The sequence below is a fragment of the Mobula birostris genome, chromosome 11 (genome assembly GCF_030028105.1).
Source record: "Mobula birostris isolate sMobBir1 chromosome 11, sMobBir1.hap1, whole genome shotgun sequence".
In the NCBI taxonomy this organism is placed as follows: Eukaryota; Metazoa; Chordata; class Chondrichthyes; order Myliobatiformes; family Myliobatidae; genus Mobula; species Mobula birostris.
The window spans coordinates 22082471-22204366 of NC_092380.1; the positions used below are offsets into that span (position 1 = coordinate 22082471).

At 49.2% G+C, this 121896-nt stretch overlaps 1 protein-coding gene across 3 annotated transcripts; it reads left to right on the forward strand.

The window, feature by feature from the left end:
- The first annotated feature begins 11475 nt into the window (after positions 1-11475).
- On the forward strand, positions 11476-113876 carry LOC140204925 (proline-rich protein 12-like). Of its 3 annotated transcripts, none has more exons than XM_072271895.1 (16): positions 11476-11845; positions 66786-66898; positions 69434-69595; positions 71850-75370; positions 79906-80425; positions 81470-81780; positions 86884-87000; positions 87782-88039; positions 90355-90471; positions 91636-91769; positions 92553-92755; positions 94286-94411; positions 98063-98160; positions 101900-102052; positions 103456-103551; positions 107734-113876. In XM_072271895.1, the coding sequence occupies exons 1-16, from the start codon at positions 11751-11753 to the stop codon at positions 107872-107874; spliced, it is 6165 nt and encodes a 2054-aa protein (XP_072127996.1). In that variant the 5' UTR covers positions 11476-11750; the 3' UTR covers positions 107875-113876. The 3 variants fall into 3 exon arrangements, with proteins under 3 accessions (XP_072127996.1, XP_072127998.1, XP_072127997.1); XM_072271897.1 differs by lacking the exon at positions 11476-11845 and adding an exon at positions 28253-28444; XM_072271896.1 differs by lacking the exon at positions 11476-11845 and adding an exon at positions 50214-50277.
- Positions 113877-121896: the final 8020 nt, after the last annotated feature.

Genomic DNA, 121896 nt, shown 5'->3' on the forward strand with positions numbered 1-121896 from the left:
AGTCCACAGCATTCTTAAGTGGGCAGCCAGATGTCTTGGTGCCAATGGGTAGGACCTGCAAAGTGAGTTCACAGGGAGATAGGTGTTAAGTTAAAGGACAGGACCTACAGGGTTGTGATCTCAGGATTGCTACCCATCCCTTGTGCTAGTGAGGCCAGAAACAGGAAGATCGTACACTTGACACATTCAAAGTAAATTTTGGGGTTCATTTTCTTGTGGCAATCACAAGAAACACAATAGAATCAATGAGAGACCACACCCAACAGGACGGTCAAACACCAGTGTGCAAAAGACAACAAACTGTGCAAATACAAAGGAAAAAAAGGAAATAATTTTTAAAAATGATTAAGCAATAAATATTGAGAACATGTGATGAAGGGTCCTTGAAAGTGAGTCCATAGATTGTGAGAACTTGGTCATGGCTAAGGGGTTGGTGCAGGTTTTTGGATCATTGGGCTCTCTTCCAGGGAAGTGGGATTGGTACAGAAGAGATGGTCTACACCTGAACTGGAGGGGTTCTGATATCTGTGCAGGAAGGTTTGCGAGTGCTGCACAGAGGGAGGGTTTAAACTAGAGTTGTAAGCAGATGGAACCAGAGTGCCACAGCAGACAGTGGAGCGGTTGTGGCAAAAGCTGTTGTTATGCCTACGTACGATGTCAAAGGTAGGACACGGTGGCACTAATGTTCTGAGTTGTGTATATTTCAATGCAAGGAGTATTGTATGAAAGATGGATGAGCTTGGGGCATGGGTCAGCACCTGGGATTATGATATTGTAGCCATTAGTGAGAGTTGGTTGCAGGAGGGGCAGGACTGGCAGCTCAATGTTCCAGGCTTCCATTGTTTTTGACATGATGGAGCGGGAGGGGTGGTATTATTAATCAGGGAAAATTTCACGGCAGTGCTCAGTCAGGCCAGACTGGAGAGCTCGTCTAGTGAGTATGGTTAGAACTGAGGAATAAGGAAGAGATGACCATGTTAATCGGATTATGTTATAGACCACCCGACAGTCACAGAGTCATAGAGAAGTACAGCACAGAAACAGACCCTTTGGCCCATCTAGTCCATGCCAAAGCCATTTAGATTGCCTACTCCCATCAACCTGGGACCATAGCCCTCCATATCCCTACTATCCATGTACCCCCTGTCCAAACTTCTCTTAAATATTGAAATTGAGCTCATATGCACCACTTATGCTGGCAGCTCATTCCACACTCTCATGACCCTCTGAGTGAAGAAGTTTGCCCTTATGTTTCCCTTAACCTTCTCACCTTTCACCCTTAACATATGACTGCTGGTTGTAGTCCCACCCATCCTCAGTGGAAAAGATCTGCTTGTGTTTACTCCATCTATACCTCTTTTAATTTTGTATATCTGTATCAAGTCTTCTCTCAATCTTCTATGTTCTAAGGAATACAGTCCTTACCTATTCAATCTTTCCTTATAACTCAGGTCCTCCAGACCTGGCAACATTCTTGTAAATTTCCTCTGTACTCTTTCAACCTTGTTTACATCTTTCCTGTAGGTAGGTGACCAAAACTGCATACAATACTCCAAATTATATAACTCTGACGTCTTACACAAATTCAACATAACATTCCATCTCCTGTACTCAATACATTGATTTTTTGAAGGCTAATGTGCCAAAAGTTTTCTTTACAACCCTATCTACCTGTGGTGCCATTTTCAATGAATTATGGACCTCTATTCCCAGATCCCTTTGTTCCTCTACACTCCTCAGTGCGCTACTGTTCACTGTGTAAGACCTACCCAGGTTGGTCCTACTGAAGTGCAACACCTCACACTTGTCTGCATTAAATTCCACCTGCCATTTTTCAGCCCATTTTCCAGCTCAAGTGGATCTCTCTGCAAGCCACGATGACCTTCCTCACTGTCCACTACACTCCTTATCTTTGTGTCATCCGCAAATTTGCTGATCCAGTTTACCACATTATCATCCAGATCATTGATGTAGATGACAAACAACAAATGAACCAGCATGGTCTTTGTAGCATACCACTAGTCACAGACGTCCAGTCAGAGAGGAAACCAACTACTACCACTCACAGCAAGCTGGAGGAACTCAGCAGGTCGGGCAGCATCCGTGGAAACGATCAGTCAACGTTTTGGGCGGGAACTCTTCGTCAGGACTGTTGAGGGAAGGGGCAGAGGCCCTATAAAGAAAGTGGGGGGGAGGGTGGGAAGGAGAAGGCTGGTAGGTTCCAGGTGAAAAACCAGTAAGGGGAAAGATAAAGGGGTGGGGGAGGGGAAGCAGGGAGGTGATAGGCAGGAAAGGTGAAGAAGGAATAGGGGAAAACACAATGGGTAGTAGAAGGAGGCAGAACTATGAGGGAGGTGATAGGCAGCTGGGGGAGGAAGCAGAGTGACATAGGGATAGGGGAAGGGAGGGGGAGAGAATTACCGGAAGTTGGAGAATTCTATGTTCATACCAAGGGGCTGGAGACTACCTAGACGGTATATGAGGTGTTGCTCCTCCAACCTGAGTTTAGCCTCATCATAGCAGTAGAGGAGGCCCCCTCCCCCAGCTGCCTATCACCTCCCTCATGGTTCCGCCTCCTTCTACTACCCATTGTGTTTTCCCCTATTCCTTCTTCACCTTTCCTGCCCATCACCTCCCTGCTTCCCCCCCCCCCACCCCTTTATCTTTTCCCTTACTGGTTTTTCACCTGGAACCTACCAGCCTTCTCCTTCCCACCCACCCCCCACCTTCTCTATAGGGCCTCTGCCCCTTCCCTCTACAGTCCTGATAAAGGGTTCCGGCCCGAAACGTTGACTGTTTCCACGGATGCTGCCCGACCTGCTGAGTTCCTCCAGCGTGTTGTGAGTGTTGCTTTGACCCCAGCATCTGCAGAGTATGTTGTGTTTACATCTACTACTACTCTCTGGCTTCTCCCACAAAGCCAATGTCTAATCCAATTTACTACTTCATCCTGAATGCCGAGCGACTGCACCTTCTTGATCAGCCTCCCTTGTGGGACCTTGTCAAAGGCCTTACTAGAGTCCATGTAGACAACATCCACTGCCTTGCCTTCATCCATTTTCCTGGTAATTTCCTCCAAAAATTCTGTAAGGTTGGTTAGACCACGCACAAAGCCATGCTGACTACCCTTAATCAGCCCATGCCTATCGAAATGCTTATATATCTGACCATTTAGAGTACCCTCCAATAACTTTCACCAAACTCACCAGGCTATAATTTCCTGGTTTAAGTTTAGAACCTTTTTTAAACGGTGGAACAACATTGGCTATCCTCCAATCCTCTTGTACCTCTCCTGTCGCTAGGGATGATTTAAATATCTCTGCACTTGCCTCCTGTAGGGTCCAAGGAAACACCATGTCAGGCCCTGGGGATTTATCCACCCCGATTTGCCTCACGGTAGCAAACACTCTTCCTCTGTAATCTGTACAGGGTCTATGAACTTGATGCCGCTTTGCCCCACCTCTATAGACTCTGTGTCCATCTCCTGAGTAAATACAGATGCAAAGAATTAATTTAAGATCTCCCCCATCTGTAATGGCTCCACACATGGATTACCATTCCGGTCTTCCAGAGGACCAATTTTGTCCCTTTCAATCCTTTTGCTCTTAACATATCTATAGAATCCCTTCGGATTCTCCTTCACCTTGTCTGCTAAGGCAACCTCGTGCCTTCCTTTAGCCCTCCTGATTTCTTTTTTAAGTGTTCTCTTGCATTTCTTGTACACCAGAAGCACCTCATTTGTTCCTGCTTGCCTATACCTGCTACCAGGGTCGGACTTTAGGCTGGGCTGCAGCCCAGGGGCTAGAGCTGCAGAGGGGCCCAAAATAGGTAGCTATCATCATAGCAGACAAAAAAAGAATACAAGAGTGGAGCACAGAAAAGAAAAAAGAAACAAGGAAAAGAGGACCGTGAGAAGGAAGCATTTGAAAAAGACATTGAAATCGACAGAGTTTTTTAAACTTGTTCTCGATGATGCAGCAGTACCATCGCTCTTTTCACAGTCTGAGACCGGTGGACAAATGGAGACTTGTTCAACAGCTAGTGTTAGCACAGGACCACCGCCCTTACCACAGTCAACAGCTAACGTTGAAGAGGCAGAGAGCATGACTTTGGGATTCCCGACCACAGAGGCCTCAGAACAACCAAGTTGGGCCGCCATTAATGTTAATGTTACCGCTACTGAGGATCCTTACAGCACTGATCCTGCTCGCTGGGGAAAGGAAACGCTAGATGATTCAGTCCGAGCACACTGGGCTAAGAAAGGGCCGGAGTCCTGCTGGATAGCAAAGCTTCGGAACGAGTATAAAAGCAACAGAGACGTTTTTCTAATTTCACTTCAAACGCAAGCTGGTAAACGGTGAGTACACATCAAGGCGATGGCTCTTATATTCCCCTTCCACCGGCCGTGTGTTTTGTTTTGCCGCATCTTCAGTGATGGTGACTGTCAGTCCATCTTCGAAACTGGCTTTAGCGACTGGAAACATGCCGCTGAGCGCATAGGAGAGCATGAAAACAGCGAACACCACAGGAAAACGATACTGACCTACGTTATACTAGCATCTGACAGCAGAAGAATAGATACAGAACTGCAAAAACAGTTCAAGCCAGAGTGTGTCTACTGGACCGATGTATTGAGAAGAGTGGTGACGGTTGTGAAGTTTTTGGTCGAGAGGGGACTGGCGAGCCGAGGCTCCAGTGACATATTTGGCAGGCCTGATAACGGCAGCTACATGGGCATTCTAGAGGTAATAAGTGAGTTTGACTCGTTTTTGAAGGTGCACGTACAGAAATTTGGAAATGCAGGATCGGGCACCCCTTCATATCTTGCACCTAAAACATGTGAGGAGTTTATTGAGCTCATGAGCGATCGAGTTCTGTCAGAGATCGTCAGTGAAGTCAAAATGGCCAAATACTTTTCTATTAGCATCGATTCAAGCACAGATGTTGCACACATAGATCAGCTCATACTCCTTTTACGTTTTGTATCAACTGATGGAAACATTCAGGAGCCCCTGTTCTTGCCTTTGTTTGCTTGGTACAGCAGCATTTTATGGTGTTGGCAGGGGCCCATCAGGGTCTCCAGCCCAGCGGCCTGGCCCTGCCTACTGCACCCCTCTTTTTTTTCTCTTAGCCGGGGCCTCAATATCTCTTGAAAATCAAGGTTCCCCACACTGGTTATCTTTATTTTTTATTCTGACAGGAACATACAAACTTCGTACTCTCAAAGTCTTGTTTTTGAAGGCCTCCCACTTATCAAGTACACATTTGCCAGAAAACAGCCTGGCCCAATCCACACTTGCCGGATCCTTTTTGATACCATCAAAATTGGCCTTTGTCCAATTTAGAATCTCAACCTGCGGACCGGACCTATCTCTTTGCATAGTTACTGAACTATGTTCAGGTTGTTTGTGTTCAGGAAAGTTTTCTTAATCCCAACTAGTGAGAGTATGATACTAGATATCCTGTTAGGAAATGAGACAGGGCAGGTGACAGGTTTGTGTGAGGGAGCACTTTGCATCCACTAATTATGGAAAAGGATAGGTCTGGTTCTCGGGTTGAAATTCTAAATTGGACAAAGGCCAATTTTGATGGTATCAGAAAGGATCTGGTAATTGTGGATTGGGACAGGTTGTTTTCTGGCAAAGGTGTACTTGGTAAGTGGGATGCTTTCAAAAATGAAATTTTGAGAGTTTGTGTGTGTCTGTCAAAATAAAAGACAAAGATAACAGATTTAGGGAATTTAGGGAATCTTGGTTTAAGAGAGATATTGAGGCCCTGTTTAAGATAAAGAAGGAAATGCATAGCAGATATAGGCAGGAAGAAGCAAATGAGATGCTCGAGGAGTATAAGAAATGCAAGAGAACACTTGAGATGGAAATCTGGAGGGTTAAAAAAAAAAGGCATGAGGTTGCTCTAGCAGACAAAGTGAAGGAGAATCCCAAGGTTCCATGGATACATTAAGAGGAAAAGGATTGCAAGGGACAAAATTGGCCCTCTGGACAGTCAGAGTGGTAATCCATGCATGGAGCTGAAAGAGATGGGAAAGATCTTAAACAGATTTTTTTTTTGCATCTGTATTTACTTGGGAGACAGACACAGATAGTAGTGAGGCAAAGCAGCAATGAGGACATGGACTCTATCCAGACTACAGAGGAGGAGGTGTTCGCTGTCTTAAGGCAAATTGGAGGAGATATAATTCCCCAGGGCCTAAGAAGGTGTTCCCTCGGACCCTAGGGGAGGCAAGTGCAGAAATAGTGGGGGGCCTAGCAGAGATATTAAAAATGTCGTTAGCCACGGTTGAGGGAATGGAGAATTGGAGGATACGAACGTTGTTCTATTGTTTAGGAAAGGCTCTAAGAATAAGCCAGGAAATTATAGGCTGGTGAGCCTGACATCAGTAGTGGGAAAGTGATTGGAAGGTATTCTGAGGGACTGGATATATAAATATTTGGAGAGAGGTGAACTGAATAGGGACAATCAATGTGGCCTTGTGCATGGTCGATCGTGTCTAACCAATTTTGTAGAGTTTTTCGAGGAAGTTACCAGGAAAGCTGAGTGATGTTCCTTAGATGGACTTTGACAAGGTCCCGCATGGAAGGTTGGTCAAGAGGATTCAGTCACTTGGCACTGAAGATGAGGTAGTAAATTGGACTCAACATTGGCTTCACGGGAGAAGCCAGAGGGTGGTAGTAGACGGTTGCCTCTGACTGGAGGCCTGTGACTAGTGGTGTGCCGCAGGGACCAATGCTGGGTCTGTATATCAACAGTCTGGACGATAACGTGGTGGAGTGGATCAGCAGATTTGCAGATGACACCAAGATTGGGAGGTGTAGTGGACAACTAGGAAGACTATCAAAGTTTGCTGTGGGATCTGAACCATGAGGAAAAGTGGGCTGAAAAATAGTGGATTGGATTTAAAGCAGACAAGTGTGAGGTATTGTACTTTGGGTGGACAATCCGGGGTAGGACTTACATAGTGAGCTGTTGGGCAGGTAGTAGGACAGAGGGATCTGGGATTACAGGTCCATAATTCCTTAAAAGTAGTTGTCACAGGTAGATAGGGTCGTAAGTAAAGCTTTTAGCCTTCATAATTCAAAGAACTGAGGACAGGAATTGGAATGTTATGTTGAAATTGTTTAAGATGTTAATGAGGCCTAATTTGGAGTACTTGACAAGGTCACCTACCTGCAGGAAATATATCAATACCATTGAAAGAGTGCAGAGAAAAATTAGAGGGACGTGGCCAGAACTTGAGGACCTGAGTTGTAGGGAAAGGTTGAACAGGTTTGGACTTTACTCCCTGAAGTGTAGGAGAATGAGGGGAGGTTTGATAGGGGAATACAAGTTTATGCGGGGTGTAGATAGGGTAAATGCAAGCAGGCTTTTTCCACTGAGGTTGTGGGTTAAGGGTGAAGGGTCAAATGTTTGAGGGGAACATGAGGATGGATTTCTTGAGCTGCCAGCAGAAGTAGTGGATGTAGGTTTGATTTTAACATTTGGGAGAAATTTGGATAGGTATGTGGATGGGAGGGATATGGCGGACTGTGATCCTGAAGTATGTCAATGAGACGAGGCAGATCGATAGTTCACCATGGACTGTTTCTGTGCTGTAGAGTTCTATAACTTGATGTGACTGGTTAGATACAGAGTAATGATCCCTCTACACTGTACAGTGAGATGCCCCGTAAGGGTAACACTGGTTTCCACCAGTGTGCAGACAGCCTTTTGCGTGGTCGTGTCACTGGTGTTCCTGATGCTATGTATGCCTGTCATGGGGAGGTAAGTTAAGCATACATAATAATTTCACAGAAACATCTTAATGGATGTATAGGGTCACCCTAAGTTGCACCAAAGTCTGTAAATGAAAACATAAATCGATACAGTAAGAGAGTGCGCTGGTAATATCAGAAAATTAAAACTTAATCTGTGAAATAAGCTGAATAAAAAACAGAAAAATGAACAATTAAATTATAAGACTCTTACTCACTGTAACACTACAGTCTACTTTGCTGGTGGTGGTCACACACTCACTTCTCAAATTCCATTCCAGAGATCTGATATCAAAATCAGACAAGTTTATTGTAAACACAAGAGTTTCTGCAGATGCTGGAAATCCAGAGCAACACACACACACACACACACACACAAAATGCTGGAGGAACCCAGGAGGTCAGGCAGCATCTATGGAGGAGAATTAACAGTTGACTTTTCAAGCCGAGACCCATCATCAGGATTGGGACTCTAGCATTGCTCCTTGGCATTATCCTCCCTCAGAAATCATGACAGGTGGAACTCGTCTCATTACTGCTGATAGGAATTGTATAAAAATTGAAGCTTAAGGACTGGAAATGAACCAACCATAACAGCCCAGTGATCACAAGAATGATTGGCATCACTCCAGAACTGGCTCTTTCTTGCTTGTATTACCGGAGTAAAGAGATCACAGTCCCAATTATATGGTGTTCTGCCTATTTCTTTCCAGTCCTGATAAAGCGTCTCAGCCCAAAATGTTGACCCCTGCCACCCAGAAGGTCATGCTCTCTTCTTGTTGCTGGTGTCAGGAAGAAGGTACAGGAGCCTCAGGACTCACACCACCAGGTTCAGGAATAGTTATTACCCCTCAACCATCAGGCTCCTGAACGAAAGGGGATAACTTCACTCACCCCAACACTGAGCTATTCCCACTACCTATGATCTCACTTTCAAGGACTCTTCATCTTATGTTCTCGATATTTATTGCTTATTTACTTACTGTCATTATTATTTCTGTCTTTTTCTATTTGTGCAGTTTGTTGTCTTTTGCAGACTGGTTGAATTGGTTGGTGCAGTCGTTCATTGATTCTGTTATGGTCATTATTCTATAGATCTATTGAGTATGCCTGCAAGAAAACGAATCTCAGGGTTGTATACGGTGACATATATGTACTTTGATAATAAATTGACTTTGAAGTTTGAAGTACTTGTGTGTCCATGTGAAACAGCACCACAGGCACACAGCATCAGATAAACAGCAATCACAAGCAAAAAAAAAAGCTTTGTCAATTGCAGTGATCAGTGTGCTGGCTGGTTCGAGAACTGAACAGTTGAAGAAACTGTTCTTCAACCTGGTGCTGTGGCTCTTCAGGCTTCTGTACCTCCTGCAGATGGTAGCTGTGAGAAGAGGGCAAAATTCAAGGCAGGTGCTTGACGGAGTGCTTCACTGTCAGAGGAGCCATTTTCCATTTCCTTATCTCGCGTCTAACATCTGGGAGAAGACGTAGGGGCATGAAAGCCCTGACAGCCACACGCAGGAACAGCTTCCTCCCCTCTGCTGTCAGACCCCTCCTCCAGGAGGACCACAGCCCTGTCGTCGGGATCTCACTGCACCACCAGCCGACCAGGGGTGAGTGAAGTTATTCCCACTGGTTCAAGAGCCTGATGGTTGAGGGGTAGTAAATGTTCCTGAACCTGGTGGTGTGGATGCTGAGGCTCCTGTACCTTCCTGATGGCAGCAGTGAGAAGAGAGCATGTCCTGGGTGCTGGGGGTCCCTGATGATGGATGCTGCTTTCCTGTGACAGTGCTCCGTGTAGATGTGCTAAGCGGTGGGAAGGGTTTTACCCGTGATGGGCTGGGCCGTCTCCACTTCTTTCTGTAGGCTTTTCTGTTCCGAGGGCATTGGTGTTTTCATACCAGGACCTGCTGCGACCAGTCAGTAAACTCTCCACCGCACCTGACCTGCTGAGTTCCTCCAGCATTTTGTGTGTCTTGTTGTGTTAGTGCTAGAAGAATGGTGACATTTGCGGTCTGGCCCCCAGCAAATCCTCAGATTGTGTCGGTCGATGATGCAAACACCACCTTTCTCTCTACTTTTCGATGTTTTGATATACATGTGACAAATAAGTCAATCTTTCATCGAGTAATTGCAGTACTTCTTAGTCATTCAATTAAATTTATCAATCAGGAATGTATACGTCACAGAATCCTGACTTGAGGTTTATTTTCTTGCAGGCATTTACATGAAAATAAAGAAATTCAATAGAATTTATGGAAAAAAAAGTCTGACAAACATTCAAAGTAGATTTATTATCGAAGCACATACATGTCACCATTGACGATCCCGAGATTCATTTCCTTGTGGGCATTCTCAGTAAGTACGAAGAAGCACTGTAGAACAATGAATGCCTGTTAGGGGATGAATCTCAAGGTTGTACAATGAATACAGGTTTTGATAATAGCTGTACTTTGAACCTTGAATGTGCAAAAGACAACAAACTGTGCCAAAACAGAATGAGAACCAAAGAGGACAAATCGCACAAATAATAAATAAAAATGTTAATACATGATCCTGAAAACTCGAGCTGCAGGGTCCCTCGAAAGTGAGTTGTGGAATCAGTTCAGAGTTGAGGTGAGTGAAGTTATCCTCTCTGGTTTAGGAGCCTGACGGTTGAAGGGTAATAACTGTTCCTGAACCTGGTGGTGTGGGACCTGAGGCTCCGGTACCTCCTTCCCAATGGCAGTAACAAGAGGAGAGCATGGCCTGGGTGGTGGAGGTCCTTGATGGTGGATGTTACCGTCTTGTGGCAGCACTCCTCTTGAATGCTGGCAGTATAAGGCCATTCAACCCATCGAGCTCGCAGTGGGGCTGGTCCCATTGCCTCGTTTCCTGACAATAGCAGTGACCACACTTCAGGGGTTGGCAGTGAACTTCAACAAAGATGCCCCCAGGGGCTGTAAGCAGTGTGGTGTGAATCTTTTACCCCATCCAAGACCAGCAATGTGGGCGGCCCTGAGTGAGAGACAACACCGGGGCACCCTGCCAGGGCCCATTCTGCCCCAACGCGGCCAAATTTTACTCTCGCAAACACGAAGGAAGTCTGTAGATGCTGGAGGTTCAGGCAACACACACAAAATTGCTGGTGAATGCAACAGGCCAGGCAGCATCTACAGGAAGAGGCACAGTCCACGTTTCGGGCCGAGACCCTTCGTCAGGACTGGATACAAATACGAAATTTTATTCTGCTGCCCGTCCCTCGGCCCAGCCCTGGACTCTGACCCTTGGAAAACGTTTCCTGAGAACAACTGCGCAGGATTGCTGTTATGGGTTTGGTGAGGTGTGTGGTGGTGGTGGTGATGGGGGGAGATATGTATCACTGTCCAGGTTCCTCAGGATTCCTTTTCACCCAAGCCCTGTTGAACTGAATACATTTCCCTCCCTCCCCCTTGCAACAGGACCTCCCATTGTCTTCCCCCTCCCCTTCAACGAAGGTACCTATTAGTTTTGCTCCCCCCGTGGGGTCCCTGCGGCAGCTCCTTGGTCAAGAAGCGCACTTCAAGCCTGTTCCCCTCTCACTGGTGTTGACTGCCTCAGACATCTGATCTGTCTCCTCTCTCTCTCTGCTCCCTCCCTCGCCCTCTCTGAAATGTATTCTGGGTATTGAGATCACAGGCAGGCAGAGAGAGAGAGAGAGAGAGAGAGAGAGAGAGAGCGAGAGAGAGAGAGAGAGCGGCTGAAATATGGCCGCATCGTAGTCCCCCTGCAAGGATTTTTTTAGAAAATATTTATATGCACACTGCATTTTTCTTTAAACCAAGAGCGGAGGTGGGTGGGGGGGGAGAAAGAAAGAAGGAGCAGGCATACAAATGTTTATAGGTTAAATTAAACAGTTCTAGTGGTTTAGTGCAATCCAGGGACGTTTGTAGATAAGAGAGAGAAAACCTGGGCTTAACAATTTAAAAAGAGGAAAACCCCCTCCTTCGCAAAGTGAATTTAATGGATAGAAACTATCCCGCATCTAGTTTTGGAGATCCTTTGGGTACAGGGCAAGGATGGAGCTACGACAGGACAACGTCAGGAGTAAAAGCCAGGTAATAAAAAGCCTTCTTCAACCCCCCCCCCCCGCTTTCCCTCAATCTCACCCCCCCTCCTTTCCCAGAATATAGAAAGAAACCGGTGAATCTGGGAGTTTGGGGTGGGCTGTAATGGGAGCCGATTGCAAAGTCGTTTGTTTGCAGAATGTCGCTTACAATTTAACGAATTGCAAAGTTAACAAGCGATCGGAAAGGGTTTTTTTTGTGCGAGTACGTCTTAGATATAACACACACAAAAAGAAGGAATCGAATAAAGGGCCTTTAATGTATCCGAGAGAGGTGGGAGGAGGAGGGGGGGAGAGGGTTTTTCTGTGTCGGTGTGGCGAAGGAGATGGCAACAAATACAGGATACAATGTAGCGGCTGGAAACTGATGAAAGGGAGAGAGAGGGGGCGAGGGAATAGAGAGAATTACATGTTATTGGTAACATTAACCTGCAGGCCCTGTGCCTGAGTGTGTGTGTCTCTCTCTCTGTGCACCTCCCCTTCGGTTCCCTAACCTTTCCTTATTCGTTTTGTGTGCAAATCAACACGATTTGCAGCGCCTAAAACTCTCCCCGCCTTCCTCCTGCTCTGCCCCCTTCCCATTTAAAAAAAATCCCCTCTTGTTTCAAAAACGTAGACTCTTCCCGCATCACATATCCAGCTAGGCCTCATTTGCAATATCTGTCTGTCTTAGGAAGTGCATTCCCCGTTCCTCCCGCTCTCCTACCACTTGGGTTCAAATATTATGTTACAGATTCACCAGTGAAGTTTGGCGAGGGGGGTGGTGCCCAATATACGCGATAAATAATCTGGCAAGTTGCAAAATTTAATACTACAGCCTGTTTACCGTACCAGATTTAGTTTGGTGCTCAGACGAAAGATAACCCTAAACCCAATAACTCTCGTAAAGGTGGTAGTTAGACTAGTTCTGTCTCCCAGTTTGGGGTTCTTTGTCGATTTTTCTCCGCTCGCCCTCCACTTCGGTGTTTTGGCCTGTTGTAGGGAGAAACGGAATCGGGTTCATTATCCCTGATATATGTCGTGAAATTTGTTGTTTCTTTGCGGCAGCAGTACAGTGTAAGACAACAAAAATTACTATAAGTTACCACAAGAAATGTGTGTGTGTATATATATATATATTTGAAAAAACAATTGGCATTGCAGAGAGTGGGTAATCATGATGAAGGTTCTCGACTTTCTACAAATGCTGCTTAATCTGCTGAGTTCCTCCAGCATTCGGTGTGTGTTGCTCTGGATTTCCAGCACCTGCAGAATCTCTTGTGTTTGCAGAAAGTGAGGTTCTGTTCAAGGGTTCATGGTCCGTTCAGAAGCCTGATGGCTGATCCTAAAGCATTTCAGTGTGCCCGTCTTCAGGCTCCTGTGCCTTGTCTCTGGTGGTGGTAATGAGAAGAGGGCATGTCCTGGGTGTTGAGGGCCCTCAGTGAGGTATCACCTATGAAGATGTCAGTGCTGGGAGGGCTAGTGCCCATGATGTAGCTGGCAGAATTTTGTTGCTTGGAGATGTTGTTCTCTACCCATAAATAGACCACAACTTGCCAATACAGTGCTTGGGCACAGTTGTTACTGGGCTGGGCATGACAGCCATGGTTTGTTCGCACCATTAAAGGTTTTTGTACTGTTAATTAAAGAAAATGTTTGAGGGGAAAGATGTGACGCTCTGCTGATGCTGGGTCGGACAGGAACAAGGAGAGACGATGTTCATAAGACCGTAAGACATGGGAGCAGAATTCGTCCACTCACTCCATCGAGTCGGCTCGGGCATTCCATCGTGGCTGATTTATGATCCCCCATTTTCCTGCCTTTTCCCCATAACCTTTGACACCCTTACTAATCAAGAACTTAATCAACCTCCACATTAAATATATCTGTTGACAGATGTATGTGGCAACTCACCACCCTTTGGTTAAAGAAATTCCTCCTCCTCCTCTGTTCTAAATAAGAGGCCGTTGCATTCTCAGGCTGTGCCCGCTGGTCCTAGACTCTCCCATTACTGGAAACATCCGCTCTAGGACTTTCAATATTCGATAACTTTCAATGAGATGCCCCCCCCCCCAAATTCTTCCAAACTCCAGTGAGTACAGGCCCAAAGCCATCAAACACTCCTCATACATTAACACTTTCATTCCCAGGGTCAATATCATAACTTCCTCTGGACCCTCTCCAATGCAGCCACATTCTTCCTTAGAGAAGCGACCCAGTGCTACTCAAGAATATTCCAAGTGCATTGCATCCTTGCTTTTATATCTCACCCTCTCGAAATGAATGCTAACATTGCGTTTGCCTGCCACGCCACCAGCTCAGCCTGCAAGTTACCTTTAGGGGATCCTATGCAAGGACTTCCGGGTCCCTTTGCACCTCGGATTTCAGAATTTTATCCCCGTTTAATAGGAAAGGATGGAAGGATTCTGCCAGGTAGTGTCTGTGGGGCGAGACAGAGTTAAATGTTCCAGAGTGGAGGCCTGTTCTGCAACTGGGAACATTATCTATCTCTGCAGAGACTGCCTGACTTGCTGAGTTTTTCCAGCAACTGATTTTATCTTGGATTTCCAGCCTCTGCAGTTCTTTTATTCTTCGGGGCTTGATGGTTCTGCGGTCTGATGTTGGTGCTCATGTAGTGCACTTGGACATTGAGGAGAAGGAGAGAGAGCATTGTCACTTTCGCCCCAGCACCACCCCTCACCCCTCCGTTCCTCAAGGCAGCTTGGAGCGGGGGGATCTATTATCAGCTTTCCCCACAGCTTCCCATGGTAGGTTAGGTGGCTGCACCCCGGGGTGGTGTGCTCTCCCAGTGGGAGACCGCACTTGGAGACCCCAGTCTGCCGTCGCTGGTAGGGCATCACCAGGCTGGGTCGTCAGTGGAGACAGAACAGAGTTAATGACGAACCGTTAACTCCAATCCCTTCTCCACGGATGCTGCACGGCCTGATGAGAACATCCAGCTGTTGCATATACATAGCACCTTTCACTTGACATCCCGAGGCCCTGCACACAGGAATGCTGTGGGATAAATGTTGGCAACATGCCATGTTATTGGTGGGGGGGGGGGTCAACGAGGAAACCATGAGGGGCATCTTGATGGGGGAGGTGGGAGAAGAGGGGTATTTCAGAGCTCAGGACATTCCCCTCCCCCTCCCGCAGCAGGAGACAAGAATGCCACTGATAGAGCAAATGAAGAAAGAAGTTGGGAATTGTGGGACTGTAGGTCCAGCCAGTTGGTTGGGAAGACGGGAGGGATGGGTGAGGCCTCACTTGCCTGTGCCTGGTGGTGAGAGAGAGATTGGTGCAGCTGCCTGTGCAAGTGGCAGAGGTCTGAACGAGAAGGTGAGAGCAGAGAGTGGAATGAGGCACGACAGCCCCAATGAGCTGATGCAGGACCTCAGCTCCTGAGACTGACCACAACGTTTGCCTCCAGAGCTGAACGCACGTTAATAATGACCAGAATTCCTTAAATAGTTCTTCCCTTTTTACCTCCATAAAAACTATTGACCTGTCTTCCATACTTCTGTGCTGTATCTAATGGAGACTGGAGGACTGTCTGTGTGGGTGGGTGGGTGTGTGTGTGTGTTTGGTTGGTTGGGTGGGTGGGTGGGAGGTAGGTAGGAACACGGTTTGTTTTGTTGCTTGTGTTCTGTGTTCTGCCGAACATTCGATTCGATATGTCGCCGAAGACACTCGCGAATTTCTACAGGTGTGCCGTAGAGAGCACGCTAACTGGCTGCGTCACTGTTTGGTATTGTGGGGAGGGTGGGGAGTTGGGGAGAGTGGGGTTGGTGGAGCGCAGGATCAAAATAAGCTGCAGAAAGTTGTGAACTCAGTCAGCTCCATCATGGGCACCAGCCTCCCCAGCATCCAGCACATCTTCAAGGAGCGATACCCCAAAAAGGCGGCATCCATCATTAGGGACTCCCACCACTCAGAACATGCCCTCTCATCAGGGAGGAGGTACAGGAACCTGAAGGCACACACTCAACGATTCAGAAACAGCTTCTTCCGCTCTGCCATCTGATTTCTGACTGGACGTTGAACCCATGAACACTACCTCACTACTTTCGTTTTCACTTTTTGCACTAACTTAATTTAACTTTTCAATATATATTTACTGTAATTTAGTTTGTATTGCACTGTACTGCTGCTGCATAACAGCAAATTTCATGACGTGCCAGTGAGATTAAACCTGATTCTGACATTGTGGGTAGGCTGTGCTGGTGGTGGAACGTGTGATGACACATACGGGCTGTCCCCAGCACATCCTTTGGTTGTGTTGGTTGTTAACGCAGAGGACGCTTTCCGCTCGCTGCCTGTTTCGAGATTCTGTAGAAGCTGGAAATCCAGAACAACGTGAGCGAAATGCTGGAAGAGCTCAGTGGGTCAGGCAGCATCTATGGAGAGGAATGAACAGTCGACGTTTCAGAATTGAAGGATCTCAGTCCGACATATTGACTCTTTATCCCTCTCCGTGGATGCTGCCTGACCTGCTGAGTTCCTCCAGCATTTTGTGAGTGCTACACAACTCGCTGTATGTTTCCATGTATGTGTGATATTATACATCTGAATCTGATGAGGGGAGACCGAGAGGCGGGATGAGACACGAGTTCTTATCATTTCTGGTACTCCCTGCCTGAACAAGTGATAGGAGATCACTTATTAGTAACTTTCCAAAAGGATTTGAAAGGATGAACACTCTGGGGTGAAGGGAAGGGCTAACTTGGGGCAACCATTCGTGTGTTGGCCCCACTCTCATTCTTTTGACTGTAGATTTATTGTGAGGATTAACCTCTTTCTGTTAATTATGGGATTATATCATAATCACTGGCTCTGCATTACAAAAGGTCCTGCAGTATAAGGCTTTATAAAGCACTGGTCAGACTGCACTTGGAGTATTGTGAACAGTTTTGGGCCCTTATCTAAGAAAGGATGTGAACTGATGCTGGGTCGGGTCCAGAGGACGTTTACGAGAATGATCCCGGGAAAGTAAAAGCTAACGTTTGAGCGTTTGATGTCTCTGGGCCTGTGCTCGCAGGTTGTTTTGAAGAAGGATGGTGGGTCCTATTGAATATTGAAAGGCCTAGATAGAGTGGACGTGGAGATGATGTTTCTTATAGTGGGGGTGTCTAGGACTCAGAGATGAGGAATTTAATTAGCCAGAGGGTGGACGAATCTATTGAATTCATTGCCACAGGTGGCTGTGAAGGACAACTCATTGGGCATATTTAAAGCGGAGGTTGATAGGTTCTTGATTAGTGAGGGTGTCAGAGGTTACAGGGGGAAGGCAGGAGAACGGGGTTGAGAGGGATAATAAATCAGCCACAATGGAATGGCAGAGAAGACGAAGGGCTGAATGACCTCATTCTGCTCCTTTGCCTTAAATGACAAACAGAAACACTCTCCCAATCAAATTTTAGTCAGCAGATAAGCAGCTGAATGTGTGTAAGCCTGTATGAGGAGCCAGTCTAAGAGCTTTAACAACTGCGTGTCTTGAGAATCGTCCTAGACTCCCTCAGCCACCTGTCCCATCCATAGCACTTCCCAAATCTGTGCGGTCTCACTGCCTGCATCTAACACCTCCAAATCCTCGCCAACTTAAATACAAAAGGAGATGGAGAAAATATGGAGATGAGATGATAGGGATGGTGTGATGGAGGGAAAGTGGAGATGAAATGATAGGGATGATATAATGGCATTGGAGAAGATGCTAAGGAGATTTCCTTAGGATCTCTCATTGGAGAGAGTCCAGAGGAGGTTCACAAGGATGGTTCTGGGAATGAAGGGGTTAAGAGCGTTTGACAGCTTTGGGCCTGTACTCATTGGAATTTAGAAGAATGCAGGGAGATCTCATTGAAACCTACTGAGCGTTGAAAGGGCTGGATAGGGTGGATGTAGGGAGGATGTTTCCTATGGTGGGAGTATCCAGAACTAGAGGGTACAGCCTCAAAATTGAGGGGCGACCCTTTTAGAACAGAGGTAAGGAGGAAATTTTTTTAGCCAGAGAGTAGTAAATCTGTGGAATGCTCTGCCACAGATTGTGGTGGAGGCCAAGTCCGTGCATAAATTTAAGACACAAGTTGATAGTTTCCTGATCGGACAGGACATCAAAGGATATAGCGAGAAGGCAGGTGTATGGGGTTGAGTGGGATCCGGGATCAGCCGTGATGGAATGGCAGAGCAGACTTGATGGGCTGAATGGCCTAATTCTGCTCCTATGTCTTATGGTCTTATGGAATGGGGCATTTCAGTTACGAGGAGAGATTGGAGAGACTGGGATTGTTTTCCCCGGAGTGGAGGAGGCGGTGGAAATGTCTGAGGGATGTGTATAAAACAATGAGGTGCGTTGATATAGTGGACGGTGATAAACCTCAGAAACCAGAAGACACATGTTGAAGGTGAGGGGTTTAGGAGGCAGAGCTTTTCACTCAGGAGGTAAAGATAACGATTAGCTTTATTAGTGACGTGCATTGAAACGAACAGTTGCTTTGTGTACATGACCCAACAGTCCGCAGATGAGCTGGGGGCAGCCTGCAAGTGTCGCCATACTTCTGGAGCCAACGTGGCATGCCCACAACTGACTTACCCTAACCCGTACATCTGGGAGGAAACCAGAGCACCCGGAGGAAACCCACGTGGTCACGGGGAAGACTTACATATTCCACACGGACAGAGGCGGGAATGGAATCCCGACTAAAGCGTTGCACTAACTGCGCAAAGGTGGAATGTGGAACACAATTCCTCATGGAATGCAGAGGCAGAGACTTCTCACAGAGGAATCTAGCCGAGCACGTGAATCAGCACAGCTATAGGCTAGGTGCTGGTAAATCAGATGAGCACAGATGGTTCTCTAGTGGTCCGAAGACCTCTCCGAATTGGATGACATCGACAAGGCACGCTTGGAGTGAGAAACCTCTCCCCATGATGGAGACATCTGAAACCAGAATGTAAGATCAGAGGTGAGGGTGTTCTGGTCACCCTGTGATAGAAGATTGTCATTAAATTGGAGAGAGTACAGAAAGATATTCAACAATTGGGACTTGAGGGCTTGAGTTACGAGGAGAGACGGCAGACTGGGTCTATTTTCCCTGGAGCACAGGAGACTGAGGAGTGACTTTAATCATTTCGACCATGGATAATACATTTTAGATGTGTTCAAAACGCAAGCCAGGGCAGTGCGATATGTGGAGCAGGCTTCCCCACTCCACACAGCTGATGAAGCCAAAGGAATGGCAGAGACTGATACAGTTTGGTATCAGCACCATCGCAGGAGTTGCCAGTCAGTGTTGAACTCAACGTAGGACTGTCTTAGGGACTTCAGTTCTGGATTTTTGCTTGGGGTTTACTCCCAAAGCCTTCCCCGTGTGTGGGTAGAGCCGCAGGGCAATGGAGGTTTGAGATCAGTTTTCTTTCTCCAAGAGGAGCTGCCAACCACGGCTGACAAGCCCCATCTGCCCAAAGTGACTGGTCTTAAGGTGCCAGTACCCCGACTTTGCTCCTTCTCCTGTCAGTAGAAACGGTTCCACTGGGCTTAGTAGCTGGGCCACGCATGAAGATCTGGAGCTGGACTTGGTTGTCAGAGGCTATTTGAGATGTACACCATTAAGAGCATTAAATTGGCCGGCTGGTGGCGCAATGGCATTAGCGCCGGACTCCGGAGCGAAGGCTCCCAAGTTCGAATCCAAGTCAGGCCAGCCCCCGAGCACGCTTTCCATCTGTGCTGGGTTGAGCATCGAGCTAGCCACTCGGCCTCGTTAAAAAACAAGGGTCGAGTCAGGAATGTTCATATCGTTTCCCAGTTAATCCGAAAAGAGACCAATTCTGACACTATGCACGAGACAAGAACGGCTGACACGATTAAAATAAAAATTGGTAGTGGGAGCTCATCCCCACTTCCTCGCCCTGCCTCTGCCCCCTCCCCCCCGCCATCTATGACAACTTTCAAGATCCAATGACTTTATAGATGTTTATAAAGTCATGGGGAGGATAGATAAGGTGAAAGGTCACGATCTTTACCCGGCCCCCAGGGTAGGAAGATTCAAAACTAGAGGGCATGGGTCTAAAGTGAGTGGGTGAGATTTAGGTGGGACCTGAGGGGAAACTTTTCCCACACAGAGGGTGGTGGGTATGTGGAATGAGTCTCAGAGGAAGTAGTAGGGGTGGGTGCAGTCATATTTCAAAGACATTTGGACAGGTACGAGGATGGAAAAGGTTTAGAGGGATGTGGGCCAAATGCAGACAAAAGGACCAGCTTTGGTAGGCACCTGTTTTCTGTGCTTTTGACATAATGACAGCAAGAATGGATGATCTGACTATTGGTCACCTCAGCTGAAGTTGTTAGACGTGAAGACACAGGAGCAGAAGCCGGCCATTTGGCCCATCGAGTCTGCTCCGCCATTGACTGATTTATTTTCCCCTTCAGCTCTATTCTACTCCTGACTTGTCTGCGTCACGTTTGACATCATGGAGTAGTCGGGCTGAATGGATATGCTGTCATTGGAGAAAGTTCGAAGGATGTTTACGTGAATAATCCTGGGAATGAAGGGGTTAACACACCAGAAACATTTGATGTCTCTGGGCTTGTACTCAGTGGAGTTTAGCAGAATGAGAGTGGGATCTCATTGAAACCTTTATTGAATATTGAAGGTCTAGAGTGAACGTGGAGAGGATGTTTCCTATAGTTAGGGGTGTCTCGAACCAGAGGGCACAGAATAGAAAGATGTCCTTTAGAAGAGAGATGGAGGAATTTCTTTAGAGGTCGGTGATCCTGTGGATGGTTGTGGTGTCCAAGTCATTGGATATATTTAAAGCGGAGACTGAGAGGTTCTTGGGATGTCAAAGGTTACTGGAAGAAGGCAGGAGAGAGGGAAAGTAAATCAGCCATGATCGAGCAGACTCGATGCACCTAATTCTGCTCTTGTGTCTTTGGTATTGTAACATTCTACCAACCTCTGGCCTGGTGGTGGAGAGTCCTTCACGAATCACTTGTCAGATGAACCTCCGATCTGGTTTTCTCCCCATGTGACCCTCAGGAGAGGGCTGGAGATTCAGTGATGGTAATGCCATTGAGGGAGGACCGTTGGGCAGGTGGGGAGGCCCTCTCTTGTTGATGAGGGTTGTCCTGGCCCTTGTGAGGTGTGAATTTCACTCGCCCCAATGAGGGTGGGGAGAACGCTTTGCTACTTGTGGTAGGGGACTGCTGCAGTGTCTAAGGACGTACAAGTGGGTCTCAACAGCTCACTGCCATCAATAGGCACTTCACTTCACACCAAGTTGTGGCGAGAAGGATGTGGATGAAGCGGCTGGAAACAGTTGGGCCTTGGGCAAGGCCCATTGCCCCAGGGTTGTCCTGGAAGTAGGAGGAAGTAAAGAATCGAGTGTCGGGCTGGGTAGGGTAAAAATAATGGATTTTCTTCCCATGGTGAACCATAACTCTATTTAGATTTTGGTTGGGAGGGGGTGGTGGGCATCACGGTAGCATAGCAGGGCGTCGACGCTGTTGTTGCTCGGGGCGTCAGAGTTCAATTCCGGTGTCTTCTGTAAGTAAGTTTGTACGTTCCTTCCTGTGTACGCGTGGGTTTCCCCTGGGTGCTCTGGTTCCCCCCCCCCCCCACAGTCCAAAGACATACCATTAGGAAGGTTAACTGGTTGTTGTAAATTGTCCCGTGATTAGGCTAGGGTTAAATTGGTGGGTTGCTGGGCGACGCTGCTCTAAGTAAATAAATGGCTAAATCTATCAGCTGCACATCGGAACGTACGGTGAAAAGCGTCGTTTGCACCAACAACCAACGCACCCGGGGATGCGCTGGGGGCAGTCCGCAAGTGCGGCCACTCGTTCCGGTGTCAGCACAGCGTGCAGAGCGACACAAGCAGCGTAGCCATCGCCCCAGGTTCACCTCCAATGACCACCACCTTCAGCATGGCGTGTGGCCCTAATCGGATGAGAGCTTGCCTCGATTCTCTTATCACCTGTTTTACCTTGATGCCGCAGAAGGCCGCCTTGGTGTCGAGTGGCAGTCAACCTCAGCCCGTCCCTGGACTTCTGGCTGTCTCGGGTCTGGAAGTGAGCTGCCCTGGTAGAACCCAGACTGACCATTAGTGACTGGGGTATTGGTGAGGAGCCGACGCTACGTAGCACTGAGGAGGACATCTTTAATCATACAGACACCGTGGAAATAGGCCGCTCGGCCCTTCTATTTGCCCACACTTAGCCTGTATCCCTTTCCAATCCATCTACCTGTCCGCGTGTCTTTTGAATCTGGTCAATGTACCTTCCTCAACCAGCTCATTCCCAAAGAGGGCCATCCTGTGAGTGAAACTGTTGCCCCTCAGGGGTGGTGGTAGAGGCAGATACATTAGGGGCATTTAGAAGACTGGGGCACATGGATGATGGAAGAATGGAGGGCTATGTTGGGGGTGGGGAAGTGTTAGATTGATCTTGGAGTTAGCTTAAGGTTTGGCACAACATTGTGGGCTGAAGGGCCTGTACTGTGCTGTAATGTTCGAAGCTCCCTGTACAGATTCCAATTAAACCTTTCCCTTCTCACCCTAAACCTTTGCCCTTGATTCTCCAGCCCTGGGAGAATGACTGGGGGCACACCCCCCATCTCTGCCCCTCCATGGTGCTGGTGATTGGGAATAGGCCGGTGCATCAGTAATTGGGTCAGTCTGTGACCTTTCGTCAAGTGGCTGCTTAACCTCTGACCCCGGCGAGGGCGGGTGAAATAGGGCTGAGATCTGGCATTTGTGACATGAACGTAACCAAGAGCCTTTCGGTCAGCACCTGCTCGATTGTTCAGTGAAATCATGGCCAACCTTGGGATAAAACATCAATTAAAGTTAGCCTTATTTGTTACCTCAAAACATACAGTGACCTACATTGTTTGGGGTCAAATCAAACCAGCAGGGATTGTGCTGGGGGCAGCCGCCAAGTGTCGCCAAGCTTTCCATATCAACACAGAATGTCCACAACTCACTAACTCTAATCCACACATCTTTGGACTGTGAGCACCCAGAGGAAACCCACACGGTCACGGGGAAAACATACAAAATCCTCAAGGATGGTGGTGAGAATTGAACCTGGATCACTGGGGCTGTAAACATTACACTACCGTCAGACCAGATTAGATCTGCTTTACCGGTCACCAGCATCAAGTAGAAAGTATGAAATGCGTCTTTTTTTTTTTGCATCATCGTTTGTGATCTGCTGGAAGTGTCGCCACACTTCCAACGCCAACGGAACATGTCCACGGCTTACAAACACTTACATCTTTGGAATGTGGGAGGAAACGGGAGCACTGGGGGAAACCCACACTGTCATGGGGAGAACGTGCAGACTCAATACAGGCAGCAGCAGGAATTGAACGGCAGCCGGTAACCATGGATGCTGTAAAGCAGATGGGCAGCAGCGGGAATTGAACGGCAGCCGGTAACCGCGGATGCTGTAAAGTGTACGGGCAGCAGCGGGAATCGAACCGCGGATGCTGTAAAGCGATCACTTGTTACTCCTACGCCACCCTGCACCAATATCATAACCTCCTGGAATCGCGCCTACCGATTCTCCGCTGCCCTCCGGGAGAGGGAAGTTCCAAAGGAATTCCTTCCCATCCTGGTACTGGGGGGTCAGCCACTTGTTCTGAGGCTGTGACCACCCCTCCCCCCAGCCCAAAGCAGGGTCTCGACCAGAAACCCTCTCAGCTGCCACTCGGCAGGCCAAGCAGCTGTGGAAGGCGCTTCTGGCAGCATGGTGGGGTAGTGGTTAGCACACCAGCTTACAGCACGAGTGATCGATGATTGGGGTTCGACTCCCACCGCCGCTGCCTGGATGGACTTTGTACATTCTTTCCCATGACCGTGCGGGCTTTCTCCCAGGTTCCAAGGACTTGGTTGCGGTTAATGAATTGTAGGGGTGAATTGGTGCCAGAATAGTGTCAACACTTGCCCAGCACAATTCCCACCGATTAGATTTGACGCCAATGATGCATTTTGCTGTACGTGTGACAAATAAAGCTCATCCCGCTTTAAAAATTCCTGCTTCAGGACAGATAAATAGCCCCAGGTGGTACCTAAGCTGAGGATCATCGCTTTGACCTCAGCTTTGGTAGTTGGCGTAATGGCATCAACACCGGAACAAAGTTTTCAAAGGTACATTTAATGTCAGAGAAATGTCTACATGCATCCTGAAATGCTCTTTCTTTGCAACCATCCACGAAAACAGAGGAGTGCCCCAAAGAATGAATGACAGTTACATTAGAACCCCAAAGTCTACCCCTAGCTCTCCTCCCCCCCCCGCGTGTAAGCAGCAGCAAACAATGATCCCCCTGCCCCCCACCAGCAAAAAGAAATGCATCGGCACCTGCCACCGAGCACTCAAGCGTGCAGCAAAGCAACAGCGAAGACACAGACTTGCAGTACCCCAAAGACAACTCGTTCACCCGGTATTCGACATACCACAGGCTCTCTCTCTCTCCCTAACAAAGGAAAAAGTGATGTCTCCATTTCACAGCGAGAGGGAAGACATAAGAAACAACAAATTGATTTACGATGTTAAAAGTCCGTTGTGTCACTTTTTCCGAGCTCTATGCCCAAAGAGCTCGGGTCTCTGGGCACACAGCCAGCAGCCAGCTCGCTGCTTTCGATCTTCTGCCTCCCACAACACACCGAATTCCTGCAGAGACACCTACCTTCAGTCCGCTCGTCTCCAGAGCCACGAGATCTCGGACCCCCAAAGGCAAGCAAAGCTCCTAGGCCGCATCCTTGGCATATCGAATAACGGGCAGTCGTGAAACCCCGAGAGTGGGTCCCATTCCCACAAAGAATGGTAGTCAGCATGTAACTCCAGGTCAGGGTCTTCAAAAGAACCCCGAAAGGGAAAAATAGAGATATTAAAGATAGAAATAGAGCTGTTTCCAAAGATGCAAACAAAGGAGTCGGTGTTAGGTGCCATTATCCCTCCTAAGCTCCTCCTCCTCCTCCCCCGAGGAGAGACGAGTGGTCTCGGGTTCAAATCTGGCCAGCTCCTTGCATCCGTGCTGGGTTGAGCATCGAGCTAGCTACTCTGCCTCGTCAAAAACAGACAAAGTAGTAAAGAAATGGCAGGGTTGCCGCCTGATGTACCGCAAGGCGCGGAGAGGAACATGGTTAGTAGCTGAGTTGGGGCTTCGATAATAACATCTGGAATGTGAATCGGATGTGTACAGGGAAGGTGAGGAATTTGGTAGGGTTTTGTTGGTGGTAAGGACAGTTCTGTGATGATAGGTATAATACAAGAATGTCGCAGTAATAAAGGAAGTATTGGTTAGGCCACAACTGCGTTATCAGCCATTGTTCTGGTCAGAGTGTGAATGCAGTGGAGAGAGTGCACAGGGTTTTACCGGGGTTTATAGAGACGTGGGGCTAAAGGGGCAATTTATGACACCTGGACACACTTTTACTTTTTAAAATTAGTTTTATTTATTGAGATACAGCACAGAGTAGGCCCTTACCTCCCTTTAAACCAGGCTGCCCAGCAACCCCTAATTTAACCCTAGCCTAATCATGGGTCGATTTATCAATGACCAGTTAACCTACCAACTGGTATGTCTTTGGACTGTGGGGGGAGGGAAGGGCAATAGAGGAAACCCACGCTGTCAGAGGGAGAGAATGTGCAAACTCCTTACAGACAGCGGAGGGAATTGATCCTGGTTGCTGGTACTATAAAATGTCGCGTTAACCGCCACACTGCTGAGCCGCCCCAGGTGAACAGGAAGAACCCATTTCTGAGATGCAAGACATTCTTGCAGAAGAATCGACTTTCTCTTTTCCGAGCCTTGGATAGCTACGAGGGGTGATTGATAAGTTCCCTAAGGTCGAAGGAGTCAATTTTAGAAAACCTAGCGCATTTATTTTTCAGCATAGTCCCCTCCTACATTTACACACTTAGTCCAACGGTCGTGGAGCATACGGATCCCTTCTTTGTAGAAGTGGTCCACAACAGGGGTGATTGATAAGTTCGTGGCCCGAGGTAGAAGGAGATGGGTTATTAACTTCAAACTTTCTGTATTTTCACTCAGAGTTGAACTGCACGTGCATGTAACGAGAGCTGTATAATTCATCTCCTTCTACCTTAGGCCACAAACTTATCAATCACCCCTCGTAAAGGCCTCTGTCTTGTTCCCGAGAGGACTGACTGTGTACGAGATGGGAAAAAGTAAATAGTTACAGTTATTTGAAGCAGTGCGAGGGCATAAACCCCCCCCCCCACCCTTTTGTTTATGATGTACGAGGATGTGCGTTTGAGGAGCCGACAACCCTGGACTCTGATCTGGGAGGTAACCAGCGCACTTGCCGCTATCTGTCTGTAAGGAGTTTGTACGTTCTCCCTCTGACCGCATGGGTTTCCTCCGAGTGCTCCGGTTTCCTCCCACAGCCCAAAGACGTACCAGTTGGTAGGTTAATTAGTCATTGTAAATTGTCCCGTGATTAGGCCAGGATTAACTCAGGGAACTGCTGGGCAGCGAGGCTCGAGGAGCCGGAAGAGCCTGTTCACATTGTATCTCAATAAGTAAATAGTTGGCTGGCATGGACATAACGGGCCAAATGGCCTCCCCTTTCTGTACTGCTGGGTTTCACATCAAAGGAGCTAAAGATTAGCTTAATTTGTCACAAGTACATCAAAGTATACAGTAAAATGTGTCAACGACCGCAACATAGTCCAAGGATGTGCTGGGGGCAGCCCACAAGTGTTGCCACACTTCTGGCACCAACGTAGCGTGCCCGCAACTGAATGATCTTAACCTTTAGGTCTTTGGACTGCGGGAGGAAACCGGAGCACCCGGAGGAAACCTGTGTGGTCACGGGGAGAACGTACAAACTCCTTACAGCCAGAGGTGGGAATTGAACCCCAATCACTGGCATTGTAAACCATTTCACTTGCCCCGTCAGTATCGTGCCACCCTGTAGTATTGATGGAAGAATCTGCCTGCCTTGAAGGGAGGGAATGGACTCGTTTGCTGTGGGATTCCTTTTACTGCTCGGTTTAATTTTCTGATGACAATTTCTTGTCCATTCTTGGTCTCCCAGGAAGTGAGGAGTAAGTAAAGGTGAGCTGGGTAGGGTCGAATCCCATAAGATGTAAGAGCAGAATTAGGCCATTCAACCCATCGAATCTGCTCCGCCATTCCATCGTGGCTGATTTATTTTCCCTCTCAACCCCATTCTCCTGCCTTCTTCCTGTAACCCTTAACCCTCTGAACCAATCAAGAACCTATCCATCTCTGCTTAAATACACCCAATATCTTGTCCTCTGTGGCTCTCTATGGCAATGAACTCACTGCCCCCTGGCTAAAGGACTTCCTCCTCATCTCTGTTCTGAATGGATGTCCTTCTATTCTGAGGCTGTACCCTCCAGTCCTAGGCTCCCCCACTATAGGAAACATCCTCTCCCTGTCCACAATTACATTGATTGCACTTTTTATAAAGGGAGGAAGAGTGTAGCAGTGAAATCTTGTTCCTCCTTTTCAGGCAAATTTTACTTGAGAGCAGAAAAGCTCCCTAAACTGAACTGAAGCCAGAGTGACCTGAGCTCCAGACACTGGACAGGAGACTGGGGTCAGTACAGAGGTGGGGGAGTGGGGGTTGGTGGGACATGGGGGAGAGTCACTAATTCCTCCAATGCAACGTGGTACTAGGTTGGGAGAGGTGAAGGTGGGGAGGGGACATATGAGGAGTTGGGGAAAGGGAAGGGGCAGGGAAGCTGAAAACTGAGGGTATTAGAGAAGGCAAAAGGAAGGGACAGGAAGGGAGAGGACAAGAAAGGGGGATAGAAGGAGCTGGTAAGAGGATGGGATGGGGCAGAGAGACAGTGGAGTAGAAGGAAGGGGCAGATAAAGACTCAGTGTATCCTGTTTCTTATGGTCAACATCCCAAACGAGGATTCTCCAGAAGTTATCATGAACCTGTTGAGAATTTCTTTGGAAATTCCCTCGAAGATTCCTGGTGTCCGGGGAGGGGAGGTGTATCCGGATGGGACTAGAATGGTGGGGGGTGGCCATGGGTAGTGGTAAGTCTGGAGTGCACGTTGTTGTTCAGCCCAGAGAGGAAGCAGGAGGAGTTGAGAACTCAGCCCTAGTTAACAGCCAAAGTCAAGATCTGATCTGACCTTTAAGAGAACCACAAAAGGGTGTAGGTGAAAGGTTACGGCTGGCCGGGTGTTGGGAAATCCTCGCCCATGCTGACGGGCTGAGAAAGGGCGTTGCTGGCAGGGTAGAGCTCCCTCAGTACTCCATGTACAGTGAAGTGTGCTCCTTGTATCAACAGCCAACACATCTAGGGGTGTGTTAGGGACAGCATGCTAGTGTCACCAAATGCCCCGTCACCAACATACCAGTAGAACAGCTCAGAATACAACAAGCCACAGAACAAGAAGAGCAGAACAAGACTGTTCCTCCCAATACCAGGCTTCCAGTCTCCAGGCCTCAGCCAGTGGGTTTCGATCTCCAGACTCTCGATCAACTTTTGGGTTCCGATCTCCAGTATTGGTCAGTCGGTGCAGACTGGAGTCACTGAGGTGGGATTTAAGCCATCCTGACTCGCTGTGGAAGTTTTGACTTGCCATCTGGCAATGAGGCAGGTCCGCAATGGAGATTGTCCTGGGCATTCCCCCCTTTTACGCTGGGGTCCTGGGGTAAGAGTGTTGCACAGAGCAGCTCTGTGTAACAGGTCCCTCAGTCGGTTTATGGGCTCCCTAGTCACCTGCCGTGGGGAGGAGTCGGAGCTCTATGTGTCTTGGACTGTGAGAGGTTGCAGCCTCTGCCTGGCCATCTGAAGGGGCTGCTCTCAAGGTCTGACTGCACTTCGGCCCCACACCTCCTGATCTACGGCGGGGTGGGGATGGCGATCACTTCTGGGCTTGGCCAAGGTGGCTGTTCGTGAGTCCAAGCGGCGTGTGGCCTGAGCTGAGTGCCCTCTCCTCTTCAGGAGTTGCGTCCCTGCCCGTGTGTGTGCCTGGAGAGGGAGAAGGGAGTACCCACGGGGACGACGGGGGATTTCTAGGACAGAGATTTGCGTGTGTTGCTGTAATCTGAAGCTGTTGGCTGTAGATAGTGTGAATGGAAGAATATTGTGGTTCTGTAGAAACATGATACTGTAATCACTGAATTAATCTCTGCTGAAGAAGAGAAATATAAGCACAAGAGATTCTGCAGATGCTGGAGCACAAAATGCTGGAAGAACTCAGCAGTCAGGCAGCACCTATGGAGGGAGAATAAACAGGCTGAGACCCTGCGCCCCCCCCCACCTTCGCTGGGGCCGGCCTCTGAGACCCCACCTCACTGGGCCTCTAGCCTTTCACATCTGTGAGGAGAGAAGATGAAGGGTCTTGACCTGAAATGTCAACTCTTCATTCCCCTCCACGGATGCTGCATGACCTGCTGAGTGTTTCCAGTCCTCTGTGAGTGTACACTCTTTGGCCAGATACACACCAGGGTACCTGCAAATTCTCCAAAATCCTCCACAGTTATCCCACAGCCTTCACTCCAAACAGGCTCCTGTTCAACTTCCAGCCATAATTTAGAAGACTGCTTAGAAGTTTATAAGATGAGGGGAAAGGGGATCTCATTGAAACCTTTTGAATATTCAAAGGCCTTGATAGGATGTTTCCAAAAGTGGGAGAGTGTAGGATCGGGGGGAGGGGGTGGTGGGGGCACAGCCTCAGAATAAAAGGACATCACTTCAGAACAGAGTTGAAGAAGAATTTCATCTGAGGAATCTGTGGAATTCATCGCCACAGATATCTGTGGAGGCCAAGTTATGGGGTATATTTAAAGCGGAGGCTGGCAGGTTCTTGATTAGTCAGGGTGTCAAAGGTTACAGGGAGAAGGCTATGAATGGCATTGAGAGGGATAATAAATCAGCCATGATGGAATAATAGAACAGACTCGATGGGCTGAATGGCCTAATTCTGCTCCTATAACTTATTGTCTAATACTTAGCTGGGAGCACAGAGATTTGGCATTTAAGGCAAAGGCAAGTTGGGTTGGCTTAATTTAATGGTGTACAGAGTTAGTGGCAGGATTCTGAGCAGTGTGGGATTAGAGAGCGATCTTGGGGTCCACGTCCACTAATCCCTCAGAGCTGCTGCACAATTTGATAGGGTGGTTAAAAAGGCATATTGCGTGTTGGCCTTCATTAGTCGGGGGATTGAGTTCAAGAGCTGTGAGCTAAGTTGCAGCTGGTTAGGTTTGCCTTGTCATAGGAAGGATGTGGAAGTTTTAGGGAGGGCGCAGAAGAGATTTACTAGGATGCTGTCTGGATTAGAGAGCATGTTTTATGAAGACGTGATGAGTGAGCTAGGGCTTTTCTCTCTGGAGCGAAGAAGGATGAGAGGCGACTTTTAGACTACATCTTGCCCTCGGTGTGCCTATCGAGGAGAGTGTGAATTATACTGCAGCAGCAGGAGACTTGCCCCTGGGTAGCACGGTGGCATGGCGGGTAGAGCTGCTGCCTTACAACTCCAGGGTCTCTGGTTCGATCCTGACCTCCGGCGCTGTCTGCGTGGAGTTTGCACGTTCTTCCCTGCGACCGTGTGGCTTTGCCCTGGTTTCCTGTCATGTCGCAAAGGCGTGCGGGTTGGTGGGTTCACTGACTGCTTTACATTGTTCCTGTGCTTTGGTGGGTGACGGAATCGGGGGCAACATTGATGGGAACGCTTGGGGAAATAAAAATTAATGGGAGAATGGAACTGCTCTGTGAGCTAACAGAGGCTCCATGAGCTGAAATAACATCTTTCTGTATCGTACGGTCACATTGTAGTCCTTCAACATTGGTGTAAGTAAAAACCTGTAGCCATGGTCTCCTTGCTGTTGAGGGAACTTACTGTGCATAGATTGGCTATATTTTCCATGTTGCTGCAGTGACTCCACTAAAATATATTTTATCTGCTCTAAATAATTTTAATGACCTGATGATGAGAAATGCAAAATGATGGGAGACTCTTAAAACTAAAGAGTGTAGGTTTAGAAGAGAGGGGAAAGAATTGCTTGAAAATCCAGAGGTTGAGGCCTGAAGGTCGAACCATAATCGATGAGTCCTGGAGTTGAGGCCCATAGATCAAACCATGATCAGTGAGTCCTGAGGTCAAGGCTCGAAGATCAAACCCTGATTGGCAACTCCTGGGGTCAAGGCCAAAGGTCAAACCCGTGATTGGAGAGTCCTGAGGTTGATACCCAGCAGTCACAAAGTTTAACCATGACAAAAGGATATGCTGTCATTAGAGAGAGTCCAGAGGAGGTTCACGAGGATGATTCCAGCAAATGAAGGGGTTAACATATAAGGGGTGTTTTGCAGCTTTGGGCCTGTACTCATTGTAATTTAGAAGAATGCAGGGAGATCTCGTCAAAACCTACTAAATATTGAAAGGGCTAGATAGGGTAGATGTGGAGAGGATGTTTCCTATGGTGGGGGTATCCAGAACTAGAGGGCACAGCCTCACAACTGAGGGGCAACCCTTTAGGACAGAGGTAAGGAGGAAAATTTTTTATCCAGAGGGTACTAAATCTGTTGAAGGCTCTGCCACAGGCTGCAGTGAAGGCCAGGTCCATGCGTATATTTAAGACGCAAGTTGATAATTTCCTGATCGGTTGGGGCGTCAAAGGATATGGCGGGAAGGTAGGTGTATGGGGTTGAGTGGGATCTGGAATCAGCTATGGTGGAATGACGGAGCAGACTCGATGGGCTGAATGGCCTAATTCTGCTCCTTTGTCTTGTGGTCTGGAGGACAAAGCCGTGTTGTTGTGCTGAGTCCGGTGGGCACGCTACGTTGACGCCGGAATGTGTGGCGAGGTTTGCGGGCTGCCCCCAGCATGTCCTCGGGCGTGTTGGTTGCTCACGCGAATGACTCGTTTCACTGACGGCATGATAAATGAAATCGGAAAGGGCCCCGAGGCACAGGTCTGTCCACGGTGAGGGTGAGGGTGTAGGGACAGGTCTGCCCATGGTGAGGGTGTGGGTGTAGGGACAGGTCTGCCCACGGTGAGGGTGTGGGTGTATGGACAGGTCTGCCCATGGTGAGGGTGTGGGTGTAGGGACAGGTCTGTCCACGGTGAGGGTGTGGGTGTATGGACAGGTGTGTCCACGGTGAGGGGGTGGGTGTAGGGACAGGTCTGCCCATGGTGAGGGTGTGGGTCCTGGTGTGGGTGGGGTGTGGGTGTATGGACAGGTCTGCCCACGGTGAGGGTGTGGGTGTATGGACAGGTCTGCCCACGGTGAGGGTGTGGGTGTATGGACAGGTCTGTCCATGGTGAGGGTGTGGGTGTATGGACAGGTCTGTCCACGGTGAGTGTGCGGGTGCATGGACAGATGTCCACGGTGAGGGTGTGGGTGTAGGGACAGGTCTGTCCACGGTGAGGGTGTGGGTGTAGGGACAGATGTCCACGGTGAGGGTGTGGGTGTATGGACAGGTCTGCCCACGGTGAGGGTGTGGGTGTAGGGACAGGTCTGTCCACGGTGAGGGTGTGGGTGTATGGACAGATGTCCACGGTGAGGGTGTGGATGTAGGGACAGGTCTGTCCACGGTGAGGGTGTGGGTGTAGGGACAGATGTCCACGGTGAGGGTGTGGGTGTATGGACAGGTCTGTCTACGGTGAGGGTGAGGGTGTGGGTGTATAGACAGGTGTGTCCACGGTGAGGGTGTGGGTGTAGGGACAGGTCTGCCCACGGTGAGGGTGTGGGTGTAGGGACAGGTCTGCCCCCGGTGAGGGTGTGGGTGTATGGACAGGTCTGTCCACGGTGAGGGTGTGGGTGCATGGACAGATGTCCACAGTGAGGGTGTGGGTGTAGGGACAGGTCTGTCCACGGTGAGGGTGTGGGTGTATGGACAGGTCTGCCCCCGGTGAGGGTGTGGGTGTAGGGACAGATGTCCACGGTGAGGGTGTGGGTGTAGGGACAGGTCTGCCCACGGTGAGGGTGTGGGTGTAGGGACAGGTCTGTCCACGGTGAGGGTGTGGGTGCATGGACAGGTGTGTCCACGGTGAGGGTGTGGGTGCATGGACAGATGTCCACGGTGAGGGTGTGGATGTATGGACAGGTCTGCCCACGGTGAGGGTGTGGGTGTGTGGACAGGTCTGCCCACGGTGAGGGTGTGGGTGTAGGGACAGATGTCCACGGTGAGGGTGTGGGTGTATAGACAGGTCTGCCCACGATAAGGGTGAGGGTGTGGGTGTAGGGACAGGTCTGCCCACGGTGAGGGTGTGGGTGTAGGGACAGGTCTGCCCCCGGTGAGGGTGTGGGTGTAGGGACAGATGTCCACGGTGAGGGTGTGGGTGTAGGGACAGGTCTGCCCACGGTGAGGGTGTGGGTGTAGGGACAGGTCTGTCCACGGTGAGGGTGTGGGTGCATGGACAGGTGTGTCCACGGTGAGGGTGTGGGTGCATGGACAGATGTCCACGGTGAGGGTGTGGATGTATGGACAGGTCTGCCCACGGTGAGGGTGTGGGTGTGTGGACAGGTCTGCCCACGGTGAGGGTGTGGGTGTAGGGACAGATGTCCACGGTGAGGGTGTGGGTGTAGGGACAGGTCTGCCCACGGTGAGGGTGTGGGTGTAGGCACAGGTCTGTCCACGGTGAGGGTGTGGGTGTAGGGACAGATGTCCACGGTGAGGGTGTGGGTGTAGGGACAGGTCTGTCCACGGTGAGGGTGTGGGTGTAGGGACAGATGTCCACAGTGAGGGTGTGAGTGTAGGGACAGGTCTGTCCACGGTGAGGGTGTGGGTGTATGGACAGGTCTGTCCACGGTGAGGGTGTGGGTGTAGGGACAGATGTCCACGGTGAGGGTGTGGGTGTAGGGACAGATGTCCACGGTGAGGGTGTGGGTGTAGGGACAGGTCTGTCCACGGTGAGGGTGTGGGTGTAGGGACAGATGTCCACGGTGAGGGTGTGAGTGTAGGGACAGGTCTGTCCACGGTGAGGGTGTGGGTGTAGGGACAGATGTCCACGGTGAGGGTGTGGGTGTATGGACAGGTCTGCCCATGGTGAGGGTGTGGGTGTATGGACAGGTCTGTCCACGGTGAGGGTGTGGGTGTATGGACAGGTGTGTCCACGGTGAGGGGGTGGGTGTAGGGACAGGTCTGCCCACGGTGAGGGTGTGGGTGCATGGACAGATGTCCACGGTGAGGGTGTGGGTGTATGGACAGGTCTGCCCACGATGAGGGTGAGGGTGTGGGTGTAGGGACAGGTCTGCCCACGGTGATGGTGTGGGTGTAGGGACAGGTCTGCCCACGGTGAGGGTGTGGGTGTAGGGACAGGTCTGCCCACGGTGAGGGTGTGGGTGTAGGGACAGATGTCCACGGTGAGGGTGTGGGTGTCGGGACAGGTCTGCCCACGGTGAGGGTGTGGGTGTAGGGACAGATGTCCACGGTGAGGGTGTGGGTGTAGGGACAGGTCTGCCCCCGGTGAGGGTGTGGGTGTATGGACAGGTCTGTCCACGGTGAGGGTGTGGGTGCATGGACAGGTGTGTCCACGGTGAGGGTGTGGGTGCATGGACAGATGTCCACAGTGAGGGTGTGGGTGTAGGGACAGGTCTGTCCACAGTGAGGGTGTGGGTGTAGGGACAGGTCTGTCCACGGTGAGGGTGTGGATGTATGGACAGGTCTGCCCACGGTGAGGGTGTGGGTGTAGGGACAGGTCTGCCCACGGTGAGGGTGTGGGTGTAGGGACAGATGTCCACGGTGAGGGTGTGGGTGTAGGGACAGGTCTGTCCACGGTGAGGGTGTGGGTGTATGGACAGGTCTGCCCACGGTGAGGGTGTGGGTGTATGGGCAGGTCTGCCCACGGTGAGGGTGTGGGTGCATGGACAGATGTCCACGGTGAGGGTGTGGGTGTATGAACAGGTCTGCCCACGATGAGGGTGAGGGTGTGGGTGTAGGGACAGGTCTGCCCACGGTGAGGGTGTGGGTGTAGGGACAGGTCTGCCCACGGTGAGGGTGTGGGTGTAGGGACAGATGTCCACGGTGAGGGTGTGGGTGTAGGGACAGGTCTGTCCACGGTGAGGGTGTGGGTGTAGGGACAGGTCTGTCCACGGTGAGGGTGTGGGTGCATGAACAGGTGTGTCCACGGTGAGGGGGTGGGTGTAGGGACAGGTCTGTCCACGGTGAGGGTGTGGGTGCATGAACAGGTGTGTCCACGGTGAGGGGGTGGGTGTAGGGACAGGTCTGCCCACGGTGAGGGTGTGGGTGCATGAACAGGTGTGTCCACGGTGAGGGGGTGGGTGTAGGGACAGGTCTGCCCCCGGTGAGGGTGTGGGTGCATGGACAGGTCTGTCCACGGTGAGGGTGTGGGTGCATGGACAGATGTCCACGGTGAGGGTGTGGGTGTATGGAACAAGCTGCCAGAGGAAGTGGTTGAAGCGGGTGCAGTTACAGGGTTTAAGATATATCTGGTCAGGTACACGGGACGGGAAACAGTCACAGGCGATGCGCAAGGAACCGGATTGGTGCAGGGATAGTCAAAATTCTGGGTTGAGACCCTCATCTAGACTTTCTGTGTGTGTTGCCCTGAATTCCAACATCTATAGACTTGGAAGGGAAAGGTTTATAGCAGGGGCTTCCACCCTGGGGTTCACAAATCCCTTGCTTAATGATCCTGGTCCGTGGCATCAGAAAAGGTTGGGTCCCCCTGGTTTGGAGGGATATGACCCAATCTGGCATGTGGGACCTGCTCAGGTAACACTTTGGTCAGCATGGATGTGTCAGGCCGAAGGGCCTGTTAACTTTCTTCCATAAACCCAGGCAACGGTTGTCAGGGCTGGGAATCAGAGGCGGAAAGGGAGCGTGGTCGTGCAGGGTTGTGTAGAAAGCCGAGCTCGTCTCGAGGGGCCAAATGGCCAGCTGCGGCTTTCAGAATGCTGCCCCACTGGTCCCGGTTTTCTGAGCCCTGTGTTGTTGCCCCGCTACAGTTAGCTCGGCTACATGTCTCCCTGCTCCTGAGGCCCTGGTTGGGTCCTGACCCAGGGTGCTGTCCATGTGGAGTTCGCAGGTCCTCCCTGTGATCGAGTGGGGCTTCCTCCTGTGTCCCAAACGTGTGTGGATTGGTGGGTTAAACATCTCTGTCAACTGGTTGTGGTGGGTTGATTCATGGCAAATCTGTGGGGGGTGGGTATGAGTTGATGGGAACGTGAGGTGGAATAAAGTGGGATCAGTGTAAAGGCTGATTTGTACTTGTGCGTTAAATCAACGCCGTAGGTATAGCATAGCCGCAAACCCTACGCTGTAGCCTAACGTGCACCTCTCCTAAAATGTAACTACGCATCACGGCAACGCAGACCGAGACAACTGTGATTGGTCTGCTTGGTAGCAACTCTGGCTGCAATGCTTTCCATAAAGCTTTACAGACCTCCGAAATTATGGAGGCCACATTTTGCTTTTACAAAAGACCTACATTAGTACCTGTTTTCATTAACCGAAAGAGGATTTTCGCTTTTACGGAAAAAGACGCTTGCTTTAAATTTGTTTACCCCGAGAAAGACTACCATGACCATGAAGCCTTGCACGGGCAGGTGTGTGCGCATGCGTGTACGTGCCGATTTTTTTTTCGACAAGTTGACTTTGGCTCAAAATTCCCGATTCTGTTAAGTGACATGACACTGTACATACGGAAAATTCACCCCCCTTCAGTTTCAGTCGCCATTGTTTGAAGTTCGAGTTTCTTCATGTTTGAGTATCAACGCGAAGAAACTCAACACAGTGGCGTAGAAGCCCCACCGCCAACTAGCGTTTTGACAGTGAATTGCAGAGCGACACAGACACACCAACGCACAAGTATAAATGCTCACAACGGCGTAGCCCACTTGTGTAGGCTACCGCGTAAACTAGTATGCAGAAGTATAAATCAGCCTTTAGTGTGTGCCTGCTGACAAACAGGGCCTCTGTGGGCTGAATGGCCTGTTTCCAGCCTTCCATCTAGAGAGGAGGTGCTGAAGAGGGCGGTGCTGGTTGAGTCGATGGAGAGGATTTGTTCCTAAATGTCTGTTTCCTTGCCGGTTCCCATCTTGCTTTCTCTTCAAGCCAGGACGGTCTCCAGTGAGAGGCTGTGTACCCCTGCATGTGGTACGGAACTGTACGCCTGAGAGGGCATGCGGAAGTCTGTTGAGCTCCCATCATTCAAAAGGGACATTGGACAAATACAGATAACACGAAGGTGGCGCAAAGGTTAGGCATCCTTTCGGGGTCCTGATGAAGGGTCTCGGAGCGGAACGTCGACTGGTTACTGTTTTCCATAGATGCTGCCATTGGCTGCTGAGTCCCTCCAGCATTGTGCGCGTGTTGCTGACGCGAAGGTTGGTAGTGATGTAGTTAGCGTAGAAGGTTGTCGTAGGTTACAGTGGGATGTTGATGGCCTGCCGAGCTTGGGCACAGAAGTGGAAAGATGGAGGTCAACCTGGAAAAGTGTGAAGCGATTCACTTCGGGGGAATCAAACATGAAGACAGCATTCAGGGTCAAAGGCGAAATTCTCAGCAACGTGCAGTGACAGGGATCTTGGACTCCATGCCCATAAATCTCTTAAAGTTGCTGCGCAGCTTGAGAGGGTTGTTAAGAAGGCGTATAGTCCGTTGACCTTCGTTAGTCAGGGTGTCGAGTTTAAGGTTTGTGAGGTAACGTTGAAGTTTGTAATGCGGTTGGACCACACTTGGAGTATTGTGTTCAGTTCTGGTCGCCTCATTATAGGAAGGGTGTGGAAGCTTTAGAGAGGGTGCAGAGGAGATTTACCAGGATGCTGCCTGCATTGGAGACCAATGAGGATAGGCTGAGTGAGCTAGGGCTTTTCTCTTTGGAGCAAAGGCGGATGAGAGGTGACGTGATAGAGCTGTACAGGATAATAAGGGGCATAGATAGCGTGGACAGCCAGGGACTTTTCCCTGGGCTAATATAAGGGGGCATAACTTCAAGGTGATTGGATTAAGGTATGGGGGGGAATGTCAGAGGTAGGCCTTTTACACAGAGTGGTGGGTGCAAGGAACCCCCTCCCAGGGGTGGTGGTAGAGTCAGATGCATTAGGGACAGTTAGATCGGCAAATGGGTGATAGAAACATGGAAAGCTATGGGGGAAAGAAGGGTTAGATTGATCTTGGAGAAAGTTAAAAAGTTAGCACGACATTGTGGGCCGAAGGGCCTGTACTGTGCTGTACTGCTCAATGTTCTCTCAGGAAAGGGGCAGTGGGGCGAATAGAATTGCAAAGGGCTAGCATGAGCTCAGTGGGCCGAGTGGTGGCCAACTGAGCTGAGATTAGATTATATTTATTTAGAGTTATTTATTAATCGCATGCAGACTGAAACAGACGGTGAAATGCTTTAACAACCAATACTATCTGAGGATGTGTTGGGGGCAAGCCCGCAAGTGTCACCACACATCCCAGTGCCAACACATCAGAATCCCTGGCGTACCTTGTGAAATTTATTGTTCTGCAGCAGCAGTACGATGCAATACATTAAAAAACTATAAGTTACAATAAGAAATATATATAATTAAACAAGTAGAGAAAAAATTACTGACGTATTAGTCCTGTTGAAGAGTTTCAGCCCAAAATGTCGACTGTACTCCTTTCAATAGATACTGCCTGGCCTGCTGAGTTCCTCCAGCATTGTGTGTGTGTTGCTTGGATTTCCAGCATCTGCAGATTTTCTCTTGTGTGTGACCAAGGTAGTTCATAGGTTCGTTGTCATTCAGAAATCGGATGGCAGTGAATAACAAGCTGTTCCTGAGTGTGTGTCTTCCGACTCCCGTACCTCCTCCCTGATGGTAGCAATGAGAAGAGGGTATGTCCCGTGCAGTGGGGTCCTTAATGACGGACATTGCTTTCTGTTCTTGAGGCATCACCTTTTCAAGATGTCTTCAGTGCTGGGGAGGCTAGTGCCCTTGATGGAGTTGGCTGAGTTTCCAACTTTCTCCGATCCTGAGCAGTGGCCCCTCCATACCAGTCTGTGATACAACCAGTTAGAATGCTCTCCACGGGGCATCTGTAGAAATTCGAGTGTCTTTGGTGACATTTCAAGTTTCCTCAAACTCCGAATGAAACATAGCTGCAGTCGTGCCTTCTTTGTAATTGCATCAATGTGTTGGGCTCAAGATTGATCTTCAGAGATGTTAACTAGGACCTTGAAACCGCTCACCTTTTCCACTTCTGATCCCTCGATGAGGACTGGTTTGTGGTCCCTCAGCTTCCCTTTCCTGAAGTCCACAATCTGATCCTCGGTCTTACTGATGTTGAGTGCCAGATTGTTGCTGTGACACCACTCAGCCAGCTGATCTACCTCACTCCTGTACGGCTCCTCGTCACCATTTGAAATTCTGCCGACAACTAGTGGTGTACATAGATAGTGTTCAAACTGTGCCTAGCCACGCAATGGTGAGTGTGGAGAGAGTAGAGCGATGGGGTAGGCACGCATCCCTGAGATGTACCAGTGTTGATTGTCTGCCAGGCGATGTTATTTCTGATCCGCACTGACTTTCAGCAGCGTTCAATATTCAACAGAACACCATAGAGCCAACAACAATGGCAGAACATATCCCCTTCCCACCTGCTCATAGACAGGCCTCCAGACCCTGGACAGACCACCTATAGGCCTCTGTGCTTCAGACAGTGCCCCCCCCAACCCATATTCACAGATATCGGACCTCACTTCCGGACCCACCGACCAAGGGGCTTCGACCTTCGCTTTCAACCTCTGGACTGTCTGACCTCTGGGCTTCGTCCTCAGCACTTGCTGATCATGGACCTCCAGTCCCGGGACTCAGCGGCCCTCGTTCTTGGGACCCCGCAGACAACGAATCTTGGACCTCCATCCTCGGAGGTTGCTGACCTCTGACCTCAGAGTGCTCTGTCCTGAACTCTGAACTCCAGGCCCTTCACCTGACCCTTTGTACGTGTGTGTATGCATGTGTGCTGGGCCCGAGCAGGTATTCTACTTACCTACCGATCCCCTGGGCCAAGATGGCTCTGTTGTCCTCCATCTATCCAAACCCTGTGTCTGAGTTTGACCCAGCCATCCGCTGCGTGGTGCCGTGGAGGTCCATGTTGAGCACCTGCTCAAATTTTACACTATTAGGCTCGTGTAGAGCTGCGCCGTGGCCTTGGAGGTGGTGCTGCATTAATGGAGGGTGAGAGGTCGCGTTCTGAGAATGGTTTGGCGTGACTTGTGAAAAGTGGACCCTATCACAAAGGCTGATGTTCTCTGCCTGAGGCCTACTGGTGTCAGTCTGGGTCCTGTGTCCATCCAGCCCGAACAGCCTTGTTGGCAGACAGTGAAACTGTAAAAATCCCAGTGGGAGCCGACAATTAGGAAAGGAATTTAAAGGGAACTCCACAAAAACATCAGTGCATAGTTGACAGTTATGTCAAAGATACCGTGCAGTGGTTGGATACAAAATAAGCCCCTCATTACTGGCCCTTCAAACATTCCCAAGGCAGGGACAGTGAATGCTAGACACAAGGTAAAGTTCCCTCTGCACTGCCTGGTCACTCTAATCACTCCTGGGTCAGGGATGGCATGGGTTAGATGCAGTGCCAGTGTCTTACATTGCCTTATCAAATGTTCCTAAGGAAGACTGGATGCAGACCAAATCTCCCTCTACATTGTCCCATCAAACATTCCCGGGATAGGGACATGAAGATTGGATGCAGACCAAAGCTCCCTCAACATTGTCCCATCAGACATTCCTGGGATAGAAACACGAAGATTGGATACTGACCAAACCTCCCTCTACACTGTCCCATCACCCCCCCCACCCCACCCCTGGGATAGGGACAGTGAAGGTTAGATACAGTCGAAAGCTCCCTTTGCATTGTTCCATTAAAAGTTCCTGACGTAGGGACAGCACAGGGTGGAGAGAGATGTTTGAAGTTATCATTCACAAGTCACCGGGATGGAGGAATCTGCCATTTCATCCCTTGGTGATCAATGGGCAGAAACAATGCAGTGACTGGACCCATGGCCCTGACTTATTTCTCGGTCCTCATGATTCTCCCGGAGTCTTACAGCAGGGAAGCAGGCTGTTTGGCCCACCAAGTCCGCACTGGCCAGCGGGCACCCATCCCATCGGGCATTCACTGAACAGGGATGACAGGAGGCCTCTGGGAATTTAGAAGAAAGATTTCTTTCTATTAAAGTACCTCAGCTTTAGTGGTTGTGTGTAGATTGAAACATACAGTAAAATGCATCATCTTGCATCAAGTCAAATCAGCAAGTAAGGTTCTGAGCAGACCACATTGCCGCGATTCCAGCGCCAATGTAGCATGCCCATAATTCACTAACCCTAACCTGTACGTTACTGGAATGTGGGGGTACCCGGAGGAAACAGGAGAACATGGAAGCTCCTTACAGACAGTGGCGGGACTTGAACCCCTGAGCAGAAATCACTGGCACAGTAAAGCCACTGAGCTTGACGCTACTGTCCGGTGCCGCCCTATCGTCGATGGTCGGAGGCTGAGGGCTGGGACCCTGTTACTGCAGTCGACTGGCTGCGAGAGCCTTTCCCATTCCTCACCCGCACCCCCTGACTGTGAGAGCCTTTCCCATTCCTCCCCACCATCTCCTCTCCCCCCCGACTGTGAGAGCCTTTCCCATTCCTCACCCCCACCCCCTGACTGTGAGAGCCTTTCCCATTCCTCCCCACCATCTCCTCTTCCCCCCAACTGTGAGAGCCTTTCCCATTCCTCCCCACCATCTCCTCTCCCCACCAACTGCGAGAGCCTTTCCCATTCCTCACCCCCACCCCCTGACTGTGAGAGCCTTTCCCATTCCTCCCCACCATCTCCTGTCCCCCCGACTGTGAGAGCCTTTCCCATTCCTCCCCACCATCTCCTCTCCCCCCCAACTGTGAGAGCCTTTCCCATTCCTCCCCACCATCCCCCCACCCCCGAAGCCCAGATGTGCGGCTGGTAATCGTACGGTCGCAACAGCTGGCCTGTGCAAAATCGGCCAGGCGCAGTTGAGATTTGTGACCTACTTTTGAATGGCATTGTGGGCTGTCGTTATGCTAACAGGTGAAGATCATTTATTGAAATTAAGGACCTTTAAATGGCTCTGGGATGTGAAACAGGAGGTGTTTCTGTCACATTAGTCTGTGTTTCTGTTAAGTATTCAGTAAAGAGTACCGGAGTGTGTGAGACCGTTTTTGCCTTAGCAAAACTTTGCAGTATAATTATATAATTTCCAGGCTGAGTTTGGGTTATGTTTGGAGAGGGCCCTTCTCTCCCTGATTTTCAGATTTGGGTTTATTTATCACGAGTACATCGAAACATACAGTGAAATTCAAGCCACACACATCAAAGTTGCTGGTGAACGCAGCAGGACAGGCAGCATCTCAAGGAAGAGGTACAGTCGACGTTTCGGGCCAAGACCCTTCGTCAGGATTAACTGAAAGAAGAGGTAGCAGCAACAACAACAAAACAAGCCCCATGTCTCCCTCCCTCCCACCCACCCACCAATGCACATACACGGCCCTCTAACCCCAGCAGTTTTGTGAACTCACAGACTTTCCTAAGGGACCCGCAGAGATTTGCAGACTCAGGCTCTGAAAATTGAGCCTTGACTTATGGATCTCCGCTCGGCCTCCCAGCCTCGACCTTCAATATGGACCCAGGTGATGATGATGGAGCACCCGAAGTCCAGGCTGCTCCTGAGGCCCCTCAGTCTCTGGAGTTTCTTCTCTGCCTGCTGTTCTTCTCGAAATCCACCTCCTCTAGCCAAGCTTTTGGCCACCTGCCCAAATTTCGCACGTGCTAGCTCACATGCACTCCCGCTGAAGGTCTGGGGAGTGTTTTAGAGGTGCTGCGTAAATGCAGGGTGAGAGGTCCCATTCTGAGATGGGCTTTCAGGTGAAGATTGGGTCACCGACACTTTAAAAAAAAATTTAATCTTTATTTTAAAGATGCATCACAGTAATAAGCCCTTCTGGCCCACCGAGCCCACACCACCCATTAACAGTCATGTGACCAATTACCCAACTGACCCATATGTCTTTGTAATGTGGGGAGAAGGCCAAGCAGACGCGGGGAGAATGCACAATCTCCTTACAGGCGCTGTAATAGTATTACTACTCTTATCATTCCTCCCCTCAGGCAGACCCCTGGCACTGGAGGTCATAGGTTTAGGGTGAAAGGTGAAATATTGAAGGGAAATCTGAGGGGGAACTTCTTCACTCCAGAGGGTGGAGCGAGTTGCTTGTAACATTGAGGAAAAATTCAGATGGCCACATGGATGGGGAGGGGTTTGGAGGGATATAGTCTGGTGTGGGTAGATGGGACAAAGGAGAAGACTGGGCTGGTGCAAACCAGATGGGCAGAAGGACCCGTGTTATGTGCTGCTTTGGTTGATGACTCGATAACTTTATGGTCCTGGTGGGTTTTTGTAAAATTTGTGAAGTGGGGTGATTAATGTTGTCTTGCAGGAAACTCATTGTCTTGTTAGTCCACACCTCATCTTTTGTTCTCAGTTCTAGTTGCCACCATGTGTACAGTGCCAGGTTGAGACATGTATCTGGCTGGAAAGCAAGCAGCCAAATACCCTTCTTAAAGAGTGTTTTTATCAGGAAACAATCATTATTTAAAGAACTGAGACGACTTCTGACAGAAAGTTCCTCTCGTAATTTCACCTGTCATGTTCACTAAGTAGAGGGTAGTTACGTGCCCAACTGCAACACTGTATGGTATCGGGGTTGGGGGCACTGCACAGGATCAAAATAAGCTGTGAAAAGTTACAAGATCAGTCAGTAGCCTCCCAGCGACCAGGACATCTTCAAGGAGCGATTCCTTAGAAGGCCGGCGTCCATCATTAACTGAGCACACACCCTCTTCTCACGGCTACCATCAGGGAGGAAGTACAGGAGCCTGAAGGCACACACTCAACGATTCAGGAACAGCTTCTTCCCCTCTGCCATCTGATTTCTGAATGAACACTGAACACTACCTCACTATTTTTTTCTCTCTCTTTGCACTATTTATTTAATTTAAATTTTTTTAAAAAAGCACACACACTTCTTCCAAGAGAACCACAATGTTGTTGTGTTTTGGAGGCTTGCATGCCTGAATGACCCAGTGAGCTATGTCAGATGAAGTCGTGCCAAGTGCCCTGGCTCTTTGGCAGGGTCACTCATGCCAAACAGGTCTAAGGGTAGAGGCCAGACTAAGAGCAGTCCACCAATCCTCCAGGTTTTGGGGGGGATTCAGCTCGGTAACAACCCTGACTGGTAAAACAAAATTGTTATGGAAACAGCAATGAAGAATCCTTCTACATTTGAGTGCGACGGTATTCCTGAGTCTCCACCTGGGAACTGCATGACTGACAGTAGTGAAAACCAAGCTACTGATGCGGTGAAGGGAGCCCTGAACACTGCCAGATATGAAGGATCTTCATTGCTGCTCTGCCAGCAGTGTTACGAACAGCAGAGAGATACGCAGGCACTTACTGTAATTTACAGTATTCTTAAGTTTTGCAATGTATTGCTGCTGCATACCAACAAAGTTTACGACATATGCCACTGATTTTAAACCATAATCTATTGCTCTCACAGCGTGCTATCACCAGTCAGGGAAATTTGCTGACGATTGACTTTCTGCTTGTTTTTAACGTGGCTTTTGTTGTGTTGTGCGAGGTGTGAATTTGGCACACAGTTGCAAGGCAGAGTCTCGTGATCAAACAATGCTGCAGATGCTGGAAACCCGAGATACAAACGGAAAATGCTGGGAAGTCTCGGCAGGTCAGGCAGTGCTTGTGAAGAGGTGAGGGGAGCTTCAAGCCAAAGACCCTTTCTCAGAACTGGTGATGAGATGAAAGTGGAGGGACGGGGGGGGAGGGGTGTGGGGTAGAAAAGAAAAGTTCCAAGATACTGCTGGTGATATACGGCGACGTTTAGCGGGCAGCCCACAAAGCTACTAGATATTCTTTTAGATAATGGTTTTGAAGTGACAATCACTGCAATCTGCAGCCTGTAATTTCCCTTTAAGAAGCGGACTTTTGAACCCTACAGACGAACTACGGGTCAGAATGCTGGCGCCTGACAGAGAGCAAACTTGCCAGGCTTGTTGTCCTTCCACACCATGAGCCTCCGGAAGATGCTCCGTACTTTCTGGCCAAGAAAGATCTCCAACCACACCATACTCCTTCAGTGTCATCAAGAGGACACGGCCACAATCATGAGGAAACGTTGGAGGTGGACTGGGCACGTGATGAGAGGAGAGGCCAACTCCATCACTTCGTTGGGCCCCTGAAGGACGGAGGAAATGCAGGACACCGAAGACAGCTGGGCGTCGAACTGCAGAGGCAGAAATGAGGTGAACCACTCCTGGGGCACAAAAGAGAGGACGGCCAAGGACAGACCGAGATGGAGGACCTTCATTGCTGCCCTAAATGCCAGTGACATAACAGGCAGTAATTAAGTGAACTTGTGATTTTTTTTTACAGTCTCCTGAAGTACTCAGCAAACTTGACTCTCGGGAAGTGGATAAAGTGCGACCATCATTAGCGAAGGGAGGCTGGGCCAGGCATCAAGCCAGATTAAAGCGTGGAGGCCGGAGAGCGGATAATGAACTGGTGTTCGCTATCCGTGCCAGTCGAGATTCGCCCCCCCCCCCCGGCCTGCATTTGACCGGTCCCCTCGCTAACCATTGGGCAGGAGCGTTGAGTCTCACGCCGCCGAGGTCAGGAGCAGGAGCACTGAACTCACTCTTGCAGCTGTGGGCACAGTTTTGGGGACTCTGCAGTTAACATTCCCAGAAATACTTACTTAACGTTTTATTATTTATACGATGGTTGATTGTCGGTCTCTGTTATGTATGGTTTCTCGTGATTTCTATTCTACTTCGTTGTTTTCCTGTGGGTGCCTGAAAAAAAAATCTCTAAGTTGTATATGATACGCATAGTTTATTAATTAATTTACTTTGATGCTTGACCTTTAAAAGTGGTGTCTCTGATGGTGAGGACAGGGTTGTTGTATGGTTAAGTTGTGGAGTTATCTGACTGATGGGTACATTAGAGGGAGTGAAAGTGAGAGACGAAATGGATAGTTGAGGATACCACAGACAGAGAGGGATGGCAAATTAAAGCAACAGGTCCCAGAAATGTAGAGAAGATGGCATTGTGAGCAGTGAACAGCGAAGAGAGTACTTGGTGAATGGGGGGGTGGCGGGGGGAGATGGCACTGTGATCAGTGAGCAGACTGGAGACTGAACTGTGATCGATGAACAGGGAGAGAGACTGAACTGTGATCGGTGAGCGGGGAAGAGACTGAACTGTGATTGGTGAACGGGGAGAGAGACTGAACTGTGATCAGTGAGCAGACTGGAGACTGAACTGTGAGTGGGGAGAGACTGAACTGTGATCGGTGAACGGGGAGAGAGACTGAACTGTGATCGATGAACAGGGAGAGAGACTGAACTGTGATCGGTGAGCGGGGAAGAGACTGAACTGTGATTGGTGAACGGGGAGAGAGACTGAACTGTGATCAGTGAGCAGACTGGAGACTGAACTGTGAGTGGGGAGAGACTGAACTGTGAACGGGGAGAGAGACTGAACTGTGATCGGTGAACGGGGACAGAGACTGAACTGTGAGCGGGGGGGAGAGACTGAACTGTGATCGGTGAACGGGGAGAGAGTGAACTGTGATCAGTGAACAGGGAGAGAGTGAACTGATCGATGAACGGGGACAGAGACTGAACTGTGATCGGTGAGCGGGGAGAGACTGAACTGTGAGCGGGGAGAGACTGAACTGTGATTGGTGAACGGGGAGAGAGACTGAACTGTGATCGGTGAACAGACTGGAGACTGAACTGTGAGCGGGGAGAGACTGAACTGTGATTGGTGAACGGGGAGAGAGACTGAACTGTGATCGGTGAACAGACTGGAGACTGAACTGTGAGCGGGGAGAGACTGAACTGTGATCGGTGAACGGAGAGAGACTGAACTGTGATCGGTGAACGGAGAGAGACTGAACTGTGATCGGTGAACGGGGAGAGACTGAACTGTGATCGGTGAACGGGGAGAGACTGAACTGTGATCGGTGAACGGGGGGAGAGACTGAACTGTGATCGGTGAACGGGGGGAGAGACTGAACTGTGATCGGTGAACCGGGGTGGGGGGGGCGGGAGAGACTGAACTGTGATCAGTGAACGGGGAGAGACTGAATTGTGAACAGGGAGAGACTGAATTGTGAACGGGGAGAGAGACTGAACTGTGATTGGTGAACGGGGGGGAGAGACTGAACTGTGATCGGTGAACGGGGGGGAGAGACTGAACTGTGATCGGTGAACGGGGGGAGAGACTGAACTGTGATCGGTGAACGGGGAGAGAGACTGAACTGTGATCGGTGAACAGACTGGAGACTGAACTGTGAGCGGGGAGAGACTGAACTGTGATCGGTGAGCGGGGGGAGAGACTGAACTGTGATCGGTGAACGGAGAGAGACTGAACTGTGATCGGTGAACGGAGAGAGACTGAACTGTGATCGGTGAACGGGGAGAGACTGAACTGTGAACGGGGAGAGACTGAACTGTGATCGGTGAACGGGGGGAGAGACTGAACTGTGATCGGTGAACCGGGGTGGGGGGGGCGGGAGAGACTGAACTGTGATCAGTGAACGGGGAGAGACTGAATTGTGAACAGGGAGAGACTGAATTGTGAACGGGGAGAGAGACTGAACTGTGATTGGTGAACGGGGGGGAGAGACTGAACTGTGATCGGTGAACGGGGGGGAGAGACTGAACTGTGATCGGTGAACGGGGGGAGAGACTGAACTGTGATCGGTGAACGGGGAGAGAGACTGAACTGTGATCGGTGAACAGACTGGAGACTGAACTGTGAGCGGGGAGAGACTGAACTGTGATCGGTGAGCGGGGGGAGAGACTGAACTGTGATCGGTGAACGGAGAGAGACTGAACTGTGATCGGTGAACGGAGAGAGACTGAACTGTGATCGGTGAACGGGGAGAGACTGAACTGTGAACGGGGAGAGACTGAACTGTGATCGGTGAGCGGGGGGAGAGACTGAACTGTGATCGGTGAACGGAGAGAGACTGAACTGTGATCGGTGAACGGGGAGAGACTGAACTGTGATCGGTGAACGGGGAGAGACTGAACTGTGATCGGTGAACGGGGAGAGACTGAACTGTGATCGGTGAACGGGGAGAGACTGAACTGTGATCGGTGAACGGAGAGAGACTGAACTGTGATCGGTGAACGGGGAGAGACTGAACTGTGATCGGTGAACGGGGAGAGACTGAACTGTGATCGGTGAACGGGGAGAGACTGAATTGTGAACAGGGAGAGACTGAATTGTGAACGGGGAGAGAGACTGAACTGTGATTGGGGAACGGGGAGAGAGACTGAACTGTGATTGGTGAACGGGGGGGAGAGACTGAACTGTGATCGGTGAGCAGACGGGAGACTGAACTGTGATTGGTGAGCAGACGGGAGACTGAACTGTGATTGGTGAGCAGACGGGAGACTGAACTGTGATCGGTGAACGGGGGAGACTGAACTGTGATCGGTGAACGGGGGGGAGAGACTGAACTGTGATCGATGAGCGGGGGAGACGGACCTGTGATCGGTGAACGGGGGGGAGAGACTGAACTGTGATCGGTGAACGGGGGGGAGAGACTGAACTGTGATCGGTGAACGGGGGGGAAAGACTGAACTGTGATCGGTGAACGGGGGGGGAGAGACTGAACTGTGATTGGTGAACGGGGGGGGAGAGACTGAACTGTGATTGGTGAACGGGGGGGAGAGACTGAACTGTGATCGGTGAGCAGATGGGAGACTGAACTGTGATCGGTGAACGGGGGGGAGAGACTGAACTGTGATCTGTGAACGGAGAGAGACTGAACTGTGATCGGTGAACGGGGAGAGACTGAACTGTGATCGGTGAACGGGGAGAGACTGAATTGTGAACAGGGAGAGACTGAATTGTGAACGGGGAGAGAGACTGAACTGTGATTGGTGAACGGGGAGAGAGACTGAACTGTGATTGGTGAACGGGGGGGAGAGACAACTGTGATCGGTGAGCAGACGGGAGACTGAACTGTGATCGGTGAGCAGACGGGAGACTGAACTGTGATCGGTGAGCAGACGGGAGACTGAACTGTGATCGGTGAGCAGACGGGAGACTGAACTGTGATCGGTGAGCAGACGGGAGACTGAACTGTGATCGGTGAGCAGACGGGAGACTGAACTGTGATCGGTGAACGGGGGAGACTGAACTGTGATCGGTGAACGGGGGGGGAGAGACTGAACTGTTATCGATGAGCGGGGGAGACTGAACTGTGATCGGTGAACGGGGGGGAGAGACTGAACTGTGATCGGTGAACGGAGAGAGACTGAACTGTGATCGGTGAACGGGGAGAGACTGAACTGTGATCGGTGAACGGGGAGAGACTGAACTGTGATCGGTGAACGGGGAGAGACTGAACTGTGATCGGTGAACGGAGAGAGACTGAACTGTGATCAGTGAACGGGGAGAGACTGAACTGTGATCGGTGAACGGGGAGAGACTGAACTGTGAACAGGGAGAGACTGAATTGTGAACGGGGAGAGAGACTGAACTGTGATTGGTGAACGGGGAGAGAGACTGAACTGTGATTGGTGAACGGGGGGGAGAGACTGAACTGTGATCGGTGAGCAGACGGGAGACTGAACTGTGATCGGTGAGCAGACGGGAGACTGAACTGTGATCGGTGAGCAGACGGGAGACTGAACTGTGATCGGTGAGCAGACGGGAGACTGAACTGTGATCGGTGAGCAGACGGGAGACTGAACTGTGATTGGTGAGCAGACGGGAGACTGAACTGTGAACGGGGGAGACTGAACTGTGATCGATGAGCGGGGGAGACTGAACTGTGATCGGTGAACGGGGGGGAGAGACTGAACTGTGATCGGTGAACGGGGGGGAGAGACTGAACTGTGATCGGTGAACGGGGGGGAAAGACTGAACTGTGAACGGGGGGGGGAGACTGAACTGTGATTGGTGAACGGGGGGGAGAGACTGAACTGTGATTGGTGAACGGGGGGGAGAGACTGAACTGTGATCGGTGAGCAGATGGGAGACTGAACTGTGATCGGTGAACGGGGGGGAGAGACTGAACTTGATTGGTGAACGGGGGGGAGAGACTCAACTGTGATCAGTGAACGGGGGGGGAGAGACTCAAATGTGATCGGTGAATGGGGGGGAGAGACTGAACTGTGATCGGTGAGCAGACGGGAGACTGAACTGTGATCGGTGAACGCGGGGGAGAGACTGAACTGTGATCGGTGAATGGGGGGGAGAGACTGAACTGTGATCGGTGAACAGGGAGACACTGAACTGTGAGCATTGAGGGGAGGGGGGACTGCACTCTGAATGGTGAACAGAGGGGAGACCGCGCCTAAATGGTGAACTTAGGGAAGATCACGCTCTGAACAATGAACGCAGGGGAGGCCGCACGTAAATGGTGAACTCTTTAAATATACGAAGAAAAAAAACTTCTGGTATCCTATTTTATATTATTGGCCAGCTTACCTTTATATTTTGCTTTTTTAGTTGTCTTCAATTGTTTTTTTAAAGTTTCTCAAACCTCTAGCTTCATACTAATTTTTTGTTCTATTATATGCGCTCTCTTTTCTTTTTATTCTGTCTTTGACTTGCCTCATCACCCCTTTAGAATGCTTCTTCTCTTTGGGATGTATCTATCCTGCTCCTTCTGAATTGCCCCCAGAAACTCCAGCCACGGCTGTTCTGCTGTCATCCCTGCCAGTGTCTCCTTCCCATCAACTTTTGCCATCTCCTCTCTCGTGCCTCTGTAGTTCCCTTTATTCCACTGTCATATTGATACATCTTCTCCCTCTCAAACTGCAGGGTTCTCCTAAGGGTTCCTTTACTTTCAGCTCCCTAATCAAATCTTGTTCATTACACAACACCCAATCCAGAATTGCCATTCCCCTAGTGGGCTCAACCACAAGGTGCTCTAAAAAGTCATCTTGTAATCTTTCAACAATTCTGTCTCTTGGGATCCAGTACCAACCTGATTTTCCCAATCTACCTGCATATTGAAATCTCCCATGACTATTATAATACTGGCCTTTTAACATGCCTTTTCTATCTCCCATTATAGCCCACATACTGGGTACTGTTCGGAGGCCTGTATATAACTCCCATCAGAGTCCCTTTACTCTTGCATTTTCCTAAGTCTACCCACAAAGATCCAACATCTATTGATCCTGTGTCACCCCTTTATAAGAATCTGAATGTATTTTTTACCAACAGAGCCACCCCACCCCTTCTACCTACCTGTCTGTCCTTTTGATACAGTGTGTATCCTTGGATGTTAAGCTCCCAACTATGACTTTCTTTCATCCATGACTCAGTGATGCCCACAACGTCACACCTGCCCATCTCTAACTGTGCAATAAATCATATACCTTCAAAGTTCAAAGTAAATTTATTATCAAAGTACATATATGTCACCATATACAACCGTGAGATTCAATTCCTTGTGGGCATACTCAATAAATCCATAATAGGATAATAACTATAATAGAATCAATGAAAGACTTGGGTGTCAACCAGTGTGAGAAAAACAAACTGTGCAAGTACAAAAAGGAAAGAATAATAATACTTTATACTTTACAAATATATAATATGCAATAAATATTGAGAAGATGAGATGAAGAGTCCTTTAAAGTGAGTCCATAGGTTGTGGGAACATTTCAATGATGGGGCGAGTGAAGTTATCCCCTCTGGTTCAAGAGCCTGATGGTTGAGGGGTAATAACTGTTCCTGAACCTGGAGGTGTCAGTCCTAAGGCTCCTGTACCACCTTCCTGATGGCAGCAGCGAGAAGAGAGCATGTCCTGGGTGCTGGGGGTCCCTGGTGATGGATGTTGCTTTCTTGCGACTGGGTTTCATGTAGATGTGCCCAGTGGTGGGGAGGGCTTTACCCGTGATGGACTGGGCTATACTTGCTACATTTTGTAGGGTTTTCCATTCAACGGCATTGGTGTTTCCATATTAGGCTGTGATGTAGCCAGTCGATATACTCTCCACTACACATCTATAGAAGTTTATCAAAGTTTTTAGATCTCACTGGACAACGGGGTGACCCGTTGGGACACCCTTTGAGAGAAAGGTAGTGCAGCCTGATGTGACCAGAATGAACATTAAATTTTCCTGAATGTTATTGGTATTGCTTTGCTTTGGAAACTGAAGTAGAAAACCTCAGTTTATTAAAGAAGAACGACGTGTAGCAAAGCAAATATAGCTGCTCCTCATTTAACGAAGGATACTTTTGATGGCATCATTTCTGGTTTATCTGCCACCCTTCTGGAGACATGTAGCCTTTTCATCCTCCGCCTCTTCATCTCTTCTGCTGTTTGTTGTTTGTCTCTGATCCTGGAGACGTGCATGCCTCTCCTCCTCTGTCTCTTCTTCTCTCATCTTTTTTTGTCCTGACTCTTTGATCCTGGAGTTGTGCGGCCCTGGCCTCATCCGATTCTTGTTCTCTCCCTCTCCTTGCTGCTTACCGATGACGTTTGGCGTCATCTCTCGACCATAATGTCCCCCTTCCCTTTCCACGCGGCATAATTAGGCTGACCATTTCTTTCAAAGGATGCTGATTATTCTTGATGATGTGGTTGGCGCTGTCCTAAATGGACGTGATATAGTCACCGCTGTCTTTTGACTGCAGCAAAGGGTTTTATGGGTGTCTCGAAGTATGTTATTACAATAAGATTTAATTATCTCTTATTGATGGGTGGCAGTTAGATCTGTCCCAATCCTGCACATGCTGATGGTGGTGATTAGCAGAATGTGACCCTGCGAAATAGAGCTGCCCTGCCCTTTTGCTCTGGTAGGTGTCGCTGCTGAGGCTGGCCGTGTGCATGCGTCGGGCTGTCGCGTCCCAATTTCCATGATGGCAGATCGGGTCTTGGGTTAAAAGGGAGCCTGTTTATTTTGGCGAATGAGCAATTTTATACGAATATATAACCCTGAACTTTGCCTGCATTCTGTAAGTTAGCGCATTTTAATTTGATTTAGCCAAAAAAAGTGCCGCTGCAATGCACGGTTTGCGCTAATTGGAGGTCACAAACAAGACAGGCAGAGCATGAGAGTTTTAGTAGTATATAGATACTGAATCTTCGCCAACTCCTAAGGAAGTAGAGGTGCTGCTGTGCTTTCTTCATAATTGCACTTATGTGCTAGGCCCAGAGCAGGTCCTCTGAAGTGATAACACCAAGGAATTTAAAATTGCTGACCTTCTCTCTCTCTGACCCTCTGATGAGAACTAGCTCATGGACTGCTGGTTTCCTCCTCCTGAAGTCAATAATCAGCTCCTTGGTCTTGCTGACATTGAGCGAGAGGTTGTTATTGTGGCATCGCTTAGCCAGATTTTCAATATCCCTCCCATATGCTGACTTGTCACCATCTTTGATTCAGCCTATGACAAATGGTGTCGTCAGCAAACTTGAAAGTGGCCTTGGAGCTGTGTTTATTCTGTATACTGCATGCATTCAAATGTAATGTGGTCAGTCCTGTGTTCATCACCCCTTTGATTTTATCCCCATGTTGCACTTTAACTCATCCCACTGACTGAAATTCTGCTCCAACATCTCTGTGTCCTTCCTCACAGTCTCACTGCACACTGCACGTACTTGCATACCAACTGCCCCATCCTTTGTCCTTATCACCCTGGTTCCCATCCCCCTGCCAAATTAGTTTAAACCCTCCCCAACAGCTCTAGCAAACCTGTCCACATGGATATTGGTCCCCCTCAGGTTCAGGTGTAGCCTGTCCCTTTTGTCCAGGTCATAATTTCCCTAGAAGAGATCCCAGTGATCCAGAAATCCTGAAGCCCTGCGCCAATTCCTCAGCCACGCATTCATTTGCCAAGTCACGCTATTCTTCGGCATGTGACACAGGCAGAAATCCGGAGACTGCTACCCTGAAGGCCCTGCTTTTCAGCTTTCTGTCTGTGTCGTTGGTAACTACTATGTCCAATGACTTCTGGCTGTTCACCCTCCTCCTTTAGAGTGAGGCATCCCTGACCCTGGCACCTGGGAGGCAGCGGACCATCCGGGTGTCACTGACACGTCTGCAGAATTCCCTGTCTGCTCCTCTGACAATGGAACCACCTATCTCCACTGCACACCTCGATCACTATTGCTCAGTGCTTTGAGATAGGATAAGGCAAGACAAAAACAGGGCAGAAGAAAGTGTGAAAACTACTGAAGAAGTGCAGAGCTGGTAAGCAGTTGAGCTCAAAATTATAATGGGATGGCCAAGTGTCCATCTTATTGTACTAGAGTTCTGTTCAAGAGTCTGATAACAGTGGAGTAGGAGCTGCCCTTGAGTCTTGTATCTTCTGCGCGATGGGAGAGGGGAGAAGAGAATGTCTGGGGTGTTTGATTATGTTGGCCAGCGTAATCAAACACCCCACACATTCTCTCCTCTCGAGAGAAGTGTAGACCAAATCCATGAAGGGGAGGTTTGTTCCTTTGATGTGCTGAGGTGTGTCCACGACTTCGTGGTTACTATACAGTTGTGCTTCCAGAGTGTTTACTTTCGTGTGGAAATTCCATGCAGAATATCTCTGGCCTCCTGAGGAAGTAGAGGTGCTGGTGAACTTTCTTGGCTGTGATATCAACGCGGTTGGACTGGGACGGGCTATTGGTGGATCTAGGAACTTGAAACTCGCCACCCTCTCAGCATCGACGGCAATGACGTAGGCAGACATCTTACCATCAAAGCAAATGCAGCAGAAGGCGGAGAAACTGAGAGAATAGTCATTACAGGAGGCAGGGTGGAAGGAAGTGTCGTAGAGATAGTTTGTGGGTTTGTGGGGGATGTTTGTGGCTAGCTTATCGCTTGAGGTGGAGGTAGACATTAAGAACAGGGAGGGAGGGGTCAAAGGTGAAAGTGGGGGGGGTGAATTGGCAGAAGTGGGTGCAGGAAGCGACACCAGTCAGCGTACCAAATGAGCAGTGGCGGTGCAATCACTCAAGTCACTGATGATGTTCTGAGGGATTATTCCCTCGGCGGAGGACGCCGATGTGTGACTTTGTTGATGTGAGGCAGCCGCTGCACCGTCCTTGACAGTTTGGGGTTAGGGTCCAGTGGCACGGAGTGCAAGACTGCAGCTTTCCTCCGGCCTTTTTTCTGCTTGTGATCCATCGCCATCTTCCGCCAGCTCCACCGTGGAGGTCTGGGTTGGATTGCTCTTTGTTTCAAAATTTCAGACAGCAATGTTCTCGGGATCTGAGTAGCTCGCGAGCCTCTCCAGCACAACATGACGATCCTTGAGAGAAGGACCAGGTGAAGGGTTGAGGCCGCCAGCTTGCCAGGACTGAAACAAAAACTCTTCCGCACCTTTTAACCTCGTGTGGCCCTGCCTGGAGGCGTGAAACGTCTTGCAGTAGGTGCAGGGTGAGAGGTTGCATCTGGAGCTTGTCAGCATTGATTTAAATTTTATTAGTGTTCGAGGGAGGTCATAATGTGCAGGTGATAAATTGATAACATCACACAGGAAACACATTGTTAGAACGTTGGAATACTATTCTTTCAAAGTGAAATTTTTTTTCAGATGTGGTCGAAACAGACCGAGGCAGACTAGTGATAAGCAAATTAGACTAGTGTTCAGAATTTAAGGTCTAAGAATTGACACCGAAGAGGTTCACAAACATTCTTGTCGGAAAGGCGTTCTATACATTTGCAGAGTTTTATTCCAGGAAACCTAGCCAATGTTTTTTTTATGCAGCAGGCTCCAACTAACAGAATGGCAGATAATCGGGTTGTGGGGGGGGGGGGTATTTTAAAATGCAAACACGAGGAAATCTGCAGATGCTGGAATTTCAAGCCACACACATCAAAGTTGCTGGTGAACGCAGCAGGCCAGGCAGCATCTCTAGGAAAAGGTACAGTCAATGTTTCGGGCCGAGACCCTTCGTCAGGACTAACTGAAAGAAGAGCTAGTAAGAGATTTGAGAGGGGGAGGGGGAGATGATTTGAAAGTGGGAGGGGGGAGGGGGGAGATCCGAAATGATAGGAGAAGACAGGAGAGGGAGGGATGGAGCCAAGAGCTGGACAGGTGATTGGCAAAAGGGCTGTGAGAGGATCATGGGACAGGAGGCCCAGGAAGAAAGAAAAGGGGGAGGGAGGGAAAAAACCCAGAGGATGGGCAAGGGGTATAGTGAGAGGGACAGAGGGAGAAAAAGGAGAGAGAGAGAGAAAAAGAATGTGTGTATATAAATAAATAACGGATGTGGTACAAGGGGGAGTTGGGGCATTAGTGGAGGTTTGAGAAATCAGTGTTCAGGCCATCAGGTTGGAGGCTACCCAGACGGAATATAAGAAGTTGTTCCTCCAACCTGAGTGTGGCTTCATCTTTACAGTAGAGGAAATCTCTTACTAGCTCTTCTTTCAGTTAGTCCTGACGAAAGGTCTCGGCCCGAAACGTCGACTGTACCTCTTCCTAGAGATGCTGCCTGGCCTGCTGTGTTCACTAGCAACTTTGAATTGTGTTGGGGGGTATTTTGTAGGCTTTTATCGACCAGGATCTCTGCTGGATCTTCATGGGCTCATTTATAAAGATAATTCTCAATACCTAATAACTTGTTCAGTTATGCATCTTTGAACAGCAAACAAAAACACAGTTGACAAAGTGTTGGAGCTGCCGTGATTCAGTGGAGAGATTAGTTTAACAATTCAGTGCCTGCTGCTGTCAGTAAGAAGCTTGTACTTCTCCCCTGGTTTTCTCAGGGTGCTCCGGTTTCTCCCACATTCCAAAGACCTGTGGGTGAGTGAGTTACGGACACGCTGTGTTGGCAACAAAAGCATGGCAACATTTGCGGGCTGCCCCAGCACGTCCTTGGACTGTGTGGGTCGTTGACACAAACAGGGAACAATACAGCACAGGATCAGGCCCTTTGGCTCACAAAGTTGTGCGAAATCAGCTGAAAAGTAAACGTTAAAGACCCAGAAGCTAATCCCTTCTACCTACACAATGTCCATATCTCTCCATCTTCCCCACATCCATGTGCCTATCTAAATGTCTCTTAAAACCTCTAATGTATTTGCCTCTACCACCAATCCAGGCATCCACCACTCTCTGAGTAAAAAACTTACCCCTCACATCCCCCTTTGAACCTACCCCCTCACCTTCAATGCATGCCCTCTGGTATTAGACATTTCAAACTTGGGAAACAGATATTTCCTGTCTACTCTGTCTATGCCCCTCGTAATCTTAAAGGCTCTGTCAGATCTCCCCTCAGCCTCCACCGTTCCAGAGAAAACTACCCAAGTTCATCCAGCCTCTCCTGATAGCACATGCCCTCTGAACCAAATGGCATCCTGGCAAACCTATTCTGCACCCTCTCTAAAGCCTCAACATCCTTCCTACAGTGGGGCAACCAGAACTGTATGCAGTACTCCAGATGTGGCCTAACCAGGGCTCTATAACATTGGAACATAACCTCTTGACTTTTGAACTCAATGCCTTGACTAATAAAACCTAGCATTCCGTAGGCTGCCTTAACCACCCTATCGACCTGTGTAGCCACTTTCAAGGAGCTGTGAACTTGGACTCCAAAATCTCTCTGCTCAGCAACACAGTTAGGGGTTTTGCCCTTTAACAGTGTACTGTAGGGTTGCCAACTTCCTGACTCCCAAATAAGGGACAAAAGTAGCAGTCAAATACAGGACACTTGTATTTACCCCAAGAAAGACTACCATGACCATGAAGCCTTGTGCAGAACCTGTGTGCGCATGCATGACATGCACATACATGACGTGTGCATGCGTGTACGTGTCCTGTTTTTTTCTACAAATCGGTTTTGGCTTAATCTTCCTGACTACACTGTACATACATTATTTCTACTTTATATAGGCTGTGTATTTATCATATCATTCCTGCTTTTACTATATGTTAGTGTTATTTTAGGTTTTATGTGTTATTTGGTATGATTTGGTAGGTTATTTTTTGGGTCTGGGAACGCTCAGAATTTTTTCCCATATTAATTAATGGTAATTGCTTCTTCGCTTTACGCCATTTCAGAACGAGTGGTTTCATAGGAACACTCTACCTTAGTGGGGGAAATATGGGACAAGGGCGGCCCCGTATGGGACAAACCAATTTAGCCCAATATACCGGATGTCCCGGCTAAAACGGGACAGCTGGCAACCCTAGTGTACTGTCTCCTTGTATTTTCCCTACCAAGGTGCAACACCTCACATTTATCTGGGTTAATCTCCATCTGCCATCTCTCTGCCTTCATCTGCAACTAATCTATATCGTGCTGTATTCTTTGCCAGTCTTGTACACTAACCACAACTTCACCAATCTTGGTATCATCCGCAAACTTACTAACCCACCCATCTACATTTTCATCCAGGTCATTTATATACATCACAAACAGCAGAGGTCCCAGTACAGATCCCTGCGAAACACCACTAATTACAGACTTCCAGCTTGAATAAGTCCCTTCAACCACTACCCTTCTGTGTGCAAGCTAGTTCTGAATCCAAACAGCCAATTCGCCGTGGACCCCATGCATCTTAATCTTCTGGATTAGTCTCCCGTGAGGGCCTTTGTCAAACGCCTCACAAACGATGCATTTCACTGTATGTTTTAATGTTTTGATGTACATGTAACAAGTAAAGCTAATCTTTAAAAGATCTTTAATCTTTTAATCTCTGTGGCAAGGCCCAAGGAGGGAGATGTTGGATTGACACAACAGTGCCACCACTGGTTGGAAGCCTTGATTGTAGTGTGACGTTTACATGAGCAGTTAGTTATATATCTGGCTGCAGTGGAAGATCGTTGGAAGTGATAAGTATTTTAAGCTCTGTCTGGGGTTTTGTGGATCTGCCTGGCCAGTGAACACCCATAGATTGATTGTCTCAGCTTGACCACGACAGTCTCCATCTTCAGAAATGAGCATGATCTGGGATGAACTTGAGGATGGCAATAGTTGGAATGGTGATTCCCAGCCTGAAATCGGGGATCTCTGGATGGAGGACGATATCGAATACTGCTCAGCTTGGAATTGAACCACTGAGTTTCTCCAAAGGTCTGCCCCCTCATGAGACCTCTGCAGAGGCAGGCTTAAGGCCAGGATATATACAGCAGGGGTCCCCAACCTTTTGTGCACCACAGACCGGTTTAATATTGACGATACTCTTGCCGACCGGCCGATGGGGTGGGTTGTTCGGGTTCAACAGTGCGTGACAGGGAATGAGGAAAGGTGCAGCTGACTCGTATCATTTCATACCGCCAAATCATATCGTTTCCTGGCAGCCCGGTCACACATCTTTGCGGCCTGGTGGTTGGGGACTGCTGCTTTACAGCACCAGCAATCAGGGTTCAGTTCCTGTCGCTGTCTGTAAGGAGTTTGTACGTTCTCCCGGTGACCGCGTGGGTTTCCTCCGGGTGCTCTGGTTTCCTCCCACATTCCAAAGACGTACAGGTTAGGGTTAGTAAGCACTGGGCATGTTATGTTGACGCTGGAAACATGGCGACACTTGCGGGCTGCCCCCAGCACATCCTCAGTCTGTGTTGGCCGTTGGCACAAACGATGCATTTCACTCTGTATTTCAATGTTTGATGTACATGTGACAAGTAAAGTTAATTTCATCTCGTCTGTTAGTTAGAACCCTGATAAGAGGCTGGCTGGGTGTAACAAATTAAAACAGCTGGATTTTGCAGTCATCTGGCTAAATATAGCCCACATGGAGCACGGTGAGAGATGGCGGTGTGGTACGGTGTGGCAAGGGGAAGGAAGGCCAAGGGGAGTGTGTAGCAATGGAGAGAGCAAGAGGTTGGGGTGAAGGGCACATGGGAAGTGGGAGGTATTTGGAGAGATACAGAGATGAGGGCATTTGCAGTTTATAATTATTTTTTGGCTAAATTCAGTGTTTTTTTTTAATTACTAAAATCAGATTTTACTAATTGCTGAAAACCTTCACCCAACGAGTTGAATCAATTTTTAAACTATAAATTACAAGATGATAATTTTTAAGATTGGGTTTATTTGTCACAAGTACGTGGAAACATACAGTGAAATGTGTATTTTGCATCGACAATAATCACAGTCCGAGCATGTGCTGGGAGCAGCCCACAAGTGTCGCCTTGACTTGCTTTTTTTTTGGCGTGTGCCTGCGTGCATGCGAGTCTGTGCGTCTGCGTGTCCGTGCGTGTGTCCGTGTTGATGGATTTTTCATGGCTTTTACAAGGCGCAGAGCGAGAGAGAGACTGTGTGGCGTGCCACTCCTCACACAGACATTTTCGCAGTATTTTCCATTTTATTTTACGAGGTCGAGTTGCGATCTCGACACTCAACCTGGCACGGATGGAAAACGTACTCGAGAGCGGACCCGACTGGTTTCGAACCCGGGAACCTCTGCTCCCAGGTCTGGCGCTGATGTCGTTGTGCCAACAGCCGGCCAATTGCCTTGACTTCCTAATGTTAACCCATACGCCTTTGGACTGTAGGAGGAAACCGAAGCACCCGGAGGGAACCTACGCGATTACGGGGAGAATGAGCGCTACTGTGACAACTTATTAACAACAGTCAAGGAGGCTGACGATTTCTTTGACAGAATCAGAGCTTCTTCCGAGTGCTCACAAGCCATCCGCTCCCACCCTTTACAAACAGGAGGGAGGGTGTTCCACAGTCAGTGATGGTCAGGGTCAGCACCCGTATAGCAAATGAGCAGAGAAAAGCAATACCTGGGGGTTAAGAAATGCTTTTGTCACAGAGTCGCTTGTGCAGGTTGTAAAGCTTTATTATTGTCACGTGTACCGGCTTGCTGTCTGTTCCACCCCTAGCGTTTCGGGCAGCAATGAAGGTCCTCCGTCTCTGGTGGGGTTCAGGGCTTCCTTCATCGTGTCAGTAGCTTCCTCTCAGTTCTCAACTCTGTCAGTTGTGCAAGTCCGAGGTGGAGACTCAGGAATACCATCGCACTTAGATGTGGAAGGAATCTTCATTGCCGTCTCCGTTACAGTTTTGTTTGAGCAGTCAGAGTCATTAGCGCTGAGCTGACCCTCCCAAACCTGGAGGACTGGTGGACCATTCTTAGTCAGGCCTCTACCCTTTGACCTGTTTGGCATGGGTGACTGTACCACAAAGCCCTGACTCCAGCCAACATAGCTCTCCAGGTCATTGAGGCACGTAAGCTGAGGTACACCAAGATACACAGTGGGGAAAAAATTGTCTTGTGTACTGTTCATGCAGACCAAATATTCACACAGTGCACAGAGGTAGAATAAGGTGAAACAATTTTTAAAAAAATTGGAATGAAGTGTAAAAGCTACCTAAAATGTGTAGTGCAGGTAAACGATAAAGTACAAGATCATAACGGGGTTGATTGTGAGATCAAGAGTCTGTCATATCGTACAAGAGATCCATTCGGGAATTTGATAACAGCAGGGTAGATGTGTCCCTTGAGTCTAGTGGGACGTGCTTTCAGGCTTTTGTATTTTCTGCCCGATGGGAGAGGGGAGAATCGAGAACATCCAGGGTGGATTTGGTCTTTGATTATTTTGGCTGCATTAGTGAGGCAGCAAAGTTCAAAGTAATTTATTATCAAAATACATATATGTCACCATACACAACCCCTTGTGGGCATGCTCTATTGAATAATGGCCATAATAGAATCAATGAAAGACTGCCAACCCTGGCATTCAACGTGTGTGAAGAACAACAAACTGTGCAAATACAAAAATATATAAATAAACAGTAACTATTGAGAACTTGAGGATGAAGAGTCCTTGAAAGTGAGTCCGTTGGTTGTGGGAGCATTTCAATGATGGGGCAAGTGAGCTTGAGTTGAGACAAGACATGTGGCCAGGCCGTGGAAGGGAGGCTGGTTTCAGTGATGTACTGAGCTGTGTCCACAGCTCTCTGCAGTTTCTTGTGGTCATGGGCAGCACAGCTGCCACACCAAGCTGTTATGCATCGAAACAAAATGCTTTCTGTGGCGCTTTGATAAAAATTGTTAATGTCGACGGGAACATGCTGAATTTGTTTAGCCTCCTGAGGAGGTAGAGGCCTTGGTGAGCTTTCTTGGCTGTGGCCAGGACAGGCTGTTAGTGATGTTCACACCTAGTTACTTGAAGCTATTTTGTCCCCATTTTAATCCCCCCAGGATTCCGTCGTTAAATTCGGAAAATTTCCAGCCCCGGCTATGTGTCCACGGTGGACAGGAGTTGAATTACCTCGGCAGTTTCCTTTAGAGTTGGAGGTTGTGGGGTCACTCCCTCCCCAGAGCCGCCAGCTTTGAGTTTCTGGGTGCTTAACGAGAGAACTGAGTGCCATTAGCCAGCTCCACTGGCAGACTGATCATCCTGGGGCTTTTGATGTGCGGGCTAATGATTAGCTTGAGACGTAGAATGTTGTGCAGAAAGGGCAGGGTTCAAGTCCACAATGTGCAGGGATATCAGTGGGTGGGATCGTTCCTACAGGCAGCAGAACCAGTTTGGCAGGCCTCGGCCTGTGATAAAGACAGGCTGCTCAGACCAGGGACGTAATCCTGGCTTCTGAGATATGGCGTTTTGCCGAGGTCTGTCTGCAAACGTGCCTTTAGTCTCCAATCAGGATTAGGGTTAATATCACTGGCATACATTGTGAAATTCTGTTGTCTTGTGGCAGCAGTACATAATAAAAACTGTAAATTAGTATAAGTATACCAAAAAAAAATTTAAATTAAGTACGTAGTTTAAAAAGAGGGGAAAAAAATACCCTGGTGGTGTTCATGGATTTAATATTCACTCAGAAATCTGATGACAGAGGGGAAGAAGTTGTGCCTGAAACATTGAGTGTGTGCCTTCAGGCTTCTGAACCTCCTCCCTGATGGTAGTAATGAGAAGAGGGCATGTCCTAGGTGATGGGGGTCTTTAATGATGGATGCCATCTTTTTGAGGCATGGCTCCTTGAAGGTGTCCTGGACGCTGGGGAAGCTGGCGCCCATGGTGGAGCGGACTGCGTTCACAACTTTGTGCAGCTTTATGTAATCCTGTGCGGTGACCCCTCCATAAGTGATGCAACCACTCAGAATGCTCTCCATGGTACATCTGTAGAAATTTGCAAGTGTCTTTGGTGACCATAGCAATCAATTTTCCTGAAACTCCTAATGAAATATGGCCGCTGTTGTGCCTTCTTTGTAATTGCATTGATATGTTGGGGCCAGTTAGATCCTCAGAGATGTTGACAACCAGGAACTTGAAACTGCTCACACTTTCCACTTTTAATCCCTCCATGAAGATGGGTGTGTGTTCCCTTGATTTCCCCTTCCTGAAGGCCACAGTCAAGTCCTTTGTCTTACTGATGTTGAGCACTCCCCATTCCCATTCCAACATGTCTGTCTGTGGCCTTCTCTACTGCCATGGTGAAGCCATCCTGTAGGTTGAGAGGCGACACCTTGTATTCTGTTTGGGTAGCCTCCAACCTGGCGGTGTGAGCATCGATTTCTCCACCTTCTGGAAATTCTCACTCTGTCTCTCTGTCTCTCTCCCCCACCTCCCCATTTTGGTTACACTCTCACCCCATCTCGTCTCCTCTCCTGCCTATCACCTCGGGGAGTTTGTTAGAGGTCTGGGTTTTCAGTGGAGGATTTTAAATTAGGGCCGGCGACGCAGGTTCAGTACCGCCGCAGTCTGTAAGAAGTTTGCTCGTTCTCCCCGCGGCTGTGTGGGTTTCCTCCGGGTGCTCTGCTCCCCTCCCACTTTCCAAAGACGTGGGCGCTAGTAGGTTAATTGGTCATGCGGACGTAATTGGGTGGTGTGAGCTTGTTAGGCTGGTAGGGCCTCTTACCATGCTGTATCCCTAAATAAATGGGTAAGTATTCTAGCCTGATCCGGAGCTGGCTACACATCCCAACACCAAAGTTCAAAGTAAATTTATTATCAAAGTATCTATATATCACCATATACTACCCCAAGATTCGTTTTCTTGCAGGCATTCACAGTTATCACGATCATCATTGTATGACCTGGGCGATCATGGTCTTTCATCTGTCTTTAACCTGAGAAGTTCTAGTAAACTTTTGCCTGTCCGTCCCTTGATGTAATTCATGAATGTCATGGGCTGTCGACTGCGACTTTTTCTCCTATCAATCTACTCTGCATTCGCGGTAGTCGTAGGCAGCTGTCGATCCCAGGGGATCATGGGTTTGCGCCTCTGGTGGACTGTGGCCTCTCCAGGGCACAAGCCTGGGTGGGAAGATTTGAAGAACTGGCTGTTGCCCATGCGGTGGGTTACCCCTCTCCATGTCACTGATGTCGCTCAAGGGAAGGGCAAGTGCCGATACAGCATAGCACAGTGTCGTTCCAGAGATTGCCAGAGTGAAATTGTAAACAACATCAAACTGCCTTAGGGACTCCGGCTCCAGATTTCTTCCTCGGGGTTTGCTCCCGAAGCCTTTCTCATGGGTGGGTATGGCCGCAAGGCAGCAGAGGTTTAAAATCAGAGTTTTCCTTCTCCTAGGCGGGCTTCCATCCAACGCTGATCAGCCCCATCTGCCAGAGGCAACTGGTTTTGAGGGGCCAGTGGTCCACCTTTGCCCCTTCTCTTGTCAGTAGGAACAGTTCTGCTGGGCCTAATAGCTAAGCCGCACTTGAAGGCCAAGAGTTGGACTTAGTTGTCAGGGGCTGTTGGAGACACACACCGTTTGGATCTTATCCCCACTACCAGCCCCGGCTATGACAACCTTAGGAACCACACAACCTTCACAGTAGATACAAAGAAACACAACAGAATCAATGAAAAACTACACACAAAGATGGACAAATGATCAATGTGCAAATACATAAAAGCTAATAATGAGTGAATGATAATATATAATGTCGAGAACATAAGTTGTAGAGTCCTTGAAAGTGAGTCCATAGCTTCTGGAATCAGTTAGAGTGAAGTTACCCACGCTGATGGTTGTAGAGTAATAACTGTTCCTAGACTTGGTGGTGCAGGACCCAAGGCTCCTGTAACCTCCTCCTCGATGGCAGCAGGCCGAAGAGAGCGTGGACCCAACCTGGAAGGTGAGTGCGGACTTTTTGATGGAGGCTGCTTTCTTGTGGCAGCACTGCTTGTAGATGTGCTCAGTGGTGGGGAAGGCTTGTCGCGTGAAGAACTGGGCTGTATCCTCTACTTTTTGTAGGCTTTTCTGTTCTTGGGTATTGGTATTTCCATGCCAGGCTGTGATATAACCAACCTGGATGCTCTCCATTGTGAATCTATAGAAGTTTGTCAAAGTTTTAGATCAAATGCCAAATCTGCGCAAACTTCCGAGAAAGTAGAGGCACTGCCTTGCCTTACTTGTAATGGACAGACGTTGAACCATGGTGAAGCTCATACCCCAATACTGAATAGAGTGGCAGTCCATTAAATATTTCCCAAAGGGCCCAGTGGGTTCAGGCGGTGATCGGGAAACCTATGTATAATATCTTCTGTGTGTTGTCTGTATTTAATAACTGTCCGATCATGTTGCTGAGGCTTTTAAAAAATATATATTTTCCAGCCAGCGTGGGAAGGCGGGATTGAGCAAAGATGGGCATGTCAGGCAACCAATGGCATTCTGTTGGGTGGGACCAATGTCATTGGAGATCATGTGACTTGATCCTCGATAATACATTCAAACAGAGTTGAGAACCCAAGTCTTGGAGGCATTGGGGGATGGGGTGTAGCAATGGGAGGGAGGGAGGGAAAGGAGGTAGGGGTGGTGGAATAGAGTGGAGATGTTTAGTGGGGGGGAGTCCTGAATTGGGGAACATGGAGATTTAAAGGAACTGGGGGGTTGTTGGGGAGAACAGGGAAGGTCATTTGAAAGGAAGGATCAGGAATAATGGTTGGAAGCATGGGAAGAATTTGAGGGAGAAGGAAGGTGGTCGGACAAATGGACAGGGTAGAGGACATGGGTAGATAAGAAATGAATTGGAGAATAGGGATGCAGTAAGGAGGGAGAGGATGGACAGAGTTGGATATCGAAGGAACAGAGGACTGCTCCGAATTGTACGGTATGTTTCTCTCAACAGGATTTTAAAGAAAGACTGAAGATTAGTTTTACTTGTCACTTATACATTGAAACATCGAAGCATAGGTTTTATATCAACGTCTGAGGTGTCGCATGCCCACGGTGACTCATGAACCCTAACCCCTACGTCTTTGGACTGTGGGAGGAAAGCGGAGCATGCGGAGAAAATCCACGCGGACACAGGGAGAGTGTACAAACTCCTTACAGACCGTGGTGGGAATCGTTGCTCAAGAACCGACTTCTCTTGTCCAAGTCGTGGATAACTAGGGCGTCTCAGTCGTGTTAATGAAAGAAGTGAATGTGAACGAGATAGGAAAGAAAGTGAACTGTTAAAGTTACTTGGAGCAGTGCTGGGGAGGTGAGGGCAGAAACCCCCTCTTCCACCCCCCTTGTGTTTATAATGTACGAGGAGCTGACAGTTTGAGGAGGCTGACAACCCTGAACTCAGATCTGGGAGGTAACTGTTGCACTCATTGGCTAGTATGAACATAATGGGCCAAATGGCCTCCTGTGCTGCTTGGTTTCACATCAAAGGAGCTAAAGATGAGCTTTACTTGTCATATGTACATTAAAACATACAATGAAATACATTGTTTGTGTCAATGACCAACACAGTCTGAGGACGTGCTGAGAGCAGCCCACAAGAGTCACCACACTTCCAGTGCCAACATAGTGTGTCCACAGCTCACTAACTGTAACCCCTACTACCCCTTTGGAATGTGGGGGGGGGGGCACAATTGGAGCATCTGGTGGAAACCCACATGGTCACAGAAAGAAGATACAAGTTCCTTACAGCCAGTGGTGGGAATTGAACCCCAATCGCGATGGCTGCCACGGTAAAGCATCACACTAACCACTGCATCACAGTGCCACCCCCCCCCCATGTGTAATTTATTTTGTTTTAGCCACTCTCCACAGCTTCTCACGACTTGTCTCTGTTTCTCTGCAGCCTGGTGTACGGAGGGTCCCGAGGTTCACACCCAGAGACGGATATCCTGCACCGACAGGCCTATGCCACCCCTCATCCTCTCCAAGGCTATGCCACCAATCACCACCCAGCAGGTAGGTGCCCATGCTGTGGGAACACCAGCACGACAGAATCGGGGATGTGTGCCGGCCCCACCCTGATCTGTCACTTCACAGCCGGTCTTTCCACTAAACCCTTCCTTTGGAACACCAATCCCTATCTGCAGTGCAGTGGGTTTGGTACTGGGTGGTACCTACTGAGATTGTGAGATGTTTCGACGAGTGACACTTGGAGGTGGATCACTACAAAGTATGGCTACGTCACCTAATCTCCTCTGCCCTTTTGTACTGACAGTTACGCCGCTGGTGTTTAGGGCAGCAATGAAGGTCCTCCATCTCTGGTGGTGTTCAGGGCTCCCTTCATCATGTTGGAAGCTTCCTCTCGGTTTTCGCTACTGTCAGTCATGGAAATCCTGGGTGGAGACTCAGGAATACCATCACACTCAGATGTAGAAGGATTCTTCATTGCTGTTTCTGTAACAGTTTTGTTTTACCAGTCAGGGTTGTTAGCCCTGAGCTGAACCCCCGAACCTGGAGGACCGGTGGACCACTCTTAGTTTGGCCTCTACCCTTTGACCTGTTTGGCATGGGTGACCCTACCAAGAACCAAAGCATGAAGCCCTGACTCCAGCCAACGTAGCTCTCTGGGTCATTGAGGCACGCAAGCCTCCAAACCCTACGACGAGGTTGTGGTCCTCCTGGAGGTCTTGCACCGAATGCTTTGGGCTTTTTCTGACCAATACTCTACACTGGTCCTAGATATAAAGTAAAATAGCACGGTGTTAGATGCAGCTGATTTTGCAGTCCAAAGCTTCTTCAGAGCTTAAGAATAAGGCATAAGATTTGTTGGCTACAGCCATTTATTAAGTGTTACAGTAACAAAGAATGGACAGAGAAAAAACAAAAAAGTCATGGTTGTCTTGTGCTTAAGAAAACAAGCTTGAACTAGAGAGATAGCAAGACAAACCCTGATAGCAAATAGCCTACGAAGTAGCCAGGTTTAAATTCTTGGTTCTTATTATGCTTAGTAAACGCGTAGAGCCATCAATTTTTATGCCTTATTCTTGACTTGCAGAGAACTTTGGATCGTAAAGTCACCAGGGTCCAACACCGTAATGTATCTCCGTGTGTGTCTCTGAGTAGTGTCATGTGCAGGTCAGAAAGTCTCCACAGCATCCAGCGCAAAAGGGCAGAGTATACTAGACACAGAAGCTCCTAGAAAAATGCAGAATCAACTACACTACAATTACTGGAAAATTCACCGAGCAATTATACACATATAGATGATTATATAGAAATACAAAGTTAAACTACGAGGCAAGTAACAATTTTGCACTCGAATCCAACAATGAATGTAATCTCTATAGTCCTCTCTCCGCACTGACCATTAACCTCTTGTTCACACTAATCCCACTTTCTGATCGCCGCGATGACCCTCTCCAGATTCTCCCCCTCACCCACGTACTCAGGGCAATTTACAACAAGTCAGTCAACCCACTGCCCTGTACGCCTTTGGGATGCGGGATTGACCGGCTGAGCTCTTCCTGCATATGTACAATGCCTATGTTCAGCAGAAAAATACAAGCAGCAGCAACAACCACAGCGAGTACAGCGAAACAAGCCCCTTTCCCATCCCTCGCACCCACCCACCAACTCTCACATGAAGTCAGGTCTCCAACCCCAGAACAGGCCCCACCCCGGGCCTCCAGCCCTTGTCCTCGAATTTTCAATTTTGCAGACCTCAGGCCTCCAACTTTGGGCTTCAACCTAGGACTTGCCAATCATGGGTTTGACATTCGGACCTTGACTTCTGGACACTTTTGTCTTTCCTTCCACCCCTCCCCTCAACAAGGAGACACAGGAGACGGCCAGGCGCTGGAATCTGGAGCAACGTGTAGTCTGCTGGAGAGACTCAGTGGGGCGAGCAGCATCTGTGGGGGAGGGAAGGGGGGGAAGGAAGCCTTGACGTTTTGGGCCTTGTTGCAGGATTTTGTCCCAAAACATCGAAACTTCCTGACACTGGGGGGAGGGGGGGTGCGCTAACGGGGAGAGGCTATTGCCCTGAACCTGGTGGGGGAAGGTGTGAGGAGCACATTCCCAATTGCCCTGAGCCTAGTCAGGGAAGGATTCAATTCCTAATGGATTGGGGCTGGAAAGGGGGTTGGGGGGGTGAAGAGCCCATTCTCCAGTGGCCTGGAACTGGGGAAAGCGTGTAATTTATTCCCCTGGGCCCTGGAGCTGGGTGGTATAAAGCCCATTTCCTACAGCCCTGGGGCTGGGGGTTGGGGTAGACCCAATCTCCAAAGCCCTGGGTCTAGGAGGGATGGGCCCCATTCAAAGAGTGGCCTGTCCAACATCTACCCCTTCACCAATGTCACTGGAATCAGTTGGTGTGTCTGGAATCTTGCTGTATGCAGGTTGCCTCTTGCCTGCGCCCCCCCTCCCCCCCAAGGATTGCTGTGGCTCCTAAAGTGTTTTTTGGGTGGGCCTTGAGCTTCCTGGTTGTGGGACCGATCCCTCAGGTGGGAGTTAGACGTGGCCCCTAAGCACATGCTGTTTCTTCTGCCCTAGGCCTCTCGGGCCTCTTCGAGACAGGCCTGCATCACGCCAGCAGCACCACCCCTGACGCGTCCGTCATGAACCTCATCTCAGCCCTGGAGTCTCGGACACCACAGCCCGGCCCTTCTGCATCTTCCCTCCTCTCTCAGTTCAGGACGCCATCTTGGCAGACAGGTAGGTTGGGCTTTCGGTCTCAGCTCGGAAGAAGATTAGAAGGTTAGCTTTATTTGTTGTGTGTACCTCAAAACATTGAAACAAACACTGAGATGTGTTGTTTGCCTCGATGACCAACACGGTCTGGTGATGCGCTGGAGGCAGCCCGTGAAAGTAGCATGCCCACAACTTACTAACCCTAACCCATTCAGTCCTGTGCAAAAGTCGAAGTACATATATATGGCTAGGGTGCCGAAGACTTTTGCACAACACTGTAGTTATTTTATGTGTTGCACTGTTCTGCTGCCACAAAGAAAAACAAATTTCATGGCATATGTGTGACTCCTTCTCTGCTTCCTCCTATGGCACTCCACCCTCACCATTCCCAACATCCTTTGCTCCCGCCAGATTTACAAACTCTCTCTCTGCTCCACGTTGACAAATACAGTACTGTGCAAAAGTCTTAGGCACAGTTGCAAGAAAAAGTCTGTGAACCTGGTTTTCTGCATTAATTACTCAAAATGTGGTCTGATCTTCATCTAAGTCACAATAATAGACAAATGCAATCTACCTAAACTAATAACACACAAACAACTGTACTTTTCATGTCCTTATTGGACACAATGTTTAATTATTCACAGTCCAGGCTGGAAAAAGTATGGGAAACCTTGTATTTAATAACTGGTAGAACTTCCTTTAGCAGCAATAACCTCCACCAAACATTTCCTGGAGCTGCTGATCAGACTTGCACAACTGTGAGGAGGAATTTTAGACCATTCCTCCATGCAAAACTGTTTCAGTTCATCAATATTTCTAGTATATCTCTTCAGGTCATGGCGCAGCATCTCAATTGGGTTAAGGTCTGGACTCTGACCTGGCCATTCCAAAACAAAACTTTTGTTCTTTCTAAACCATTCTGTTGTTGATCTGTGTTTTCGATCATTGTCTTGTTGCATCATCCAGGTTCTATTAAGCTTCAGGTGATGGACCCACTACCCTGGCATCCTGCTGTAAAGTGTCTTGTTACAACTTGGAACTCATTATTCCCTCAACGATTACAAGCTGTCCAGGCCAAAAGCAGCCCCAAACCATGATGCACCTTCCACCATGCTTCACAGTTGGGATGAGGTGTTGGTGTGCAGTGCCTATTTTCCTCTAACCATGCTGGTGTGCATTTCTGCCAAGAGCTTCAACTTTCAACCACCAAAAGGTCTCATCCCTCCATAGAACATTGTCCTAGAAGTGTTGTAGAGCATCCAGGAGGTATTTTGCAAACTTGAGATGGCTGCTTTTTTTTTTTGAAAGCTATGGTTTCCTCCGTGGTGTCCTTCCATAAAGACCATTCCTGTTCTGTGTCTTCCTTATAGTGGACACATGAACAGAGACTAGCAAGTTCTGGAGGTTTTTGCAGGAGTTTTGCTGTTACCCTTGGGTTCGTTTTCAGCTCTTTCAACTTTACACATTGTGCTCTTGGTGTGATCTTTGCAGGATGCCCACTCCTAGGGAGAGTAGCAACAGTACTGAATTCCCTCTATTTGTAGACAATTTCTCTTACTGTGGACTGATGAACACTCAGGTCTTTAGAAATGCGTTTGTAGCCTTTTCCAGCTTCATACATCTCTACAATTCTTCTAAAGTCCTCTGAAAGTTGTTTTGATCGCGGCACGGTGCACATGAACAGATCCTTCTTGAGAAGAGCAGGCTCTGTCAGTAACCTGACTTTATGTCTCTTTTTTTTAATGGGGCAGGGCACCTCTACAACTCACACCTCCAATCTCATCTCACTGATTGGAATACCTGACTCCAAATAGCTTTTGTAGATGGCATTATCCCAGAGGTTCACATACTTTTTCGAACCTAGACTGTGATCGTTTAAATGGTGTACTCAGTATTGACGAGAAGTACAACTGTTTGTGTTTTATTAGTTTAGGCAGATTGTGTTTGTCTATTATTGTGACTTACATGAAGATGAGACGACATTTTATGAGTAATTAATGCAGAGAACCAGGTCATTCCAAAGGGGTCAGAAACTTTTTCTCACAATTATATATGCCTAAAACTTTTGCTCAGTGGAGTAGATCTTTGGAATATGTGAGGAAACTGGAGGAAGTGCACACAGTACACACTCTGGAATTGAGACCAGAACACCCGCACTGTAGTAGCATTACACCGGCCACCAAGGAGCACAGAGTAAAGGGCGGGTCACGTTTCAGAGGGTTTGCAGGGTCACGTGGATCGTGTGATAAATTAATCTTCCTGTCCTTCCCTCTCCCAGCCATGCACACGCCAGGACCAGCTGAACTCTTCATTTCCGGAGCTATCCCGGGTTCAGGAACGTTCCCGTCCTCGTCCACCCTCTCAGCCTATCAGCACCCAGCCTCGTTCAGCGGCCGCAGCTTTCCGGTCACCTCGTCGCTCACCCTGCCGGACGCCACCTTCAGCCCCAGCTCCAACGGGTTGCTCTCGCCCCACGACCCCCTGCTGCACATCAAGTCCTCGCAGTCCAGCGTGCCCTCGTCGCTGACCTTTGACCGGCTGGGCAGCGCCGTGCTGGGCACCGGCCTGCCCGCCCAGAGCTCAGCCTACCGCACGGCCCAGGAGTCAGCCTCCCGCCACCTCCAGTCCCAGTTCAACCTACTGTCCTCGCCGCTGGGCCCCACCGAGCAGGCCTCACAGCTTTACAACACCTCGGTCTTTTCCGGCTCGCCCGCCTCAGGCATTGAGAGGGCCATCCCCAGGCAGGACAGCGTCATTAAGCACTACCAGCGACCCTCCAGCGCCCAGCCCCAGCTGCCAGCCTCCCACCACTCTCTGCAGCACTACCTAAGCTGCGGCGGCAGTCATGGCTTCCAGCAGATGGCCCGGCACCCGGCCCTGCCCTGCAGCCCCTTGGGAGAGCCCTCGCCTGCCAGCAGCGAGGGCAGCCAGAAGGGCTCGCAGGCCCGAGGCACCGGGGAGCCCTCACAGAGCTACCGGCCCATCATCCAGTCGCCCGGCTACTCCTCGGCCTCCTCCTCCTCCAAGTCTAAGAGCTACTCGTCCTCCAGGCAGGCAGGTCGCTCCACCAGCACCCCCAAGTGCCAAAGCATCTCCTCCACGGGGCAGTCCCACCACTACTCCTCGGCGGCGCCCAAGGCCAGCTCGGTCATCTCCAGCCAGCCTCAGGCCTACTCGCCCGGTCAGACCCAGAGCCTGCTGACCCTGACCCAGTCGCAGAGCTACAGTGTGGCCCAGGCCCAGGCCCAGGCCCAGGCCCAAGCTCAGGTCCAGGCTCAGAGCCTGGCCTCCGTCACCCAGTCGCAGGCCTTCGCCTCCAGCCAGTCACAGGACCCCGGCAGTGGCGGCAAGACACAGAGCTACTCACCGGCCCAGCTGTCAGGCCTGGCCTCGGTGGGCTCCATCCAGAGTTACGGTGTCCAGTCAGAGCCCCACTCGGCACCAACACAGGGCTACGTGACGGCCCACTCCCAGGGCCTTCCCGTCGCCAGTCCCTCCCTCAGCTACGCTCCGGGACATTCCCCAGCCCTGACCAGCCACGGGCCGTCCATCGTCTACTCATCAGCTAGCCATGTGCAGGCCCTGCCCGACTCCAGCCCCTCGCCCATCATCCGGCCGCTCCAGTCGCCGGGCACCGGCCGCTCCCAGGGCGTGCCCTCGCCAGGCCAGCCCCAGAAGTACCTGCCCTCAGTCCTCTCACCTTCCTTCATCCAGTCCTCGCACTCCCAGGGCTTCCAGTCGCCCCAACCCTCCATGGAGAGGGCTGGGGCCTATGGCAAGGCCAAGCCCGACTCGGATCTGCTGTCCTCAGAGAGGACGGAGGACGAGGACTTCCTCATCCAGCACCTGCTAGACTCCCAGAGCCCGCCGCGTGTCTCTACCCAGAGCCTGGTCGAATGCGAGGAACGGGCACCCAAGGGTCTGGCCTACGAGATGTCCAAGCCTGAGGAGCGCTACCACCTCCAGAGCGTCATCCGCACCAACTCCAGCCTGGACAGCCAGGTGCTCGAGATGTCCCTGCAGGGCCTGAAGGAGAAGAAGAAGGCAGAGAGGCCCAAGGAGTACGTGGTCCGCTCGTCCACGGAGGCCCTGGCCACCACCGTAGTCCACTACAGCCACCAGGCCAACAGCATCGACAGCCTGGCCCGGGACATCAAGAAGTCGGTGGATCACTTACAGGGCAAGGAGCTGGCGCAGGGCCACGGCTACCTGACGGAGGGAGGTGACCCGTCATCGCGGGGCCATCGGCTGGAGCCCCACGCCATGATGCAAGGGCAGCCGGCCTCCCAGCTGATGCTGGACGCCTCGCCCGAGATGCCCCTGGCCCTGCCCCACCAGGGGTCCGGCCAGCCCTCTCAGCTGCTGCCCTCGGTGCTGACCCACACCCAGAGCCAGCCCCCGCCACAGCCCCCTCCGCAGCCGCCGCAGCAGCCCCCGCCGCAACCCCAGCAGCCGCAGCCCCGTAAGGTGCCGTCCGCCATGGACGTCCACCTGCTCGAGCCCCAGCGGCTGCATTCAGAGGCCCCCTCTCCCCAGCTCCAGATGCTGGAGGTGCACCTGCACCCCCACCCCCCGCTGCTGGACTCCCGGCAGATGCCGGCTGAGCCCCCCTCGCCCCGCCTGGCCCCCCCGCCACCCCCGCCGCCCCCTCCCCAGCCGCCCGGCGAGCGCCTGGCCCCGGCCCCCACCGCTCCCGAGGGCCTGGCCCAGGCCGAGCGCCTGCCCCCGCCCCAGGAGATGCAGGAGTTCCTGGAGCCGGAGCTGCACCTGGAGAACCACCTGTCCCAGGGCGGGCCGGTGGCCCCCCAGTCCCACCTGATGGCTGAGGGGGGAGGCGAGGGCCTGCAGCTGGACCAGCCCGAGGCCCGGCAGCAGGTGGCGCCCCCTCCGCTGGAGCCCAAGGACCAGTACGGTTCGGCCAGCCCGTCCAGTGGCAAGGGGCGCTTTGTCCCGCTGACCTCGATCTGCTTCCCGGACTCCTTACTGCAGGACGAGGAGAGAAACTTCTTCCCCGGCATGGAGGACATGTTCTGCCAGGCGGCGTGCGGGGGCGAGGAATATAGCAAGCACGCTGGCGAGGAGGGAGGCCAGGCCCTGGAGCGGCCTGACGCCATGAACATGATCCACTCCAACCAGACCTTCACCGGCTACTGCCCCCAGGAGGGGGCTGGCGGGGGCGGAGGGGCGGGAGGGGGACAGCAGAGCGTCCACCTGGATCTCGAGCAGGTGTCCATGAAGCCCGAGATGGAGCCGGCGGCCTTGACCCAGCCGAGCCAGCGGCCTGCCGGCTCTGAGCTAAAGTCGCCGCTCACCACCGCCAGTTTCTGCAGCATGAAGAACAGGAAGTTCCTCAAGACGTCGTCCTTGCACCTGCTGAAGAAGAAGGACTCGCCCCCGCAGCCTCCCAAGAAGACCTACGCCCAGGAGTATGAGTTTGAGGACGAGGAGAAGGAGGACGTGCCGGCCGACATCCGGCTGAACAGCCGGCGGCTGCCAGACCTCCTGCCGGACCTGATCTCCAGCTGCCGAGCCCGGGGCAGCATCAGCCCCGTCTCCGACATCGACTTCTGCGCCGGCAGCCTCAACGGCGGCAAGAAGAAGCCCAAGCGGGCCTCCAAGCCCAAGGAAAAGGGGCCGCCGCGCCCCCGAGGCAGGCCCCGGATCCGGCCCCTGGAGCCCCCGCAGGGCGTGGCCCTCGATGGCCCCAAAAAGAGAGGGCGGGGCCGCGGCAGGGGCAAGAAACTGGCCGAGGGCGAGAACGAGGGCTTCAAGATGGAGAAGCAGGCGAAGCCCAGCAAGGTAAGGAGAAAACACCTCACAACGAACACTTTTGTTTTTATCTGAAAAAGCGTTTACAAATTTGAGGTTGGGGCAAAGAGTCATAGATTCAAAGAGCATAGAAAGAGGCCCTTCAGCCTGTCTTATCCATGCTGACCATGGTGCCTGTCAAAGTCAGTCCCATTTGCCAGTGTTTGGCCTATACCTCTCTTGATAAACCCTTCCTGTCATGAACCTATCTAAATGTCTTTTAAATTTTGTTAACGTACCTGCCTCAAATACTTCGTTTGGCCGTTCACTCCATATACTGACCACCATCTGGGTGAAGAAGTTGCCCCTCCAGATACTTTTTCAATCCCAAGCCTCACACTTTAAACTTTTGCCCTGTAGTTTTTGCTTCTGTTTCCCTGGAAAGAAGACTCTGTGCATTCACCCTGTCTAAAACCTATCTCTGCCATCTCTCCTATACTTTGCTTCACTCACCGTAAAATGACGCCATCTTGTGTAATCCTGTAATCTATTTCGGATCTCCAGCAGAGAATACAGGAAAGTGTAGGCCTTTCGGCCTTATGATGTTGTGCTGACCTTCTAACCTGCTCTAAGGTCAATCTGACCCTTCCCTCCAAGGTCAATCTAACCCTTCCCTCCAAAGTGGCCTCCATTTTTCTATCATCCATGAGACTCTTAAACGTCTCTAATGTATCTGCCTCGACCACCTCACTGTATTAGCCATTACCACCCTAGAGAAAAGATCTCTGGCTGTCCATTCTATCTATGCCTCTTATCATCTTATACATCACATGAAACTGACTTCTCGGTCTCCTTTCCTCCACAGAGAAAGGCCTGATCTCACTCATCAGACATGCTGTCTTGTCCAGACAGCATCCTCGTAAATCTCCTCTGTGCCCTCTCTAAAACTTCCATGGCCTTCCTATAATGGGGCGACCAGAACTGAACGCACACCTCGTCTATTCTGGGACCTCAGTGCCTGAGTCCCTCCACCTCACCCACCCAGTGATGTAGTGGCCAGGCGTGCAGTTCTTTCCAGCTGTTTCTAAAAGTGTTTGACATCCAGCGAAGTGTGGCCTGGCCGGTGTGGTCATCATTGTAATGTAGAAAATGTGTCCCCCAATGTATTCATACAGCACAGAAACAGGCTCTTCAGCCCATCTGCTCCATACCAACCAAGATGACCATCTGAGACAGTCCCATCTGTCAGCATTTGGCCCACATCCTTTTCCTTCAGGCCTTTACCTTTTCCTCCTATCTCCTCCCAACTTCACACTTCATCCTTCTTCCCCACCCCCCTACCTTCCTTCCCCCTCACCTGGTCTCTCTTATCACCTGCCAGTTTGTATTCTTTCCCCTCCAACTCCCCTCCCATCCCCCCCCCCCCACATCTTATTCTGGCTTCTTTCCCTTTCCTTTCCCGTTCTAATGAAGAGTGCTGGTCTGAAACGTCAACTGTTCATTCCTCTCCACAAATGCTGGCTGACCTGCTGAGTTTCTCCAGCATTTTGTGTGTGTTACCTTGTGAATGTTCACGAGCTTCCTTCAGCAACTTCCTCTGGCAGCTCAGTCCATGTATGCACTATCATCTCAGTGTCCTTTAAAACCAAAATTCCTCAGGTCCCTGTTAAATCTCTCCCCATTCACCTTAAACCTTAGCCCTCCACTTCTTGACCCCCCCCCCCCACCCCCGGCAAACCATGGTCATGCTTGGCTTTAGAAATGCAGTGCCTGGAGAGATTACTTAGCCCCCACAACTATTTTCACATCTTACTGTCTCATTTTCTAAATTGCAAAAGTATATTGAAGCTGGATTTTTGAATTAATCTACAAAACATTAAATCAAAAGTAAAATTCTAAAACCTGTCAATTTACTAAAAGTTAAAAACAAAAATCGTGAAGTTGAAAAAGTATGTATCCCCTTTGTAATTAGTACACTAACTTTCCTCAGGTACAATATACCTTACCACCTCTCCCAATTTGTTGATGTAGAGTAGTGGTTGATCACCTGTTTTCAATGAATGCATAAGAATAAATACCCCCCTCTGCCTGTGAGGTCCAACAGTGTGGTAGATTTTCAACAGACCAAACCAAGTGAAGACAAAAGAACATTCAAGACAAGTCAGGGAAATGATAATAGTGAAGCCCAAATCTGGGGAAGGCTACAAGACCATCTCAGAGGCACTGAACATACCTCAGAGCTCAGTGCTCATTGTGAAAAAGTGGAAAAAATATGAAACCACAGCCGCACTGCCTATGTCAGGCCACCCCTCTGAACTAGATGCTGGAGAAGAATTGCTCTTGTAAGAGAAACGGTCACTCTGAGTGAGCTGCAAAAGTTAGTGGCTGCAACTGAACATGAAGTTCATGGCTCCACCATCTGTAAGGAATTGAACAAAAAGGGCATTTGTGGGTAAGTGGGAAAATGGCAAAGAAGAAGGCTTGGCTTAAAAAAAGTCATACCCTTACAAAGTGTCACTTTGCAAAGGTACTGCAAAGATGTGGAAGAAGATCTTGTGGTTGGATGAGACTAAAGTGGAACTTCTTGATGTAAATCTAATGCTGCACATCAGCCAGGTAACACCAACCCTACGGTAAAGTATGGTGGAGGTAGCATCATGCTATGGGGATGCTTTTAGCAGCAGGGTCAGGATTGATGGGAAGATGAACGCTGCTAAATACAGAGAGATCCTGGATAAAAACCTGCTAGCCTCTGCCAGAAAGCTTAAACTGGGAAGGAAGTTCATCCTTCAGCAGGGCAACAACCCAAAGCAAGTTACCAGAGTAACCGTGGAGTGGCTTCAGATGAAGAAAACTGATGTCAAAGTCCTGACCTTGCCCCAATTGAGCATCTCTGTCAAGACCTCAAGATTGCTGAGCACCAAGACTCCTCAACTAACCTGGCACAGCTTGAGCAATTTTGCAAGGAGGAATGGACAAATCTCGCTCCAACTCTTTGTGTAAAGCTAATAGAGACTTATTCAAGAAGCCCACTGGCCATAATCGCTGTGAGAGGTGGTTCAACTAAGTACTGGGCAAAGGGGGGTGAATTCGTTTGAACTGCTGACATTCCAGTTTCTGAATTTTTAGTCTTTCATATTTTACAAATTTCCCTGTTTTTTAAGGGGTGGGGCTCTACTGTTAAATAGGAGCATGTGATTCACAAATTTTTAAAAAATCTCAGTAAAATTGATCAAAATCCCTGGTTCTAACACTCGTTTATGTGAACAAAGGGTTGGAGGTTGAATGCCTTTTCGAGGCACTGTTACCTCTCAGAACCTGGAACTTTAAACAGTACAGCACAGGAATGGGCCCTTTGGCCCTGAGGCCCAACTAATTTAGCTGGTAATTAAAAGCCTAATGATAAGATGGTTGGAAGAAAGTATAAGGGAGGAATGTCTGAGGTAAGTATCTTACACAGAGCGGTGGGTACGTGCGTAGAACACGCTGCCAGGGATGGTGGTAGAGGCAGGTATGTGAAGGACATGAGATAGACACATAGTCACATGGATGATAGAAAAACGGAGGGCTATATGGGAGGAAAGGGTTAGATTGATTTTAGAGTAGGTTTAAAGGTTAGTACAACATTGTGGGCCGAAGGGTCTGTACTGTGGTGTACAGTTAAATATTCTATGTTAAACGGATCCCTTCTGCCAACACAGTGTCCATATCCCTTCGTTCCCCATCTAAGATGCGGAGAAACTTCTTTAGCCGAAGGGTGGTGAATTTGTGGAACTTGTTGCCACCTGCAGCTGTGGAGGCCAGGTCGTTGGGAGTATTTAAGGCAGAGATTGGTAAGATTCTTGACTGGACGTGGCATCAAAGATTGCAGGGAGAAGGCTAGGAACTGGGGTTGAGGAAGGGAAGGGAGAAAAAAAAGGATCAGCCATGATTGAATGACAGAGCAGACTCAATGGGCCAAATGGCCTAATTCTGTTCCTATTGTCTTATGATCTAAGAGCCTCTTAAACATGTCTATTGTATTTGCCTCTACCACAATCCCTGGCTGCGCATTCCAGACACCCATCACTCTCTGTCCAAAAAAAAACTTGCCTAACACATCTCCTGTGAACTTAATTCTTCTCACCCTAAGGTTATGCCCTCTGGTTTTTATATCTTTCCACCGTGGGTTAAAGACCCTGGCTGTCTGTTCTATCTGTGTCACTCAGAACCTTAATAAACCTCTGACGGGCTCCCCTCAGCCTTCGCCTTTGCAAAAAAAAAAAGGTTGTCCAACCTCTCCTCATGGTGCGTGCCTCTAAGCAGCAGCATGGTAACCCTCATCTGTACCCTCTCCAAAGTCTCCATGTCCTTCCTCTGGTGGGGCAACCACACTCATCTGGAGCATTGGGGAGAAAGGGGGTATACTTAAGCCATCTCTGCTCTGGGGTAAGTTGGTGCAGCCTTTTTTTGACGTCTCACCTGATGGAGAGACTTCTTGTGCTCGTCAGTTAAGATCTTATCGTTTTTCACATTGGTTGTCACGTTGGTGAGAGACAGATGGTCATGTTTGTGTGTTATTCCTTCCTCCCCCCCCACCCCCTAAGGGCAAGGTTCAAGGGTCGAAAGCAAGCGACCTTTTACCCGTGGACGTTCCGGAGACTCTACCGACAGAAAATGTGCTGGAGAATAGTCAAACCCAAGAGAAGATCAAGAAAAAAATAAAGGAGGTGGAGGAGAAACAGCCGGAGATGAAATCCGGCTTCATGGCATCGTTCCTGGACTTTCTGAAGTCAGGCAAGAGGCAGCAGTTGCCCGCGACGACGTCCAGCCCCCAGAAAGGGCGGCCATCATCAGTCATCAACCAGCCCACACAGGCCCCATTCGGCCTGGCGCAGTCAATGCTGTCAGGCCCACTCGACGCCTCGGAAAGCGACAGCCTCATGAGCTGCACCAGCCCCTGCAAAAGGTTCGACGAGGATCTGAAGAAGAATCTGGAGACCTTGCCATCATTTTCCTCGGACGAGGAAGATTCCGTCAGCAAGAACCAGGACCTACAGAAGAGCATCACATCCGCCATCTCGGCACTCTACGACCCAATGGATCGCAAGGAAACCGACAACACAGGTAATCTTTCCTTTCAGCTGAGAGTTTTGGAAATTGGGCGGGAAATGGAGCTGAGGTGAAAGTGACTTTAAGTGGGGAGCAGGCTTGGCGGCGGAGGGGTTGGGGGGCAAATGGCCAACTCCTGGCTTCTCAATCGCGTGCATTTGTGTGGTACCTTTGCAACCCTTTTCAGGGTGTTGCACTTCTCACCAAATGAAGTCGTTGTTGTAATGTTGAGAACAAGGCAGCCACTTTGTTCACAGGCACTATTAGATATTTCTTGGTAATATTGAGTTGAGGGTAACTATTGTCCAGGACATCAGCCCTTGAAATTGAAAGCTGTGGGATCTTTCACATCCACCTTTGACAGTGGAAAGGGATCCCAGTGTGTGTCCTGTGGAGATGCGATACTTCACCAATGCAGAACTCCTAGCTGTTGGCTTAGTTGAGTGGTGAACCATTTGATAGGGCAAGTGGTCAACCCCTGGAACAAGGGACTCTTGAGTGAGCTGGGCTCATCCTTGTCAGTGTTCAGAGGGTTGGGAGGTGATCCTATTCAAATGTACAAGGCTTTGAGGGAGCTTCACGGGGTGAGGGGGTGTTTCACCCTTTGCCAGGTCTTCTTGGACGAGGGCGCAAAATTCCAGATGAGGGGTCGCCCATTTAGGATGGAGAAGGGAAAGGATTTCTTCAGCAGGAGTGACCAGTCACTTAGCAGTGCTGGAAATTGGGTTCAATTCCCACTTCTGCGTGTGGGAGTTGGTACATTCTGTCCGTGACTGCGTGGGTTTCTTCCAAGTGCTCCGGTTTCCTCCTACATTCTAAAGACATATTGGTTAGAGTTAGTGAGCTGTGGGCGTGCTATGTTGATGTCCTAGGCATGTTGAGACCTATAGGCTGTCCCCAGCACAATCCTTGGACTGTGTTGATCTTTGACGCAAGTGAAACATTCACTGTGTGTTTGAATGTTTCAATGTACACGTGACAAATAAAGGCCAATCGTTATAAAAGCTTAAAGGGGAGAGTAGGCCTTCATTTCCCATTTCTGTTTCCTTGCTTCGCCAGAGAACATTACCGCAGAGGATAAAGAAACGAGCAGTTCACCGTCAGAAGTCTCTCAGCCAGAGCAGGCCGCACCTCCATCCCCAGACTTGCCTAAGGAACCAGTCCCCGAGGAGGAAGCTTCACCGGCCCCCGAGTCCCCACCACAGCCGGAGGAGAAGGAGGCTCCGTCCCCGGTCAAGCTCGCCAAGCCACAAGACTCGGTAGCCATCTGTGGAGAGACAGACGAAGATGACGAAGAGAGTGGAGGGGAGGGAGCCATTCGGAAGTGGGACGAGTTTGTCGTTAAAATCGATGACATTAAGGAGCTGAAGGTATGATTTGTTGCTCTTTAAGCAAATTGTTGCTGGGTTTTGAAAATACTGCACGTGCTGGACTCCCAACCCCAAAGTGAGAGAAGTTTTCCCGTGTTGCCGCATATCCCGGCAACCACCTGGTGATGTCACGGTGATGCAGGTGGAGCTGTAGATGCTGGAAATAGATAGATAGATAGATAGACAGACATATTTTATTGATCCCGAGGGAAATTGGGTTTCGTTACAGCTGCACCAACCAAGAATAGAGCATAAATCTAGCAATACAAAAACCACAAACAATCAAACAACATTATGCAAACTATGCCAGATGGAAATAAGTCCAGGACCAGCCTATTGGCTCAGGGTGCCTGACCCTCCACGGGAGGAGCTGCAAAGTTCGATGGCCACAGGCAGGAACAACCTCCCATGACGCCCAGTGTTGCATCTCGGTGGAATATGGCTGGAGCCCAACAGCAAAAAGTTCAATATCCGGGCTACAAACACGTTCCTTGATCGTAATATGACCAGGATTGCACCATCTGTTGTTAACCAGAACAGCAAGCCCCCCTCCTTTATGCTTATCACTCTCAGTGCAATTCTGGTCAGCTCGAACGGTCTGGAAGCCCTCCATGGAAACGTTTTGGTCGGGTATGTCCTCATGCAGCCACGTTTCAGTAAAACACATAACATTGCACTCCCGAAATGTTCTCTGACTCCTGGCTAGCACCGTCAACTCGTCCATTTTATTACCTAGCGATCTCACATTGCCCATAATGAGAGAGGGAAGACATGGCTTATAACTCCTCTTCTCCATAAGTCTCTGTTGTCTCAACCCGGTCCTCTTTCCTCACCTTTTTGATCCCCCTCTGCATCCTCTGTGTGTTTTCCTCCAGATTTCAGCCAGGGTGTCCGCCGCTCTGTTCGCTAAACCGGCCGGCATAAGCGCAGTCGGCTGGTCCCTGGAATAAATGATGCGACCATACTTCTGCCCCGCTAATGAGACGTGTCCGAATGTAACTATTTCCAGCGCTAAAAACCCAAATAAAACTCTCTCTACCAGCATGTTAGAGAGGGTGCAGCTTCAACGTGTTACCATGAAAAAAAAACAACAAATAACGTAAGTTTAAAAAGTAAGAAGAAAAAAGTAAGAAAACTAGTTAGAGCGGCTGTAACAGGCTGCATGCACGACCGGCGCATGCTACCAGACCAGCAATCACAAAATGCTGGAGGAACCCAGCAGGTCAGGCAGCATATACGGAGAGGTGTAAACAGTCGACATTTTGGGCTGAATCCTTATGCAAAAAAGTTGGAGGACTTTGTGGAATGGAAGGGTCACAGAGCTTTTTGAATTTACTTCATCTCTTACATCCTTCATGTACGTGAGGAGTAATGATGTTTACGTTACGTCTCTGTCTGAATGTGCAATTTATAGTAATTTGTCATAAAAAGTATGACAACAGGGCAGTCAGTATAGCATAGAAATACAATTGTATCAGCGTGAATTAATCAGCCTGATGGCCTGGTGGAAGAAGCTGTCCCGGAGCCTGTTGATCCTGGCTTTAATGCTACAGTACCGTTTCTTGGATGTTAGCAGGTGGAACAGTTTGTGGCTGGGATGACTCGGGTCCCCAATAAACCTTCGAGCCCTTTTTTTGCACCTGTCGCTGTAAAAGTCCTGAATAGAGGCTTTATAGAAGGTTAAAAGGTTGGTGCAACATTGTGGGCTGAAGGCACTGTTCCCTCTAAGCTGCATGGGTGCACGGCCACGCAGTAACTGAAATGCCCCCACGCACATATCCTTTGTTGCTGCGCAGCTGGTACCTTTTATATAATGTCCAATGCAGTTTTCAGCCGGCAAAACAATTTCCTGCTCAGCGCAATGGTTGGTCCACACAGGAGTAAAGATAAATTTAAAGGGAACATTGGCCGAAGGGCCTGTACTGTGCTGTACGATTCAATGTTCTACTTTCTCGTCTGGCTCCCCTTTGGAACCAATCTCTTTGACCTGCCCTAGTTCTCAAGTGTCTTTGCCGAGTATGGCTTTGTGCTTGCTCTCAGGGACCCTGTCCAACTTACATTCTCGGTGCTATTCTTTATTTGCTGTTTAATTGTCACTTTTTCTCTGTTTAGGTACAGCTTTTTGAACTATTCCTTTGTATTTCTTCCCCCCTCCCCAAAGTAAATGCCTGCAAAAAAAGTATCTCAGGGTAGCAGATGGTTCTTTTGTGATAAATTTATTTTGAACTTTGTAAAGCTCTGTGGGCCAGCTAGTGGATCTGTTCCCTTATCAGACCCGTGATTCACTCCTGCCCGCTGGTGCTGTTAATGTGGAGCTTGCAACGCTTTGGATGTGCATGTTGCATCCCTGAGGTAAAAACCTGGGATGGTTGGAAATTGGTGCCTCAAATTGGGGCCAGTCCTTGCCGGCCAAGAATGGGGTCAGGTTAATCAATGCCTCAGCTTTAAGTCCCAAGCCCAGAAGCTGACTGGTTCACAGCCAGATAGACCATAAGACATTAGGAACAGAATCAGTCCATTCAGCCCATCGCATCTGCTCTGCCATTTGATCATTGCTGATTTATTTAGCCTCTTCGTTCTCTCCAGAAGCTTTGATGTCATTGTTGCTATGCACCGTGACACGGGCAGTCACGGTCTTTTCATGACCTTGATTGGTCCTGGCAATTTTTTCTACAGAAGTGGTTTGCCATTGCCTTCTTCTGGGCAGAGTTTTTATAAAACAGGTGACCCCAGCCATGATCAATACGCTTCAGAGACCGCCTGCCTGGCGTCAGTGGTCGCATCACCAGGACTTGTGATGTGCACTGGCTGCTCGTACGGCCATCCACCACCTGCTCCCATAACTTCATGTGACCCTGATTGGGGTTGGGGAAGGAGGAGGCTAAGAAGGTGCACACCTTGGCCAAGGGTGACCTGCAGGCCATCTCCTTTAGTAGAGACATATCTCCACCCTTTGACCCAAATCACCTTTATCACCATTACTAATCAAGAACCTCCGCTTTAAATACACCAAGGACAAACAGCCATTTGTGGCAATGAATTCCACAGATTCACCATCCTCTGGCAAAAGAAATTCCTCCTCATCTCTGTTCTAAGGGGATGTCCTTATATTCTGAGGCTGTGCCCTCTTGTCCTAGACTTTCCCAATATTGAAAACCTCTTCACACCTACTCCAGCTAGGCCTTTCAATACTTGGTAAGTTTCAACTCTTTGTCTACACCACTCTTCCTGGCAGAGTTTCTAACTGCAGTGTCCTTTGCTGTGACACAGTTGCCCCCCTCTAAGCCTGCAGCCTAATCAGATCTATGTCCTCTAGCTTTTAACCTCTCTGCTCGGCTGTAGGTCCTTTTTATTGGCCTAGTGTTGAATACTTTGGTTGGGAGAAGTACCCTGGGGGGGGGGGGGCACAGTTACGTGGTGGTTAACGTAACTCTATTATAGCACCAGCGACCGGGGCTCAATTCCACAGTCGTCTGTGAGGAGCTTGTACGATCTCCCCATGATCATGTGGGTTTCCTCCAGGTGCTCAGGTTTCCTCCCGCAGTCCAAAGGTGTAGTGGGTTAATTGGTCACATGGGTGTAATTGGACGGTGCAGTCTAGTTGGAACGGGGACGTCCCAAGGAGGAATTTCTTTAGCCGGTGAGTGGTGTTTCTGTGGAATTTATTGCCACAGACAGCTGTGGAGACCAAGTCATTGGGTGTATTTAAAGTGGAGTTTGATAGCTTGAGTGATGTAGCTTCAATGTGTGCAGCAGGATGTTGGAGATCTTTTACCAGCCTGTTGCTGTCTTCTTCGCTGCTTTATGTTGGGGGAGCAGCATTGGTGCTGGTGATGCAAAGTGACTAAATAAACTCATCAAGAAGCCTGGATCCGTCCTTGTCTACAACCCAGACTCTTTTGAGAGGAGGTCACTAAACAAACTGTTGTCCATTATGGACAATCAGGCACATGAGCTACTGAATAAGCAGCGGAGCACCCTTTCGAACAGACTTGTTCATCTCCACTAGTCACAGGATCATTACAGAAAATCTTTCCTACAAAACCAATAAGCATATACAACAGTCCATCTCTGTGTGACAGAAGAACACACATCATAGTACAATAGTCTCTGTTTTATTATTTAGTACATTATGATTGCACAGTTGTAAATTATTGTGTATATTATTATTCTGTACTTTATTATTAAGTTTGCACACAGCTAAGTGTGTTTTTAAACGTTGCTGCTCTGATGAAATAATTTCCTACCCGGGATCAATAAAGTACTTATTATTGATTAGTAAGGGTGTCAAAGGTTATGTGGAGAAGGCAGGTGAAAGGAGTTGAGATAATAAATCAGCTGTGATGGAATGGCAGAGCAGATTCAATGGACAGAATGACCGAAGCCTGTTCCAGTGAGCTTAGTAGCAAAGTCTTCATGCAACAACCAGACACCATTGAAGAGAAGTCCATAGTGTCCTATCGTTCAGGTAGGGTGGAGGTTGTGCAGGTCAGTTCGAGAACCTGATAGTGCCAGGAAAGTAGCTGTTCCTGAACCTTGAAGTGTCTCAAAGTGGGGATTAAACAGGGTTCGATTGTGAGATCCAGAGTTGGCACAGGGCAGGTCCATTCAACAGTCGGATATCAGCGAGGTGAAAGCTGTCCTTATGTCTAATGGGACATGTTCAGCAGTTTTTGTACCTTCTACCTGATGGGAGAGGAGATACGGGAGATTTGGGTGCAGAGAAGTTTAAGTTTGACTGATGAAATAAATTTTTAATTAAAATGAGCAAATTATCACGGAAAGCCCTCAACTTACTTTGGGTGGAGTAAGTCTGCTGGGTGATGGGTGATTTCAAAGCGGTGAGGGAGAGGTCAGTGTCAGCATTAACATTCATCACCTGACCAACCCAGACCCACATCCTGTGACCAAATGCTCACCCCTCACTCAGTCCCGTCGGTGTGACTGGACAGTGCGGCCGGCTGGAGTCTGTTGTGGCCGGTACAGGCTGGAGGGTGGGCACTGTGCGGTCCTGTGGGTAGGCTGGCCTGACGCAGGGAGTGGGCTGGAAGAGGGGCCCAGTTCCCTGATAACTGATGTTCCCCCCGCCCCACTCTGCCACAGGTGGCCATGCAGAACGGGACGGAGCCGCCCCCCATCTGGCGCGTGCAGAAGGCCTCACTGCAGCGGTTCGTGCCCGAGGTACGGGAAGGCAGGCGGCACTTCGCCTCCAGCACCCAGGTGAGACTCTTTCTACCCCCCCACTCCACCCCACCCCAGCTGAAATCCCGTGCTCCAGTCCCTCCCCAAACCTCCTACCATTCATAACACTGCATGCTGTCCTCTGACTCCATTCCCTGCTTTTTACCTCACCTCTGTTTCACCCCTTACTGCTGTGTTCAAAACCACAGCTCTCCATCCCTCACCCCCTCCTCTCCCCCAATGACCACCTCCATTCTCCTCCCCTCATTCTCGTCCTCCTTCATGTCCTCATTGTCCCTCCTCATTCTCCCTCCACAACTCTCCCCTGGTCTCCATCCCACCCTCCCCTCGTCTCCATCCCACCCTCCCCTCGTCTCCATCCCCCTCCCCTCGTCTCCATCCCCCTCCCCTCGTCTCCATCCCCCTCCCCTCGTCTCCAACCCCCTCCCCTCCCCTCGTCTCCAACCCCCTCCCCTCCCCTCGTCTCCAACCCCCTCCCCTCCCCTCGTCTCCATCCCCCTCCCTTCGTCTCCAACCCCCCCTCCCCTCGTCTCCAACCCCCTCCCCTCCCCTCGTCTCGTCTCCAACCCCCTCCCCTCGTCTCGTCTCCAACCCCCTCCCCTCATCTCGTCTCCAACCCCCTCCCCTCGTCTCCAACCCCTCCTCCCCTCGTCTCCAACCCCCCCCTCGTCTCCAACTCCCCTCCCCCCCCCGTCTCCATCCCCCTCCCCTCCGCAGCAGATTCTCTTACCCCCACCCCTACCCCCGGGCCAGGGAGCGCTGGGCCAGTGACAGGTTTCTGCTGTCCTTTCTCTGCCAGTATGTGGAGTACCCAGATGAGGTGAAGATCGACTACCAGCGCCTCTACGTCAAGTTCCTGGAGAACACGGACAAGAGGGACTACGTCCGGATCTGCTCCAAGAAGCCCTGGCACCGGCCCCTGCACCTGGCCAAGAAGCAGGAGTCGGTGGCCATCTCCGGCCAGACGGACGAGGAAGATGAAGAGAGCGGCGGCGAAGGCGTGTTCCGGGAGCGCGACGAGTTTGTGGTGAAAATCGATGACATTAAGGCACTCAAGGTGAATGACCTGGTGGCCCTCCTGGGGGTAGTGTGTCTGATCTAGCTCAGGTAACCATAGGTAGGTCAAAGGTGTAACATATAGGGGGAATGCCAGAGGTGGTGGGTGTGTGGATCACAGTGCCAGAGGCAGATACATTAGGGGCATTGAAGGGACTCTTAGATAGGCTGTGGATTAAAATGGAGGCCGATATGGGAGGGAAGGGTTAGTACTGTATGCAGCTTCGCTAAGAAAGGATATGCTGGAATTGGAAATGGTCTAGAGGAGGTTCCCGAGATTTATCCCAGGAATGAAAGGGTTAATGTTTGATGGCTCTGGGCCTGTACTCACTTGAGTTTAGAAGAATGAGGAGAAATCCCATTGAAACCTATTATATATTGAAATATATCAATAAAATGGACGTGGAGATGTTTCCTATAGTGGGGGAGTGTAGAACCCAAGGCCACAGCCTCAGAACAGAGAACATCTGTTTAACAGAGATGAGGAGGAACTTCTTTAGTCAGAGGGTGGTGAGTCTGTGGAATTCATTATCACAGGCAGCAGGGTGTGATAGGTTTTTAATCGGGTCTTGTGGTTAGATTGATCTTGGAGTAGGTTAAAGGGCCAGCACACCATTATAGGCTGAAGGATCTTCAGTGCTGTACTGTTCTATGATGAGAGGTTGGGGGGGAGGAGATAGCTGAAGGCACATCCTCTGCAGACGGCCAAGGAAACGGGGGTGGGCAATGGGCCAGAACTGGGAGGGATGGGGTGGGGGGAGTGCGCATGGATTCCTCTAGTCTCCGCCTGGGGTGTAGCGAAGCCGGCCAATGCACTGTTTATCAGCCACACCCAATGACCGTCGAGTGGGTGGGGGTGAGCTACTATCATGGGCTGTTGCAGTCCACGGGGTGTGCCCCAGGGTGCTCCTACAGAGCGAGTTCTAGGATTTGGAGGCAGGGCCCGTGAAGGAACACTGAAGAAAGGGGCCGGGTATGGCTTTGGGCCCATTCCCTCGTATCAGCTGCCTTTGACCTTGGTGCTTGAGGCCGCGAGTTTGGGAGGTGCAGGGGGATAACTGCAGTACATTTTTCTGGGTTGGACACAAACTGCTACCAGCTGGTGGTGGGCAGAGTGAATGGACAGGGTGGTTTTTGTCTCTTCTGCCTGGTGGGAGAGGAGGAAAGTCACAGTGGAGGTTTGGTTTCAGACAGGGTTAAGTTCCAGCGATGAACTAAGTCTGTAATGAAAATAACCGGATTGTCACGGAAAACCAATGGGAGGGGGGTGAGGTGGAGGTCTGCTGTAATTGTTCACACTGGATGACACAGTGCTGTGGGGAAGGTCAAAGGTTCATGCAAGTTACAACTCTGAGATTCGTCTTCTCCAGATAGCCACAAAAGCAAGAAAAATCATGGAAGTCAGTTCAGAGAGAAGCAGCACCCCCCCGCACGCAAAAAGAATGGCAACATGATCACCAACTCCCAAAACTCCTCCCCCGCACAAAACACAACAAGAACATTGCTCCCTCTCCCTGGACAAAAAAAGTAACCAAAACTAACAGAATATTGAAAACTATAAGACCACAGTCCAAATCCATATCCATAAATACAGAAAACCACGGTAACATTCACAGCAACAGGCCAGACAGGCTTCTCCTCTGCGGCAGCAGACGATCCCACCAGCGATCAGAAGGCAGGCAGGCAGCGCTCACCCTCCACATTTGCCTCGATGTCTCAATCTCCCTCGTCGCTTAAGTTGGCGAAATGGAGTCAAACGTCAGCTCACGCCTCGCCTCGAGGCTTGCACTGGCTGCCTCCCGGAGAGAGCAAAGCACTGGGTCACCCAAACGATCCCCGAACTGCAAGTCGCAGGTTCCGACGGGTCCAGAAGTGCATTCTAGATGAAAAACAGACATGAAAGGCGTGGAGTAAATAGTTTTGTGGTCTATCCGGAAGACGTCGTCTGAGGACGTGTTGTATGCAGGCACCATCTTGACCGGAGGTTATTGTCTGCCTCGCCGCTGATACCTATCACCTGTTTCCCCCCCCCCCCACAACCCATCCCATGTCATGTGACCGAACACATCGTCCCTGACCCTCACTCAATCTTGCCCTGTAACCAGACAATACATCTAGCTGAGGGTGTACCATGGGGAGAAGAGTGAATGACCGGTATGGGAGGGGGGTCTTTGATTATGTCAGCTTGCTTTTGTGAGGCAGCGGTTAACGGAGAGGAGGCTGGTTTCCGCGACACCAGAACTGTGTCCACTTCTCTCAGCAGCCCCTCCGGGTACTGCGAGTCAACGCCGGGCTAACAGTTTGTTGTCCACACAGCTGGCGATGCAGGCAGGGCGCGAGCCCCCTCCCGTCTGGCGCGTGCAGAAGGCCCTGCTGCAGAAGTTCACCCCCGAGATCCGCGACGGGCAGCGGCAGTTCTGCGCAACCAGCAAGGTAAGGTGGGGTGGGTGTCTGGGCGAAGCATCTGGAATGTTCTGGAAGCTACCGAGCCAATGAAACCCCGCAGAGTCGGGTCACCGCGGTGTTGGACGACACGTGGCGGTCTCTGCACAGGAAGATCCCATCAGGAAGATTTGCCATGATCCTATAGTAATGTTGACTGGGTTGGGGAGGGAGGGGTGGATGTTGGCCATGGAACTCTTGTGAGTGCACCCATACCCATTATTTGGATTTTTTGTTCTTCCCTGCGTTTAACCGATCCCTTCAACCAATCAATGTAGCAGTGGGAATGTGGGTCCAGAATTCTGATCATCAGGGCAAGTCTCAAAGTTATAATGTTCCTCCTGCTCCTGTGTTCCACCCATCCTCCCTCCTCAATGCCTTCTCTGAGGTTTCAGGGAAGATGGGGACCTCCAGAGATCTCCCTACTCTTGGACAGTCCTCGTCCCCCTTTTGGTGCACTGGGTTATGTGGGACTCGTGGGAATGCGTTAAGATACGTCTTACGATCTTTATTCCCTGGAGTGCAGGAGAATGAGAGGAGATTTGATGGAGGTATGCAAAAGTATGAGGGGTATAGACTGGATAAATGCAAGCAGCTTTCCCCACTGAGATTGGGTGAGACTAGAACAGGGGTTCACAACTTGGGGTCCATGGCATAAAAAGAAGTTGAGGACCCCTAAGCTTGAACTAGAGGTCATAGGCTAAGGGTGAAAGGTGAAATATTTAAGGGGAACAACTTCACTCGGAGGGTGGTGTGAGTGTGGAACGAGCGACCAGCGGAAGTGGTGGTGCGGGCTTGATTGCAACATTTAAGAGAAGTCTGCATAAGTACATGGAGTGGAGGGGTATGGTCCAGAAGTGGGTGGTGAGACGAGACTAGGGTGAAAAACAACAGGGACTAGATGGGCCGAAGGGCTTGTTTCTGTGCTGTAGTCTCCATGGCTGTGATTCTATAATGCGCCAAGAACTCTCTTTACCACCCTATCTATCTGTGATGCCACTTCCAAGAAGTTATGGATCTGTATTCCCAGATCCCTCTGTTCCACTGCGCCCCTCAGTGCTTTACCAGTCGCTGTGTAAATCCTACCCTGGTTTGTCCTTTCAAAGTGCAGCAGGTATCGGGAGGCCTGACAGTGGGTCTCGCCTTCTCTTTCAGTATCTCGGGTACTTTGGTCACGCCAAGAACGAGTACCAGCGTCTCTACGTGAAGTTCCTGGAGAACGTGAACAAGAAGGACTACGTGAGGGTGTGCTCGAAGAAACCTTGGCATCGGCCCCAGCAGTCCCTGAGGTAGAGGCCCTGCTGGCCAGGGGGTCTGGTTATGTGTGTGGTCACGTGGTTTCCTGTTCTCTGTCGTAAAGAAATTGAAGGGTTATTGGCATAGGAATGGGGACTGTATGCACTTGGTGGTCAGTCTCTGGCTATGGTGAGGGTTGGACGTCTTTGGAGACGATCAGGAGCCCTTGGTGGTTGTGGGAGTCTGAGTGAGGCCTCCATCAGAGAATGTATTCCCTCAGTCTGTTGGGAGGGTGGGTTCCAGAAGCCCTTGGATTGGAGGGAGGAGGGAAGCCCTCAGGACTGAGGGGATTGGAGCAGGGATGGGGACCGAACCGCCTTCACAATGGAGAGATCACACCTGGAGTGCCGAGCCCTGCGATCCAGGGTTTCGCAGTGGGACAGTAGCAGGAATGGGGGCAGTGTTGACTCCTCCCAACCCCAGTCAGGCTGACTCCCCCGTCAGCTTTCTCATGGGACAGGGTGAGGGTTGGGGGTGTAACAGAGGACGACAATGATGGGTGTGGGGGGGGCATAGTGGAGAATAATGTGTGTGTGGGGGTGTGATGGAGAGCAGACTGTGTGGGGGGAGATGTGTGATGGAGAACAGTTTGTGTGGGGGGAGATGTGTGATGGAGAGCAGTTTGTGTTAGGGGAGATGTGTGATGGAGAGCGCAGTGTGTGGGGGTGTGATGGAGAGCAGTTTATGTGGGGGGGTTGCTGGAGAGCAATGTATGTGTGTGTGGGGGGGTAACAGATTGCCTACCGTTTACAGTAATGCTCCGTTTACGCCTGCAGGCGCCAGAACCAGGCCAAGAGCACTCCGAACCGGGTCCCGGTCGTGGTTAAACCGGAACCACCACCGCGCCCAGCGTCCAAACCCAAACAGCGACCGTCCAAAGCCAAGGCTGAGCCCCCTCCAAAGAAGAGGAAAAAGTGGCTGAGGGAGGTGGCCTCGTCTTCGGAATCAGACTCCACGCCCAACCAGCAAAGTGAGGAGGGTGAGTGACCAGTCCTCTGTCCCCGTCCCTTCCACTGGCTGGGAGTATTCACAGGGTCAGTGCAGTGGGGATGGGGAAGGTCGTGGGGCCGAACCTCCTGCTGAAGTAACTTAGTCTCACCCCTCCACCCCAGTAAGATCCCTCCACACTGTTCCATCACACACTCCCTCCACGCCCTCCCATCACATACTCCCGGTGTCAGGCACAGGGTAAAGCTCCCTCCACACCTTCCCATCACACACTTCCAGGTCAGAAACAGAGTGAAGCTCCCTCTACACCGTCCCATCACACATTCCCAGGATCAGACACGAAGTGAAGCACCCTCCACACTATCCCATCACGCACTCCCAGGATCAGACACAAAGTGAAGCTCCCTCCACACGTTATACATTCCCTGGGTCAGACACAATGAAATACTCTCCGCACTATCATGTCACACACTCCCAGGATCAGACAGAGTGAAGCGCTCTCTACACCGTCCCATCTCACACTGCCAGGGTCAGACATAGAAGCTCCCTCTGCACTGTCACATCACAAATTCCCAGGGTCAGAGTGAAGCTCCCTTCACTTTGTCCCGTGATACTCTCCCGGGGTCAGACACAGCTGTTTTGTATACATATAACACTGAATTTGTAATAAAGATATTTTGTATAAAAAAAGGGTCAGACACAGAGTGAAGCTCCCTCTACACCGTCCCTTCACACATTTCCAGGATCAGACACAGAGTGAAGCTCCCTCTACACAGTCCCATCACACATTCTCAGGATAAGACACAATGAAGTTCTCTCCACACTGTCACTTCACAAACTCCCCGGGTCAGAAAGAGTGAAGCTCTCTGTACGCTGACCCATCGCACAGTCCCGGGATTAGACGCAGAGTGAATCTCCCACCAGACTCTCCAGTCACATACACGTACACCCAGGGACAGTTCAGATATTGACTGATGGGTTGAATCTCCTCCTGGGATGCAATTAAGAAAGAAGAAGAGAGTGGATAGCCATGGGGCCACAACACCCCACGAGTGATAAACATGCCATGTTAACTTGGCTGGTCCCCATTGTAATTGTGAACAAAGGAATTTGTTCAATGAATGAATGAGTCACTCTACGATGAAAATAAGTTCAAAGTAAAATTCTTTTGCCGAGTGTGTTCGATTCCTGTAAGGAGTTTGTTCATTGTCCGCAGGACCATGCAGGTTTCCCAAAGGTGCTCCAGTTTTTTCTCTCATTCCAAAGACGTACTGGGTAGGGTTAAGGTTAGCAAGTTGTGGGAATACTACGTTGGTGCTGGAAACATGATGACACTTGCCCCCAGCACGACTCTCGCTGACTTGACCTGACACAAAACGTCACATTTCACTGTAAATAAAGTGAGAAATAAAGCTTTTGGTAAATGCTGTGGTATGCCCGCTTGAGATTCCTTGCGATTGTAAGTGGACGGGAATGAGGTGGACAAAAATCCGCATAGTACATCCGCATAGTAATCATGGTCCAGGAATGATTGTCCCTGTTGCTTCCCCCTGTGTCACAGAACGGATCCCCACTGGCCGAATCCTGAACACCCGGGCAATGAAGGAGATGTACAAGAGCTATATTGAGCTGCTGGTCAGTGCGGCTCTCGACCCAGCCATGATCGAGACGATCGAAGCCAACAACGGTAGGAACGGAATGGGGGCCTCACTCCGCATTTGCCTTTCCATTACAGGAATAAAGTACCAGGGTGCTGACTGGGTTAGAGGGCAACGGCTGGACTCAGTGGCCACTTTTTTAGGTACACCCACTTGTTTAAAAAGTCAAAGTAAGTTTATTATCAAAGTACATATATGTCACCATATACAACCCCTTGTGGGCATTCACAGTAAGTACAAAGTAACACAGTAGAATTGATGGAAAGCCACACGCAACAAGACAGACAAACAACCAAACAACACACACAAGATGCTGCCTGGCCTGCTGAGTTCCTCCAGCGTTTTGTGTGTGTCGCTCGAATTTCCAGCATCTGCAGATTTTCTCTTGTTTATGATTAGACAAACAACCGATGTGCAAAAGGCAGCATGTGCAAATACAAAAAGAACAAAAAAAAACAAGCAAATAATAATAATAAATAAGCAATAAATATCGAGAACATGAGATGAGGAGTTCTTGAAAGTGAGTCCATAGGTTGTGGGAACAGTGTAGTGATGGGGCAAGTGAAGTTGATTGGAGTTATCCCCTCTTGTTCAAGTGTCTGATGGTTGAGGGGTAATAACTCTTCCCAAACCTGGTGGTGTGGGTTGTGAGGCTCCTGTACTCCTTCCTGATGGCAGCAGCGAGAAGAGAGCATGGCCTGGGTGGTGGATTAATGCAAATATCTAATCAGCCAATCATGTGGCAGCAACTCAATGCATAAAAGCATAGGTCATAAGACATTTGGAGCAGAACTGGGCTGTTTGACCCATCGAGTCTGCTCAACATAAAACTTCTCCATGAAAGCATGGTCAAGAAGTTCATTTGTTGTTCAGACCAAACATCAGAATGGGGAAGAAATGTAAACTGAGTGACTTTGATGGTGGAATGATAGTTGGTGTCAGATGGGGTGGTTTGAGTATCCCAGAAACTGCTGATCTCCTGGGATTTTCATGCACACCAGTCTCTAGAGTTTACAGAGAATGGTGCATAAAACAAAACACATCCAGTGAGAGGCAGTTCTGTGGGTGAAAACATCTTGTTAATGAGTGAGGTCAGAGGAGAATGGCCAGACTGGTTGAAGCTGACAGGAAGATGACAGTAACTCAAATAACTACGTGTTACAACAGTGGTGTTGTAGAAGAGGATCTCTGAACGCACAACAAGTTGAACCTTGAAGTGGATGGGCTACAGCAGCAGAAGACCATGAACATTACAATCAGTACCTATTAAACTGGCTTCTGAGTGTATAGAGAGAGGTTGGACAAACTTGGGTTGTTTTCTCTGGACCGTTGGAGGCTGTGGGGAGAGCTGGTGGAAGTTTAGGAAATGATGACAAGTGCAGATAGAGCCTTTCTCTGGGGTAGAAATGTCCAATTTTAGAGGGCTTAGAGTTACTGCAAGAAGGGAAACATTTACAGGGGATGTGTGGGGCAACTTTGTTTCACCGAGTGATGACTGTTTGGAACAGGCTGCCTGGGTTCGCAGTGGGGGCAGACTCGTTGGAGGCATTTAAGAGGTTCTTGGCACATCAGCGTGCAGAGAAAGGAGGGGTTTGAAACAAGGAATTGGTTTAATTTGGCATCTCCTTTAGCACAGGCATGGTGGGTTGAAAGGCCCGTTCCCATGGCAATCATGATCCAGATGGACTGTCCATTTCCCTCCATCGATGCTGAGTTCCTCCGGCATTTTGTGCCTTGCTTGTCTGTTCCTGGGCTGGGCTCTGCAAGGTTCCTGCAGGGAGCATGCCCCTTTACGAAAATAAAATACTGGGAATTTATGAAAATAAGATATTACAGACGCTGAGCATCTGATCATTTTTAAAAAATGTCAATGGTGGATTCACGGTGAGGTTCGGGCGGATGAGGTAAACCTATAGTGTGTTAATTCTGCTCCTCTAGAACCTGGGGTTGTTTTCCATCTGCTGAGGGTAAACAGATCCCCTCCCCACTTCCCTTGACAATTATATTCCTCCTCCTCTCCTGCTGCACCTCAGAGACTACACTCTGCTGGAGGTTAGCGGGCCAAGTGTTTAAAGCCCATTTTCATTGGCTGGGAGCCAGGGGGGAGGGGGGTGGAATTTGTCCAGAGCACGAACTTGGGTGCAGTTAGTTAAACCACACACAGTTCTGGTTAGCACGTCGCTGGATGGTGGTGGCAGCGTTTGAGAGTGTGGAGGAGGTGGATGCCGGGGCTGGCGGGTGGTACATATATCAGTGCTTGAGGTTCATACCTTGGCTGGCCGCCTTTGGAACAGTGGAGACTGGGAGGAGATTTATAAAGTTATCAGAGTGTGCTGGAAGGAATAGTCTCCCTCAGGAACGCGTGGAGGGAAAACTATTGTCAGAGGCTTAGAGGACCATTGATCGGTATTTACTTCCCAATAGGACAAGGGTTCCCAGCCTTTTTTCTACCATTAACCAAGTAGTCCGTGAGCCCAGGTTAGGAACCCCTGTCTCAGAGGGTGTTGAGGCCCTAAGACAGGAGCTACTCCACATTCGATCATGGCTGATTTAATTTCTTGATTCAGTGCCAGTTCTCCTGCCTTCTGCCCGTAACCTTTGACACCTTTGCTAATCAAGAACCTATCAACTCTGCTTTAAATATACTCACTGACTTGGCCTCCACAGCCATCCTTGGTAATGAATTCCACAGATTTACCACCCTCTGGCTAAAGAACTTCCCCTCGCCTCTGTTCTAAAGAGACGTCCTTGTATTCTGAAGCCGTGCCCTCTGGTCCCAGATACCCCCGCTACTGGAAACATCCTCTCCATGAACACTCGATCTGGGCCTTTCCGTATTCGATAGGTTCCAATGAGATTCTACCCCCCGCCCCCCCCCAATTCTTCTAATCTCCAGCGAGTACAGGCCCTGGGCCATCAAAAGCTCCTCATGTGTTAACCCAGGCAGAATGGATGTTGGAGGCAGAGGTCCCTGCCAGAGGTGGGGGGCATTTGCAGGGTGGAGTCCCCCAAACCGGGGTGTTGGATTAGTTGAGAAGATGGCCTGTCGTATAGGGGTGGATGTCAGAGGCAAGTTTTTTTTTAACATGAAGAGTGGTGGGTGCATGGAATCTCCTGCCAGGGGTGGTCGCTGAAGCTGGGGCATTTAAGAGAATCTTAGGTAACACGTAGATGATAGAAAAATGGTGGGTTATGTAGGAGGGAAGGGTTAGATTGATCTTGGATTGGGTTATAAGATCGACACAACATCATGGGCCAACGGGCCTATTCTGTGCTGTATTGCTTTAAGAATATTGCTCTTTGAAAGGTGATCTATTGCACAATTTAAGAGATGTTTAGGTAGGTACATGGATGAGAGGGGTATGGAGGGCAATGGTCCAGGTGCAGGTCAATAGGACGAGGCAGGTTAATGGTTTGCCATGGACTAGATGGGCCAAAGGGCCTGTTTCTGTGCTCTTGTGCTCTGTGAGTCTCTAACTAAATAGTCAATGATTCACTCCACCCTGTTGTTTCCAAACCGGTTTCAATCTCCTCCTGACCCCCAAGAGTTGTCTAACTAGATCTTGGTGCAGGTGGAAGGGGCCCAGAAGGGATATTTGTGAGCGTGTTTGGAAAGTGGTGCCGGCGGAAGCCGTTGCTATGGAGACCAGCCACTGATTCATGTCTTTGCTCTTCTGCAGATGAACTTTACTTACCCACCATGAAGAAGATCGATGGCATCTTAACGGAACACAAGAAGCGTGTGACAAAAAGAGTGTCTCTTAGCTCGTTGCTCCAGGTACCTCAGGCCTCGGCTTTTCTGCGTAAAGTTTGGCTTGCGCGTTAACGCTGTCTTTGTGTCTTGGGCATCATTGGGCAGTTCACACCGAACAGCTTGAGATCGAGGGCTGTGGTGACGTTCCTGCTAAATCCAACCCTACTCTGCACCCGTATTCAGGGAGCGAAGTGGTCCGTTGTTAGCCTAGTGTCTCTTCGCAGCAGGGGTGGCTGGGTAGCATTGTGGTTAGCCCAGTCGCTTTAAAGCACCAGCAACCACAAATCAGGGTTCAATTCCCCTCGCTGTCTGTGAGGGGGCATGGACGCTTCCCCATGATCATGTGGGTTTCCTGTGGGTGCTCCAGTTCCCTCCCTCATTCCAAAGAAGTGTTGATTAGGGTCAGTAAACTGAGGGCATGCTATGTTGGTGCCAGAAGCATCGCTCTGGGCCTGTACTCACTGGGGTTTAGAAGAAAGAAGGGGGATCTCATTGAAACCTATCGGACATTGAAAGGCCGAGATTGAGTGGATGTGGAGAGGCTGTTTCCTCCTGTGGGGGAGTCCAGGTCCAGAGGGGGCAGCCTCAGAATACAAGAACGTCCCGTTAGAATAGATATAAGGAGGAATTTCTGTAGCCAGAGGGTGGTGAATCTGTGGAATTCATTGCCACAGATGGCTGTGGAGACCAAGTCATCCAGTATAGTTAAAGCAGAGTTGACAGTTCTTAATTAGTGAGGGTGTCAAAGGTTACAGGGAGAAGGCAGGAGAATGGGGTTGAGAGGGATAATAAATCAGCCATGACTGAATGGCAGAGCAAACTCTGCACTGAATGGCCTAATTCTGCTTCTCTGTCTTGGGGTGTTTGGACACTTGCAGGCTTTCCCCAGCATATCCTCAGACTGTGTTGGCTGTTGTTGCTGAGGATGCATTTCACTGTGTATGTTGACGTGCACGTGGCAAATAAAGCCAACAATATTAACGTTAAATTAAAGCTAATCTTTAATCAACTGGGCATTTCCTTAACCAGTCAGTCCGATGGGAAAGGTAAACAGCTCAGGAACTGAGAATGAAATGTTAATTTAAATGCAGTGAAAGAAATATTGTGAGAAAAGAAAGGACAATGGAATAGTGAAATGTAAGGTGGTACTGGCGATATACGGCAATGTTTTGCAGACAGGTTGTAAAATACTCGATACTCTACCAGACATACTTCCTTTGAACAATGATTGCTGCAATCTGCAGCCTGGATTTTCATGGATTCTGTTGTATTTCTTTGTTTTCCTGTGGTAGCTGTAAGGAGGTGAGTCTCAAGGTTGAATATGGTAAATTTACTTTGATCTTTTTGAACTTTGAATATAAATGTTGAGATTTTAAATGTCCTGTGACAATTAAGCAATTGACAACCAAAAGACCAAACTTGTGCCGTTGCAAAAGTAACAAAGTGCTGGAGGAACTCGGAGGGTCAGGCAGCAGCTGTGGAAGGGAAATGGACCGTGATGGTTTTGGATTGAAATGTCCAGATGAAGGGCCTTCATCTCCCTCTGGCAGACTCTCCTTGACCCCAATTGAGTTCCTCCAGCAGACTATTGCTCCAGATTCCAGTATCTGCAGTCTTGTTTGTCTTCAAAACTTGTGGAAGTTCACGTATCAGTGTCAGAGAGGTTTCTGGTCATAGATAGCACCCGTATTTAGTTCCTGTCCACTGCACAAGTGCAGGAACGTTATGCTGCTTGAGTTATCCTTACGAATAAGGCTTGGTAGATGGATTTTAAAAATGAGCAAGCGCAGGATACCTCCTTTGAGCCCACTTCAGCTTTTAGGAAGATTATTTGTTGAATCCTGCAGCGAGGAGACATGCTCTTCAGCCCATCTTGTCCCTGCTGACCAAGACTCCTGTCTTAACTTGTCCCATTCTCCTGTGTATGGTACATATTTCCTATCCATGTACCTGTCCAAGTGTCCTTTAAGTGTTGGTAATCTGCCTGCCTCAGCCAGTTCCTCTGGCAGCTCGCTCCATATTCAGACCACCTTCTGGGTGGAAAAACTTGCTCCTCGGGTTCCTGTTGGACCTCTTCCCCTTCACCCCAAGCCAGTGCCCTCTAGCTCGTGATTCAGTTTCTTCCATCGAAACATGCAGTGAAATGCGTTAACAACACAACCTATGGATGTGCAAGTGTCGCCACACTTTCCGACGCTAACATGGAGTGGCCGCCATGTTCAGGAGAAGAACGTGGAGCACAACAAAAACAGCAAAGCAAGCCCCTTTCCGCCTTCCCGCACACGGTTAGTCCTTCAACCCCAGGACAGGCCTCCGGTCTCTGGACTTAGGCCATCGGACATCGACGTCAACCTTCGGGCTTCGATCTCCAGAATAGAGCCTTGGAGCAGCCGATGGCAGGACCCCGAGCTGTGGACTCACTGGCTCCACCAGCCCTCATGCCTTCTGCTGCCACGGGCATCCGATCCCAGAACCCACCGACCTGGGACAGTCTGGCATCACAGATGCCCTTTGTCAGTCTGTGACATCAGACTGCATGTGTACACCCCTATCTGTACCCCTCATGATTTTATACACTTCTGTAAGATCACTCCACGTTCTAATGAAGATGTTCCAACCTGCACAATGTCACTTTGTAACTCAGTCCCTTGAGTCTCGCCCGTCTCCTCTGCACTCTTTCCAGTTTAACGGCATCTTTAGCAGGGCGACCAAACATAATATTCAAAATGTGGTCCCTTTCAAAGTTCAAAGTAAATTTATTATCAAAGTACATATATGTCACCGTATACAACCCTGAGATTCGTCTGTTTGCAGGCACCACTCAATAAATCCAAAATAGAGTCAGTGAAAGACTCCATCAACTGGGCAGTCAACCAGTGTGCAAAAGACAACAAACTGCAAATACTAAAAACAAAGAAATAATAATAAATAAATATCGAGAACTTGAGATGAAGAGTCATTGAAAGCGAGTCTATGGTTGTGGGAACATTTCAGTGATGGGGCAAGTGAAGGTGAGTGAAGTTATTCAAGAGCCTGATCGTTGAGGGGTAATAACTGTTCTTGAACCTGGTGGTGTGGGTCCCTGAGGCTCCTGTACCTCCTACCTGATGGTTGAGGGGTAATAACTGTTCCTGAACCTGGTGGTGAGAGTCCTGAGGCTCCTGTACCACCTTCCTGATGGCAGCAGCGAGACGAAAGCATGTCCTGGGTGGTGTGAGTCCCTGATGGTTGGTGCTGCTTTCCTGCGACAACACTTCACGTAGATGTGTGTTGATGACAGGGAAGGCTTTACCTGAGAGGGACTGGACCATAGTCAGTACTTTTTTCTTGAACTTGTATATCCTGAAATCAATCTAATATCCACTTTTTTGCTGTATAAATCACCCCACAGCCTCCTTTGCCCCAGGGAAAATAGTCCTAGGTTATCAAATGTCCTTATAACTCCAGTATTCCAGAACATCCTTGGGAAGCCCTTCTGCGCTCTTTTAGGTTTTTCCCAGGTGCTCTGGTTTCATCCCAAATCCCAAAGTTGAAAGTTATTGGGCTCCCGTAAGTTACTCCTTGGTTTTGGGTACCTGTTATCGCAGAAGTTAATAGGGAGTGGACTAACCCAGGCAGTAATCAACGGGAGTATGAGTTTAACCTTGCATCCTCCCCTCTGAAACTGGGGCGGTCCCTTGGATAGTAGGGACTGCCGGCATCTCCTCTGGTCTAACGGGACGGGCTGAGGCGGGCTGTAACCCCTCTGGTGGGTGTGTTGCAGGAAGGATTGCAGACGTTCCCTCAGCTGGTTGTGGAGGATTGCGACGCCGAGCACAGGAACGCCCCCGCCAGCTCAGTGAAGCTAAAAGTGGCCGGCACCCCCTACAACAGGAAGACCCTCAACCAGCTCAAGAAGAATGTACAGCGGCCGCAGGTGAGGGCGCGTTTCGCCGTCTCTCGCGCTCTGGTGTGAAGCTGTCGCCATAAGCAGCAGCGGAGGGGCAAACTGGTAAACCTGGCAGAGTTGTCGCCTCGCTGGCCCCCAGAGACCCAGGTTCAGTCCTGAGCTTGGGCACTGTCCGTGCGGAGTTTGCACGTTTTCCCTCCTGACTGGGCAGTGCATTTAATTGGGTCATACAGTCAGACAGCACGGCAACAGGGCCTGTAAACCCATCTTGCTCACACCCACGAATATGCTTATCCAAGCTAATCCCATTGGCCTGTGTTTGACCCAAATCCCTCTAAACCAGAGGTTCCCAACCTTCTTTATGCCATGAACCTCAGGTTGAGAGCCCCTGTTCTAAACCTTTCCTATTCATGTACCAGTCGACGGATCTTTTAAACATTTAAATTTTACCCACTTCTGGCAGCTTGTTCCACACGCCTGCCACCCTCTGTGTGGAAAAACTTGCCCTTTACATCTCCTATAAATCTTTCCCCCCAACCATAAAATGCCCTCTTTGATAGTCTACTTTATCTATACCCCTCATTCTTTTATCAATCTCCCTTCAGTGTCCTTCACTCCAGGGAAAACAGTCCCAGCAAGTCCAGTCTCTCCTTATAACTCACGCTCTCCAGGTTTCCCCTGGGTGTTCCAGTTTCGTCCCAAGTCTGGAGGTTTTTGGGTTCCTCTAAGTTGCTCATAAGTTTGAGTGTCCAGAGAGGAGCTGGTGGGAATGTGAGGGAGAATGTTGAAGGGATTTGGAGAAATAAGGAGTTATGGAGGGGATGAGACTGATGGGGTGTCTGTGCTGGTGATTCTTTATTCCTGAACACTGTTCCCTCTAGCTGCGCGGCCGCACAGTAACCAAAATGTTTCCACGCACATAGCCTTCATTGCCATGCAGCTGGAATTTTATATGTTTCAATAAAGTGCCGCACATCTTTCAGGTGGTGTAAAATTGTCCTGCTCAGAGCAATGGTTGGTCCATGCAGCTGTTTAAAAAAAAATAGAGGGAACGTTAGTTCTGACCCTTGTACACCTTTCCCGCTGCTCAGCAGCATGCGTGATGGGTTGTTGGTTGGAGCTGCAGTCTCTGCGTCCGACCACCGACCGATGCCCTAGTGACCTCCCTGCTCCGAGTTCAGCACAAGGGTGAGGGGGCCAAGAGCACTTTTCCCCACGTTTTGGCTGGCAGGGGGTTTGTCGGTCCGGGAGAAGGTGTTGCCCACCAGGAGAGGGACGGGACAGATCTCATCCAGTTGGGAGCAAGCTGAATTACCCTTGCACTCTGGTGTCTATTCCCGGTGTAGGATCGACCCAGCGATCCAGGACAGTCACTGGAACAGCTTTTCTCAGCGGTCAGTGAGATTTTCCTGCGTGCTTTATTTTTGCAGGATTTTCAAGTGGAGGCCGAGAAACTGCAGTTTTACACCTTGTTCCATTCTCTTCATCACTACAAGTACCACACGTTATTGCACTGTAAGGAGCAGGTGAGTGCCACCACCCTGAGGAGCACCTTTTATGGCTTTGTTTTAGCCCTGCCCAAGGGCCCAGGTTTGCTTTGGGTTAGACATACAAGGTCACACAGAAGCTTCGAATATCAGAATCAAGTTTATTATCACTTAATTAAATGGTATAAAACTTGCACTGCAAAACAGAACCAGGCCCTTCAGCCCATCTAGTCCATGCGAACTGTCATCCAGCCCAGTCCCATCAACCTGCAGCTGAACAATAGCCCTGTATACCCTCCCGCCCACGTACCTACCCCCAACTTTTAAGTATTGCAATGGAAGCTGTATCCACCACTTCCACTGGCAGCTCGTTCCACAATCTGGGGGGAGAAAACTCCCCCTCAAGTGCTTCACCATTGACCCTTAACCTTTGCCCCCTGGTTCTGGTCTCACCCAGCCTCAGTGGGAAAAAGCCTGCTTGCATTTGCCCCACCTATGCCCCTCACAATTATCAAATCGCCCCCCCTCGTGCGCTCTGGGGAATCAAGTTCCAACCTGTTCGACCTTCCCCCGTATCTCAGGTCTTGCGGCGGCAGTACAGTGCATAGACAAAGTATTACAAAAAGGAAAACCAATAATGAGACCATTCAGAAATCTGATGGCGGAGGGGAAGAATCACTGAGTGTGGGTCTTCAGGCTCCTGTATCCCCTCCCCGTACCATATCAGGAAAGAACTGTCTTTATTGGCTGAAGGCACAAAAAAGGGATGTTGCGCTGATGTTTTAACCTACTCCAAGGTCAGTCTAACCCTTCCCTCCCACATAGCCCTGCATTATTTTATTATCCATGTACCTATCTAAGAGTTTCTTAAATATCCCCAATGTATCTGCCTCTACCACTACCCCTGGCCGAGTGTTTCACACACCCACCACCCTCTGTGTAAAATACTTACCTCTGACATCCCCCCCCCCCCACCCTACGCTTTCCTCCTTGTACCTTCTCATATTAGTCATCTCCGCCCTGGGGAAAAGGCACCGGCTGTCCGCTCTATCGTTGCATTTTAACATTTTGTACACCTCTGTCGTCAGCTCTCATCCCAAAGAGAAAAGCCCTAGCTCACTCAACCTATCCTCTCCAATCCAGGCAGCATCCTGGTAAGTCTCCTCTGCACCCCCTCTAAAGCTTCCACGTCCTTCCAATAACGAGGTGAGACAGGACTGAACGCGATACTCCCAAGTGTGGTCTAACCAGAGTTCTGCAGAGCTGCAACACTACCTTGCTGCTCTGGAACTCAGTCTCCTGACTAATAAAGACGTATCAAGACTCAGTGTTCCCAATATAGAAGTATAAAGGAGAACTAAATAATTGTTACTCTGGATCCGATGCAGTACGAAAAAAAAGACCACAATAAGCTAAAGAACACAATTAATTTAATTAATGGCTCCGTCTGTCTAAGTAGACAATGGATGCGCCCGGTTTCCGGGGCGCAGACCTGGGCGATGAATATGGAGATCCTGGGCTGCCCAGACATCAAGATCCCCCTCTCGGCCTCACGGATGTGGTCCAAAGGAATGCGAAGCAGTACATTTGGCATCAGCTTGGCTGCAGGAGCTGCCGGGAGGTGACGTGATACGTCATCCAACCGCCTTAGGGGCTCCACTCCGGATTTGTGTAGGGCTTACTCCTTAGCCTTCTCTTCTCCCGAAGATACCCACAAGGCAGTGGGATCCGTAACTCTGGATAGGGACCCATACCGGGTACTGTCAGTCGGAGCCAGCTGAGCCCGGGACTCGTGTAAGGCAGGGTCGTCACGCCCTGTAGTAGTGACATATGGAGCCACTACCCACTACCCACAATAATAATAATTTTAAAAACACAATAATTATAAATACTGAAGATGGCTTGAGTATATACACAGATATTGATTTTATGTCCGTAAAGTGACGCTAGGCACAGGAGTGTCTGTACGTAAGGTGACTGACAGCAAGTGATACAGTGGTGGAGTTAGTCGGTGGAGGTGTTGATCAGCCTTACTGCTTGGGGAAAATAACTGTTTTTGAGTCTGTTAGTCCTGGCGTGGATGCTCTGTAGCCTCCTCCCTGGTGGAACTGGGACAAACAGTCCACGAACAAGGTGGGTGGGATCCTTCATGATGTTACTGGCCCTTTTCCGGCACCTTTCTGTATATGGTTGGCGTGGTGGTGGGTAGGCTGGTGGCAGTGATGCGTTGGGCAGTTTTGACTACCCGCTGTAGAGCCTTCCTGCCCGCCGCAGTGCAGGTTCCGTACCATGCAGTGATGCAGCATGTTAGGATGCTCTCTACTGCACATCTGATGTGAGTATTGATGTCCATAGTCCAGCTCTCTTCAGCTTCCTCAGAAAGTAGAGGCACTGGTGAGCTCTCCTGATGGTGGGTGATGTGTTCTGGGACCGTGGGAGGTTGTGTGTGAACTGTGCAGTCCTGGGAGTTTGAAACTGCTCGTAGTTTCCGCTACCGTGCCGCCGATATAAAGAGGGGTGTGAGTTCGCCTGACATTGAAGAAGAGGCTGTTGGCCTGGCACCAGACCTAGAGCTCTTCCACCATCTCTCTTAGGCCGTCTCATCGTTGTCCGTGAAGAGCCCCGTGACTGTCGTGTCATCGGCGAACTTGACAACGTGATTACTCGGGTGTTTGTGCAGTCACGTGTGAGCAGAGTGCACGGCACTGGGCTCAGCACTCCGCCCTGGTGGAAACCCATGATGGGAAGGGAGGATACACCCTACACTCTCTTAACCACACCTCAAAAAAAGGCGGCGTCCATCATTAAGGACTTCCATCACCAAGGTCATGCCTTGTTCTCATTGCTACCATCAGGAGCCTGAAAGCACACGCTCAGCAATTCAGGAACAGTTTCTTCCCCTCTGCCACCCGATTTCTGAATGGACATTGAACCCATGAACACTACCTCACTACTTTATTTCTATTTTTGCACTACTTAGTTAATTGAACTACCGTTTGTATTATATATTTGATTACTTAATGTAATTCACAGTTATTATGTATTGCATTGTACCGCTGCCGCAAAGACAACAACTTTCATGACACATACCAGTGAAATTAAACCTGATTCTGACTATTAACTTGCGCAGCAACTTTGAGGGATCTATAAACGTGACCCCCAAGGTCCTTCTGTTCCACCATTCTGTTAAGAATTGTGCCATTAATCCTGTACTCTGATTTCAAGTCTGATCTTCCAAGGCGAATAATTTCACACTTCTCCAGGTTGAACTTCATCTGCCTCTTCTCAGCCCAGCTCTGCATCCTATCAGTGCCCCATTGTAACCTGCTACACTCTCCACAACACCACCAACCTTCGTGTCATCTGCGTGTAACCTTCGCTTCGGCTAGCAGCTAAATCTAGGGGATGATAGCCCCCAGCCTGGCCAAACTTAAGAAATCTTGTTTGGGTGGATGCTGCGTGATGTGTTCCCTGTTACAAATCAGTACCACAGAAATAACAAACAGTACACAATATGCAATTAAACAATTGAGCTTTAAAATTCTTAATTTGACTATATGGTTAGTAAAGAAAACAAAAAAAGAAAAGGGGCCCATTCTGATGAAACAGTCTATTGCACAAGGTTGGAGCTCAGTGATAAGGCTGTTCATCCACAATCAACCTCCTCCAATCACCGCTGACCTTCGGATCCTCGCTCCAAGTCCACCCCGTCCGGCGGTCTACCAACTCTCTCCATTAGCGTCTTCCCTCCTCATCTCTCCCCGGCAAAAGAACCAGGAATTCCGGGCTTCCAGACACACAAGAAAGAACAACATCCTGTTCATTGATTAGCGTACCCCATTATCTCTAGTCATAACCCAAACATTGCTGCTACAGAGAAACCATTACCTCAGCAGTGGAACGTTACAGAGAAGCCATTACATTAGCAGTGAAACCTTACAGTGTGTTACATGCAAACTTAGTAACCGACCCTTCCATTTCCTCATCTCAAGTTATTTTTGGTAATGTTGTATTTGCACTGATAGTGCTGCACTCAGCCCCCTGGTGCCGCGCATTACGGGGTTGGGGCTGTCCCTTGGCGGGAACTCCCGCTGCTTGTCGGCTGTTGGGAGGGTAGAGGGAGGAGGGGACTCCGGTGTCACGGTGGGCAGGGCTTCGCGGGAGGTTTCGGGGAGGGAGGTGAAGAGAGCTGGCGGTGACCACGTTTGCCTCCCCTTACAGACGGACACCCTGTCGGAGGTGAATGAGGACCTGGGGCAGGAGGAGATCGTGCAGCAGTGCATGCGCAACATGGCGTGGCTGGAGAAGCTCTTCGACTCTTTCTGCGAGCTCCTCACCCAGGTTCAGCAACAGTGCGCGTGACTGCCCCCTCACCCCTCACCCCACCCCAGCCGCCGCAGACATGACCACTCTCCTCTCTCGTACTCTCTCCTCCTTCCTTGCCTCTCTCTGGCACCACCCCATCCACCCATCCCTCCCCATCACCATCTCCCAGGGGTCGGTGGGAAGAGGAGGCCACTGGTGACTGCCCGCAGTGACGCCCCTTTTGCCAGATTTAATTTTTCCCGTCATCCTTGCAACGCTGCTGATGATTTTTCAGTTAGGACTGTTCAGAAGTTATCGTTTGCTTTTTTTAAAAAAAAAAATAAAATCCCCTTTCTTTAAGAAAGCTCCATAGCAGACACTGGTTCCCCCTGTCCCAGCCAGCACCTGTGGGTGGGAGGCCGGGGGAGGTGGGGTGAAATTAGTGCCCCGCTAAGGCAGTGGGTACTGCTCCGAGCCCACTTTCAATGGCCTGGACTCAGTTGTCACTGCTCTCCGTGCCCCCCACTCATCCCAACCCATATATTTATATCCCATCAGCTAGGTCTCTGTTTCCCCCCCCCCCCGCCCATATCGCCACTCTGCACCCATCCATTTCCCAACTCTGGCCTCTTGTCACCCCTCCATTGCCCCTCTGTCTGCCCTCCTCCCATTATCCCTTTCCCCTGCCCCTGTCATCCTATTCCCCTCCATCACCCACCTCTCTCCCACCCTCGTTGCCCCCTCTCCCCGTTGCCCCACTGCCACTCCATCTCCCACCTCTCCCCCATCCTTGTTGCCATTTCATCACTCAACCCTCTGCCTCTATAGTCCCTCCTTCACCCCTCTCTCCCTCCCATTGATCTGTTCCTCTCACTGTAGCTCCTTTCCCACCACCACTCACCCACGCCTTCCTTCTGCCAGTTGCCCTGGGGGGTGGGGGGGGTGTGGTTTGGGGACCTGGGGGTTGGGTTTCCATTTGGTTCTAGCTGGATGAGGGCTTGACTGAAGGAACAGGGTGAGGCTTGAACTGTGCGATGGGGCGATGGAGCTGGTCACGTTGAAGCCCCTGTCTGCAGGGATTCCAGACTCTCTTACTGCTGCCTTTCCCAGCTCTCCCATGCCCCACCCATTCCCATTCCGGTAATGTCACGTCCACGTGGCAGCCCCTCCCTCACCAGCACAGGCGGTGGTCAGTAGCCCAAGCTGTGGTTGAGGGCTCTTTCTACTGTCCCACCCCGGACCCTTTGGAAGAACCTTCAACCCAACCCATAAGCAGTGCAATTGAAATCATCAGGAGTTCCTGGGTAACTGTTGAAGAAGGGTTGGCTGCTGTGGCTGGGTCCTCTTGGTAGACACCTTCAACTGCTGACCTTTGAAGACCATTCCTACTTCTCCCTGACTCCTCCCCACCCCTTCTTCCAGAGAGCTGGCTGGTCTAGGTGCTGGGTGACCTTTCGATCTCCCCCCGATCTTCACACCTGCCCCCCTCGCACTCAGAAACTCGAGACTTGTCCCACAGCACACTGGACTCTCCTGCCACACTGTGGCACTTCCCAACGATCATCCAGGAGAAGAGCTGGGGCGTATATTCAGTTGCCTGACCTCGGGTTGAAGATCTCCCCAAAGCTTCTGGTGATGTTCATATTTGGGACTTATCGAGGATTATTCAGGTGAATTTGAGAGGGTGTAGGAGGAAATTGAAGGGTCATCTATCTCCTGCTGTCCTGGCAATGGTCAGTACCTACCAAGTTAAAGTGACTAGGCCCAGTTAAATTTAGGGTAGGAGGTTGTATTGATTGTTGGATCTGTTCCTTTTTCCCCTATTGGATCTGATCTTGGAGATCCAAGCCCCTTCATCACACTTCACAGAAGGCTAAAACCACTGTGTTTCTATGAAATAACATTAAGTTGAAAATAAGGTTAGAATGATCCTGAAATGCAGATGCATGTGGCTGGAGCACCCTTTCATTCTCTGGACATTGAGTAGCTTGAGGGACACTGCATATGGCTATGGTTCTGGAGGATATGTGACTGGACACTGCATATGGCTGCCATTCCGGAGGACGTAATTGGACACTGCATATGGCTGCCATTCCGGAGGACGTGATTGGACACTGCATATGACTGCCATTCTGGAGGATGTGACTGGACATTGCATATGGCTGTCATTCTGGAAGACATGTGACCAGGCACTGCATATGACTGACAGAAGATAATGACTGCAAATGTCTACAGACTTCAAGAACAAGTGACAACCAGACACAGCTGTACTCTTGGTCTGGGAGGCGGGATGTGAATGGAAATTGAAAATGGCTGCCGGCCTGGAATAAAGTGAATGGACACTGCAAACAGCTGGCAGTCTTGAGGGGCGACTAATCAGACTCCCCTGTCTGAAGATCGGTTTTCGTTGGAAAACGGAGCCTGAACTTGAAGACTCCAACTTCATCCTCTCTATTGACAGTAGCCACTGTAAATTTATTCCCTCACCCACAACCCACCCCAAAGAGAAATGTCCCAAAAAAGAAGGAAGACAAAACGGAACAGTTTAAAAATGAGTGCTTGCTACAAAGAGGGTGGTCTAGACGTGATATTTGGCCAAGACGGGTTGGACGTGGTCTAGACATGATGTCTGGCCAAGACGGGTTGGACGTGGGACATTGGTGGGAGTGCATTGGTGGGCAAGAGTGGAGATGGCAGGGAGAGGGGAGGGAGATACCCACAGGAAAATAACTCTTGCGGGAGAGGCTCCAAGTTTTTTAAAAACAATTCTTTGAGGGTCCGGTCAAGCAAATGCTGCATTATATTTTAGCCCTAATGTGTTTTTTTTCAGATTTTAATCAAATATTTCCATTCCCACCCCCTTGCCCTGTTTAAAAAAAGGATTAACTATTTTAAAAATGCAAAAAAAAACTCCACCAACTTAACGCTGGCTGAATATAATTTAATCATTTTATGTTATTTAAAAATATCTTACAGATTCCCTGTCTCCCTTCTGGTAAAATGTAAGTTTTACAAAAAAATAATTGGGATCTGTCCTATCTTGGGTGCTCGCCTGTCGTAAACGGTTTTTAGAAACAGAGGCAACTTGTCATGTCTCCCATGTATATATATTGTACAGAACAAATGTCCATGTACTATATTGTATTTGAGAGAGCTAACCAATACTTAACAGAGAAAAAAAAATCACAGAAGGTTGCTTAGTTGTGATGTTCAGTCTGACTGGACCTTATTAGTACTTGGTTTATATAATATGTTCTGAGACTTGTCAAGTGTCCTATTTTACTCAAAGAAAGACAGATTATGACAAAATGGAGTGATGCACCCCAGGGTGGATGAGGTCACTTTGCAGAGGGGGGAGGCTGGTGGCCTGGGGTTTATGTGTGATAGTAAATCCCCAATCCCCATGACTCGCACACAGGACTGCTTGGGAGTGGTACAATTTTCCCTGGGTCTGCTTGGATGAGAAAGGGTTAAAGATGATGTCGTCCCGGGGTTGCCTGTCCTGGTTCAGCCTTCTGCCGTGGCGTGTGTGTTTGTGTATGTGTGTGTCTGTCTGTCTCTGTGTGTGGAACGTACCTGGCGGGGACGAGAGTCCAGTCTGTCCCCAGGCTTAAGCACAGTGAGGACATGGGGATATGAAGCTGGGCCTCAGAAAAGAACACTCCCTGTGCGGGGGTTACCATTGCAAAGGTTGTTTGAATACAACATTCCTGGACCCACTCAGATTCAGATTTATTTATCTCAATGTCCTGGAAACATTCGGTGAACTGTGTCATCTGTGTCGACAGCCAACACACCCAAGGATGTGCAAGCGTTGCCCGCCATGCATTCCGGCGCCAACATAACCTGCCCACGACGCTCGGCAGAGCAACACAGGACATGGCAAAGCAGAACATCAGCAGCAAAACAATCCCCCTTTTCTTCCCTCCCACCTACACGCACGCACAAACACACACACAACTCCAAGACAGGCCTCCAGTCTCCACCTTTCGGCCAAGAGATGCCTGAGGCATCACCAGTTTGCGGTCTGGAGGAGGAGTTGCTTCTGGTGGGACAGGTGTTGGGAACTGACTGGGACCCGAAATAGATTCCAATGACTTGTTGTTTCCCAACTCTTTTGGGGGTTTCCTTCAGTTCAACACTCTCTCCTGGAGGTGGAAATAGATTAGAAAGGTACGACCTTCTGGAGGAAACGGTATCCGCAGAGATAAAACAGTTTCCAATCAGGGACACTTCCCCTGGAAATTCTGTTGACAATTTAGCAGAGTTGCCAGCTCTGACTGTGCACAATCCTGGTGGTTTCATCCCATGACCTTTACCCCTGAAACCCACCTCTCAACATGTTTCTAATGTGTAACAGGATAACAGAATTCAAAGTGAATTGACTCAGTTTCTCCCAACGCCCCCCTCCCCCCCCCACTGGCCCTCTTTTGGGACTTTTTTTTCTGAAATCAAACTTGGCAATGTCCTGAAAGATTAACCCCAGGAGGTGCTAGAAACACAGTGTAAGTCGAACGGCATTTATAGAGGGGGAGGGAAATGGTTAACATCTCAGGTCATTGACCTGCAACGGGATGGGTAATCCTCTGTAGCCCGCCCCCAGTCATTTCTAGGGTGCTGGTAAGTCATGGGTGTCCATTGGTGTGCTTGAGCCTCTCTGATGAAGATGAAGGGGGAGGAGTGGGGGAGAAAGATCCTCAATCAGGAGGGACTTCATTTTCAACCTGAAATTATTGTTATCCCTGTACCTTCATTTCCAAAGGTATTCGAATGTAAAACACAGCATACCACACCACAGTATAGACCCTTCAGCTCACAGTGTTGTGCCAACCTTTTAACCTCTCCCAAGATCAATCTAATCTTTCCTTCCTACATAGCCCTCCATTTCGCTATCACCCTTGTTTCTTAAACGCCCCTAATGTACCTGCCTCTACTACCCTGGCAGTGCCTTCCACATACTCACCACTGTGTGTTTTAAAAAAAAATACCTCTGACATCTGCCCTACGCTTTCCTCCATTCACCCTTGAATTAAGCCTGAGCCAATCTTGCCTCTGAGCTCATTGGGAGAGAGAGGCTTGTTCCGACGGTATTGTTTCACTTTTTTTGCAAAAACAAGTTGCAGTTAACTCTCAATAATGTATTTTCCTCTGCCTATAAAGTAAAGCTGTCCCAAAAAAAAATTGTTCTAAATAAAGCAGTCCCAAGTTTCTTGGAGTCCCAGTGAGGTCACCTTGAACATTTTTCTTTTGGCCCACCTTGGGGTTGGAGGTTATAAAAACTGTTCTAAGTAAATCACTCCCAAGTCCCTTGGAGTCCCAGTGAGGAGTCACCTTAGCCAATTTTATTGGCTCACCTTGGGTTCGGAGGTCGCCAAGTCTGTCAGGTCACCGTCTTACACCACAGATCGATCATTAACTCCCATCAAAGCCCATTTTTCCAGGGATTTCCAATTTGATAAAATATTAATTTATATTTAAAAAAAAGGATTTGTGTTGTAATTCCCTTTTATGGGTGTGTGATTGGTGGATGTAATGTGGATCAGAATTGGAGGCTCCAGGAGGGGGGCTGGTGAAGGTTCGGAGGGGGCGAAGGCCTGGGAGAGAAGAGGACGAGACATGTCGTAAAACTTTTCCCCACTGGGGTAGTGTGAGCAGAGGGTGAGTGTGTGGGCAGCGTTTCGTAGGACCTGAGGCTTGTGGTTTGGGAAGGGGCACAGGCACACTTTGATCCATTTTGTCATAAGCTGCCTTCGGAGATGCAATGTTTTCATCTCTCTCACTCTCTCTCTCTGTTTATGTAATACTTATTATTAACCTTTTTTAATGATGTGTTCTAACTGTACAATGTTATGGCCTGAAAGGTATTGTTACCGTTTTCGATTTGTGTTCTTGTATTGATGTTACATATATTATATATTTTTGATTGTTTAACAATGTCCTGCAAATGTTTTTTCTTTTCCTACTTCTCCCTCTCCCCACCCCCCTTCCTCCCCTCGCAAAATGTACAACTTGCATTGTATACTGTGTCCACAATATGAAAGAAAAACACATTCTTCCTCTGTATTTTGTTTTTTTCTAAAAAAAATAGTTTAACCTCTTTCATGTTTTAAATGCCGAATAATTCCTGTGCTGCCTACAGTATTTTTAAAAATCTTTAGTATGCTGATGTGTGCGCCTCTCTCGATTGTTGCCTCTGGCTGGTAGGCTGCTGCGGGTAACAAGTCAATCATGAGGACGGCACTTGGTTTTGGGGATTCACCTGGTGGATTTTGGTTTTCAGACGAAGGGGGGTGGGGAGGGTGGGATTTAGACCTTTTTTTGAATGGGTTAGATTGTAGGATATGAGAACAGAAGGACGTTCAGCCTCGTGCAACTGTTCTACCATTGACTCAAATAGTTTTGTGGCTGGATGATAGGCGTCAAGTTGCTCCGTAACCCCTAGACTTTGATTTTGGAACACAAGTTCAAATTCCAACACAGCAGCTATGAATTACTTCCAGATTTATTTAATTATATGTACGTTCAAAAATTGGAATTGGTTTGTTATTATCACACCTGCCGAGATACAGAGAACCGCGTGTCCATAAAGACCCGACCATTACACAGTGCATTGAGGTAGAACAAGTTAAAACAGTAACGATGCAGAATAAAGAGTAACAGCTACAGAGAAAGTGCAGTGCAGGTAAACAATAAGGTGCAAGATCACAACAATTATGAGATCGAGAGTCCAACTTGTACTAGGGAACTGTTTAATAGTCTTATAACAGTGGGGTAGCAGCTGTCCTTCAGCCTGGTGGGATGTGCTTTTAGACTTTTGTAACTTCTACCTCATGGAAGAGGGAAAGGGAGAGAATGTCTGGGGTGGGTGGGGTCTTTGATAATGCTGGTTGCTTTACTATCAAAAAGTATAGACAGTCCGTGGAGCGAAGCAACACACACAAAATGCTGGAGGGACTCAGCAGGCCAGGCAGTACCTATGGAAAAGAGTACAGTCAACGTTCCAGGCCAAAACCCAGGAGGGAAGGTTGATTTCTTGTCATATGCAGAGCAGTTGCCGTTACAAGCCATGAAATATCCAGATAGGAAGCTTTCTGGGGTCTATTGATAAAAAAAAATAGGTAGGGGCGGCAGGGATGTGCCCAATTTCTTTAGACTCCTGAGGAAGGAGAGGGCCAGTACAGGCTATTCGTGATGTGCCTCCTGGGACATCCTCGAAGCTCTGAACTATCTCAACCTCAACACTGTTCATGTAAAGAGGAGCATGTGCACCACCTCCCTGCCTGAAGCCACCGACCGGTTATTTTCGTGACATTGAGAGAAAGACTGTTGTCATGACATAATGTCACTCGGCTCTCTATCTCCTTCCTCATTGTATCGACCTGAAATTATTGTAGATCGAGTTAGAGCAGAGTCTGGACATACAAACTGTCATCACAATCTCGTCTAATTCTCATCGTGACCCAGGCTGGTCTACATGTAAATCCAGATTCATCCATCCGATAGACTCTCTGAAATATTATGGGGGGGTGGGGTTGTTGTAATTAGTGATGGATTGGCACCACACTTTCCTCCCCATAAATAAATTGATGTGGGGAGATGTGAAGGTGACCATTTTAGCAGGAAAATCAAATAGTTCCCTCTAGACGGTGAGAGGTTGTAGAACACCATCAAAGGTTCCCAGTGTTTGGTTTTCAGACGCAACACATAATTAGAAAAACCGTCAGTGTTATTGTTTTTTCTGAGGGGAAATGATTATTAAACCAGGGAGGTTATGCTTCACTGCGCAAAAGTCTTAGGCACGTGTATATCGCGAGGGTTCCTAAGACTTTTGCACAGTATTGTATTTGTTAACGTGGAGCGGAGAGCGAGCTTGTAAATGTGGTGGGAGCAAAAGATGTTGGGAATGGCGAGGGTGGAGCGCTGTGGGAGGGGTGTGGGACTGGTGGCAGAGAAGGGGTGCCAGGGCAGGAGGTGGCATGGGTGCAAACACACCCAGCCCTCAGACACCAGGCAGGGTCAATTGATTCCAAACAATTGGTTTATCGATCATTCTGAATGTCTCTCTGGTGCTTCCTCTCCCTTCCCCTTTTCCCAGCTATGATTCCCCTCTCCCTGACCCCCTTCCCACTCTCAGTCCACAATAGAGACCCATATCAGAATCAGGTTTATCATCACTCACATATGTCATGAAATGTGTTGTTTTTTGTGGTGCAATACATAAAATTACTGCAGCACATGTAAAAGTCTAGGACACCCCAGCTATATATGCGCGTGGCCAAGTGGTTAAGGCGTTGGTCTAGTGATCTGAAGGTCGCTAGTTTGAGCTTTGGCTGAGGCAGCGTGTGTGTCCTTGAACGAGGCACTTAACCACACATTGCTCTGCGACGACACCGGTGCCAAGCTGTATGGGTCCTAATGCCCTTACCTTGGACAACATCGGTGGTGTGGAGAGGGGAGACTTGCAGCATAGGCAACTGCTGGTCTTCCATACAACCTTGCCCAGGCCTGTGCCCTGGAAACCTTCCAAGGCGCAAATCCATGGTCTCACGAGACTAATGGATGCCTATTATAAAAGACTTTTGTGCTGTACCTAGCATTGGTGAGTCCATAGTCAGTGTATCATTTTGTTGTCCTTAGTTAATACATTGGAAACAAATTAATAGAACACAGAAAGCCCAGCAGAGTGCAGGGCCTTCAGCCCTTAATGTTGAGCTGCTATTTTAACCTTCTCTAAGATCAATCTAACCCCTCCCTCCTACGCTGCCCTCCATTTTTCTTTCATCCAAGAGCCTATCTAAGAGTCTCTTAAATGTCCCTAATGTATCTGCCTCTACCACCACCTCTGGCAGTGCGTTCCACGCACCCGCCACTCTCGGTGTAAAAATAAATAAATATTACCTCTGACGTCCCCCCCACTATACTTTCCTGCAATCACTATGCCACTTTGTATTATCCATTTCCACCTAGGAAAATGTCACTGTCCACTATCTGTGCCTCGTTCTTTTTTTTTAAACTATGTTTACGAGATGATTTTTAAAAATTAAGCGCAGTGCGGGAACAGGGCCTTTCGGCTCAATGAGCCTGCTCGGCTCAGTTACACCCATCTGACCAGTTAACCCACTTAACTTTTTTGGAACACGGGAGGAAACTGGAGCACCTGGGGGAAACCCACGCGGTCACAGACTGAATGTACAAACTCTTAACAGACAGCAGCAGGAATTGAACCCCAGTCACTAACGACAGAGTCCAGGTAATTTTTTTTTGTCTCTGAGGCTTGAGAGTCTGTGGAACTCTCTTCCATTGTCTTTTAAGAAAGTGAACCTTTTAATGAAACACAAAATAATCTGCAGATGCTGGGGTCAGGGTTCCGGCCCGAAAAGTCGACCGATCTTTTCCACAGATGCTGCCCAACCTGCTGAGTTCCTCCAGCGTGTTGTGAACCTTTTAATGAGATGGGTTTATCCTTGGCAAGCAAGGGTGGTTGGGGGGGGGGGGGGGGCGTGGTGAGGTACGAATGTGGAGCTGACCAGCCATGATCTTAGTGAATGACAGAGCAGGCTCCTAATTCCTATGTAGCTATGTGTGAAAAACAGGTGAGAAGCATAAACAATCACCTTGACTCTATTGTAAAATGGCAATTCCTGTTTTAGAACACAGAACAGAGAAATCTACAGCACATTACAGGCCCTTCAGCCCACACTGCTGTGCTAGCCATGCAACATACAAACAGCAACCTCTACTTTTAGGTTCTCCCACAAGAAGCAGCAGCAGCTTTGTACACACCTGGCTAAGACCCCCAGGATCCTGCATTTCAATCAAGTCTCTTGCATTCTTCTAAATTCTAACCTTTCCTCAATAGGCAGACTGTTCCAGGTATTAGTCTAATATATCAGCTTGTATCCCTAGTTTTTAAAAAAAAGAGACTCAGATCAAGTATACAGCCAGGGACTTTTCCCCAGGCAGAAATGGCTGTACAACACTGGTTATGTATCCCTGATTTTCTGCTGGAGATGTTGAAGCAACACAAAAAAATGTCAAATGCAGTTTTGACATTTATGCATGCTAGACAAGCTTTTCGGCTTTTACGATTTTTTAAAAAAAGATTAGCTTTATTTGTCATATGTACATTGAAACGTGCAGTGAAATAGGTCGTAGCTGCACCAGCAACCAAGCATATTCTGAGGATGTGCTGGGGGGCAGCCCGCAAGTGAATGTGCTCCTGGCTCCAACGTAGCACGTTCACCACTGACTAACTCTAATCGGTAAGTTTTTGGAATGTGGGAGGAAACTAGAGCACCCAGAGGAAACCCATGAGGTCATTGGGAGAGCAGACAAACTCCATGCAGACAAGCGGTGGGAATCAAACCCAGATGGGATCGCTGATGCTGCAGAGCGATTTCACTAATGCTAAGTTGCCTTTTGGCTATGGATCTTCAAAGTAGCATTTATCCTGAGTTGGTCAAATGACGCTCTGTGAATAAATGGCAAGGAAGTTCTTTGCCTCCAATTCCCTTCAAAGTTCAAAGTCAATTTGTCATCAAAGTATGTATGCACTTTATTAGAAACACCTGCTGGGTAATGCAGGTATCTAATCAGTCAATTGTGTGGTAGCAACTCAACGCATAAAAGCATGCAGACATGGCCAAGAGGCTTAGTTGTTCAGACCAAACATCAGATTGAGGAAGAAATATGATTTTGACCGTGGAATGATTGTTGGTGCCAGATGGGGTGGTTTGAGTATCTCAGAAACTGCTGAGATCCTGGGATTTTCACGCACAACAGTCTCTAGAGTTTACAGAGAATGGAGCGAAAATAAACATCCAGTGAGCAGCAGTTCTGTGGGCGAAAATGATTTGTTATTAGAGAGGTCAGAGGAGAATGGCCAGACTGGTTTCAAGCTGACAGGAAGGAGACAGTAACTCAAATAACCACGTGTTACTGACGGCGACGTATAGAAGAGCATTTCTAATCGTGCAGCACGTTGAACCTTGAAGTGGGTGGGTTACGGCAGCAGAAAGCCACAAACGTCCACTCAGTGGCCACTACATCAGACACAGGAAGTGTCACCATATACTACCTTGAGATTCATTTTCTTGCAAACATTTACAGGAAAAATAAAGTTCAACAGAATCTACCATGCATAAGGACTGACAAGCAACCAATGTGCAAAGACAAACTGTGCAAATATAATAATACCGAGAACACGAGTCCAAAAAGTGAGTCTAGGTTGTACAATCAGTTCAGACTGAGTTCCCCGACACCACCACTCACCAAGTTAAATAGACTTTGTTTCAACTCCCTCTAATTCTTCTCCCAGTTATATTATGAGCTTCTCTAGTAAGGGAAATGTCAATAATTTTATTTCTTTCACCATTTGAATACTAAGTTCTGAAAATATCTCATCTTCCTGAAAGGCAGGTATATGGAAATCAGCTCATGGCTGGGAGGGAAACATGGAAAATTATTGAAAAAATGACCGAGGACGTCAAGGCAAACCCTTTGCTCCTTTATTCCCTTCTCAAATCTTCAGTATATTATTTGGATGCAAGTTGCATAAGTGAATTTTAATTTATATCAAAGCATCTAACCTCGTTGTCAACATTCTGCACAGCAGATGAATAGTTTTGTATTGATCAATAATCAACTGATCATGTAGTAGCTATGTAGTTAACTAGTCATTAACAAGCTGGTTACTTTTGGATTTGTACGCTTTGGCTTTATATATCGCAAATTTCAGCTGTGCCATTTTTTTCCATCTTTCCCACAATAGAGAATAGGTGCAGGAGTAGGCCATTCAGCCCTCCGAGACAGCACCACCATTCACTGTGATCATGGCTGATCATCCACAATCAGTACCCTTTTTCTGCCTTCTCCCCGTATCCCTTCACTCCGCTATCTTTAAGAGCGCTATCTAACTCTTTTTTGAAATAATCCAGAGAATTGGCCTCCACTGCCTTCTGAGGCAGAGCATTCCACAGAACCACAACCCTCTGTGTGAAAAAGTTTTTCCTCAACTCTGTTCTTAATTGTCTACCCCTTATTCTTGAACTGTGGTCTCTGGTTCTGGACTCCCCCAACATCGGGAGCATGTTTCCTGCCTCTAGCGTGTCCAATCCCTTAATAATCTTATATGTTTCAATCAGATCCCCTCTCATCCTTCTAAATTCCAGTGTATACAAGCCCAGTCGCTCCAATCTTTCAACATATGACAGTCCCGCCATCCCGGGAATTAACCTCGTGAACCTACGCTGCACTCCCTCAGTAGCTAGAATGTCCTTCCTCAAATTTGGAGACCAAAACTGTACACAATATTCCAGGTGTGGTCTCACCAGAGCCCTGTACAACTGCAGAAGGACCTCTCTGCTCCTATACTCAATTCCCCCTGTTATGAAGGCCAGTATGCCATTAGCTTTCTTCACTGCCTGCTGTACCTGCATGCTTACTTTCAGTGACTGCCATAGTCCTCGGGTAGCTACAGTGCTACCTCGTGTGGAACCTGTACAGCCTCAGGAAATCCCCACTGCAGTTGCCTTGAGAATATTGTGGCTGTATTTTGAAGGAGGGTCAATGGGACGTCGCTGGGGAGGTCAAACCCCAATGTCTGTAGGTTGAAGTCCGCTGGAGGCTTCTTCTGGGGTCTGTGCGTGGGTGGCAGGGAGTAGATCGGCTTGTTTGGCTGCGTTGCTGTGTTCTGTGTTGTTCTGCCGAGCGCTGTGGGCTTGTGGCGTCGGCGCCGCTTGCGGGCTGCCCCCCAGCGCATCTCTCGGTTGTGCAGAACCCGTGTGCGGAAACGACACCCTACGTTCCGATATACACATGATAAATAAACTTGAATCTGAGTGTGACACTCAAAAGGCAAAAGGACCAAGATGACTGAGAATAGACAGTGGTTATACATGCGAGATTGTGCATACGTTGGAAACCTGGAGCCGCACGCAAAGGGTTCCTATCTTCTATGTGAAGGAATTTCTCCTCTTGTCTCAGACTGTTTTAGGGAAATGATTTAGGTCCAGGAGACCAGTCCTGAGCCCAGCACGTAGGCGCTGTTATGAAGAAAGCACGGCACCATATCTAATTAGGAGTTTGCAAAGATTTGACATGACTCCTAAAACTTTTGACAAACTTCTATAGATGTGTGGTGCAGAGTATATTGAGGGGCTGCATCACAGCCTGGTATGGAAACACCAATGCCCTCGACAGGAAAATCCTACAATACGGCCTAGTCCACAAAGGTAAAGCCCTCCCCACTATTGAACACGGCTACGTGGAGCGTCGTCCTATCCATCATAAGGGACCCTGACCCACCCAGCACATGCTCTCTCCTTGCTGCCGCCTTAGGAAGAAGGTACAGGAGCCTCAGAACCCCTCAACCACCAGGCACCTGATCCACAGGGGAAAACTTCACTCGCCCCATCACTGAACTGTTCTCGGAACCCATGGACTCACTCTCAAGGACTCTTCATCTCATGTTCTTGAAATGTATTGCTTACTTATTATTATTTTTTTTTCTTCATTCTATTTGTATTTGTAGTTTGCTGCCTTTTGCAAACAGGTTGTCCACCCTGTTGGTGCGGTCTTTACTGATTCTATTGGATTTATTGAGTATGCCTGCAAGAAAATAAATCTCGGGGAGTATACGGTGACACATATGTAATTTGATAATAAATTTACTTTTTTTTGGGTGGGGGGGTTAGTTTAGATTCAAATTTATTGTCGTGCCGAGTACAGATACAAAGCCGATGAAATGCAGTTAGCATCTGACCAGAAATGCAAAGAATGTTATTTACAAAATAGCAGCGAATAAAAAGTAAGTGCTACAGCACACAAATATAAAAGTACTGAGACAGTACAATATGGGTGCAAAACTGCTCAGCGCTGTGATGTGAGGTTCAGCAGGGTCACAGCCTCAGGGAAGAAGCTCTTCCTGTGCCTGCTGGTGCGGGAACGGAGGCTCCTGCAGCGCCTACCGGATGGGAGGAGAGTAAAAAGTCCGTGGTTCGGGTGAGATGCATCCTTGATAATGTTTCTCGCCCTGCCCAGGCAGCGTTTATGGTAGATGTTTTGGGGGTTTGATGTTCT

Coding starts and splice junctions, on each gene's coding strand:
- LOC140204925 (XM_072271895.1), top strand. CDS start 11,751: ATGGATAGAAACTATCCCGCATCTAGTTTTGGAGATCCTTTGGGTACA. Junction 81,781..86,883: donor ATGACATTAAGGAGCTGAAG/GTATGATTTGTT, acceptor ACTCTGCCACAG/GTGGCCATGCAGAACGGGAC. Junction 92,756..94,285: donor CAACCAGCAAAGTGAGGAGG/GTGAGTGACCAG, acceptor CCTGTGTCACAG/AACGGATCCCCACTGGCCGA.